At 32.6% G+C, this 121,896-nt stretch overlaps 4 protein-coding genes and 1 long non-coding RNA gene across 7 annotated transcripts in view; 3 read left to right on the forward strand and 2 right to left on the reverse strand.

The window, feature by feature from the left end:
• Positions 1–736, forward strand: part of LOC139500165 (uncharacterized) — a 1,913-nt gene extending 1,177 nt beyond the window's left edge. Inside the window, exons 1-2 of the mRNA XM_071288905.1 lie at positions 1–675; positions 729–736. The exon at positions 1–675 is cut by the window's left edge and continues 1,177 nt beyond it. Coding sequence (XP_071145006.1) covers positions 1–675; positions 729–736 — 683 coding nt within the window. The remainder of the gene's footprint in view (positions 676–728) is intronic.
• A 50-nt stretch (positions 737–786) lies between these two features.
• On the forward strand, positions 787–2,494 carry LOC139501338 (ankyrin-1-like). The gene has a single exon (XM_071290383.1). The coding sequence runs from the start codon at positions 807–809 to the stop codon at positions 2,277–2,279; it is 1,473 nt and encodes a 490-aa protein (XP_071146484.1). The 5' UTR covers positions 787–806; the 3' UTR covers positions 2,280–2,494.
• Positions 2,495–61,401: 58,907 nt separating this feature from the next.
• LOC139500669 (uncharacterized) lies at positions 61,402–63,862 on the reverse strand. The gene is made up of 3 exons (XR_011658329.1): positions 63,752–63,862; positions 62,227–62,360; positions 61,402–61,490 (listed from the first exon to the last, which is right to left on the reverse strand). It is a non-coding gene; the product is annotated as an uncharacterized lncRNA (long non-coding RNA).
• A 3,781-nt stretch (positions 63,863–67,643) lies between these two features.
• On the reverse strand, positions 67,644–73,235 carry LOC139501076 (transmembrane emp24 domain-containing protein 6-like). The gene is made up of 4 exons (XM_071290055.1): positions 72,971–73,235; positions 71,938–72,055; positions 68,977–69,134; positions 67,644–68,620 (listed from the first exon to the last, which is right to left on the reverse strand). The coding sequence occupies exons 1-4, from the start codon at positions 73,187–73,189 to the stop codon at positions 68,387–68,389; spliced, it is 729 nt and encodes a 242-aa protein (XP_071146156.1). The 5' UTR covers positions 73,190–73,235; the 3' UTR covers positions 67,644–68,386.
• Positions 73,236–79,673: 6,438 nt separating this feature from the next.
• On the forward strand, positions 79,674–115,126 carry LOC139499975 (uncharacterized). 3 transcript variants are annotated; one of them, XR_011658278.1, is made up of 6 exons: positions 79,808–80,034; positions 103,116–103,301; positions 109,680–110,688; positions 112,852–113,015; positions 114,155–114,264; positions 114,705–115,126. XR_011658278.1 is itself a non-coding variant. In XM_071288647.1 (5 exons), exons 3-5 carry the CDS (start codon positions 109,701–109,703, stop codon positions 114,909–114,911), a joined length of 1,359 nt encoding a protein of 452 aa, XP_071144748.1. In that variant the 5' UTR covers positions 79,674–79,766; positions 103,116–103,301; positions 109,680–109,700; the 3' UTR covers positions 114,912–115,126. The 3 variants fall into 3 exon arrangements, 2 of the variants coding, with proteins under 2 accessions (XP_071144748.1, XP_071144747.1); XM_071288647.1 differs by lacking the exons at positions 79,808–80,034; positions 114,155–114,264 and adding an exon at positions 79,674–79,766; XM_071288646.1 differs by lacking the exon at positions 114,155–114,264 and having other exon boundaries at positions 79,813–80,034.
• The last annotated feature ends 6,770 nt before the right edge of the window (positions 115,127–121,896 follow it).

Consider the following 121,896-nt stretch of genomic DNA (forward strand, 5'->3'; position numbering starts at 1 on the left):
TAGGAAAGTCTCATAAGAAATTGCCTTCATTAAGAATAAATTACACAACTCCATTGCATGTCACTGCGGCCAAAGGTTATTACCATATCTCTAAATATTTACTCGAAAAAGATAATAAACAGATACGTTCACTGGATGATAAAAATAGAACTCCTTTACACAGTGCCTCCATGAATGGTCATCATGAAATTGCACAACTATTGCTCAGTAACGGTGCTAAAATTAATCAGAGTGACAATGACAAATATACTCCTCTGCTCGACAGTTGTAATTATGAATATGTACAGGTAGTTGAAATATTGTTAAAATGGAAAGCAAATGTAAATAAATGTGATAAATATGGTTGGTCTCCACTACACATGGCAGCGTGTGATGGAAATACCGACCTTATCAAACTCCTAGTTCAGCATAAGGCAAAAGTGAACAAGAAAATGAATGATGGAATGACGCCAATTTTTCTAGCTTGTACGGAAAACCATTTAGAAGCCATTAAAATGTTGTTTAGTTATAAAGCTGACATAAAGATATGTGAGAAAAGTGGATGGAGTCCATTACATATTGCTTCTGATAACAACTATAAGGAAGTAGCTGCGTATCTATGTGATCAAAATGATGAGGGAATAAACCTTCCGAATAAACAAGGCTCAACGCCATTACACCTAGCTTGTCAAAGAGGTAATGAAGACATAATAACATTGTTATTAAAACATGGTGCTTCCATTAATCAGTGCAATGAAATTGGTTTAACCCCATTTCATTTAGCTTGTTTTAATGGAAATACAAATATTGTACAACTAGGAATTAAAATGGGCGCAATTGTTAATAAAGTTATCGAACATGGAAACTTACTTTTAGCTTGTAAAGGTCGGCATAATGAAACAGCTTTGGTATTACTTGAAAATGGCGCCGAAGTAAACAATCATGATGAAGATGCTCGAAATTCACTATTCATTGCTGCTGAAGACGGAAATATAGATCTTATTAAAATTTTGATGGAACATGATGCAGATGTTAACTTTCAAATGAATAATGGAATGACACCGATTTATATAGCTTGTGAAACTAATCATTTAGAAGCAGTTAAAATGTTGGTCAAAAATAAGGCTGACATAAACAAATGTGAGGAAACTGGATGGACTCCATTACATATTGCTTCGCATGCCAACCATACGGAAATAGTTGCGTATCTTTGTGAAAACAGTTCTGCAGTAATAAACCTTATTAACAAAAAAGGCGAATCACCATTACATTTGGCTTGTAGAGAAGGTAACAAAAATATTGTAGAACTACTAATTAATGCGGGTGCAGTAGTTAATAAAGTTAACGGAACTGGAAATTCTCCATTACTTTTAGCTTGTAACGATCGACATAATGAAATAACTTTAGTATTACTTGAAAATGATGCAGATGTAAATTACAGCGATGAAAATGGCCGAACTTCACTTCACTCTGCCGCTGAAGATGGAAATACAAATATCATTAAAATTCTGGTGGACCATGATGCAGATGTAAACTTCCAAATGAATAATGGAATGACACCGATTTATTTAGCTTGTGAAACTAATCATTTAGAAGCAGTCAAAATGTTGGTCAAATATAAGGCTGACATAAACAAATGTGAGGAAACTGGATGGACTCCATTACTTATTGCTTCGCATGCCAACCATCATGAAATAGTTGCATATCTTTGTGAAAACAGTTCTGCAGAAGTAAACCATTCCAATAAATATGGTAACACACCATTGCATCTTTCTTGTCAAGAAGGTAATGAAGACACAGTAAAATTACTATTAAAACACAGTGCTTCCATTAATTATTGTGACAAGGAGGGCTTCACTCCGTTTCACGTAGCGTGTTCCGAAGGTAATTGCAATATAGTAAAACTGTTATTCAAAGATGATGCAGCAGTAAATCTCCCTGACAGAAATGGAAGAACACCTTTATATATAGCCTGTCAAACAAAATGTAATGATGTAATCGAATTGTTGCTGACACGTGAAGTAGAAGTTAATAATGAAGCCCAAGTTGAATCTAAAGAAGGCTGGACACCTTTGCATGTTTCAGCATCCTCCGGAGATTTGCGTATTACTGAATTGTTATTGAAAAATAATGCAACTGTAAATCTTAATGATCGAAACGGACATACACCTTTATATTACGCTACCCAAAATAAATTTGATGACATCACTGAGCTTCTTGTTAGCCATGGAGCCATTTTTAGCGACAGTGATGTACAAAACACAGAATCAAAAAGACGAAAACGATGTTCAGTTCAATGAGCACTTGTGCATATAAGAATTGCAAGAAATTTGAATATTGATACCTTTAACTTGGTTATATTGTTAAGTCATTATTGTTAAAATCTAAGTTGTGTTCAACTGTCCTAAATATGAAGTCGAATAAACGAAATGAACTGAAGTTATAACTTAGCAATAATTTGAGACCCTTACATAATTAGTGTGACTCTTATTGTTTATTTATAAAATTTGTATATAACATAATTGCAGTTGATTCATTTTTATTTTTATCTTTGTATAGTGAACTTATAAAATTGAAAACAAAACTTTAAATTTATTTCTATAATTGTATATCAATAGTTTAATTTGCCTTTCAAGATGATAATCAACAATTGGGTAATAAATTCATTGAACAGGTATTATGCATCGACAAAAAATCATAGTTAGTACAATTCAGTTTTTAAAGAGCGTCAAAATTGGTTATAGCTTGCTACGAATATACTTTAAAACGGTGTTATAAAGTATTGTTTTTCAAATAAAAGTGATATGCAGTTGAAACTTTTTTTTACCTTAGCGGTTTCTCTGATAATAGTACAACAGTTCATTTTGTAGTCAAGTTGGTGTCCGTTGACATAGTCTACAATACATTTCTTATGGTGGTTATATGATACAATACCTTGGGGGTGTCGTGACATTCTTCATCTTTTTAAGATTTGAAATTGAGAATCATAATGATGTTCAACACGATTACGTATTCCTCTGACCATGAAGTTTGGAACATATTATTTTTGAGGATACGGTCGGACAAAGAAAAATGTGAACTTTCATTGTACACACAAACACAAATGTTCATCCCATAGTGAAGGAAACGTTTTGAAATGACTGATATACTATAATTCGTCCGTCCATAACCGCTTAACGAGTTATCATGTTATTAAAGCACAGCATTATAATTGACGAAAGAAAGCCCCTTTATAAAGATTGAAAATGTTTGGCTACTTTGTTTCGGACTTACGATACTGCTACGATTATATTTTTGTTAAGTATTTGTTACACATCGCCATTATCTTCATTAATTCCAAAAATAATAAATGTAGGCAACTTTAAAAAAAAAATCATTGTCGTTTTATAATTGCGATACTTTTAGAAATTTCAGTCCATTTTTCAAAAGTTATGCCATGTCTTGTGTTTGCCTAAATTCATTTTCTGTGGACTAAGCACTATTGATGGAATAGTTAAATTTAACACACTCTTCCTATTGTAATGGGAGTTTGACTGTCTTAAGATTAAAAGGCGTTTTCCAATTGTCAAGAAATAGCTTAATTTAAAAATGAAGATGTGGTATGATTGCCAATGAGACAACTGTCCACAAGACACCAAAATGACACAGACATTAACAATTATAGGTCCCCATACGGCTTTCAACAATGAACAAAGCCATACCGCATAGTCAGCTATAAAAGGCCCCGATATGACAATGTAAAACAATTCAAACGTGAAAACTAACGGCATTAATTTATATAAAAAAAAGGTAACGAATAACAAATATTTAACACATAAACAAACGACAACCACTAAATTGCAGGCTCCTGACTCGGGACAGGCACATACATAAATATTGTGGCGGGGTTAAACTTGGGTCAATTTTTCTACAAAAAAAATATATAAGATACCAGGCTGATAATTTTTAAAGCCCTTTGCGTGTTTCGTCTACAACATACGTATCAGTGACTCCTGAATACAAACAATTACATACCAAACAGCCTTTTCAGTTCTACCAGTGATGTTTCCTTTAAATTGTGGGTGAAGGTATTTAATGTTTTGAGGAACGAAATATGATGAAAAAAATTGGGGGTCACCGACTTAGTTTTGTCGATCTCAGTTTCGTGTTTTCTCGAATATTAACATGATATTTACTTGTCATCTATTAATCTTTAAAAAAATTCCTTTCTATGAAACCTAGAATAATTCCTATTATGTTGAGCAGTAGATTTGTGTCTATCAAATACAGGTTCAAGCGTTTAAGACTCTCATTGTTTTGATCTTTAAAAATATGATTTATTTCATTCCCTTCAACATTAAAACGTAAAATTGAAAAAACGTTTCTAGTATTAAAAAATATCTATAAATGATTTCTTTATAATAATTCCAAGAGGGAAAGTGCACTCTTCAAAATAAAGGAAAAACAGTGTAGGTCACCGACCTTTAAAAAAAATGTCAATAATTTTCATGTTTTTTTTTTCGTTCGTTTGAAGAAAAGAGTTGTCTTTTTTCGGAACATTGAATCCGACGTCATAGTACAAGCTTTCCATGCTGGCACACTATTTGAAAAAAATCGCAAATTGGATGTTTGAATCCCACTTTTAAATTTCCAAGAAGAACAACTATATTCACCTACTTTATTATCCGGTAATACAAGAAATTAAATGAATGTATCAGTATCAGATATCGTTGTTGCCGCACAATATTAACCATCAGAAACACAATCCGTGGGAATGAAAAAAAATTGTTTGAAATAACCTTTTACGCCTGGATGGACTTCTTCATACCATTGTTTTCCCCGGCTAAGACGAACCGCAATAGAAATTATTCCATTTAGTTTGTGAATTCATTATTTCTGAATATTTAAGATATAAAAAATTAAAATTATAGGTAAAATATTTGAATTGAAAGTGTTTGATTCTTAAATGCTATACCGCCATTTAGCCTATCATGAAATACAATCACTGTTATTACTACCTAACGTGTTTTCCGTTGAAATTGCAAAGTAGGATTTCACCAAGCAGGATCAAATACAATGAATCTAAATTGATCATTTTGGAAATTGAAACAAATAAAAGGTTGTTGTCGGTATTGAAATCGAGATTTATTTTCAATCTTTCCGGTCATTGTAGCTTAATCATTGTTAATACATGTAAAAGTTAAAATTGTATGTTGGATATTATTCTTTGAGCAATTGTTTTTGTAATAAGTTAAATTTACAACAATTTAGTTTTAAAATCCGATTTTTTAAATTTTAATTCACTTTGCTGAGTATTAATTTTATTAATATGTTTTGCCTTACAGATAATAACCGAATGCTTGTAGAGAAAGTTTTGGTTGGCTTCCTTGCTTTGTTTGTATAAATGTTTATTCAGACTTTGTTATTAAGATTGACATCTTCATATATAGGTACTAGAACACACCCGTGATATCGCGGGTCCGTGACTGAATTAAAGTATATAACTATGCGTGAGCCTTATTTTAGTATTGGTATTGTCATCTGATAAAGTCGTGCCGATTATAAGATACACAGTTTTCTCTGCTTTCAAATCTTTCTGTTTGAACCCGTCGACCTGGAACTTATCAGTTATTGGTAATAGTATTAGTATCGGTATTGTCAGATAAAGTCGTGCCGATTATATGATACACAGTTTTCTCTGCTTTCAAATCTTTCTGTTTGAACCCGTCGACCTGGAACTTATCAATTATTGGTAATAGTATTAGTATTGGTATTGTCGGATAAAGTCGTGCCGATTATAAGATACACAGTTTTCTCTGCTTTCAAATCTTTCTGTTTGAACCCGTCGACCTGGAACTTATCAATTATTGGTAATATTCAGGTCCTGGAATTGAGTATTTTTTAATCAACAGCATTGTCCAATAAAGTTGAATTCTTTGATTCGCTGTTTTACGTCATGCCCGCTAACAAATTGAAAACTGTACCTATACGCCTTATTTTAAGTCCAGATTTTTAGTAAAGTCTTACTGATTAAAATACTACAATAGGTAACAATTTGACTGAATTTAGGAGTGTCAACCCTGTGATTATGACCCGTGTATATAGCAAAAGCAAATACACCGTTTGGTGGTGCGCCTGTCAGATGCGGAACGTACAGATAAGGTAATAGGTAACAGGTGAATATACTATTGGTATCGGTATCGGATTCGCCCCGGAACTTGTTAATTATTGGCATTATTAATAATGTGGAAAACAGAAGGGTGTGGAGTGGTGTAATTTTTAATCTACACCATTGTCCTATATTAGCTATATATAAAGTTTAATTCTTTGATTATAAATTGGACCTCGTCATTTTAGTATTATAGATGTACACCTGTTTATATGATATTAGAATTCAATTGGACGTTATCCCAATTTAATTTTAAAAATTATACAAACAAAGCAAAGAAGTTAATCAAGGTGTTGCTCTATATGTATTAGGAAATTAGCTGTAAGCTTCAGTGAGATCATGCGAAATATCTATTATTTCTTCTTAAGACAATTTGAAATGAAACAATTGACAAACGACAATGAACCTTTGTCACATGTTTGTCATAATTTTATTTTTAGTATTATTTTTTTTATTTTTTTGAATAAGCAGTGCAAATAACTTATAATTTTATTGCACGATCGGACATTATTTTACGAAAACAATCAAGAAATAAGTTAATCTTTTAAACATGCATACGTTAACAATATATCGAAACCTCTAGAAATTATTGTTTGTCGGCCTAATCTTCTGAATACGCAATTTAGGAAATCACATAAGTTCAAATTATAAGCGAAGATATTAAAATATACCAGTGTAAAGTAACACAGGCGTACGAGATTTTGGATGATTTAAAAAAAAATACATGTACATGCAGTAAACCTAGAGTATATACTGGTCATATATGGATATAAACAGTGTTCCCTTATGTTTTCTTATGGTTTAAAATAGTTTTGGTCATATTGTTCGATAACTTCGTTATGACACGAGAAAGAAAAAGATAGACTTCGTTGTTGGCAAGTACAACAGATGTGTGGCATATAAATACTCGGCAAGAACAGATAATAATCCATTGTTTTACGTTTTTAGTGATCTTATTGGGGTGCTTTAAAATAATTCATAACATATGTACAACTGGCTAAAAAATATGATATGATATATAAAACAAGAAAGTGTCCATAGTACACGGATGCCCCAATCGCATTATTCCTTTCTATGTTCAGTGGACCGTAAACTTGTAGTCAAAACTCTAATTTGGCATTATAATTAGAAGGACCATATCATGTATTAAGTTTTAAGTAGGTAGGCCTTCAACTTTATCAAAATATTATGCACATAAATAGGACATAATAAATGGTGCATAAAAATATAATTTACCTGTACAAGATCGGCCCAAATGAAAGACAAAATCTAACAAACAAGAAAATAGATACTTTAGAGACAGTTCCGAAATAAAAGTTGAGGAAGTCACAGCAATTTTCCATTCCATGTTACAGAAAGAAGACATTCTATAAGATTTAAATGATAAAATTATGGAAGTCAGCTCGGATGAAGACGCGGTTGATGAAATGCAGCAAATAGATGAGTATATGTTCGATAAAGATTGAACACTCCGTCAAATAAGAAAACTCATGCAATCCTCACAGTCAAAAAGTCATAATTTACCCATTAATATTACCGTTTTCAAGCTAGTTATGTTCTCCCGTTGATATACCAATACATACCATGAATTCACATATATGCAATAGTGTACCTGCAAGCGACTGCCCTCAATTGCACCCAATTGTTTCACGACGACATCTGATGTACAATCAAATACATCATCGTTTTATACTAGTAACCCGCTATATCAGAGATTGTCCCTACAACGAACCCGGTTAAGTACATTCCAAGTTGACATTCATCTTCTACCGCAAAAAATCAGCACCATAAATTACCATAGTTGAAATTATCCTACTTTTGGCGAGAGTATTTTAAATTGGAAATCATTTTGCGATTGATATGGGACATTTATTCACACAAATCCAACAATCAGCGATGTACAAAAGTTTAACTACTTAAAGTCCCTCCTACAAAAAGAAGTATTGCACACCATATCATGTTTTTCTATTACAAACACTTGCTACGGCAAAGCTATTTCGTTGTAACAAGAGAGGTATGGACAGATACATACTATTATACAAACATTCCGGCAAGCTCTACTTGATATTTAGCCGCTGATATATTCTTTATTAAACCTCCGCAATTATTATGACAAAACTGAAACTTACGTAATATAGAGTCACTAACTGGTGACACTTATAGTGCGATAGTCGTACCAGTTATTCTGAACAAGTTGCCAGCAGAAATACGCCAAAACTTAGCTAGGGAACATAGGTAAACAAACTGGACCCTAAATAGATTACACAAAGCAATTTTATACGAGTTAGTTATCATGGAAGCCTGAAAAGTACCTCAAAAAGTAGATTCGCATCCGCTACATTCTTGACCATTGCAAAATTACGTACACAAACAGTATTCAACAAGAAAGAAAGGTCGTACTCGAATAAAAAGATAAACACAAAGCAATGCGCATTTTGTCTTTGCATTACATACCACATCATCCAGTGGAGAAGAATTCAGTCATGACGCCTCTCAGGATCGGAGAAGATTGTAGTTGCAAACAAACACCAGATAGTGCTATTTCGAATGACTGCTAAATGAAAGTATCGCCAACATTAAATAAGTCACCACCATAACTACTCAGATTCGTACATGTATAAGTTTTCTTATCAAAAATTGAAACGTAAAAGTAAAATAATAAATTAAAAACAACAATTTGTGTACGTTTTTTACTAATTCATGGAACCAACTAGTAATCATTATTTTTTAGAATGGCATCAGCAGTACCAGCATTATTAATAGAGGAAACAAATTTTCTTAGAGTCGCCAACTTAGTTATAAGACTTTCACCTAAGGCTGTTAGAAATCTTTTCAATAGAGAATGTAATCCTACTATACTGAAATCAGTTTTCTCAAAAAACTGGACGAAACTAGATAGGCTGAAAAATAAATATGTCATAACACAGAGGCAATGGACATTATTGTTTCCTCCAGGTGATTATGGTTACTTTTATTGTGTATCCGTTATATTAAAATTACACATTTGGTATAAACCAAATATTCCGGAAGAAACAATTGCTTTCCTATTTGTGTAATCACAAGGTTTTTTGATTATTGTTTTGATTTTTTCTACATGTTTAATGAGAGAAAAATTATTTGACAAATTGTGAAACACAATGGAAACAATCAAAAATGTACCTTCACAACATGTATGCACGTTTCGGCAATAAAGTTAATCGACAGGTTTTGTGAAATCTTATGGGCACTAATTTTTTTTAATTGATACCTTTGACAACACTTTACGTTATGTTTATACTATTCTTTTCGTTAAAAAATAAAAACACGACGTTATAAAGTTGATGCGTCCGAAGAGCTTTTCTGGATCAATCTTCATCATGAACGCTCAAAACCGAATATTTGACAGCCGAGGATAAATAATTGAGAACTCTGAATAAATTGCCGAAATATACCAATATGTACTTACTATAAAAAAAAATATGAATAACAATAACTGTTTTTTTCCTCAATTTCGATATTTCTGTTATGCAAGACAAAAGGGACGATTTTTCCTACCTTGTAGTTATGTTTTTCTCATTTAGTTTTTGTCGTTCCTTCTGTACCGTCATCCGTTGTTTATAAATCTGTACTCATTCGCTAAGCCATGTCTGTTGTGACGTGCTTTTTTTTTTTATTTCAAACAGCGAATTCTATGTCTTACTAAAATATTGTTAAGTCAGGGATTTTATTACCAGAAGTTACTTACATACATCTTCTCTAGATACAAAGATTTGGGTTGGAAATCGGACTTGCATTGTACCTGTTGCAGAATTATTTAAAACCAAGCACATCCGTATTGTTAGTAAGGTGTTTGTTTTACTTAGCCCGGAAATTTAGATACGATCCGGGTAAACTTATAAATCCCTTTTTCATTAGAAAAATTAAAACCATACCAAATATTATTGTTATACACACATACACCTTTACAGTTATACACAATATGTCGACACCTATATCTGGAATTATACATTGGCCTGTTTTTCTCTGACAGTTAATGACGTCTTTATACAGAATCTGGTGGATGTCGTATATGTACTGATTGATATAACAGTCTTAGATACATGGTACTATCATTAGTTGTTAATCTCTTTGTAGTTAATTGCTACCTCAGTTTTATATTAATAAGAATTAAAATGTGCTTTGTTATTAAATGCAATATCAGTATTTAGTTCAAATATATAATCTTAAATTAATCCTAATTCTATCTTATTCATTCTTATGTGACGTCATTTTTCATTTTTTGATGCTCTGTTTTACTAATTCAAATGACGTCATTTTTTCGTCATTTTTCAGTTTCAAATAGGACGTCACTTGGCGTAGAGGTTTAAACGTATTCGGATGTGTCTACTTTTGTGTTTCAAATGTCTGGTTATGTAAATGTATTTCAGTTGTTTCCTGTAATTAGTTAATACTTCAGCCTTATCATGTACATCTTTTGAATATTCATTTTATTAAATTTACTGTTTGCAAAAGTATAAATTACTCTAAATTATAGGGATTTTCTGGTAACTTAACAGAAAACCCTTGCCGTTTTTGGCACAACCTTTTTGATCTTTTGGTCCTCGATGCTGTTCAACTTTGTACTCGTTTCGGCTTTCAAACTTTTGTATCTGTGCGTCACACATATGTCTTGTGTGGACAAAATACACTTCTGGCGTATTAAAATTTTGAACTTGTTGCCTTTTGTTGGCTGTTGTTCGTGTGATTCTTTGTCAATTGTGTTCTCCAATTTATTTATATTGTAGTCCTGTGTTGTCATTTTGATGTTATATTTCACATGGCCATAAAAGTGCGAGGTTTGGCATGCCACAAAACCAGGTTCAACCCACCATTTTTTCCTTTAAAAATGCCCTGTACCAAGTCAGGAATATGGCCATTGTTATATTATAGTTCGTTTCTGTGTGTATTACATTATAACGTTGTGTCGTTTGTTTTCTCTTATTTTTGAGTGTAAATTCACATTGCGATAAGACGTGTCACGGTACTTGTCTATCCCAAATTCATGTATTTGGTTTTGATGTTATATATATATGTTATATTTGTTATTCTCGTGGGATTTTGTCTATATGTGTTACATTTTAGTGTTATGTCGTTGTTCTCCTCTTATATTTAATGCGTTTCCCTCGGTTTTAGTTTGTTATCCCGATTTTGTTTTTTGTTCATGGATTTATGAGTTTTGAACAGCGGTATACTACTGTTGCCTTTATTTGACATAGCTGTTACAGTCCTTGGATGGTGTAAACTTTCCACTAACACCATACACCATTACACCATACACCATACACCATTACACCATACACCTTGTACCATTACACCATACACGTTACACCTTTGCACCATACACCTTACACATTACACCATACACCATTCCCCATTCTATCTACACGTTCCGAAATTCCCCACAATGCAATTAAATTTCAAATATTAAAAATATTATTATTGTTTATGTTTACAATTCGAAATAATAAATTAAAAAAAAACTTCGTTTTCAACCAATGAAATGTCTTACACCATCATTCACACCATTCCCAATCGCACGTTACACAATCACACCATTCCTCATACACCATTACACCATTCCCTTTACACCATACACCATATCACAATACACCTTACACCATTGCACCATATGCCACACACCATTACACCATACACGTTTTTTTGGGAAGTTTACACCATCCAAGGGCTGTAGTATACTGCTCTTTTCTTCTTTGAATCTTTCTTGTTGTGTGGGATTTAAAATACCATATCACGTATTCTTGTTAGATGTTTATCTACTTTGTTTCGATCGAATGAGTTTAGCCCTTTTCAGCTGATTTTCATTTTAATTCATTGTTTTCATATTTTTCATGTTGGGGCCTCATGTATATACTTAAAGCCGACTATACGATATGTGTTGTTTAACATTGACAAAGGCTGCAAGGTTGCCTGTAATTGCTTTCACCCACTTCATTTTTACTTAATTTGTGGATAGTTGTCTCATTGACAATACTATCTCATCTCCTTATTTTTATACCGAATTAAAGATTGAATGAAAAGCAATAGGAAGAATAAAAACATAGTCCTCAATTCGATTTTGAAACCTTAAGAATTAAGAATAAATAAAACCTAAAACAGAACTTATTGATCGATCAATCATGTTGGTTAAGACAAGGCATACGTAGTAATCAATTAAGTAATAAGCAATTAGAATCTTCCCGTTTATAGAAGAAATATATTAAAGAAATTAATGCAGAATTGTGCTTATATAAAATTAACCTCTCGGTATAACGTCACAATCAAAGAGAGGATTACAAATAACATTCAAATGAGCAGTAAAATCCATTTAAGACACAGCTGTCCGTTTTAGGACACCATGAACAGAAAAGGAGAATGTCCTGTAAGGACCGATTCTGGCCTTAAAACTTCAGGTTCATCTGATGAACGATTTTGAACACTTTTTAAACAATAAAGTGTCTACTTTAGAAAATTCAATTAGTTTATGTGAAAGATTTGGACTGATTTAGTCATTAAAGACACTCTAATTCAAGCTTAAATATTAAAAATCTATCAAATATGCTATATCTTTGGGCCAAGAAGGGGTCTGACTGGACCTACTCCTTTACACAAGTTTGAATAATCGTATCACTAGGTACATTATGGTCCATAAACTCTTTTAGAATGAAATTCAGTTTGAAAAAGTTATTGTATGATATCTAATAGTTTAAACTCCTAACTTTAGTATGTTAAAGCCTGGGGAGAAGGTTGCCCTTCTTCAATTCATTGTGTCCTTAATTTCATTTACAAAAAAAAAGAATATCTGACCAGTAAAAGTATTGAATATGTCCTCTAAACATATAACATGTATAAGTGTAACATTTCTTAAGCTGATATAAATTGAAAATACGTTGCTTTTAAAACTCTGTTTTGACCATCGTTACGTTGGGAAGAAATCACCTGTATGAAAATTTTACATCAAATTCAGAAAATGAAGAATCTGACTCCTCTTCCATATTGTCCATATTTTAAATGACCAATGAACAAAAAACAATAAGATCAGATCAGATAACATCAACTAATAAGTGAACTGTGTTATATCTTTGTTATTCTCGATATATGTAAACGTTTCTTAAAAGAAGAAATTTTAATGTTTTTTTTTATAATAGGCAGTTGAAAATTATTCTGTTATAAGACATTTTTGTTATTCTAGCATTCGAAATTAAATTGATTGTATTGATGTATTATGTAAACACTTTTAAAAAAGAATACAGTCATAAATTTTGTTTAAAAAATTTTCAAACATTTGAACAAGAACAATAAATCAATAAGGGAGTAAATTTAAAAAAGGAAATAAAAGCAACAGTCGTATAACTACAACCTAATGACAACAAATTCAAACCTCAGCCTCAAAAATCAACAATAAAATATTGAAGTATTAAAACTCAGTTGAATCGGAATGGTAAGCAGTTCCTCCTCTATTAGCTCAATTATGTTCATCGAGTCCTCTATTAGCTCCATCGAGTCTATCATGGTTATTTAAACAATTGTAAGCCGAACATAAATAGGATGCATATGCCGTAATGAATAAGTTTTTATAAGAGAAATATCTGAGGTAAGTGAAAACGAAACTCACAATATATGTAAGCAAAACTTAAAATTTATTAAAGTTCATTTTCAGGTTCCGATCCTAATTCGGATAACTTCGACTTGACATAAATGGTTTGTCTTCTCCGAAACCTGACGAACATAATTATTCGAGACCAGCTACCACAACCATATTAAACTAGTGAAGGAGCGGCGGTATCTAGAATTAAGTTCCTCAGGAATCAAATTGCTCATTCTGACTCAGGTATCATGCTGGACACAGAATTCATTACAACATTTGCTGATGTTTCCGAGGGAGTTACCATACCACAAAAGAATAGAAAAATGAATGAAAGAAAAACAAAGGATTCTCGAGTATGGTTGATTAAAAATCTTCATATAATATATTATATTAATTTGAACAATGTATAGATCATCTTAAAATCAGTCAAGATATCCGTAACGTCCTTGCTACTTTCATCGAATACGATTTTAATGTTATTTAATCATGAATAATTAGAACGATCAACATAACTTACCATTTCATTTACAAAAAAAAAGAATATCTGACCAGTAAAAGTATTGAATATGTCCTCTAAACATATAACATGTATAAGTGTAACATTTCTTAAGCTGATATAAATTGAAAATACGTTGCTTTTAAAACTCTGTTTTGACCATCGTTACGTTGGGAAGAAATCACCTGTATGAAAATTTTACATCAAATTCAGAAAATGAAGAATCTGACTCCTCTTCCATATTGTCCATATTTTAAATGACCAATGAACAAAAAACAATAAGATCAGATCAGATAACATCAACTAATAAGTGAACTGTGTTATATCTTTGTTATTCTCGATATATGTAAACGTTTCTTAAAAGAAGAAATTTTAATGTTTTTTTTTTATAATAGGCAGTTGAAAATTATTCTGTTATAAGACATTTTTGTTATTCTAGCATTCGAAATTAAATTGATTGTATTGATGTATTATGTAAACACTTTTAAAAAAGAATACAGTCATAAATTTTGTTTAAAAAATTTTCAAACATTTGAACAAGAACAATAAATCAATAAGGGAGTAAATTTAAAAAAGGAAATAAAAGCAACAGTCGTATAACTACAACCTAATGACAACAAATTCAAACCTCAGCCTCAAAAATCAACAATAAAATATTGAAGTATTAAAACTCAGTTGAATCGGAATGGTAAGCAGTTCCTCCTCTATTAGCTCAATTATGTTCATCGAGTCCTCTATTAGCTCCATCGAGTCTATCATGGTTATTTAAACAATTGTAAGCCGAACATAAATAGGATGCATATGCCGTAATGAATAAGTTTTTATAAGAGAAATATCTGAGGTAAGTGAAAACGAAACTCACAATATATGTAAGCAAAACTTAAAATTTATTAAAGTTCATTTTCAGGTTCCGATCCTAATTCGGATAACTTCGACTTGACATAAATGGTTTGTCTTCTCCGAAACCTGACGAACATAATTATTCGAGACCAGCTACCACAACCATATTAAACTAGTGAAGGAGCGGCGGTATCTAGAATTAAGTTCCTCAGGAATCAAATTGCTCATTCTGACTCAGGTATCATGCTGGACACAGAATTCATTACAACATTTGCTGATGTTTCCGAGGGAGTTACCATACCACAAAAGAATAGAAAAATGAATGAAAGAAAAACAAAGGATTCTCGAGTATGGTTGATTAAAAATCTTCATATAATATATTATATTAATTTGAACAATGTATAGATCATCTTAAAATCAGTCAAGATATCCGTAACGTCCTTGCTACTTTCATCGAATACGATTTTAATGTTATTTAATCATGAATAATTAGAACGATCAACATAACTTACCATACAGAAAATAACCTCAACTTTATTATTAAACTGGAATTTTTTGCGAATGTCATACAAGAAACACGTTTAGCTAGCTATTAAACCAGGTTCAAGCCACCAAGTAAATGCCTGTACCAAGTCAGGGATATGGCAGTTGTTTTTCCATTTGGTTGATGTGTTTCAGATTTTGATTTTGCCATTTGATAAGGTACTTTCTGTTTTGAATTTTCCTTGGAGTTCGGTGTTTTTATTATTTTACTTTTTTAAAGTTTTTTTAAAGCATTTTCCTAGTAAGACGAACCTTCATGGTTATACTTGAGACTATGTTTAAAATATCACATGTTAACAATGATTAATGTATTTTGTGTATTTCGAATGCTTTTCAATGTACAAAATACTCGTGACAAAGCATACAAGAAAAAAGTACGACTGTAACATGTTGTCTTTACGCATACGTATAGTTTGGAGAGACACATAAATTAGTATCAAAACCGAAAGAGGAAAACTATAAACCAAAAAGTAATCGGTGTTAGTTCCCACTCAACTAAGTTTTGATAGAGACGTATTTTATAATCAAAACATTTACAGTAAAACGGCAACATCGACAGAGTACCGATGTTACCATTAGAAACTGACAGATCCACCAGGAGAGAAAATTATCCAGTAGAAAATATAAAACAAATATTTTATATCTGTATTCATTATTTACAACATGTGTATCCATACTTTGTTTACAGAAGTTTATTCAGATGAGGAAGACGTCATCTTGGAGAGTCCATTGAAAAATGAAAAGAACCTAGTATTATCCCTAATTCACGTTCGGTTTTTAGATTATGTCCTTTCAGTAAATAATTTGTTGTTTGTTTACTATGTTGAGATATGAGATAAAGGATATCACCAACATATATGTTGGCTTCAAAGTTTGATTTACAACATGAATTCGCAATTAGGGTCGGTACTTTACTTCGCTCTGCTCGTTCGAATGTAAAAAATTTCTACTCTAAATTCAATAGGCTTTAAACAAAACAAACACAGAAATAGGGTTAGTTGCTCGCAGTAACAATATTATCTTCTCTTGCGATACAAATTGTATTTAACTTTATAATACTGGTTTCTTCGATAAAAACCACATGATATAAGTACATGTAATAAACATAGCAGCCATGAATGTGACTAACTTCGTGCGCTTCGACGTAATTGCGAGCACCTTCGATACTAATACATTTAAATGCCAAACTTTATATAGTACCATAAAACCCCACCCGTAGAAACCGCCAAAACTTTTCTCGTGTATGTGCACGTAACATCAAACTTTATAAATAGTACATACTTTTGCAGAACTAGTTCCCATCTATATATAATTACTACAAATACCAAACAGGAAAAACCCATTTTCAAACAAAATAAAATATATTTCTCAACTTTGTAATTTCCAGCGCCTGCAGCTGGATTACATAAATCATCCAGTTGATACTGTATATCTGATCTTGCGTTTCATATAATGGTTTCCTTGATTGAGGGTTGCTGTTTACAGGAGAGCTGTAAAACTAATAGTTTCAAGTTTTTAAATTGATTTCATCTTTTTTTAAAACTCAATGGACGACATCACTATTTGATTGACCATTAAGAGCTATCTGCTTCACAAATGACGACAGATATGATCCAATTGTCGTTATCATAATGTCGTTTTCTTTTCCGCAAACTATTACATAACTAAAATGAGACTTATCACCGAATATGTACTTACAATGACAACACGACAGGCGCTACATATAGAGCCTGCTTAACCCTTTCGGAGCATTCATACACTTTAGCTATAATTCTCCTATAAAACCGTTTATTTCTTTCAGGCTATAGAAATTATCTGTCCGACCATGAAATCTGAATGCAAAAAATTGCAACACGCTGACCTAGATTATTCATTCCATGAAATGTATGTAGAATTTGCTAAAACAAAAAGCAAATTGAAGAACTTACTACTCAAGTTGAAACGCTTAATTTGGAAAGACAAAATATACAATGTAAGTTTTTAAAGATGATTTTTCAAATGAATTAAAGGCACTATGAGGTATATGTTACTATCAAAATGTTCGTTTTATCCAGAGTTATCGTTATATACACAGAATTATAAACATTATACGTAAATAAGCGATATTCATTTGAAATTTATTACAGTTTTTGATATTGCTGAGGTAGTAATACGACACATGCGCATCAATTACATGTCTTTTCTTATTTTAATCGAAACATAATTTTCTCGTTATGTATGGAATATATAGTTAATTTCATTAATTCTAACATATTCTTTTTTTGGAACTCTGGGTTAAGAAATCGTTACAAGACTAAGACCCCAAATCCAAGGAAAGTTAAATTTATATGGATTTAGTCATACTTTGAGTGTCCCTTTCTCCATAACGCTCACCACCATTCCAGTATTAATACATCGTTGACTTTAGGTCGCTTTGGGTTTGAGGGTTCCTTAGGAGAGTACTTACTCTTTCATGTTATTCGATAATTTACCTGTGTAACCTCAATAGCAAATTTGACTTATGTTTCACCTTTTGTTTCCTTGACATGCATATCTTATTGAACATATTTAAGGATTGTACAACAAACTGAATTGTTAAATTATTTATATAATTACATTTTGCATTTCTTACACTATTATTGCAGGTATTCAAACTGAAGAAATCGCTGAATGGAAAAAGAAATTAGAGAAGTTCTACGTGACTGAAGCTGCTACTAGATTAAATAAAGTGGTCAAAGACAATCAATGCACTTTTATTACTGGTATACCTGGATCTGGCAAATCTGCACTTGCTTATCATATGGCCATACACATGCAAGAAACCGAAGGCTACACAGTTTTACCTATTTGGTTACCATCAGAATTATTGAAATTGACGAATTATAATGCTAAACAACTCTTTGTTTTGGATGATGTATTCGGCAAATATTCTTTAAATAAATGCAACCTTAACTGCTGGGAGTCTGAAACAGGACGTATTAAGATGTTATTAAAAAATAAAATCATTAAAGTAATGGTAACATGCAGATCATATCTTTATGATAATGTTAAAGATAGCTTATCTTCTCAACCATTTGAGCAATTCAACTTGCAATCGGATGAAATACATTTATCTTTAGTGGAAAGAAGAGAAATCAGCAAGTTATATCTTACTAAGAATGTTGTGAGTCAACTGAATGATGAAATCATAATGATGTACAACTTTTTCCCTTTGCTATGTTTTATGTTTAATGAACAGAATAAGGGGAATGTTGATTTTTTTCAAAATCCTAATGAGTTTCTAAAGGACGAAATTGAAAACTTTAAAAGTAAAAAAGAAGTATCGTTCATAGTTTTTGCACTTTTAGTTTTATCAAATAACTCAATCGAGAAAGAAGGTCTTCAGATTGGCCATGTAAAATACGATAACATGTTACAAGATTTATTCGTTGAACTTGATGCAAGGAAATATCCATCTAAAACTTCAATTTTGTCCAATATTCAAAATCTAAAATATATGTATCTATCAGAAAAAAATTCTATATTTTGTACCAAACACGATAAAAATTTTGACATTATTACTGATACTGTAGCACAATTTATTATCCGATGCATTTTAAGACACGGAGACACGGCGTTTATTAGAAGTAGGTGCCAATTAATTTCCCTGAATGAACAGCATGGCGACTGTACCATTATGATATCGGACGAATTAGAAACAATGTATTTCGAACGTATATTCGGAGACATTGAAAATGGCCATAACTGGGAGGTGTTTGCTAGCAATCAAATGAAATTTAAAAGCTATAGAAGTTTGTTAATACGATACTTGGAGAAGATGATTTCAAAATTTTCTTCGTCAATAAATGATTTCGCAACTCCGTTACACGTCACTGCGGCTAAAGGTTATTATAATATTTCAAAATATCTACTTGACAAAAACAGAGAATATATACATTTCCTCGATGTTAACAATAGGTCTCCTTTACACAAGGCATATTTAAATGGACACCATGAAATTGCAGACTTGTTTCTTAACAGTGGTGCTGAAATTGATCAAATTGACATCTTTGGATACACCCCTTTACTTGCAAGTTGTTACAAGGGATATCTGAAAACCACTCAAGTTCTGTTAAAAAAACATGCAAATGTAAACATATGTGGCAAAGACGGTTGGTATCCACTACATATGGCAGCGTATGATGGTGATACCGACATAATCAAACTTTTAATTCATCACAAGGCAGATGTAAACAAGCAAATGCAAAACGGAATGACATCATTGTACTTAGCCTGTCACGTTGGTCATTTAATGGCAGTAAAATTATTACTCGAGAGGAACGCCGATGTTAACAAATGTGAAAATGAAGGATGGTCTCCCTTAAATAAAGCTTGCCTGGAAGGGTTTATTGATCTAGCTGAAGAATTAATTTCTCATGGTGCAAATGTGAATAAAAATAACAATGCTGGAAAAATACCACTGTATAACGCTTATAGGCGAAATCATATGAATATAGTAAAATTATTACTCAAGCATGGCTCAGCGATTTATAGAGGAGATGCGAATAAAATAATGTCATTACATTTGGCTTCTCAGGAGGGTAATGTAGACATAGTTGAAGTATTATTCGACATCGAGGATGATTCACCAAATCATTGCATTAAAAGTATATTCACTCCCCTACAATTATTTTGTGATCAGGAATATCAAAACAATGTTAATATGGTTGACGATACTGGATATTCACCACTACTTTTAGCTTGTACCGATATGGATAATGAAAGAGCTAAGTTATTACTCGAAAATGGTGCAGAAGTAAATCGTGCAAATGAACATGGTCGAACTTCATTACACACTGCCGCCGAAAACGGAAATACAGATCTCATTAAACTTTTGATGGAATATGATGCAGACGTAAACTGTCAAATGAAAAATGGAATGACACCAATGTACATAGCAAGTGAGAATAATCATTTAGAATCTGTTAAACTGCTGTTACATAATAAAGGGGACATAAACAAATGTGAGAAAAGTGGATGGAGCCCATTACATATTGCTTCTCATGACAACCATAAAGAATTAGTGGCATATTTATGTGATCACAGTGCTGTAGAAGTAAACCTGTCAAATAAAGTAGGCGAATCGTCATTGCACCTTGTTTGTCAAAAAGGCAATGAAGACATAGTAACATTGTTATTAAAACATGGTGTTTCTATTAATCATTGCAATGAAAATAGATTAACCCCGTTTCATTTAGCTTGTTTTAATGGTGTTAAAAATATTGTAGAATTGGTAATTAAAGCAGGCGCAATAGTTAAAAAAGTGAACGAAACTGGAAACACGCCATTACTTTTAGCTTGTAACAACATGCATAATGAAATAGCTTTAGCATTACTCGAAAATGGTGCCGAAGTAAACGCAAGTGATGAAAATGGTCGGACTTCACTCCACACTGCCACTGAAGATGGAAATAACGATCTGATTAATATTCTGATGAACCATATGCATGGTGCAAACTTAGATTTTCCAATGGATAATGGAATGACGCCAATTTATATAGCTTGTAGGAAAAATCATTTAGAAGCAGTAACACTTTTGTTTACTTATCAACCTGACATAACCAAATGTGATGAAACTGGATGGGTTCCATTACACGTGGCTACTTATGGCAACCACAAGGAAATAGTGCGATATCTTTGTCATCACGGTAATGTAGAGGTAAACCGTTGTAATAAAACAGGCGAATTGCTTGTAAAATATGAATGAGGATATAGTTAAACTACTAATAAAGAAGGGTGCTTCTATTGATTATTGCAATGCAAAGGAATATACCCCGTGCCATTTAGCTTGTTCATATGGAAATAAAAATATAACAGAAATATTAATCAAAGAGGGCGCAGCAGTTAATAAGGTTAACGAGAATAGAAAGTCGAAATTACTTTAAGCGTGTTACCATGGTCATAATGAAAAAGCTAAGTTATTACTCGAAAAAGGTGCAGACGTGCATAGTCTTGATAAACATGGTTGGACTGCACTATACTTTGCTGCTAAAGGGGTGGAAACACGGAGCTTATTTCAATATTGATGGAACATGATGCAGTTGTAAACGTCCAACTGAATAATGAAATGACACCTATCTATATAGCTTCTGAGCATGACCATTTAAAAGCAGTAATAATTCTGTTAAGATATAAAGCTGAAATAAACAAATGTGAGGAAAATGGATGGAGTCCATTACATATTGCTGTTTATGCCAACCATAAAGAAGTAGCTAAGTTATTGCTTGAAAACGACGCAGAAATAAACAGTGCTGATGAAGATGGTAGAACTGCACTAAACTGTGCGCTGCAAACGGAAATATTGATATCATTGAAATGTTGATGGAACATGCTACAGACATTAACTTTCAAATGAAAAATGGCATGACACCGATTTATATAGCTTGTAGGGAAAACCATTTCGAAGCAGTATATAAGTTGTTAAGTTATAAAGCTGACATAAACAAATCTGATGAAATTAGATTGTGTGCATTACATGTTGCTTCTTATTTCAATCATAAGGAAGTAGTAGCATATTTCTGTCGTCACAGTGATACATTTGTTAACATTTCCAATGTATATGGTTCAACGCCATTGTATCTTGCATGTGAATAAGGTAACGAAGATGTAGTACAATTATTATTAAAACACGGTGCTTCCATTAATCATTGTGATAAAGCTTGTCAAAACAGACACACTGATGTAGTCGAATTATTAGTGAAACGTGGAGTAGAGTTTAGTAAGGCAAGGCAGTATGAATCTGAAGATGGATGGACACCAATACATGTTTCGGTGGCATCTGGTGATAGGGGTATTACTGAATTGTTATTGAAAAATAATGCAACTATCAATGTCAAAGATCGGAATGGACAACCTCCTTTATACTACGCTATTCAAAACAATTGTAATGACATTATTGAGCTTTTTTTTTTACTTATGGAGCCGTGTTAAGCAACAGTAATGAACAAGTTTAGAAGCAGTAAAAATACGACAATGAGCTCCAAACTCATTCGGTTTTATTTAAACATTCAACTTTTTTGATAAATGTTTATGCATCGCTTTATATTTTGTCTACAATACGGATATCATAAAACTAGCTTAATTTTTTAATAATCAACAAGATAAGATTACAAAAATATTTTTTCACACACATAATCTATTCACAAAATATTGTTTAATTGGATACAATAATATTTTGTACTGTAAACTTATCAACTTGAATATGACGATGGATATAATTCTAATGTCGTACCAATTTTGTAATCTTTTATTCAAATGTGATCTATCGAAATATATTTTTAACTGGATTTGTTCTTTTATGAGAAAATCGAGGGGATCCACATTAAATTAAGAAGACTTTTGCAGCCTAATGCAGAACAAATTGACGAAAATGGTTCCTACATGCATTAACCAACGACAACCACTGAAATACTGACTTGGTAACAGGTATATTAATTATTCATGAGCCTGAATGGCAGGATGAGTGTTGTTTAGTATTAAGTTTTCTTCCTGTAGTGTGTACTGTTATTTTGATTATCGTCATCTTACGATATTGATTTCTGACCTATCCCTTTGGTACCCTTCTCAACGACTTTGAAGACCATTATTTTGTATAATTATCTTAAGTTATATTCCTCTTGTTAACACTGAGCAAAAATACTAAATTTTAATTTAGTATGCTGGTTGCGCATTTCGTCTAAACACGACTCATTAGTGACACTTTAATCAAGATGTAAGATAATTATTAATTATCGATATCACATCCAGATGCAGTTATATATTTTTTTTTAATTTTTTCCCTAGTATGTCTGTTTGTTTTGTTCACACAGCGCTGTCAATATAATGGCATTTAATGCGTACGTAATACAAGTGAGAGGATCAGATATCCTTTATTTTCTACATAATAAAATACCATTACCAAGCCAGGACAGTTGTCTATTCGTTAGATGTGTTTTAGCTTTTGCTTTTCCATTTGATGATAATTAGGACCTTTCCGTTTTAAATTTTCTTTGGAGTTTTGTAATTTTGTCATCCTACACTTTAGTTGCTGATAATTCGTTTTTCAATGTTTGACTTAATGGACAACAACCCAAGGTGTGTAATACGACATGAAAAGCCTTCAAATAAACATTACCTGACTTATATACTGTCAACGAATATGATTTATTGCAAATAAATTGCAAGATTTGTATACCATTTATCAGACCAAATTAAAGTGGAGTAAACTTTTCAATTGCGATACAGTATAACTGTGACCAAGGGCTCAATTATAAAGTAAAACCTGTACCAAGTCAGGAATATAACAGTTGTTGTCCATTTGTTTGATGTGTTTTGTCCTTTGATTTTGCCATTTGATTAGGGACTTTCCGTTTTGAATTTTCCTTGGAATTCAGTAATTTTGTGATTTTACTTACAGTACTTATTATTCAGGATAAGTCCCTGTCAAGATGATTTTTAAAATGTAACGATAAAGGCATGAAGCAAGAAATAAATGAACAGCTACATTGTATGAAAGATACACAACTTTAAAAAAGGGTGTATTATATTTGTTCTTGTCTTGTTACATTTTCAACATTTCTATACGGATTATTCAGAAAAACTGTTTATCCTAGTGGCTGACAATAGCATTTGTTTTTAATGTTGGTTGTTTTAATTTAATGAATATTTAAAGTGTATGAAAGATGGTTGTTTAAATGTTGTCAAAATAACAGTTTACCCTAACTAACTAACTTGATAATTTTTAAACCGTTTAAACATCTAATCGGTAGTACAGTTGATGCTTACAGCTTACCAGTACTTTTGCGTGTGCGTTTTTATACGATCTATATAATCTTATATAATGTTTTGAATAAAAGTAAAATCACAAAAATACAACTCAGAGGAAAATCCAATCCTGACTTGGTATGTCGTTGTTCTCCTCTTATATTTAATGCGTTTCCCTCGGTTTTAGTTTGTTACCCCGATTTTGTTTTTTGTCCATGGATTTATGAGTTTTGAACAGCGGTATACTACTGTTGCCTTTATTTGGTACAGGCATTTTAGATGTAGAAAATGGTGGATTAAACCTGGTTTTATAGCGCTAAACCTCTCACTTTGTTGACAGTCTTATCAAATTCCGTTATATTTAATCATGAAATTTTTATCATGAAATTATTCATCTTTCTAAGATTGGGTTTTGACAATTACAATGAAGGTTCGCTGTTCCTTAAGGTTTATGTTCATTATGTTGCCACTTTCAAGAGCCCAATTATAAAGTAAAATACTAATTAAACTATTCTGAGCAGAAGTCCCTGTCAAGATGATATTAAAATGTAATGGTAAATGCATGAAGCATGTGTTTATCGTTGTGCCTGTCAATAGTATTTGTTTTAAATGTTGGTTGTTTAAATGAATAGTTACAGAGTATGAAAGATACACAACATTATAAAAGGGCGTTTTATATGTTTCTCTTTTTTTGTTACATGTCTTTATCAAGATAATTAATTTGGTATTTTTTTTTACCTACATTGCATTTGTTTGAAAAACAAGATGGACAAGTTTTACACCTACAGCTTCGTTGATATAATTATAGTAATTATAAAACTACATAAACGTGTTTTTAATTCTTTATTAATGCATTATTTGTACTTTATTATACTATAGTATCAATCCTTACAGTACAGATAACAGTATTTACAAAAATGCTTACGTAATATAAAGATTGCGCTTGCTTGATGTAGTTCGTAAACAGCGGCGATAGCTGCAAAAGGGATTTCAAACTCATAAGTCGAAAATAAAATAACAACGCCATGACAAATTAAAATGGAAAAAAAAACAAACTGACAAACAACAGTAAACAAAAGACAACATAGAAAACTAAATATTCGTTTTTGTTTTAAAGCATTCAAAATTATGTCGCATGTTTCAAACGTAAAAAGAAAAATTAAAATTGTAATCTAGCGTTCCGAATAGTAAATAATACAAAGGGGATACCGTTAATTGTGGACCAAAGCCAAGGATCAAAACTCGGAACTCAATATCTTGACCTGAAACAGTCGATTACAAAATTCCTGGTGTGCCAATGTTAAATAAGGATCAGTTCTAGAATAGAAATCAGTTCTAGATAAGAACTGCAAGTTCTTTTCAGTTTTCCAGTGGAATGGTTTAAAATGACATACACAAAATGGTGCCCGATCGATTTTTAGAACTTGGACAAGTGAGTCATAATCTACATGTCACACTATTCAATAGTATAAACGTTTATTATTATTGTTTTCCGCTGATGCCAATCCTTCTCAAACGGCTCATCATAAAACTTATTATAAAACTAGTTTAAAAGGGCTCTTCTAGTAGGATCGATACAAAACTAATTAAACCCCATAAATATTCAATAAAGACCCATGGCATTAAGCAGTCACAGACAAAAAGAAGATTAACAACAACAATTTGAAATAAATAACGTGCATCTAAGCAAAATAATAAATCAGTAGACATCCAACAGACTCAGTTCAAAAACTTAGTAGTGCTGAGAAAACTAATATCGATAGGATGTAGAACGGCAAGTGTAAAACACAATACAGCAAAACACATTCAATAAGGCCTCAATTCACCACCAATCAAAACCAGCACCGACCACAACAACAGCAAACGATAGCATTATAGTACAAAATAGATCAGCTTAAGAACAAAAATCAAGGAATCTACAAGTTAACATGGATCATGTCTATATGTTTGGGACCAGAAACAACACCATTGCAAATACCAGGATCTGATATCCCGTCTGCAACACATAATCTCTAGTTCCGGTTCAACTTCTAAACCAAATGTAATGACGTTGCGTAATTTGAAGCAACTCAACGATTCACAAGTGAGGCTCAGAACATGCTCAACGTCTATTTTCGTCAATATCTCCCGGGAGATAGCAGTTCTGTCTGTTTTTGAAAAATCGGTAGAATTTATATTTTTTATTGATTTTAACAATAACTGTTGGAAATATGTTGATGAAGAAAATAAATACGTGAATGCCTATTATACTCTTGTGGTAAATTACCTGAAGCTTAAACTATTCTGTTATAGTTTTAATTCTTATCAACTGTAATTCATGAAATTCATGTATCTTAATTTTACAAAGGTCAGTTGAGATATTTCACCAGTTCTCTATTTCTACCTGATATTTTATTTTACATTCAGCATAATATATCGATATCTTTTGGGGAATTTAGACACTGGAGCCTTTGATATTGAATACAAGTCACTTCAAAATTTAAAATGCAATAATTTTTATGTAGCAATTTCAAATATCAGTAGATTATTATGTAACAAATTATCGGATCAAAATATTCTTTTAAGGTTGTTTAGATTTGAAGGAGAACACATTTCAAATCATAACTAGGTTATGTTAATGCGTAATGGGTGACTAATCCAGCAAATGTTTTGACAGAAGAATGAGGCACTGGGAGTGTAATTTACATGTTGTATCGAATGTTTCAAATAAAATAAAAAATTTACTGTGTTTTTAAGCGTATGTGATCTTTCAAATATTTTGGTCTCGAGCATAACTTAAGAGATTAACTGTCGAAATATGCATCTTGTGCAATTGGATGGTTACACAATAACAATATGTTACGGAAATAAATACCCAATTTAGGTTCTTCATTTTACCTTGTATAGATAAACTTCTGAATATAAATAAATTATTATCTAAACACCAGCAAAAATTGATTTAAATCTTTCAACGCAAGTTTTGAGAAATGTTTTACAACTAGTTTTAGTTTTAATTCAAGAAGTATTGGAAAATTCTATAAGGTAAGAATAAATTAGTTATCATTAAACGAATGGAAACAGCAGGAAAAATACTATTTTAAAACTAGCAATAAATTAATATAATTCATAAAACACAAGACTTGCGATTCGTCTACATAAGACTATTTGCTGGCGCTTGAATCAAAACACTTGAAAGGCTATATCACATACGAATTTGGAGAAAAAATAGAAAAAATCACGCCAAGTACGATTAGGACTATCATTACCGGGAATAGAACAAATCTTAGTTTTGCGATTATTTCTACCAAATGGTAGAAAAAAGATTTTAAAGAGGGAATTTTCAAGACATAGAGTAATATCACTGGAAAGTGAAACTAAGAAGACAATATTGATTACAGTTTGTAGGATTCACTTCTGGAGAAAGGCAAGTGAGATATAAAAGCGCTTGGGAACGTCTAACATATTGTCAAAAATATTCAAAATTTTCCAAATAATTTAACTGCACTACAAACTCCCGATTGTATCAGCATTTATATAAATATGTGTTGTTTTTTTTTTTGTTTTTTTTTTTTTATTAAATTGTATGAATTTGTTGATAAGCATGCACTATAAAAGTTTTAACAGTTTAAAAATATTTAAGATTTTAGGACCAAATGTATCCAGTTTTTATCTGTAATTTAAAGAATGTTTACATGAACCTGTGATATACCTAAGAAATCTGTTATCAATCGATACAGTTTGTCGTTTAAATCAATAACTAAAGATAATATTCATCAAGGGTTTTTGTAAAATGTTTAACTAAGGTTTTTCCTTTCACTAAACAGAAACACCTTAATGTATTTCTTCTGTTTATTATTATTCGTTTTCAGCCAAACTTTTGACGATCAAAGTCGGCAGCCTTAACCGTAAGACGTGTGGCTTTCAAGTTCCAACTTTGTATCGGTGACATAAATGCTTATCCGGAACTAACCCTGTGGCAAACTTCCCGGCAGTTCCAGCTCCGATCCGCATACGGGTCCGCATACTACTCTACACTAATGGAGTAAAGGAAAATAGTTCCGGAACGGAAACGATCATTGTACGGAGTTTGACCCTGTGGGTCGAAAAATTTTGTCGGTTCGGAGTAATCTCTCCGAAACCAAAAAATCATTCAAACACCGTAACCGTAATAGGTAGAAAAAAAACAAAGGATGAAATTTGTTCAGGACAAGACCCTGCTTTTTCGTTACATATGGATAGAAAAGATTCAAAGAAAAAACTAACCAATGTCGCTTGGTCACTAAAACTCAGAAACCGTAAGTTGTAGCCAGGATTAGTATTTTCACCAATGAACATCAATTCACTCGGCCATGCAAATTGACTGACTTGGTATAAGCATTTTCAAATGTAGAAAATGGTGGATTGAATCTGGGTTTGAAGCGCTAACCCTCTCACTTGTATGACAGTCGCGACAAATTCCAAATTAAACGAACGAAGTCATTTTCGTATGAATTGGTAAATGTTTACCTAACATAAATAATAATTTGTTTCTGATTTTCTTATGTGATGAAGGTTTTGATAATTTCTTTTTTTCAAATGCAAACACTGATATTTAAACAGCGAGCACATTGATATCGATTCATATCACTGTTTACTTTTTATTGTAGCCGACAAAGGTATGAAATCTGAATATACACTGGTTGTATTTAAACGTCATCTAGAGTTATTTTAAACTCAAAAGTAAATATTTCCTGGTCGCTATTTAAAGAAGGTTTGGAAGACTGGCTTTTTCTGAATTTGGGTATAACATTGGAATAGTTTAAAAGGTACGAACTAAAACTATTTTTGACATGAAAAATTCTGATCTGAAGAATATATATCATATTAATTAAATATAAAATAAAGACAAAAGAGCAACCAAATATATTAGAAAGTAATAAGATATACATCACTTCTAAATTTTTTATGTCAATATTACATCGCTACTTGTACCATATTCTTTAAGTTTATCGTTATAGAAGAGTGACCGAATTACATAGCTTTGAACTAGCACGTTGCAAAATGACGAACTTAGGCTATTATTTTTGATGAGGGAAGATATAGTAATTTTATTGCAACTCTTATTTTATTCCGATAATGAAACAACACCTGAAGACATCTTTTTTTAATCTAAGTCATGTTCTCGAGATGACCGTCATAAACACCCGTGTTTGTAATGTACAGTCATGTACAGTCGACGATTGAGCAGTTAAGTGTAACAGAAGAGATGCCAGCTACATTGTCATTGTTTAGTTAGCAAACATCCATGTGCAATCAATTGCATGTTTGAAATATCGGTGTGCACTTTTCTCCGTCTCGACACTACAGGTATAAGGTTGTTATCTCTGTGAAATTTGTGATCAACAATAGAGAAAATTACTACATTGAAACAAGAAGAAATACAATATGTGTACCAAGTACCTTCTAAAAATATTTCAGAATGGCATCAGCAGCAACAGTACTTTCAAGGGAGGAAACCAATTTTCTCAGAGTCGCTAACTTACTAATAAGACTTTCTCCCCAGGCTGTTAGAATCTTGTTCGACAGAGAGTTTAATCCGGGTGGATTAAAATCAATCTTTTCACAGAACTGGACGAAATTGGATAAGCTGAAAAAGAAACATGTAATTACACAGAAACAGTGGAATTTATTGTTTCCTTCAGGTGATTATATCGGCTTTTATGGTGCATTCTTTAACATTCACATTACACGTTCTATAAATTTGCCAACAGGCAAACATCGTATTATTTTTTTATATATCAATACTCGCTATGTTAATAAATAGACACCAAGGACAAATAACATTGAAAAAGAAATCATCTCAAGAATATTTTGATATGTGTTGCTATAAAAATACTACTGTTTCATTTAATCAAAGCAGATGACGAAAACCAAAGTAAATCAATTCATAATAATCCTGTAAAACGTGATTTGTCATGTTGGTTTTCTTCAAATATTATTGTATCCACTAAAGATCCCGACATAAAGTATGATCGAAAAAATTTTATATTGTAAAAAAACTGAACGAAACAAGGGAGACAAAAAAAAAGGCATCGAAAATCCGAGTCGAAAACCTAAAACCTCCAAACAAATAGGTAAACAACAGTCACTAAAATATAAACAAAATTATAGTCAAATGTAGGCAACTCAGAATGGTGAACGGGTCATAATAGTTATCAAAGGTATCAGGATTAGAATTTAGTACGCCAGACGCGCGTTTCGTCTACACAAGACTCATAAGTGACATTCATATCAAAATATTTATAAAGCCAAACAAGTACATAGTTGTGAAGCATTGATGATCCACAATTCCAAAAAAGTTGTGCCAAATACTGTTAAGGTAATCTATGCCTGGGATCATCAGCTTGAAAATGTACAATACAAATGCTTTATTTTTAACATTAACGTCATACAAATAATCCTTATAATCCAAGATCTTCAAGCAGAATGATTTAATAAGTATTTGATAAGTTTATAAAGTAATATGATCAGATATACTTGGCACATATTAAATTGTTTATTTAAATAAGGCGGTTAGTTTTCTCGTTTGAGTTGTTTTACATTCTCATTTCGGGGCCTTTTATAGCTGACTATGCGGTATGGGCTTTTGCTAATTGTTAAAGGCCGTACGGTGACCTATAGTTGTTAATTTCTGTATCATTTTGGTTTCTTGTGGAGAGTTGTCTCATTGGCAATCATACCACATCTTCCTTTTTTATAATTATATTTTTGTACACCTATAGCGCGTTTCAAATACGCAAGACTTATCAGTAAAAATAAAAGCAAGTAAAAAATAGTGCTCTATTAAGTTATAAAAGGTAAGCGATTGTGAAAACAAAAATCACAACATATGTGAGCAAAAATCCATACCTTATCAATTTGATGTTTAGGTTCAGATCCTAAATCAACTGATTTTGACCTATCATTGATGGTTTGTCTTCTCCGAAACTTAACAAACGTAACTGTTCAGGACCAGCTACCCCAACCATCTGACATGAGTGAAGGAGCGTCTGTATCTAGAATCAAGTTTTACAGGAATCAAATTGCGCACTCTGACTCGGGTGCCATGTCTGATGCAGACTTCATTACAACGTTTGATGCAGTATCAAAGGTAAGATACAACACCTCTTTATATACAAATACAAATACATACAAACACATGACTGTCTATTAAGGTTTATTACAAAACTTGATATAATTCATCATTATAACCTAATCAGTAGATATATCTTCCAAGATCGATCAGTTGATCCTCAATGCCTATATTTTATAGGGATACTATTTTAACGCCTGTCTTTAAATATTTGAAATACAGTGCATAGTAAACATGATAAAGATTTACGTTGTACAACGGATGCGTAATTCCTTAATGGTTATACTTTTGACATAAAAGTAAGAAATGAAACCGAGAATATGTCAAAGAGACAACAACCCGACCAAGGAGCAGACATCAGCCGAAGACCATCAATGGATTTTCAACGCATCGATAAAGACCCCTTGATAAAATTGTGTACTGGATCAGTGAAAATGGATGTCACACTGAACTCCAAAACATATAAATGAACTAAAATTATAAAAAACATACTAGACGAACAAAGGCCACAGGCTCCTGACTTCAGACAGGCGCAAACATTAGGTGGTGTTAAACATGTTTTGTAAGATGTCAATCCTTCCCCCTATACTTCTAGCCAATTTAGAATAAAGAAAAACATAACAATACGGACAGATAAACTCCAATGTAAGAAAATGTAACAAAAGAAACTTAGCAAAATGACTATGATACCTAAATTAACAAAGGACTACTAGACGTTACGGACATGCAAGCTCCAGACCTCAATTCAAATTATGGAAGGATTATGTCTTCATCATATGAAAATCAAGTACATTCCCTACCGTTAGCAGTTTAGTATCATACCATTATAAAATATACGAGACGAATAATACCCGGTTCATGCCAATAACAGATTTCAGAAAAAAATGTGTTTATTTCCGATGCAAAAAAGACCCTTGAGTGTTTCAATATTAATACCAGAATATGAAATCCTTAATGACCTGACAGTAGTATCGTAACTATATCCTTTTAAATAAGTCTCTTTAGATTTTGGTTGGCTTTTGAGGTGAATGCAGCATTTTTGTGCTTTGTAAAGAATATTACCCTAAAATATTGGATGTGAAATACCTGAACGTATAAGATGTCTGCATGCTGATTTATATTAACGAATGATGTCCTTGTATCGATGATACAATTTTGTAAATGTGTTGACTAGTTTGTGATATCGAAAGCCCTGGTGTAATAATTTTTCAGTAAAACAGAGATGTCTTTCAATGAAGTCAAATACGTTGTTACATGCACTAGAAAATCGAACAAATTGAGATATATACACACCATTGAATGGTGACAAGGAAATATTTAGTGTACATAGTGAAGTCGTCATTATACATTTTATGAAAATATATAATATGCAAACGCTGTATACTAGGAAAACAAATGAAATAGGGTATCCACTTATGACACAAAATCAGTACCTGCGCAGCAAAAACAAACAACACTAAAAGTAAAGGAACACCACAGTTATCGCTGTTTTTTCATCTGAAAGTCAAAGTGAGACCTTCAAAACCGAGCAGAAAATCTCTCAAATCATTTCAAGTTAAAAACGGCCACTTGCACCGGCCGCTTGAGCGGAATTCTTTGATTTGGATAGACTTTGTTAGATGTTACAGAGTCGAATCGGAACAGGTCGAAAAAAAACATATTGGAAAGTAGTTTATATTTAAAACAATATGGTATATACGTATACCAATACACTTAAAACTATGTTCAATGAATACATTTTGATAATAAAAATCATTATTGATAATTAAAAACCGTGTTTATCCATCTGTCAATAAGTGTCATGCCATAAATGACTTATGTTTAATGATCGCTCATTTTTATTAAATTTTGAAATTGATATTAAGTGACAACTAACAGTATTTTCTATTTACTTACATGAAACGAATCATTTCGTAGGTGAAACGCACGAAAGTGTGGTGTCGTTTTTTTAATACCCCCTCCCCTCCCCAAAACAAAAATAAACGTGACAAGCAAATCATGGTAACTAATGTTATCAAATCGTATGATTTATTTATGATTTGAAAGTGATAAAATGTCCCATGCAAATGAGCTAACAAATCACAGCAACAAATCACGAACAAATTGCTTAAAATTCATAAGCAAATCACAAACAAATTGTAAATAAATTGTTATCGAATCTTTAACAAATCAGAAGTAAATCATATTCCTACCTGAAGGAAATCACAAACAAATTGTTTTCAAATTATGAAGAAATTATAGTCAAATTGTTAAAAAACAATTACCAAATCAGGAGTAAATCATATATTCTTAACTCAAGCAAATCACAAGCAAATCGTAAATAAAGTGGCATCAATTCTCAATTTACAGATTAAATCATTTACATCTAGATCAAAAACATGTTCTGCCCTTGAAATCCCTAAACTTTGAAGTGCATTTATTTTCATTTTACCTAAGCTACTCCTGATGGGCGAATTGTTCCCTATGTATAGGTTTCTCTTACTTCTCTCCCGAATTTGACTATAACGAGATGCTGTTTTCATACATTGAAACCCCAGATATATATTTCACTTTCAATGGTAAGAGGATTGAAGTTACAGACCTCCACAAACACTTGGATGTTACATTTAGTAAAGATGCTAAATGGAACAGCCATGTGGAAAATATCACAAAAAATGTATCTAAACATTTAAATGTACTTAGAAAATTAAAGTACAGGATAATTAGGAGTAACTAAGAAAAGCTTTACTTGACTTTTATGAGACCGCTACTCGAATATGCATGTGAAGTTTGAGATAATATGGGGGGTGGGTTATTGTAAAATAATTTGAACAGTTGCAGCTTGAGGCAGCCAGAATTGTAACAGGTCTTCCTATTTTTACAAGTAATAAAATTATTTATGATGAGATTGGTTGGGAAACTCATTTTTACAGCTTTTTACTAACTTGATATTTTGGTTTAAAAATCAAAGACATTATTCAAGATATAAAATAAGAAAGTAAAGGGGTGGGGAATTTTAGAGCTTACCTAAGGGTTAAGGATTATAAGGCACATTTAAAGTACATACATTGTAGTGTTTGTGAGTGGAAACTGACAAATGTTTGTTTTATAAGTTTTGAAACTCCCTTACAATCATTTTCAGCATGCAAGACAATGATATCAATCCAAAATTGAGAAATACATTTTTGAGAAGTTTATAGGTAACATAGACATCTCTTTTTTTTAAGATAGACATATGATAGGATAGATTATGCCAAATTTGGTAAAATGATCTTGATAATTCTTAAAATCTCTAAATTTTGTTACATTAAAATCTCCATCAGGCATACTTTGCATATCAACTTGGCCAATACCATAAGTTAAATTCCTTTTACAAAATAGGTTTAACTACGACTTCTTTTGTCCGACATTTGCCATGAAGCTGACATTCTTCACAAATAAATTTACACAAATTGATGGCGTTAAGAGTTACATTTTCATATTTGCGTGTTTCTGTGTTACTCTTTTTTATGAAATTTTCAAGACCTTCAAACTGATGCTTACCTACCTGCAACAACATTTTATTATGGTTTCCTCCTGTATAAGAGTGATCTTTTTGTGGAATGAATAAGTTAACTAAATGATCCATTCCTTTTCTTTTACTTTCAATATTGACATTCTTTTCCTTTTCGTCGAGCCTGCAACTTTTGTCGCAAAAGTGAGACAAAGCGAACCGACTTTAATTCCGTCGCCAGCGGCGTCCACATATATTCTGTGGTTAAAGTTTTTTTTTTTATTTTGATAACTTTCTTAAATTATCCTGGATTTCTACCAAACTTGAACAGAAGACTGTTTATGATCAAAAGATAAATTTAACATGTTTAAAGAAGTAAATTTTGTAAAAATAAAATCAAGTTTTTCCGTATTTTACTTATAAATGGACTTAGTTTTTATGCCAGTTAACATTACATTCACACTGTGTAAAAATTCATTTTAAAATTAGTAATTACTGGTAATTACTGGGCCATTTAAGGAATTACTTGTAATTACCAAATGCATCGGGAATTACATGTAATTCCTAAATTTAGTAATTACATGTAATTTGTAATTGCACCTATTTACTGTAGCATATATAATTTTTTGTTTGTATGCATGCTTTGTAAATATTCTGTTGTTATAAATTGTTATGGGAGAAGACTATATAAGTTTGATTTGCTTGTGTCTCATCTCTTTTGCACATTTAAGCAAATAAAATATGTTAAAACTAAACGAGATTTGGAAAGAACACGTGTACTTAGTAGAATGTGTCGAATAGTTGATGGGTCTTAGTATTGGTCCAAATCTGCTAATATAGCTTTGCCCCTACTGCCTGGGATCTGGTTGATAAACATCATGAAAAATTAAAACATGAAACTTGCCAGTGAATTTTGACTGCTGACTTGGGAAGCTAGACTGTAATGCATGTGTCGATCTGTTTATACATCTTTCACCTATTTAATTTGAAATTAATCCTGACAGTACAAAATTATAACGAGATACTGAAATGCTCAGTTTCTGCATTTAAAAGATGAACACCTTTTACATGACTTCGTTTGAATAGTATTAATTAAATATGTGAAATTATAAATGGATAACTGAAATTCTTTACCACAGTCATCGTTCATAGACTGAACACAACTCCTCATCTCGCAACCTTTTTTGTACAGTTAATATAGAACAGTATTTGAAATTTGAATTTGATCTCAACCGGAAGTTAGAGAGATAGATAAACACAAAAATTTGAATGCATTAACGTTGTTTTTATTGTAGCAAATTATCAATGAATCACACTATATTATAGCTAACAAATTTAACAAATCATTTTCAAATCGATTCATATGATACTCTGTGTAGACAAATCATAACGAAATCACACAAAGTTAAGCGAACAAAGTAAACACATCTCTTTCTAATCGTTTCATACGATATTCTAAGTAAACTAATCATAAAGAAATCACGCAAAACCAGAAACAAATTACTTACAAATCATACAATTGAAAGAAATCGCAAAGAAATCAGTCTAAGGTGGTTCCTAACACTACAGGGAGATAACTCTGTAAAATCAACTAAACGTTTTAATCACGTTGCATTGTTAACAAAATATAAAGCTTCTCAATGATCACAATTAGTATTTATCAAAGTGCAATATATTCAACCATTTTTTTTTTCCATTGACGTGTATGGTTCAAGTTTTTAGAAATTTTTATATCTTTGTCACAGGGTCAAAGTAAATATTATTTTCAAAATTTTATGAAAATTAAACGAGCCGAATTAATTTTTGTCCAGGTGTTATGAAAATTTGGCATATTCGGATTTATTTAAATTTGTTTAATGAATGGCAAGCAAATGGTACTGACAAATTGCAGAATCACGACTTGAAAGAAATTTATCTGTTTGGGCCACTACTTTAAAAGTATCATTTATTAACATCCTAAGAAGCACATTTATCATATCAAATTTTTAACAGTTCAACTTTTAGAAGAAGAAAATAAGCAGGCTGTTAAATCTCATTAAAAATTTGTACGATCATGGAAAATATTTGAATTAAATTTGATTAAAAATTACAGACAGTCTATCCTCTCGGTCTTAATGATAATAGCATGGCAAATGGTAATGTATCAAGGACCGATTACTAGTATATTAACATTTTTGGATACAGTTTCTTATGGACGTAGAATAAATCGCAATCAGAGGAAAACTTCGCACCAACCATACAAATATTTCGTATTTCAAAAAACGACGGCAGACATTATCTGTTAACCAATCTCTGTTCTTCATCTGTAAATAACTCATATCAAATTTCAGACGATTGCAAGCAACACAATTCCATATTGCAGTTCTAAGTATGAAATCGTCCAATTATAATTACATTTGGTTATTCTTAACTTTTTCCCAAAATGGATTGCCCAAAAGATCATTAAAAACATTTCATCGAATTCAATAATTCAAATAACCATGATTAAGGTTTGGATTTTGTAAATTTTGCCGGTACTTTATTAGAAAACAATTATGGCTATTTAAATAATACTGACCTCCTTCTTATTGTTATGTTCACATAAAATCTACCCGAGAATATGTGTTTGATTACAGCAAAGTGTGTAAAGATTTTATTATCAGTGACAATACACCTACGTCATTAAATTGAAGTAATTTCAAATGCATTTATGACTCTATGACCAATATTATATTAAGAGACCTTATTATCGCACCATGTCCAAGAGTTGAAATTATTACTCGGTCAAGGACCTTAATATTCCTTCATGTCAATTATTAATTGAAATAGTGTCATAACATCATCCACGACTCACTCCGTACTTGCTGTAGGAAATGAAAAAACGAAAAAAAAAAGGTTAACAAAAACATCATTCGATCCTTTTTTTTCTAATTAGTAAAGAACATCAGGGATCTCAATGGCCTGTTTAATGATGACGCCTCACCATCGTTCAAATATCTTTCGCCATCGTCAAATAACCCCGCGCTATCGTTAAATTGTCCTCCGCCATCGTTCAAACTGTTATCGTTTTTTTTATAGCCCGACACCATTTTGTTAGCAATTATGACAATGTATGATCAAATGCATGTAATTGCATAACCCTTAGGCATTTTTATATTATAATCCATTACAGTTCTAACGCCTGGGGGATATCCGGATTAAGATCGCCAATCACTTGTACCTGACCTTGTACAGGTGGAACAACAAACCAGACAGGAGAATACATAGTTGATATTCGTGAAGAACATTTCTATCATAACAACAACCATAATAGCCATATTTCTCGTATCAAACATTATTTAAAAGAACTCATTAAGGAATTTGTTATTGTCCCTGCTAATAAAACTGCAATAATGCCATTGTTGTTTGACAATAACTTCATATTGAGGTTCTGAAGAAGGATATCACGGATTCATCAACGTTCCAACTGACCTCATTTTTTTATATCATATCTTAAACAATTATAAACTTTTACCAGCTACCTCTTTACTCGCTTATATTCGATTAATATAAAACTATTTACTGGCTTCCGAAGCTGCCCAAAGCATCGTATTGTTATGCGTTTACTTTTCTACATTGGCTAGAGGTATAGGAGGAGGGTTGAGATCTCACAAACATGTTTAACCCCGCCGCATTTTTGCGCCTGTCCCAAGTCAGGAGCCTCTGGCCTTTGTTAGTCTTGTATTATTTTAATTTTAGTTTCTTGTGTACAATTTGGAAATTAGTATGGCGTTCATTATCACTGAACTAGTATATATTTGTTTAGGGGCCAGTTGAAGGACGCCTCCGGGTGCGGGAATTTCTCGCTATATTGAAGACCTGTTGGTGACCTTCTGCTGTTGTTTTTTTCTATGGTCGGGTTGTTGTCTCTTTGGCACATTCCCCATTTCCATTCTCAATTTTATCTTAAAAATTATAGATTTATTTCGTCTGCAAGCCATAGTCTCACTACTGAACTGTTTATTCTGCTTACTAGTACACTTGGTACAATACAAAAAAAAAACTGGTAATAAATTGTTCAAATAAGGCCTTTGAAAATAGTTGAATTATTACTTTTGGAGTGTAAACAATTTGTTGAAAGTACTTAATTAATTGAATGCTTATATTGGTGATTTCCAATCTGTTCAAAGTTTTAATTTGTCTACCCTATATACAACTTTGCCTCATTATCTCATCAAAAAAACTTCACAAATCTAATCAAATTGACATTTAAAAGTAAAATTACAAATATATACATTCAAATTCATTCAAGTTATTTTTTAGTAACACAAACAAAACAACTGTGTCTATTGGATATGCTTTGAAACGATAACTGCACTCAAATATTTACTAGTTAACATTATTGTACGCTATGGCGATTCTGTATATCGTCAAGTTTTTGGAATTCAATTGGGACCTTACTATGTAACACTAATTGCGGATATGTTTATATTTCGAAACGAGTTACAATTTATGACTAAAATCAGCAAAGACCCATCGAAACAAAATCTGATACAAAAATGTAATAACACTTAAAGCTATTTGGATGATATATTGCTTCTCATAAATGACGACTGCAGTATGTACACTTACGAGAATTATCCTGCTGAACTGTATTCAAATAAAGCCAAATCTAACAATGAACACTCCCCTTTCCTTGATCTTGATATCTATATATTTAACGGAAACCTCAATACTACAATTTACGATGAAAGGGTTGATTTGTCATTTCCTATTGTTAATTGTTCGTTTTTAGATGGTGCCATCTTTCATTGTTTGTATTTCTCAATTTGTTCAATTTGATCGTGTATGTAAAAACGCATTTGATTTTAAATAAATAAATCTTACTGAAATATTATTATACCAGGGTTTTCGACATCACAAACTTCTCAAAACATTTACTAAATGTTATCATCAGTACAAGGACATCATCCGTAATATAAATCAACGTGCAGACATCTTATGAGTTCAGGTATTTCATATTCAATCTTTTATGGTAATATTCCATATAAAGCACAAAAAGCCGTTATTTGCAATAAAACCTAACCAAACATTTAAACGTACTTATTAAGAAGGAATATAGTTACGATACTGTTGTCAGGTCGTTAAAGATGACATTGTGTAGAATTTATATTGATTCAGACATGATACAGGTTATTTTCTTCTCGTATTTATTTCGATGGTATTATACTAAATCCGTAACGGGAGGTGATGTGGTTGATTTGCATATGATGACGACATAATATATGTACTATTTTAACTAGTTTGATTGAGGTATGGAGCTTGCATTTCAGTAAATGCTAGTCGTCCTTTGATAACTTATGTACCATTGTCATTTTGCTTATTTTTCTGTTAACTATTCTAACATCTCTAAGACGTCTTTCAAACTGAGTTTAACTGTGTATATTGCTGTGTGTTTCTTTATTCTACATTGGCTTAATGTATAGGGAGATGTGACAACATATGTTATACCCCGCCGCAATTTCGCGCCTGGCCTGGTTGTTGTTTCTTTGACACATTTCACGTTTAAATTCGCAATTTACTTCACTACTTGAAATATAAAATAAAAGGTCATTGACTATTTATGCTTGTAGAGTACGTATCGACTGATGGTTTTGAAGAAATGCAAAATGTATAAACTTATTCGAAAATGGACGGCAAATATTGCCTGATTCTCAGTTTCTGGTTTGATATATTCAAAAGTCTGGTGACCAGTATTGTTTGATGTAAAAATCACAGTATAATTAATCCAGCCACCATAAAATAAGTTAAAGCATTACTGATATGCCATATAAATCGAAGGGCTTATAAATATTCAGACTGCTAATAACAAAGCATGATAAATTCAGTACACATTTTACAATGTTTTGAAAAGCAGACCAGTATTTGTCAAAACCATGTAGGTTTTTACATAAAACGCTAAAGTCATCACAAATGATGAGAAAACCTATTTCAGCTATATATTTGTCTTTGATCACGTTCACAAAACTTTTGATAGAGTTATATAATTTATCTTGAAAAACTTAAGTATAAAAAGAAAGCATCGAAACCAATACCGTTCATGGAAAAAAAATAAGCATTAGTGTTAACCTCGGTAAGTGACAAATCGACCAGAAGAAAAAAACGTACCCATGTTAAACACGAGCTGTATTACCAATCTGTATTGTATTCTTACTTGTTAAAGAATAAAACTTTATTTGAACTTCCCAATTGTGAACGTTCTTTATCTATTTAGCTACATTATATATTTCATCTGCACCTGCATATATAGTATATTTCTCCAAGTTAATGCATTAATCTATGGTCTGCTTCTCTTATCATGATATCCTGGATAGATATTTGATGTTAAGAATGAATCTTCGACACTACGGATCAAAAGCTCTCTTTGAAAATTAAGAAGACCCTCACAATTTTGCGGACCGGTATTTATTGGTTGTTTTATAGATTACGACACATATGTTCTAAATTTTGTAACCAAAATCCGGTCCTTTTTCTCAAATGTTACATTACCAAATGATACTTAGCACCGAATATGAAATTACAAGTGCCTTGCTTCGGGTGCTTTAATTGGAGCAGGATCTTTCGTCGGTCTTAGTTGTTTACCATGGCGTTTTCAATTCGCCATTGACTTATAAGTTTGATTATTTCCTCAGTAGCAACCACCAATTATAATAAAATGTTTCGACTCATGCAATTATTTGATCGGTAGAGTATTTCTTTATCATAATTTCCTCAATACAAGGAGAAAACACTTACTAATGAGTGTGTTTTCAAAGGTTGATATAGATATCTTTTGTAAGTACATTTTCATTTAACATAGGTTAAAATGTGGGCAATTATGTAGATTTCAAGATGCAAGTATAAACACGTAAATTTCTTAAGATTGAGAATGTGTCAAAGAAATAACAACAGCAGAAGGTCACCAACAGGTCTTCAATGTAGCGGGAATTCCCGCACCCGGAGGCGTCCTTTAGCTGGCTCCTAAACAAATATATACTAGTTCAGTGATAATGAACGCCATACTAAACTCCAAATTGTACACAAGAAACTAAAATTAAAATAATACAAGACTAACAAAGGCCAGAGGCTTCTGACTTGGGACAGGCGCAGAAATGCCGTGGGGTTTAACATGTTAATGAGATCGCAACCCTCCCCCTATAGCTCTAGCCAATGTAGAAAAGTAAAGGCATAACAATACGCACATTAAAATTCAGTTCAAGAGAAGTCCGAGTCTGATGTCAGAAGATGTAACCAAAGAAAATAAACAAAATGACAATAATACATAAATAACAACAGACTACTAGCAGTTAACTGACATGCCACCTCCAGACTTCAATTAAACTGATTAAAAAATTATGATTTCGTCATATGAATATCAGGCACAATCCTTCCCGTTAGGGGTTTAGTATCATACCATCATAACATATATGAGATGAACATAACCCGTGTCATGCCAACAACTGTGTTTAGTTCCGTTGCAAAGACCCTATAAGTGAAACAATATTAACGCCAAAAACAGTAATCTTTAATGACCTGACAACAGTATCGTTACTATATCCCTTCTAAATAAGTCATTTAAAGGTTTTGTAAGTTTCTGAGGTGAATACTGATATTTTTGAGCTTTATAAGGAATATTTCCATAAAAAATTGGATGCAAAATACCTGAACGTCTGTATGTTGGGCTATATTTCTGAATGATGTCCTTATACCGATGATAACATTTAATTTTTTGTTTTAACTAGTTTGTGATATCAAAAACCCTGTGGTAATAATTTTTCAGTAATATATAAATTTCTCTCGTTAAAATATAAAACATTGTTACATACACGAGCAAATCGTACAAGTTGAGATATATAAACACCGTAAGATGGTGACAAGGGAACATCACCATCTAAAAATGGATAATTAACGATAGGAAATGAAAAAATCATCTCTTTTATCATAAATTTTAGTATTAAGCTTTCCGTTAGTGATATAAATATCAAGATCGAGGAAAGGGCAGTGGTCATTGTTAGTATTAGCATTATTTAAAGTAAGTTCAACAGGATAAATTTCTTTAGTATACATACTGAAGTCGTCATTAATGAGAGCCAAAATATCATCCAAATATCTAAAAGTATTATTAAATTTGTTTATCAGATGTTGTTTCGAGGGGTCTTTGCTGATTTTTGTAATAAATTGTAACTCATAGCAATACAAAAACAGGTAGGCAGTAAGTGGTGCACAGTTAGTTCCAATTGGAATTCCGATAACCTGACGATATACGGAATCTCCAAAGCGAACAAAATGTTATATTGTAAAAATTCAAGGGCAGATATAGTATCAAAGCATGTCCAATTGACAAAGTTTTTTTGTTTATTGCTACATTACTAAAAAATGACCTAAAAGAGTTTGAACATATATATTCACATTCTGACTATTTAAATGCCCATTTAATTAGGTGTGTGAAGTTTTTCTTAATGAGAATGTGAGGCAATGTGGTATACAGGGTAGAAAAATCAAAACTTTGAACAGATTCAAAATCACCAATATAAGCATGCAATCTATCAAGTACTTCCAACGAGTTCTTGACACTCCAAAAGTAATTCATTCCACTATTATCGAAGGCCTTATTTAAACAATTTATTATCAGGTTTTTGATTGTACCAAGTGTACTGGTAAGAAGAATAGACAATTTAGTAGTGGAACCATGGCTTGAAAACGAAATAAATCTATATTTGTAATGTGTTTTGTGTAGCTTCGGAAGCCAACACATAGTTGGGACTTTCATTGTATTTGGTTCTGCTTGTAAAGCGGTAGCTAAAAGTTTATATAAAAAAAGAAGATGTGGTATGATTGCCAATGAGACAACTGTTCACAAGAGACCAAAATGACACAGACATTAACAACTATAGGTCACTGTACGGCCTTCAACAATGAGTTATGTTTGTTACAGATGTCTTTTTGTGAAAATGGAGTTAGTAGGAATGTTGGTGAATTGGTGATTTCCTTTTTCAGAACCTCAATGTAAAATTTACGTCAAACAATAATAATATTATTAGCAGCTTTATCGGCTGGGACGAAAACAAATTCCTTGGTCAGTTCTTTTAGTTTATGTTTGATATGAGAAATAGGTTGATTGTGGTTATTGTAAATAGTAAAATGTTCTTTAAAATGTTGAATACGTATATCAGCTATGTTCATTACTGAATAAAAAAATAGAGTCCAAAGATTTTTTATCAGCTTTTTTCCGTTTTATCCATTTCACACAGTAAGTACGGAGTGAGTCGAAGATGATATTATGACACTCATTCCAATTAAGAATTGACGGGGGACGATATTTAGGTCCTCTACTGAGGAATGATTTTAACTCTCGGTCTTGAACGATGTTAAGATCTCCTGTTATAACATGGGAAATGGGTTCATAAATGTATTCAGAATTACTACAATTACATGAAGTAGGTGTATTATCACTGATATTAACATCTTTACACAATTGGCTGTAATTAAACACAAATTTCCGGGTAGATTTCATGTAAATATAATAAATAAGAGGGAGCTCAGTATTATCAAAATATCCAGGAATTTGTTTTTAACAGAATTGTCGTTAAATATACCGGCAATATTTACACATCAAAACCTTTATTGACATACTTTATTTCAAATAAAATGTTTTTTTTATGATTAAACTGCATTTTCTTTCGTTCTTTCTGGACCATAACATGCTTAATGGATTTCGTTTATTTAGTTTGTTATGCATGTGTCATATTGAATGTTTCTTCCAGATACTACTTGACGTGTGAACTATAATGACTTATTCTTTTAAACGAAGGGTCGGAAAAGCTTGGTTAACGTTTAAATCTGTATCAATTCTATACAAAAATGTAACATGATTTGTATAATATACGCGTTAGGTCACTATGGAATACTTATTAAATACGATATGATCATTAACTAAAAGTTAGGTTTTTTTCAGGCTATAGAAATTCTTTGTCCAAGAATGAAAGCAGATTGCATCGCATTGCAATATGCTGACCTAGATTATTCATTTCATGAAATATATGTAGAGTTTGTCAAAAAAGAAAAGCAAATGGAAGAACTCACTGTTCAAGTTGAAACGCTGAATTTGGAAAAACAGAATATAGAATGTAAGTTTTCAAAGTAGGCTAGTTTAAATGAATGTAAACACCAAATGTAATCTAAATATATAACTTTGGTCGAAAAGATGCTTATTCATTTGATTTAGATCTCTCGTGACATGTAAATTACTATAATATCCACGTTAAAAGTCTTTATGTTTCTTATCTGGAACTAATATCATATTCTGTCGAGTAGTGACACGACACGTATATACAGAGGAATAAACTCATCATAGATACCAGGATTGAAATTTTATATTAATGGTAGACGCGCGTGTCGTCTGCAATAGACTCATCAGTGACGCTCGAATCAAAAAATGTTTAAAAGAAATGGTTGCAAATTATATTAAGAGCATCTATTGATAAGCTTAGTGGTTGTCTGAATTCTACAAACATAAGTACAAGGAATAAAGTTGACATTCTTGATTACTTAAATATTTAAAGTATTTAAAAGATCAACTTCCTGTATACATCGTCGCAGATTTCCATACTTTCAAATATTTTCAGCTTTTTGTATCGTTCCTGATAAAGGCAAATCAAGTAAACCACTTTTGATCAAGTGAATAAAAGGCTATTCTGATTTTAATAAATTTCATTTTCTGAATTTATATTGTTCTCTATTATTTTTCCGCTCATCATATTTTGATTGGAAACTCAATAGAAAAATTATAATCAAAGTAGGTTTGACTACTTCTTTTAACATTTCATTTCCGTAACATGTAGTCAAGGATTGTAAGCTAAACATTGGTCAAGGTATTTTGATGACAATGAATATCCTTGTAGATAAAAAAACATATTTCAATTCAACGCTTGCTATTTGAAAAGTAGTCAAAATAGTTTGTATTTATATAGAAAAAATGATAACTCAGGTGTAATAATAATATACTTTATTCAATAAGCAATTGGTGATCTTAATAAAAAAAAAAACTGTCCATATGCAACATAATAGTTGAACACATGACAAACTATAATTATTGACGTGTTTTTCTATGATTCCTGATGTTGGTGAAATTTGGGATTTGCAAGCGTTGCACTGTTTGACTGGTCAATAGTTTCAAACTATTTGACCTCGTTGAAACTATTTGATCGCAATCGTCAATATATTTCGTGGAATTTTAAATGAAGCTACGAGATCGGGAGATGTTGAAAATACCACAGGAGGTACATTGTACGACGTCGCGTTTTACATATTCAATTGTATCTAGGGCAGGATGTTTATCAGAATTTTTAGGGAGTAAAATATTAACAATATGGTTGGATTTTTGCTTTGTATATTAAGATAGTTGACTAATCCCGCCTTTATGTGTCTGTTGGCCTTTTTGATGTAAAAAGAGGACGAAGTCCCCTATAACAGTAAAAAAAAAGAAATAAAAAAGAAATAAAAATATATATATATATATATATATATATAATTTCCCTTGTACAAAATGTACTTATGAACACAAAATAGTTAACTTTTTTTATAACTTTTTTTTAATTTTCCCGCATTTGCGCAGAAATCTCTCTCTTTCTTACTTTCGGTCTCGTTTGTCATGATACTATGAGTAACAATAGAACCAACATCAGAAACGTAACAGTATTTTCGTTACTTTTTGAACATTAAGATATGTTTGAATTTAAACAAGTGTAATTGGTACGGACTTCGTCCCCTTTCACAGGTTACGCCTGCCTCATATTAAAACACTCACTGACTGGATGTTCGTGGAATAGTAAGTTTATTGTCCCCTCGGATACGCCTCCTGGCAATAGTTGCACCTTGTAAAATTAACTTACTATTCTAATCATATCCAGTCAATAAATATACATTATTTCATAATTTGATTCTTACATGCATATTGCAATGTATTGCAGCTATTCAAAATGAAGAAATATCTGAATGGAAGAAGGAATTAAAGAAATTCTATGTGACTGAAGCTGCAACCAGATTAATTGAAGTAGTTAAAGAAAATCAATGTACTATTATTACAGGTATACCTGGATCTGGCAAATCTGCTCTTGCTTATTATGTAGCCATACACATGCAAGAAACTGAAGGCTACACTGTTATACCTATTTGTTTACCATCAGAATTGATAAAAATGACAAATTCTAACATTAAACAACTATTTGTTTTTAATGATGTTTTCGGTAAATATTCTTTGAATGAGTTCAACCTTAACTGCTGGGAATCTGAGACAAGACGTATTAAAATGTTATTGAAAAATAAAATTCTTAAAGTAATGGTGACATGCAGGTCCTATTTATATGACAAGGTTAGAGAAATCATATCTGATCATTCATTTGAGCTATTTGACTTGCAGTCAGATAATATAAAGTTATCCTTAGCTGAAAGGAAAGAGATCAGCAAGTGTTATCTTACTGATGATGTAGTGGACCAACTAAATGACGACACCATAATGATGTATTGCTTTTTTCCTTTGCTATGTGTTATGTTTAAAGATAATTTGATGGAGAATGTTGATTTTTTTCAAAACCCAAATCTGTTTATAAAAAATGAAATTGAAAACTTTAAAAGTAGAAAAGCTGTATCGTTTATAGCTCTAGCACTCTTGGTTTTATCAAACAACTCGATTGAAAAAGAAGGTCTTCAAATTGGAAACGATAAATACGATGGCATGTTACAAGATTTATGTGATGAAATGGATACCAGGACATATCCAACTAAAGCTTCAATTGTGTCAACTCTTCAAAGTTTAAAAAACATGTATCTAGCCGAAACAAATTCTATTTTCTGTACAAAACACGATAAAATTTTTGACGTTATTTCTCATACTGTTGGAAATTTTGTAATTAAGTGTATACTTATTCACGGAGAAGCTACTTTCATAAGTAGTAGGTGTCAATTAATCTCCCTAAATGAACAATTTGATGACTGTGCCATTATGATTACCGGTAAATTGGAAACCATGTATTTCGAACGTATATTTAGAGACATTGAAAATGGCCTGAATTGGGAGGTTTTTGCAAGCATTCAAATGAATTTTAAAAACTATAGGAATTTGCTAATGCAGTACTTCAAGAAGATGAGTCCAAAATTTGCATCGTCGACAACTGATTTCATAACTCCATTACATGTCACTGTAGCCAAGGGTTATCATGATATTTCAAAGTATTTCCTCGAAAACAACAGAGAACATATAAGTTCCTTTGATGATTACAATAGGTCTCCTTTACATTTAGCCGTAGTGAACGGACATCATGAAATTACAGACTTACTTCTAAACAGTGGTTCTGAAATTGATAAAATCGACAATGATGGATATACCCCCCTGCTTTCAAGTTGTTACTACAGCTATCTGAAAATAACTCAAGTTCTTTTAAGTAATCACGCAAGTGTAAACATATGTGGCAACGATGGTTGGTATCCACTGCATTTGGCAGCATATAATGGAAATACCGACCTTATCACACTTCTAGTTGGAAATAAGGCAAAAGTGGATAAACAAATGAAAAACGGCATGACAGCGCTGTACACAGCGTGTCATTCCTGTCATTTTAACGCAGTTGAAATATTGCTTGAGTACAAAGCTGATGTGAATAAATGCGAGATTAAAGGATGGTCTCCATTACTAGTTTCTTCGAGGAAAGGATTTATAAACATCGTTGAATTATTAATTCAGTGTGGTGCAGAGGTTAATATATCTTCACATGATTTACGAACGCCACTTTATTCTGCTTGTGAACATAATTTTATAGATATAGTTATCCTACTGATTCAGCATAGTGCAACCGTTAATGAAGTTGATAACGATGGAAAGACGCCATTAAATATAGCGTGTGATAGTTCGTTTAATGACATTGCTGAATTATTACTTGAAAGTGGTGCAGCAGTAAACAACTACGATGCAAATGGCCGCACTTCACTTCACAGTGCGGCAGAAAATGGAAATACAGATCTTATTCAAATTTTGATGAAACATAATGCAGATGTAAACTTTAAAATGAATAATGGAATTACTCCTATTTATGAAGCGTGTAGGAACGACCATTTAGAAGCATGTACACTGCTTCTTGTTTATAAAGTAGAGGTACATATATGTGACGAAAATGGATGGAGTCCATTGCATGTTGCGACTCATCAAAACAATCTGGATATAGTTACATATATATGTCACCAATGTTCTTCATTGGTGAATCTTTCATCAAAGGAGGGTAACACACCTTTGCATATTGCCTGTCAAGAAAGGAATGAAGAAATAATAAAAGTTTTATTGGCTCACGGTGCAGCAGTTAATGAAGTCAACAAGGATGGCGAAACGCCATTACTTGAAACATGTAACAACGGGCAAAACGAAATAGCCACAATATTACTTGAGAACGGTGCAACTGTAAACCATTGTGATAATTTTAATCGGACTTCATTGCATAATGCTGCTGAAGATGGAAATATAGATATTATTAAACTTTTGATCGATCATGATGCAGTTGTAAATCTATGCATGGATAATGGAAATACACCTATTTATGTAGCATGTTATTATGATCAGTTAGAAGCAGTAACAATGTTGTTAAGTTATAAAGCTGATATAAACAAATGTGACAAAAAAGGATGGAGTCCATTACACGTTGCTTCTTATTTGAACCATAATGAAATAGTTGCGTATCTATGTAATCAAAGTTCTGCAGTGATAAACCTTTCAAATGTACATGGTTCTACGCCATTGCATATTGCTTGTGTATTAGGTAATCAGAACATAGTATCAAAACACGGTGCTTCCATTAATCATTGTGACAAGGAGGACTTCACTTCGATTCACGGAGCGTGTTCCAAAGGTAATAGCAATATAGTAGAGCTGTTACTCAAAGAGGATGCAGCAGTAAATCTCTCTGACAGAAATGGGAGAACGTCATTATTTATAGCCTGTCAACACAAATATACAGATGTAGTCAAAATATTACTGAAACATGGCGCAGAAGTAGATAAAGCCGCACAAGTTGCTACTGAGGAAGGCTGGACACCTCTGCATGTTGCAGCGTCATCCGGAGATATGCGTATTACTGAATTATTATTGAAAAATAATGCAACCGTAAATGTAGAAGATCAAAACGGACATACACCTTTATATTACGTTACCCAATATAAATTTGATGACATCATTGAGCTTCTTGTTAGTCATGGAGCTATTTTAAGTGACAGTGATGTTCAAAACACAGAACCAAAAAGACGAAAGCGATGTTCCGTTCAATGACCACTTGTGTATAATCGAATTGCAAGAAATTTAAATATTAATACCTTTAACTTAGTGGTATTGTTAATTCATTATCGTTCAAATCTGAGTTGTGTTCACCTAAATGAGAAGTCGAATTAATTAAATGATTTGCAATTATAACTAAGCCACAACTTGAGACTGTAACACAGTTGGTGTGGTTTTTCTGATTTATTCATTTTAAAATGATTCATAATTGCACCTTTTCAATATTTTTAATGTTGTATAGGGACACGTAAAAACTCGAGAAAAAAATCATTGTTTTTATAATTGTGTATAGATAGTGTAATTCGAGATGATTATGCATTGGAGAAAATCTCAACTTAGTATAACTAACAGTTAACTAATTCAGGTCTTCAAAAGCGTCAAAATGGGTTATAAGTTGCATCGACTATTCTTTAAATCGGTATTTTAAAGTATTCCTTTCATTTAAAGTGCTGTGGAGTTGAAACTTTTTTACCTTTGCGGTTTTTCAGATAATAGTCCAACAATTCATCTAGTAGTCAACATGATGTCCGTTGACATAGACTCCAATACTTTTCTTATGGTGGTTACATTACATGATACAATACCTTGAGGGTGTCGTGACATTCCTCATCTTTCTAGGATTAGGCATTGGGAATAATGATCATGTTTTATTTTAAAAGAGCACGTATTGTTTAGACAATGAAGTTTAGAACATATTGTTTAATGAAAGTAGTCTGACACAACAAAATAATTACTAATCTTAGGCCGTGTTCATATAGACCTAAACTCGGTGTTGTGTTAGTGTAACTCACACGTAAACTAAACACAATTACGTTCCCATTGATAAAACTCAATGTTTACATGTAGTTTAAATCATGTTTTGTCTACATGCAGTCGATAGTCAATGTAGGCCTTGTGTAGGTGAAGTGTACACAAAACTAAGCATGTAGAACATTAATTTTACCATGTATATTTGAGGAAGAAACGATTTTGAATTAAATTTATACTTATAACAATTATTAATAAAGTTCTTTACAGAAATATTTGTCTAAACTTGATATAATTATTTGTTATAAAAAAAAATTACGTAGTTTTATTAACCCCTTATCAAGACTCAAAACATCATCATTGCAGAAAACATAATTCATTTGAAAAGGTCTTCCCGAATCGACTGGACGTACACAGAGATATTTGCAACTGGTCCTTACTCAAACAAAAATTCATTCATAGATGCATTACTAATAAAAGTGTGAGGTAAATTGTATTTTTTGTCTAGTATATCAGATTCGTTAAAATACACTTAGAAATAAAATAAAAAAAAACATTACCCTCTCCCCTTGCAAAAACTATTTTGAGAAGAAATACCATTCGAAACAAACAAAAATTATAGAAATGTTGTGATCCTTAACATCTCAACCCTTTTTCTTCGTCTGTAAGCACACTGCTGCAGCCTACGTTTACTAATGCGTAATCGAGACATCTTTAATATCTTTAAACTACTGTTAATCATCAAAAAAACTTTAAGAAAGGATTAGCCACTTAACTTCAAAGAGGGGGGTATGGTTTTTTTTCCTCAGTCAGATTTGTTTCCCGCGAACGTTTTTATTCAGTTTTTTTTCCGATGCTAGCAAATCAATTTTTTTTAACATATAACACTATAATGTATAACGAAACTCTAGATTCAGAATATTTTTATCTATCATCTGTATGCCCAGAATGTGTTTTTTTTTTAAATGACATATAGTTTACAAGTGTGAACAAACCGTATGTACAGGTAATTAAACAAGGTGTATAGATGTGAACAAATTTAATGTGAAACCAGTGTACATTACATTAAACTAATTGTAAACATGTTTACTGTACATGGCATTTGGTGTGAACACGGCCTTATACACACACACAAATGCTCATTATTTAGTGAGGGAAACGATTTGAACGGATTGGTATACTATTGTTCGTCCGCCCAAAATCATAAGATAAATCAAATATGCTTAACAAGTTATTATGTTATTTAAGCATAACACTAAGATTGACGGAATAAAGCCCAATTTTGAGTTTGAAAATATTTGGACTTACGAGACTGTTACCTTTAGATTTAAGGTAGCCTTTCATGTTACGCTCACTATCTTCATTGTTTCAAAATTAATTGCCGCAGAACTTAATACTTTTGTACGGATTGATTAAAATGAGCTGCTTTTTAATTTGCTTTTAACTGTCGTTTTAGAATTACAATAATTTTATAAATTTGAGTATATTTTTTAAATGTGATGCCAGGTCTTATGTTTTGCTCAAATTAATTTCTTTGGGACTTTGCATAAATGATGGAATATGTAGATTTAGCACACTGTTTTATTTTTCAAATATATGCCATTCCAGTGTTATGGGATTTTGACTGTCATAATAATAAAAGGTCTTTTTCGCTAATTAAGAAATGGTGTAAGTATGCTTAGGTCTAATTCTATAAAAACAAAAATAATTAAAGATGCCAGGCTGATAATTTTAAAAGCTAGACGCGTGTTTCGTCAACAAAAGACTTATCAGTGACGCCTGAATTCAAACACTTAAAAGGTAAAAAGAAGTACAAAATAAAAGAGAAATTATGACCCAAGGAGTCCGAAAACGGTTTAAAAACACAGCTTTGGTAATCTAAATCCGGGTAGAAAATCCATAATAATTTGACCGATTCTAAGAAACAAAAGCAAACATTGGTGTTGTTGTGAATGTTGACTAGCTTTTGATTTTGTAAATAATCTGGTTTGTCATTCCCTATTTTTTAGACTTTAAAGAGAGATAGAATATACCAAAGGTATATTCCTGGTCATAAGTCGATGCTAAAATAAAGTGACAACTTCCTTGTAAAATAAAAATGGATTAAAAGACTAACAACAGTATAAAACACAATAAAGAAAACTGAAGACTTAGCAACACAAATTCCTTCAAAATCCAGGGATAATCCCATGACCTCTATTACAAATATTAGCTCAATACAGTACATTTTATGTGATAGTGCCTAGGCTCATAGACAAGATGTTTTTACCATAATCATGTTAAAATTTGTAAAATTCGAATATTTCATTCATACTCAAGTTATGCTAATACTGAACACATGTTGAGTACTTCAATCAGCAATTTCAAATGTCATATTGTTATTCATCATTTTAAAACACATTAATATTAAATAAATAAAAGTTTGAAAATGTCCAGCTCACTGGTTAACATTCGGCCTATCAACGGTTCATCTATCAACCGTTTAACCGTCTCATACAATATCACAATATGTGTTTTAAATATTCGAATAGCAGAAGTAGAAACAAATGATGATTTTGGGACCGTTCGTCAAAGACTCGAAACAACCTGCCATCTACGTGTATAATTAAACTTGTAGACTATATAACGCGTTCATACTGTTAAAACATTTGGGATGATTCAGGAAAACGAAATTAACCAATGATCTACGATTACTGTATAAGATACTGACTGCTTGAATTTAAGGGAGTTCGCTTCTCAGTTTTAAAATAATTAACTTTTCAAAACACTAGTTTATAGCAACAGGAGATTCATAAAGGAATCAAAAGAGCAAAAGAAATATATAGGTCAATGTGCTTGTTTTCAAGATAAAAGCCATTGAAATTTTGGCGGCAAAATATTCACCTTGACTTTTCACAGCTTATCATTTAAAAGTTTAAGTTCTCAAAAAGTATTAAAAAAAAATAAAATTTTATAGAATTTTTACATATGGCTTATCATTATACATGTACAAGATTTATATAAAGAAAAATGGGGGTCAATTGGCAAATTTTATGGCATTCAAATGGATAAAACCAGAGAATTCCAAAAATCTGACAAAAATCCCAAAACATGACAATCGAACTTCCTTAATCATGTTAATGGAAACGAATATTTTTAAACAATTTATTTTAACTTACAACTTACAAGAAACATAATGGTAAAGACACAACTGAACCTAATCTGTCAACCGTCAAAGTTCAAAACTGTACGTCGAACTGAAATCAATCATTAAAATGGCAAACGTCAGGCTCATAGCGACCTGAGACCAAGTTGTGGTATTCAAATAGAAACATTTATGATTAAAGAAAAAATCAATTGGAAAAAAGTATTAGACACCAACCCATAACGCCCGTTTGATTTGATTGTAAAGTATCTATCTAAATTACTAGGTATATCGTGACAGTAATTTCGAAACAGTGAGTTCTGATTGTCGATATCGAACTTTCATCATCGCGTATATCCATGTACAAAATGGTTGTTATAAAAAAATGAAATATTTAGTATCAGCTTGCCTTTCAGCATTAAAGCGTCCTATAAGATGAGAGAAAAAAATATATGGTCGATAACACGAGTATCACCAAAGCACCAAAAGACAAACATGTGAAAATCACAGCTCACTGTACTATTTTAACATTGAAAAAGTCCATATCGTATTTCATTGATGAAATATCCGGGATGAGATCTTATTCATATTGACAATAATATGAGCAATTACTCATTCTTGTAACAAGGTAATGTTCGAAGTCACTTTATAAATAATTAGCGCATTAAGAGTGTTTCTTGATTTAACTTCATAAAGAACACTCAAAGCCACCAACTTGATATTCAAGGATATTCAAGGATAAATACGTACCAGAACACGTGACTAGATGTATGCGCAGAAATGTAATTAGACATAGCAGTCAAATCAATCTTGAGGAAAATGTTTGGTTAATCAAACCTATCTAATATAGTCCTGTGGTGATACACGGAGGACGGTGCTCTTTATTGAATAGACAAATAACACTAACCAGGAGTTGCAAAAAACAATTAGCACCCATATCACATATTCTTATATCTACTATCTAATCGATAGATCGCCCTTAGAAGAATGATGATTGATTAAGGAAAAAGGTACCAAATATTTTGGGAACAGTTTTAACCAAATATTTTTTTTGTATTGAACGAATAGATTGTTGATGATTGCTGATAAGGTAAAGGATATTTCACAATATACTTCGCGGATTATTCAATGTGAAGAGTCAAAAATTAGTTTTATGGTTCAATAAATTCAAAATAGATAATAGCCATTCATTAATTATGCAACACCAATCAAACTAGATATCATGCATTTCACATGTGTGATAGGTATTAGAAAACACTATTGTATATATAAGTAATGTCAACATGTTATCAACAAGGCATGAATTGAAAATTTAAAAAATGGCAAATTATTTAACAGATATAGTTTATTTTTGGGTGTTGCATATAGGTTCATAATATACTGTGGATTCATTTATATTCATGGGTACCAATTTTATGGATTGAAGAAAACTTACATGCTTGTGGATATTTAATTTCTCGGTTTTGCCTAAGTCTGAATACAAGCCTATATGAATTTGTCATTCGTTGAATATCTAGCTTCGTGGTTCACCTGGTTCAACGAAAACCACGAAAAAAAGAGGCGCATTTCGTCTACATATGACTCATCAGTGTTGCTATCAATTGAGATATAAAAACGATGGATCTGAGTAAATACTAAGAAATGAAACCCGAATGGGGACACTTGAATTATCACGATTGTCGTTAAACTGAGTTTAAAGTCGAAAATCTGAATCAAACAAAAATAACGTTTAAATTTCGTCAATTCGAAATGTCTAACGCGCTTTAACGGATCTACGCTAAGATCTAAAATATATATACTAGTATCAAAACCAAAGCATGTAATTGTTTAAAAAGATATATAGATATTAAACAAACCATCTAGAAGTTCAATAATATCCATTTATAAGTCAAGTTCTCTAGAAAATATTTTTCGAAAGGTTTTGTATGAATTTTGCTTCATAATAATTCATAAACCAGTTGTCTTGTAAGGGAGCTTAATATAAGCAACTGTTAGATGAAAAGAAAAATCCATCTAACTTGACAAATATGTTGTCGATCCAAATTCCAACATTTGATGATATCGTCTCCGACTTTAGTATTTGTTGTTTTAATCTGTCAATAAATAATTTATTCTGTTTGTGTCTTCGTGTTTATCTTATCTTAACTGATTAACCGTCATAAAATCAGATAAATATGTATACAAGAAGAATTTGTGTTAAACAAGAGTTGTACAAGTGTTTATAAAGACAATAAAGCAGTCATTTCCAAAGTGTCATGTTGGTTTCTTATTGAGAGTTGCCCAGATCTTGTCTCATTGGCAATCATAACACATTGTATTAATATATTTGTTAAGTTTTGGGATTCCATATGAAAATGAGAGATGTTCACGGTCCTTCATGCTGTTAAATCGAACTGCGAAAAGGATTGATTTGTTGTTTTCTCCTCTTTTTTGAAGTATGCGAGTGTAATGTAGGATTTCTAAAATAGCTGTCTGAGAATTCATTTTGTGTTGCTAAATGTAGTCAACAAAGGTTTAATTGCATTATACAAATAAAATTGCTAAAACAACATCATGTTCGTCGTGATGAGAGGATAAAACACCCAATCTCAGGCTTCTTCAAAAGGTAACAAACCAGTGTTCTCGTACAACATCGTAGTTTTTAATTGCTTTTCTGAATAAATGACCAAACAGTTCTCAGAATAATTGACCAGTACATGTTCATCTGCCTCGCCCTTAAACAGTTTCAGACATAGCTATAAGGTCTTTATCTATAGAGTTTAGCCAAAACTAAAAACACTCACAAGTTAGCAAACAAATGCAAAAAAGAGTATCATGCATATCGTCAGAAAATTATGATTCAATTTTTAGTTTAGGAGTTACGCCCCTTTGAACTTATTGGCCTCGATATACTACTGCAATAGTTTGTCATCGCAACTCCTCTGAAACCACAAAATAGAATTCTATGAAACTTTGTAGATAATAAAAACATACTATTACTAGTATGTTATATACATAAACTCATTCATGGATCTACAATCTGTCGATACCTGTAACTTGGCATTGCACAAGGTCATGTTTTTGTCTGACTGTTTATGACGTCTTTACACTAAATCCATTGGATGTTGGATGTGTACGGATTGATTGTTTAGTCTAAGACGCATGATTTTTTTTTTTGTTAGAAGCTTTGAACTAGCTGTCAGATAACTACAAGTACTCTCAGATCTGTTCCTAGTGTCTTTTTGTTCTTGGGATGTACAAGTACCCGGCCACGTCTAATTGTATTTTTGTCCATCTAATGAGATAAGCCTTTTTCAACTGATTTTTATAGTTCGTTCTTATGTTGTACTGTTATACCACTGTCCAAGGTTAGGGGAGGGTTGGGATCCCGCTAACATGTTTAACCCCGCCACATTATTTATGTATGTGTCTGTCCCAAGTCAGGAGCCTGTAATTCAGTGGATGTCGTTTGTTTATGTGTTGCATATTTGTTTTTCGTTCATTTTTTTATACGAATAATGCCGTTAGTTTTCTCGTTTGAATCGTTTTACATTGTCATAACGGGGCCTTTTATAACATACTACGCGGTATGGGCTTTGCTCATTGTTGAAGGCCGTACGGTGACCTATAGTTGTTAATTTCCGTGTCATTTTGGTCTCTTGTGGGCAGTTGTCTCATTGGTAATCATACCATATCTTCTTTTTTATATGTAGATATGAATACCGACAGGAAATTATGATTCAATTTTTTTTCTAGTAGTTACGCTCATATGAACTTATTGGCCTCGATATATATACTACAGCAACAGTTTGTCATCGCAACGCCTCTGAAACCACATAACAGAGTTTCGTGAAACTTTGTAGGTGATAAGGACGTACTATGTAGATGTGCATATCGACATGAAATTATAATTCGGGTTATTTTTTCTAGGAGTTGCGCTCCTTCGAACTTATAGGCCTCAATATACAACTGCAACAGTTTGTCAGCGCAACTCCCCTGAAACCACACAACAAAAAATTCATGAATTTTATAGATAATAAGGACATACCATGTAGTTGTGCATATCGACTGGAAATTATGAATCATTTTTTCCTTGGAGTTATGCCCCTTTGAACTTAGAATATTGGCCTTAGTATACTACTGCAACAATATGTAATCGAAACTAGTAGTACTCTAAAACCACAAAACCAAATCTCATGAAAATTTGTAGTTAATGAGGACGTAAAATGCTAATGTGCATATTCACAAGAAAATTTTAATCAGCTGACTTTTGTAGATTAATGAGTCTTTGAACTTAGGAATCTGGTAAGATTCTGTTTGTTAAGTGACAATGGTTGGCGTGAGGTATGTGAGCGTTCTCAGGGGCGGATGCAGGAATTTTCGAAAGGGGGGTGCTAACCCAGGGCACCCAGGGCAAAGGGGGGGTGCAAAACATATGTCCCGATACAAATGCATTGATCGGCAAAAATAAAGGGGGGGGTGCGCACCCCCGGAACCCCCCCCCCCCCCCCCTGGATCCGCCACTGGTTCTTACAAACGATCTTTAATTAAAGAGTACAATTGTCCAAATGTTTTCGTAGAGGACTGTAAGAATTAGTCATAGGGTCCAACTGTCCAAACGTTCTCGGGAGAACTGAATCAGCTAATAGTATATGACACAACAAGTTCTCGGTTACGACTATCCGACCGTTACTGGGGAAAACTGTTAGTATTAGTTTTAGGATACAACTGTCCAAAAGTTACTGGGAGAACTGATATAATTAGTTTTAAGGAACAACTGCCCAAACGTTCTCGGCGAGAACTGTTAGCATTGGTTATATGATACAACAAGTTCTCGGTTACGACTATCCGACCGTTACTGGGGAAAACTGTTAGTATTAGTTTTAGGATACAACGGTCCAAAAGTTCCTGTGAAAACTGCTATAATTAGTTTTAAGAAACAACTGCCCAAACGTTCTCGAGGAGAACTGTTAGCATTTTTATTTGGTACAAATGTCGCACCGTTTTACGGAGAACGGTTTGAACTAGTCATATGGTACAAATTTCAAAACATTCTGGAGAGAAGTGTTAGAATTAGTTATTTAGTAAAACTGCGTAGCATCTGTAACAAGGCAGTATTATTTAGTATTGTTTTCTCAATTACTGTGTGTTTCGTCTTCTGTAATACGGATACTGTAGAATAAATAATTTTTTTTTATTCTTATTTGATATATATTTCTCTTTTTTATATATATTTTACTTTTTCCCATTGACAATCATACTACAAATTCACCTTATTTTATATCAACAATTTATCAATAGTATTTTAAACAATGTCCAATTTATAGAATCTCAATATGTGGAATAACAGAAGTAAATATCGAAAAAAAAAATCAAAACGGAAATTCCCTTATCAAATAGCAAAATAAAACACATCAAACGAATGGACCACAGCTGTCATATTCCTGACTTGGTACAAGGATTTCCTTATGTAGAAAAAGGTTGATAAGACCTGGTTGTAAAGCTAGATACACCTCTCACTTGCATGAGAGTCACATACAATTCCATTATATTGACAACTATGTATGAACAAAGTTGAAATCACCCAATGTATTCCTTAAGACTTAAATTCAATCAATTATACTTGGTCACTGCACGGCCTTCTACAATACTTAAAACTCATACCGTATGTTCACCTTTAAATGGCCCTGGCACGAAATGGGAAACAATTCAAAAGAAAAAAACTAGCAGGCCTATTTATGACAACGCATAAACGAGAAATAAATATGACCGACAGGAGCAAACAACAACCAGGTTTGAGCGCTCCACTCGTGTTCAAAACCATGATTCTTCGTAGCGGTATCATATAAACTTTATCGTGTTTGTGTCCCTTAACAAATTTGGTAGTCCAATTGAAATGCATATCTTTTGTAGTTTCCGTTTTAAAAATCTATTCCGGACTCTGAGAGCTTCACATATGGAAAAATCACTATTTATAGTGTATTCCAGGAGACGTTGTATGGACGACTTTTCTGTTCTATATATATATTATTGCTATGCTACATGTATCATAAGATCAGTGATTCGTATTATCATTCGTGAGTGTACTTCTACTTCTCCTACTGGATAATGGCCATAATCAACTAACTGAATATTTTGCCATGACTTCGGTACGCATATTTCTTGTCAATCGTTTAGGTGGCATCAGACGACCTTCCTTTGTCACTGCAACTTTCTCTTTTACAATTTTGAGAAGCATGGTGAGTCTTGCATATGTTCGCCTTTTTCTTTTGTAACACATCTCCATCGGTAAAAAGTGTCCAGATCGGTTAAAGGTGGTACCCAACACTTTCACTAAAATTAATTTGGCTCGTTTAATTTTCATAAAATTTTGACAAAGTATATACTTTGACGCTTTGACAAAAATATAAAAATTTCAAAAACTTTGAACCAACCGTTTTATCAGAAAATTTACACTGGTTATGTAGCAGGTTGACAAACACCAATTTTGATCATTGAGAAGCTTAAAAGAGGGACGAAAGATACCAAAGGGACAGTCAAACTCATAAATCTAAAACAAACTGAAGGGATGATTTCAACTTCACCATTTGGAACTCTTGGTTTAATAGCTTCCTTGTGAGCAGTAACCCTCTATCAAGAAAATCATGATAAGAAATGCAGGCACGGGAATATCGTATCAATTGGGAGATATATACCCCGTATGCAGGTGCTGCTGGAATGTTGCTACTTAGAAATGGAAAGTTCACAATTGGAAAGCTGAAATCATCTCTTTTGTCGTAAAGTTTTGTTTTCAACCGACCCTCATTGTCAATTTCTAGATGTAAGTCAAGATATGAAGCCGACTTAACTGTATCTGTAGTATCCTTTATCTCCAATTCGATGGGATAGATGCGTTCCACATAGTCACCAAATTTTGAATTGTTTAGTGAAAGAATGTCATCTATATAGCGGAAAGTAGAGTTAAAGGATACTGCTAACTTCTTATCTTTCTTCCTAAGAAGTTCCTGCATGAAGTCAGCCTCATAATAATAAAGAAACAAGTCGGCAAGTAGAGGGGCACAGTTTGTTCCCATTGGGATGCCGACAGTCTGTTGAAAAACACGTCCTCCGAACGTTACAAATATGTTGTCAATCAAGACATCAAGCATCTTGATAATATCGGTTTCAGAGAATTTTTTTTTTGAATCAGTATATTCCCTTAATAACAACACAACGTAATTAAAACGTTTAGCGGATTTTACAGAGTTATCTCCCTGTAGTGTTATGAACCACCTTAAATAAAACAAAAACAAGGAAACAATGTATAATTTTTAATTTACAAGTAATAAATGTCGTTATGTTTTTATCAGCATTTAGTAAAAGTCAGTTATTGCCATGTCTTGTGTGTCGTTCAGTTAATCTGAAAATGAAAAAAATATATAAATGGTATGAAAAATGAATTGTGTGCATTGAAAAAAGAAAATGACCGGGAAAAACTAAAGCGGAAATGAAATGAAACAGATGAAATATATTTTAAACGAACAATAAATTTAAATTTAATCAATGGAAGAGTAAACTGTGTATGTCAAATTCTCAAATTGGATAAATTGTAAACAAAAATGTAAACAAATCATAAGCTTGGACCTTCCTCTTGCAAATGCATGTTCATTCGTTTTTACCTTAGTTATATAAATTCCGATATATTTATAAAATTCTTTGGCTTTCTAAATTTTAAACGTTCCTGTTGCAGGTAAATTCATAAAACAAAATAATGGAACGCAGCAAACATGTAACAGCCATTTCCGCTGTATCAATGTACACCCATTATGAATAAAAATGTATAATGCTTAAGAAGACACTGAATGATCTTCAACAATAAACGAAACTCCTAAATCCATTTTGAATTTATGCTTATGAGTGACTTAATTAAAACAAGTAAAAATAAATGTTTCTTACTGTGACTTAACTTAAAATCAACTTAAAAATGACAGCTTGTTGATATTTTTGACAAATATGTAAAAAAAAAAAAGAAGATGTGGTATGTTTGCCAATAAGACAACCTTCCACTATAGAGACCAAATGACACAGAAATTAACAAATATATGTGACCGTACGGCCTTCAACAACGCATGAGCATATATGCATACATATCTTACCATCTGCTACCAGCCACCATAACGCCGACCCCAACGTCCGCCACGATTCCAGCGTCCTCCACGATTCCAGCGTCTATGCCCGCCGCCCCACCTTCTCCATGGCCAACCACCACCACCATGGTATTGCGCTGATACTATTATAAAAAGTAAAAATGGATATACATGTATAACGCAAAATAATAATACTAAAAATCACAAATTACTACAATTTTGAGAAATAATCATATTTTTTTTGTTTTTTTGTGTAGTTTTAAGAGAATGGATAAAATACATATATTGTGGTATATAAATACGGGACAATAAACCGATCTTAAACATAATCTTTCTTATATATTACAAAGGATTATGATTTGAAATAAAAAATATATTTTAATTTCTAAAATTGCTTATTTTTTTTTTTTATTTTTTTTTTTTTGCAGTTAATTTTTTTCATAGACTCAGCTACCCGGACTATTTGCCTAACCAATATGAACAACATGACGGCTTAAACTCACACGACAAATATAAAACATATTTATAAATATAAACCTTTTATAGCTGACTATGCGGTATGGGCTTTGCTCATTGTTGAAGGCAGTACGATGACCTATAGTTGTTGATTTCTGTACATTTTGTATCATTGGCAATCGAACCACATCTTCTTTTTTATATTTATATTATTTTCAATAGATTGATATTAAAAAACCGAATAATTATACATGTAAGGAATTTTTTTTAATGTAGAGATCTTATCCAGAGAGTATCGAAGTTTACACTTAACAAGTTCAGTAACCAATAATATTATAAGATGGGGTAGGATAATTGCCAATGAGACAACTCTCCAAAAGAGACCAAAATGACACAGAAATTAACAACTATAGGTCACCGTACGGCTTTCAACAGTGATTTGGGACAGACACGTACAAAATGTGGTGGATTTGAACAAGTTTGAAGGTGCGCCTGCGCCAACATTCTCCTCACTGTGACAAAGGTGAGAACAAACTATAAAAATCAGTTGAAAAGGCCTTCTGTCATCAGACATGCATGTCATGAGGTAAAAGACTTATAAAAACGTAGATAAAACCAGAAATTACCAAAATATATGTATGAAGATGTGGTATAAGTGCCAATGAGACAACTCTCCATACTTGTGTAAGTCACAATTTATAACAGTAAACCATTATTACAAATTTAGGTCAAAGTACGGTCTTTAACACAGAGGCCCAAACAACAAGCTATGAAGGACCTCCAAAATGACTAGTGTAAACCTATTTAGACAGGAAAACCAACTGAAGTACAGATAAATTCGGACCAGGAAAAATAGATTTATTTGAGTGAAATATTCCTTAATTCAATGTTATAATTCAGCTTATTTCAATAAAACCATATCCGTATCTACAAAATGAAAATTTGAGGTATTTATCATCAATTAAATGATTTCGCAACCATTTTCTGCTTATCAACTTAAATTTTAAAAAATAAGATAGTAACCCTTAACGTCATAATGACTTTTTAAAGTAATTTAAATAAAGAACAAACAACTTACCCTCGGTCGGCATGAAGGCCGCCATCATCACCAAGAAGACAACAAGACAAGCTACGGTTTTGAACAGTTTAGCCATGATACAAGCGTGTTCTAATGTTTGACTTCAAATCCTTTCTTATATATGGTGACAAAAACACTAATACGCTTTTTATCCAATGTCTTAACATATGTTCTGTCTTGTAAATGATTCGATATGTTTATTTGGAAATAGTATTTACTACCTAGAAATTGTTGACATTGTTTTTATACTGAATGATTTTGCAAGTTTAATAACATAATCTTGTAAATTAAGTATTATGATCATGGTTTCCATTTCAAAAGACATTTGAAACAGCTGTGGTTTACGTGTGCAAATAGTACTACTATTTTAAGTTTAAAAATACCATTGAATCGTCATTGTCGGATTTCAGATTTTTGGACTGTTCACATTGTCATCTGTTGTCAACCCATCAAAAGGATGTAAAGAGTGAGGATCACTCTCGCGGCACGTTAAAGAACCAACGCAAAAAACTCCCAAACGGGCAGTATGAGACATGTTGAAAATATCTTCCCTGTCATATATGGGTCATTATAAAAAAAAGTGCAAATTTCGACAAGGTAACATTTTGAAAAATGATGTCATTGTTTAAAACATTTAAATGTGTTCCGCTATTCTATAGTATGGTAGCAACGATATTCAGAAATATGCAATGGGAAAAATGAAGAGTTCCTTCAATTTTAACAATTTTAGGTCATGCTTTGATAGAATCGCGTCAATGGTGTTAACAATTTAAAGCATACATTTAGCTACTAAATATTATTGTTTAACATCAAATAACTGTTCCAATGTGTTGTTTAGGTTAAAAGTACGACTTATTGACATTATTCATATAGCTGTGCATTCTATATAAAAATAATTTCAGAATACGTTGTCGTAAAAAAGTTGGCTGTCCTTATCATGGCCGTTGAAAATACTAAAATATGCACTTAAAATGAATATATGTGAATTGTGTAAGATTAAATGATAATAATATACCTAATCCTTCGTACACGACCTAAAAACACTTATATTTATAAATGAAAATTAAAAAAATGTCGCATTTTTATATAGCAACACCACTGACCCTTCAGTAACTCCAATGACACAAAAGTATCACCATTGACATCACATTTCAAATTTTACCTTTATTAAGTTCTGAACACAGAGCCAAGAACACCGAGCAAAAGAAAAAGATAAAAAAAAATAAATTCTTAGGCTAAAATATCTCAAATTATATAACATAACATCAATAACTAAAAATGTCAATAGTGTTACTAAATAGTGTCATTGGTGTTACCAGCATACATCAGTTTGTGAAAACTTTGTATGTAATACATAATATTGTTAAAACATTGTTAAATAAGTATTGTTTTTCGTAAATAATATGATGTTTCGCTTGTTAAGCACAAAACAATGCTGATTGTCATGATATATTCAGTGGTGTTACTTAACTGGTCAATGGTGTTATTTTATCAAAATGGTCTCACCCTTGACAGTAACACCAATGATTTAAGGTGTATTTTAAGATTTAGTTCCATTCCACTATTCTATAGGTTGTTCCTGGTGCATGTTTCTATAATCAATATATTTCATAATTCAAAGTTCAGGAAATGTTTTCAAAAAAAGATTTGTATAAGGGTACACCATGGACACTATTTTCAATTATGATATAGCTTTTACTTACTTTAAGATTTTTTCACTAAATTTTCAACATAATTGTTTGGTTTTTTTTTTTTGCAAAACATGCTTACAGATAATATTGCTAAGGGAGAAACTGTTGTAAATGCCCAAATCTTGCGAAAGATAACTCTTATCCTACTAATTTGTCCTTTGGTTACACCATTGACTTAAACAAATATAACATTTCCTTTTGGTGAAATTTTTTATTATAAAACCAACATTCACCTCCTAAATCATTAAAAAAATGTTTGTATGTATCAAAATGCAATAAAAAGTGATAAATCAAAAAACAAATCATATGAATAATAGTCCTATGTCAAGTCTGAAAGGATTTATAGTAAAAAATAACCGTTAATTCTGGCTATCTCCAAGGGTTTAAGAAAACATTAAGGATGTTTTTATAACATTTCATACTGTAAACTGTATACTGTGTATCACAAAACATTCATATCTAACATATGCAAGTGTTATTTTGATATATTTTCATGTCTGTGACTTAAAAAGACCCAATAACATAGTTTTGCATGGTTTTTTTTATAATGACCCATATGACTACATCTTATAGCAGCAGTCCCAATGTCATACCCTTCATCCCGATCCAACTATCCATGATTGCATTGTTTCGTAATATCTTCTTTTCCTAGATATGCATCCCTTAAACAAATATGTATTCTAGTTTAGTGATAATGAACGTCATGCTTTACTCCGAATTATACACAAGAAACTAAAATTAAAAATCATACAAGACTAAGAAACGCCAAAGGCTCCTGACTTGGGACAGGCGCAAAATTGCGGCATGTTTTAAACATGTTGCATTAACTTCTCAAGATGAGAGGATTATGGAATGCAGCACCTCCTCTTTTTCGTATTTTTATTTTTTTTTAATTGCGTACAAATTGGTGGAAAATAAAGCTAAAATCTCCATTTTCACACGAAGTAGACCGTGAAAACTACGTTCTGTCAACTTTTCTTTAAGACGATGATTTTTTTCTACAATATCAGATTTGGTAAATTCGATATATATACTTTTCAAATAAAGTTTTGCAACATTACCATAGAGATTAATGGGGGTCAAACTTTGAGGGCTCGCATACCTTTGATATGAAATTAACAGCATTCTTGTAATCAAGGATTTTGAACTGATTTAAGAAGATATCTAAAATAATTATGACAAACAATTGGAGGATAAAACTCATGTTTTTTTTATATTTTTGTGGCAATGTCAGTTATAGTTTTATTCATATGGAATCATCCAAATCATCAGAGTAACCGTTTCATCAGTTATGTGCGTCAAATGCATTTTCTAACTCTACCATTTGTAGGAAATGGTTTAAATTGCGATTTTAAATTTTGACCCTTTTCCTAATACTTAATGCGGATAGAATAGCTGTATGAAATTAGACCAGCATAAATAACAGGAGTACTTTTGAACACAAAAATTTTGAAGGATAAATGATATTTTGTTTCGCTTTATTTTCAGACAGAAATTGTGTTGCTGCATTTTTGTCGAGTAGTATAGATCCGAGACAAACATACACGTATTTAGAGGTTATATCATATTTTTACACTGTGAATAGGTGGACTTCTTCATAACAATTGTTTCATGTTAGTGACTTATCGTAATATTTGTTTGTAAATATGTAAACATATTGATACAAATGACAACAAAGAAAAAAATAACTTGTTATAAAGTTCATATTAATGTACTTTTTATGTTTTTGTCTAAAATAAAATTCCCTTTATTTTTTACAATGCCTTTGTCATGAATAATAAAAAAATATATATATAATTTAAAGTACTATTGTCTTTTCTAGCTAACACCAATCAAGTTTTTTTGCATTTGCGCATATTGGTCTTTCATATTTGCAAAAAAACAATCATCTTTCAGTTGCATGACAAGCACCGATTTATAGTACGAATAAATTAAACATCTTTATTTAACAGTGTATATTATTTAAAAATGATACGATGTGGCATCAACTTTTAATTGCAAGGAGGTACCAAATGACGAAATGTACGCACCATACGGTCTTCAGACAAGAGACAGATACGTGAAACTCATACCGTATTATAAAAGTTTCCGATATGACCGAATACAAAAAAATACAAACGAGATACACAATTCTAATTTATACAATAGAAAATAGACACAAACTACTATAATAACAATATGTATGGATTAATATTCTATAATATTGCGGTGGTGGAACTACTTTTATTGTTTTACTCCATATACGGAGGTGTGCCTATATTGGCAGAAATTCATTGGATACAGATACAGATATGACAAAGAGAAACCAATGGAAATCGCAGATTTACAGGCTTTAGACTTGTAAAAAAACACACATTAAGAATGTGCACAAATCGGGATTGAACACAGAAACAAGCAAAAGAAACAAATGAATGTATATCTTCTTTAACCCTAATGAGATTGTTATTCTTTTTGATAAATTTCTATCATATTGCACATTTATCCTTAAATTTAACACAAATGTGCTAATTTTAGCAATTTAACATAATTTTTTTTTATGATAGTTCGGTTTGATTTTGTTTGTTCCATTTTATTTATGCATGCGTTCTTTTGACTTTTAAATTACATTCATCAATGAATGAATTAATAATATTGTTTTACGTAATGAAAATGAGAGAAATATTAGCCACTGGATGTTAAAAACGACAATCAATCAAAACGTCACGCATAACAGCTATTTTTTTTTCTCCATTGGATTAGACTAGACAATAAAATATTCATTTAAAGATATTGTTTTCACAGAAAATTCTATATATTCACTGTAATGTTAAAAATCTCTCACTGAATTGTTTAAAAAATATAGCAGGCACGCACTTCAATTAGATCTTCTCCATTAAATGGACTTGGTGCTCCTGAAAACAATTATCACGTCTGATGGAAGGTCTAATGTTCGAAAACATGTTATTCAAGCCCGAGGTTTAAGGCTTGGTGTCACATTCGGAACTCTAAACAATCTTCTTACGAAGTACACTTGGAAACCGGAAGTAAATACAGTGATGAATATATGTAATCCAGACCACCAACTTATGTAGTTATTGATGCCGGTGATTAAGTACCAGTCTTTTACAACTGTCATTCGGGATTGCAACTGATGTTCTCCGGCCTGCTCGATTGATTTCTGAACAGCAGAAATAGAGGTCTGCAAATAAAATGTGAACGCTATTAGAATATACAAATACATGTATACGTTTTTTTTGTAAGTCAAATTATATCAATGTCCAACAATAGTTACACATAACCCAGCTTATTACAAGAATTATCCATGTAAGACTAGAACTTAACTTATGGAACAGATTTATCAAGTTATGTTTTACCATTGTCATAACATTTTATTTTTCTGTGGATTGCTTTGTCGACTAGTTTAAATGGCTGGTCGTAATTTGTCGTTCATGTTCTGTCTTTTTGCAACTTCAAATTGTAATGGCCACCGCATTGTTATATTTTCTTTAACTTAAAAAGGCTAATATCGATGTTAGATCTAAATGTATTACTCACAGTGAAATTTGTAACTGTTAAATGGAGGCCTTCTATTTCCTCTATATAGTTGTCCCATTCCGCCGTTACATATGTTCCCATGTAAAAATAAATCCTCTTTGACCCGTAAAAGTATCTAGACATGCTTGCTGTATTATCTATACATATTGTATATATTCCTGTATAAGATACATATTATTTTTTGTTACTGAAAAAAATATTGTTGGAATAATTCGTTTAAAATTCTTTTCCATTATACAATGCCATATACTGTTGTCAGTCCGAGGTTATTAGCATGGTCCTTCTGACCAACGACTATAAATTTGTACCTGATAGTTTTTACGATTGAGGCAAAATACGATTTGTTTTATACGAAAGTAATATGCGATTGGTTGATTGTTTGCTTAATGTCCAGTGGCAAATATCTCATGCATATTCATGATGAAAAATTACATTTTAACAATTATGCGGATAAGAAGGTTACGCTAAATAAGTCAATCATGATTAAGAGTGGTTTTACAAGTCAACGAATCCCATACACAAACACTAGACTAGACCAGAATTCATACTTTCCTCGAAGGTAACTATCAGTATTCATTACAGCCATGCTGTTTACTATTACTGTTCTGGACCAATTCGTCTCTTAAATGTTTTGGCTTCATTTTGGGTTTAAACTTTAGGACTTGGGTATAAAATGGTTTAAATGATACAGTTTAAAATCCCTACTTAGAGTAAGACATTTCCCCCACTTTATTTAACTTCTGTATTGTTGTACAACTAACTGCCATAATATTAGAATATCTATTGTGTATTTTGGTATGAAATAAATATGATTATTGAGGTATTATTTCTTTAAGACTTCTTTTCCTAGAATGCTGGCTTATACTTGCCCAAATCATTATCCGGTCAAGTATTAGCTTTGTCCTCCCAGAGAATTGTCCGTTATGTCGGTTGTTGTAGACACTTGTCCCCTAGTGTGACAAGGTGTCCAGGGCAGAACTGGTCTTCATTGTTTATGTAAAGAACCTGGGTTTATTTGGTATTTCGTGGCTGCGCTAGCATTAAGTAAAAAGGTATCCGGAAAACGTTACTTTTACTTGAATGTTAGATCAGTCCGTTCACATTTTGGTTTGATAAAAATAAATGCAAAACAAAAAGCCAACAACATATTAGACAAAACAGTAAAAAGAAGTAACGTTTACTGTTATGGTAAATTGAACTAAATAATTTATAAAATTCTAGTTCTGTGCTGATGTTTTCATTTTCATTAGTATTTTCAAGGTGTGTAAATAAATGTATACTTATACTAATGATTATCGGTGAACCGATTGAAATAAACACCAGTTACAGATGCACAGACCATGCAAAACTCGAAACGATAAAATGTGCGTACAATTAATAAATTTAAAGACCTGATTATCAGATTGAGTTATCTCCCATTTCATAGAAATCACCAAGATGTAAAAATTGATTTTCCTATGCCTAGTTTTGCTCATTGTTATAGGCCGTACGATGTTTTTTAGTTGTTTACATCTGTGTAATTCGGTTTTCTGGTGGAGATATAGCAGTCATACTACATCTTTTAATTTTTAAGACTAATTCAATATGAGTGAAAAAAAGCATTTAACTTAGTATATACTATATCACTGTTAGATATGATTGTCGCACTATTTTTAACGGAACTCTAGTGTAAACGGGGAACAAACATATGATGACACTTGATTGTCTTCCGATGGGTAGTAGAACCCTTGCCCGTTTGTTCGGGTTGTGGGGGTGTATAAATACACGTCCACGTCCGCCCAGAATGAGGCAGTTTAATGCGATTCGATTAGATAGAGTTCCGCCCTCTACATATGCTCTAGGCACTTCAAGAACATGTGCAACAATTCTTTGACGGGTACGAATGTGTCGCGTTACAAGGCGTATTATCTTACCTCCTATACATTTCTACGAATATGATTGGTTAAGAGCACCCGCGTGGAGACCGTGTATATTCCATATTAGGTTTGTAAGGTTCCATATTAGGTTAGTAGTGGAGTTGTGTCCCTTTATACAAATAACACGGTGGTGAGAAAAAAATCTTTAAGGGTTCAACAGACGATTCAATGGATAACGAACGATTGAAATTCCATACAACACGCTCTCGAATCCCCATATGGAATTTACTGACCCCATATATATCGTACTAGGTCACTAGCACACTATGTAACTAATAATGTCAGGCCATATACAATTTACTCCCATTTTTCAGACACAGCCCAAACTTCTTGTCCTTCGTCCTAGTCGACTTCTATTACATTACCTTTTGTATGTGAACATACATGGAATACTTGTCACTGGACGTTAAGAAAAACACACTCAATTCTTTAAATTTTAATAGAGGAATGGGAAAATTCTCTAGTATTTTATTAGATTGATTGTGATGAGACTAAACAATTATTTAACTAAAGGGATGTCGATCGCGTTATTGGAGATGTATTACTTTTAAAAATAGTCAGCTTAGATTCTAATTTTTGTCGACTTTCACTCTTGGGTGTGCTTATTTCCTAAATGTACGTAGAAATTGCATTATTTCCAGAAATATCAAACTTTCATCATGAAAATATAAAATAAGGATTTGTTGTATGATTGGCAGTGAGACAACTATCAAACATGAGGAGGATATCAGATCTATAGGTCACCGTTCGGCCTTCAACAATAAGCAAAACACATACGGTATACAAGTAGTTTCCTATGTCATGAAGGGTTCGACATAAAAAAAAATTAGAGAAAAAAAGGGGTGAAAATTAAATTTTTACAGAATAACAGACCCCCCATCCAGACCCTCATACAGAAGGGCGATAAACAAGGAAATCAAGTGGTTTGCAAAGAATCCAAATTTGAATGTAGTTGGTGGACAGTTCGCACAACATAATTAAGAATATTCATTATTTTAACTATGTATGCCAATAATATTTACACATGTTTAATTTAACCTTTAACCTTCTACTGTAGTCTCGTGTTCCAAAGAACCTTCCGTTTGGTCTATTTGTGAATCTAATATTTCCATATTTGGATCTCTCAAAATAACGTCAATCAGTCTGTCTCCGCCTCTTAGTGCCTGAAAAACAAATACATTTTGAAAGTACACATTAATAGAGTTTAAAGCTTGGAAGGTCGAAAAGCTCATTGTGTTTATAAAACACGGAAATATGGTATGAGTGCCAATGAGACAACGATCCACTAAAGTTCAAATGTAGTTCATGTATGCAATTATAGGCAACCGCAATGCCTTCAACAATGAGAAAAGCATATTTTATAAATCGACATCAAGATATGAAACAATTCAATTTAGAAAAATAATTGCCTAAATCATATACAAATTTACGAAAAACAAAACAACAGACAGAAGCAATGACAATATGTGCATGCTCAGGGGCGGATGCAGGAATTTTCGAAGGGGGGGGTGCTAACCCAGGGCACCCAGGGCAAAGGGGGGGGGGTGCAAAACATATGTCCCGATACAAATGCATTGATCGGCAAAAATAAAGGGGGGTGCGCACCCCCGGAACCCCCCCCCCCCCCCCCCCTGGATCCGCCACTGATGCTCCAAGTCAAGTTCCTTTTGTGATGTGCATTATCTTTATAACTTTGCCGTCATTATAATTCGTTCTTCGATACTCTCTGTTAAATTATTGTTATCGACCTTGGATATCTTGAAGCGTGACAAGTTGTATTAAAACTTGTCTTAAAATGCTGAAGACTTTAAGCTTTTAATTGGTTAGTTTTGTTGTTTGGTGGCTGTCTCTTTGACGTATATCACATGACTTTCACAGAAAATATGATTGAGTGTTGTTTGTTACACGTCCAGTTGAAAGTATTTGATGTAAATTCTTAAAGAAAAAAGTTATTTGAATTTATCGTATGATTTCTACAAATAATATTTTTAAAATTTCATTTAAACCCCACACATCAATACATTGGATATCCCTTTAATCTGTACTTCCGGTAAATCATCATTACTTTTTTTACTCACCTCAAATGACACATATAACCTTGCGCCTTGGGCAATTTTCTGGTAAAAACATTGCTCGTCTCCGGCATTTACTTCAACTTTGAACTCATAAGAAACCCCTGGTAAACCATCAAAATCAAAATCGTCATTTTGTTTGTCCAAAATTTGTTCAGATTTTAGCACATTGATAAAGGTCAGTAAAGTTATAAATCCTGGCAAGACAAAATCGACAGAAACCATATTGTACACGTATGTGTATACATTTAAGATAATAAGTAGGCCAAGGAATTTGTAGATTTTCTCAACATTACTTAACTAGGTGAGAATTTCAATGTAAACAATTGATATCGTTGTAAATTTCTTATCGTAATCTTCCGTCCATCTGAAATGTATTTCTTGTCAACACCGATTTGCTCTCTTCGATGAGATAAAAAAAAAAAGAAATTCATGTGAACGAAATAGTCTCATCCTGCTTTTTTTAGCTCAAAACTGCTGTCCTGCCTATTTTTGCAAATCTTATCTTAGCCCCCCCCCCTTCTTCATTTAAATAAAATCAACTGGTAGCTCCCTTATTCCGGCCATACATGACCAAGAATAATGAATATGCGTTGGGGGAAGTGGTTATTTTATCATCCAATGGAGAATGTACTGGCAAATAATTGCCTTCAATGTAAACATTGGAACCACAGTTCATTTGTTGCACATTCTCTATGCGCACGTGTGTGCTAATACATTCAAAATAAAACATTATTGAAAAAAGTACTGTTTTTACTAACTGTTCTATGGACATAAGGGGGTGGGCAGCAATTCCTTTCCTCATTTTATATTATAGATATGAATTTCCTGCAAGGTTCTCTGATTTATGGCTTCAATGGGCATACATGATTCCTTGCATGATTCGTATGCATGATTTTGTATTTTTCATTCATACAGAAAGCTCATACATCATATTAACCAGAGTTATTTAAATGAGTAAAGTCACATGGTACTATGAAACAGGTTTAAAGCACATGTCTAATGTTTTTGTTATGAATGGAAGGCGGTTATACTAATCATACTTTCTCCATTGAGTATTTAATATTAAAAAAGATAGAAGTAACATAGATCCCTAATGAGTAACTTTTTTTATTATTGGTTCAAAATTTTGATTTTCATAGTCAGAGTTCCTATTGTTGGCATTTTTTGTTTCTTTAAGTTTTTAGTCAGTTGTGTTTGTTTGTCTTTGATGTTTGTTTACACAGTTGTGGTTGTTGCCATGTTAACGAAATGAGCTTGTTTTTGAGTTGCTCGTCGAATTTTGTAAATACAAAATGTATAACGGAACTATAAACAACTGTCATATAAATGGAAGGTTTAGCTAGAAATAAAACTATGTTTTAACCATCATTTAAGAATTGAATGCTGCTTTTTTGTCGAGCCTGCAACTTTTGTTGCAGAAAGCTCGACATAGGGATAGTGATCCGGTGGCGGCGGCTACGGCGGCGGCGGCGGCGGCGTTAGCTCACTTCTTAAAAGCTTTATATTTTAGTAGGTGGAAGACCTGGATGCATCATACTTTGTATATAGATGCTTCATGTTACGAAGTTTCCGTCAGTCACATGTCCAATGTCCTTGACCTCATTTTCATGGTTCAGTGACCACTTGAAAAAAAGTTCAAATTTTTTGTAATGTTGAATTCTCTCTTATTATAAGTAATATGATAACTATATTTGATATGTGCGTACCTTGCAAGGTCCTCATGTCTGTCAGACAGTTTTCACTTGACCTCGACCTCATTTCATGGATCAGTGAACAAGGTTAAGTTTTGGTGGTCAAGTCCATATCTCAGATACTATAAGCAATAGGGCTAGTATATTCGGTGTATGGAAGGACTGTAAGATGTACATGTCCAACTGGTAGGTGTCATCTGACCTTGACCTCATTTTCATGGTTCAGTGGTTATAGTTAAATTTTTGTGTTTTGGTCTGTTTTTCTCATACTATATGCAATAGGTCTACTATATTTGCTGTATGGAATGATTGTTAGGTGTACATGTCTAGCGGGCAGATGTCATGTGACCTTGACCTCATTTTCATGGTTTAGTGGTCAAAGTTAAGTTTTTGAGTTTTGGTCTTTTTATCTAATACTATATGCCATAGGTCAACTATATTTGGTGTATGGAAATATTTTATGATCTTCATGTCAGTCGCACAGGTTTTATTTGACCGTGACCTCATTTTCACGGTTCATTGCACAGCGCTAACTTTTTGGGTTTTGGTCTATTTTTCTTAAACTATAAGTAATGGGTCAACTATATAATATGTTGTATAGAAGCATTGTTAGCTGTACATGTCTGCCTGGCATGGTTCATCTGACCTTGACCTCATTTTCAAGGTTCATTGGTCTTTGTTTAGTTATCTTGGTTAATGTTAAGTTTATGTGACAGTTATAATAAAGCTTAGCTTTATACTTAGGACTATCAGCATAATATCAATGATTAGTTTAGAAGGCGAGACATTTCAGCGTGTGCACTCTTGTGTAAATTTATTGGGGTGTAAAAGCGTTGACCGAAGTACATTTTGTATGAAGCGCGGAAGCGCTTCATACTAAAAATGTGCGCACGGTCAACGCTTTTACAACCCTATAAAGTTACAAAAAGAAGCATTCAATACTTATAATTACATTTTTTTAGCTAGAATCATGAAAACACGATTTTTATCAAGTTTTCATTTAATTTACCTGTGCACTTTATTGTGGGACCTCGTGTCATCATGAATGATAAATGTTATTGTCTAATACAATTGTTTCAGGAATAGCACGAGATGTGCAGTTGGCCAATCAGAATAACGTATTATAATGAAACATACATCTAATGTAATTATTTTCTTGTAAATGGAGGCGTATAAACCTAGGCCTCGTGTAGGGCGAATGACAAGCTCTTTGCTATATAGGGAACCCGTGCAACAACTTTTTGGTGGGACCATAGATGTTATGTTGCCAGTCAAAATCTTCGCGCTTATCAAAGATGCCCTCATTTGAACATGTTAGTCAAAATATCTAGCCTTTAATCATCGTCTGGCTTTCCAAGGTTGCAGAACAGAACTTATATACTGATTGTATAAATGTCTGAATGTTTATATGAATAAGAAGATGTCATTTATGGTATGATTGCTGAATGAGACAACATCTGATTATTCATAGGCGGATCCAGGGGGGGGGGGGGGGGGGCTGTGGACCCGGGCCCCCCTTTCGTGGGAAAAATTTGGTTGATTATATAGGGAATCACTGATGCATGACTGGAGTGGGCCCCCCCCCCCCTTTTAGGAAAGGTTCTGAATCCGCCACTGTTATTTTTAAAGAAGTTGAATGATCTCTTTAAAGTGTTAATTGACTGTATGGGCAGGATCACATTGTGATGGTAGGTATTACTAGCCCTGTGGTTAACCGATGGAATGCAAGATCATTACACGGGGGAAAAAACTTTAAAAATGCTAGCATTTTATTGAAATAATTTAAACTATAAACATTGTACAATATATAAGAAGGTAAATTAGCAAAAAGATGTGACATATTCGGTTCATATCTATATAATTGTCTTATTTTATCGGATTTTATGTTTGAACATGATATCTTCAAATAAGAAGATGTGGTATAATTGCTGATGAGACAACTTCCGATTATTTTCTAAAAGTTGAATGATCTCTTTAAAGTGTAGATTGACTGTGGGGGAAGGTATCAATTGTGGTTAACCGATGTAAATCCAAGATCACTACGCGGAAAAAAATTCTTCCTTATCAATTAAATTTATCAAAGCATAAAATTAAGTTTTAAAGAACTGGTGTTCCAAACAATATTTGTTTAGAGATGTTGATGTCATATTAATCTATTATTAACAATTGCAGACGGCAATTGTCACGAAGATCTAAATAATATCATTTGCTAATTAAAAGAAGTACTTTTACACGTCTGGAAATTTTTGTCCACGTGTCAACATATATATGCAACATCATTTATTCAATAATTTGATTCAGGTCTTTCATTCATGATCCTTTGTTCATATGTTCTGGTCTGATTAGTTCGCTTAGTGCACAAAGTTGACCTAGCTGAATATCGGTTAGGGACGACATAAAAATATCAATAAAGGATAAAAAAAAAACTTAATTCAAATAGTTTGGGGGTGGGGGTCAAAATTGCTGCCAGTTTTGTTAAATTGACATCGATTTTATATATATTTTTATTTGTTAATCAATTTTTCCCAAATTAAGTTTAGAGGGGGTAGGGGGTCAGTGAAAAAAACTATATGAATTAAGTATTTTATTCTACATTGAACTTTTGATGTCGTCCCTTTTGATAATATATCAATCTTATAAACAAACAAGAATGTGTCCATAGTACACGGATGCCCCACTCGCACTATCATTTTACACGTTCACTGGACCGTGAAATTGGGGTCAATACTTTAATTTGGCATTAAAATTAGAAAGATCATATCATAGTTAACATGTGTACTAAGTTTCAAGTTGATTGAACTTCAACTTCATCAAAAACTACCTTGACCAAAAACTTTAACCTGAGCTTCACACTATCTTCTTCTTTGTTCAGTGGACCATGAAATTGGGGTCAATACTTTAATTTGACATTAAAATTAGAAAGATCATATCATAGTTAACATGTGTACTAAGTTTCAAGTTGATTGGACTTCAACTTCATCAAAAACTACCTTGACCAAAAACTTTAACCTGAGCTTCACACTATCTTCTTCTTTGTTCAGTGGACCATGAAATTGGGGTCAATACTTTAATTTGACATTAAAATTAGAAAGATCATATCATAGGGAACATAAAATTGAGAATGGAAATGGGGAATGTGTCAAAGAGACAACAACCCGACCAAATAAAAAACAACAACATGTCTACTAAGTTTCAAATTGATTGGACTTCAACTTCATCAAAAACTACCTCGACCAAAAACTTTAACCTGAAACGGGACGAACGAACGGACGGACGAACGGAGCACAGACCAGAAAACATAATGCCCCTCTACTATCGTAGGTGGGGCATACAAAGGAGTATGGTATGATTGCCAATGAGACAACTCTCTACAAGAGACCAAATGACTCAGATTAACAACTATAGGTCACGTGCGACCTTCAATGTTGTTTCAGAATCTATGTTTTTCTTTACAATATGAATATAACTCAAGTATGGATTTTTGTATGTACAATGTATGCACGTTTAGTAAATAGAATTAAACGACTACAAATTATGATAAAACAATCGAAAAAATCATCAAAGATACCAGGCTTGAAATTTTGTACGCCAACGCGTTTCGTCTACAAAAGGCTCGGCCATCAGTGATGCTATAATAAAAACTTGGAAAGTTAAAAGGCCAATTAAAGTACGAGTTATAATAGCAATTAGGTCCAAAAATTCCGAAAGGTTTTTCCGAATACAACTATGGTAATCTATTTGTGGATTAGGAAAACTTCTTTAGTTCCTTTATTGCGTTATCAGTTTTAATTTCTTAGAAATTAGTATAAAAGGAAGTGACGTACTAGTCAACAAGAATGTACATGTAGGCCACAGACCACAATTAATTCCTCTATCAGTTCTTTATAACCTTTTGCATCATTAAAAAAATTGCAACATGCACTTTTGTCAAATTTTTTTGTGTGTGTAATGTATAGTCCTAGTCCAAATATATATCCAAAATTCAGAAAGATTGACACAATCACTTTTACAGCCAATACACATCCATACCCCTATTGACAAGTCAAGAGATGTTCCGAAAACTGTAAATATTACCTTTTTGCACTTGGCCTAATCACTCATTCCAAATCAAAATCAGTTAAAATACAACATCCAAAAATTCATTTCACCTCTCTTTATTCATTTCCACCAAAAAAAATCTAAGAAATGAGTGAGGAAGGGAAAGAAAAAAATTAAGGAAAAATACACTCTAATTAAAAGGAACTATAGGAAAACGAAAAGCGAAGCGAACAGCAGGGTCATTAATTGTGATCTTGGGCCTGTACAACCTAACGACATAAAACTTAAAGACAACGGGAATATTGTGTTTATGGAGATTAGAGGTTAATATATTCAGTGCGATATTCAACCTTATTGTTTTATAAAAAGTTATGATTGTATTATGAGGGTCTGCAGAAGAGAATTATGGGCAAAACATAACAAAAAGGGCATATAAAGAAAAGAATAGAGCAAATAAGGCAAAAAGGATCAATAGTACAGATTTAAGGTGTGCTTAAATACAAAGAATAGAGACAAATTTAACCACGTCGCATTTTTGCGCAAGTCAGGAGCCTCTGCCCTTTTTTAGTTTTGTGTGATTTTTAATTTTAGTTTCTTGTGTATAAATGTAATTCGGATTTTAGTATGATGTCCATTATCACTGAATAAGTAACATATTTGTTTAGGGGTCAACTGAAGGAATCCTCCAGGTGCGGGAGTTTCTCGCTGCATTGAAGACCCATTGGTGCACTTCGGCTGTTGTCTGCTCTATGGTCGGGTTGTTGTCTCTTTAACACATTCCCCGTTTCCATTCTCAATTTTAATAATGGACAAACAATTAAATAACAAATAGAGAATAGACAAAATAAAATAAAAAAGAATCATAAAAGGGGACTCCATCGAGATCCTCCTTCATGTCATGAAAATATAATAATCTAAATGCAGCTGATTGAACTTATGTATGCATGTATCGTGGTCGGGAATGTTTGTTTTGTTCTAATAATGGAAACGCTTCAGTCACAATATGTCTTCTAATAGATGTATATGATCACGATGGTACACTATAATGATGTCAAATTAATTAACCTTGGGTAATTATAATCACCTGACAGTTTTTCCTGGAATTGTTTATGATTAGTTGAATGCATTTTGTTTGTCCATGCAATGTACAGTGACATATATTTCATATTCATGTCTCGAACAAATCAGAAGTTGAAATTCAGTACGATTTTTTGCTGGCAGTTACAAGATCGTGCCTGCACGTACTGTCCATTGCGATGCTGCATGGAATTTCATGCAAATGTCACCGATATATATTAAGTGTAGGACCGTAATTTAAGTTCTATTGGATACTTCTCAGTAAGTATTACTATGACTTAACAGTGTTTAAAAATAATATGGTTTTTAGCTAAATATTGTTGTGTTATTTACATTGTATTAGTCTACTGGTTGAGATTAAAAGGGTCTGAGGGTTGAGATATTCGTGTGCGTGACACAACGAATGATCATTGTAAAGCTTGTGTCATATCTATTTTTTGTAATTTAGAGAAAATAGTACGTTCAAGCTATATGTGTTTTTCTCATTCTTGAAGACTGTACGGTGACCTAGTATAGCTGTTAACTTATAATAATATATCATTTCAAGCGATATGTGTTTTGCTCATTCTTGAAGGTTCGTACGGTGACCTACAGGTGTTAACTTCTATTCCTTGTTTCTATATGAACTGTTGACATGTGTATTGAGTGTTGATTTCAGATCTCTTCAATTCATTGTTTTTCGTGTTTCTATCAGATCGATGATGCCTTGTGGCACCGTTAAAGTCCACAATTTCTATAAAATCCGCAACACCGCTAAAGTCCACAACAAATTGCCGCTAAAGTTCACAAACTAACCGATAAAGTCCGCAAAATTACCTCCGCTAAAGTCCAAAAGAAAACGCCGCTAAAGTCCACAAAATAACACCGTTAAAGTCCACATATTTTTCTTATAAATAAAAAAATCGGTTCGATTGTTTTTTTTGTTTTTTTTTTATCCCGGTAGTACAATACAAAGCATGGGCTTTTGTGTCTGGTAGCTTTTTTTTTTATCAGTTTGATAAATGGAAAAAAAGTATCTATAGAAGATTTTGTTCCATTAATTTTAATTGTTGTATTATGATGATCCGATCAATGAAACAAACAGGCTAATTTGGACATCATTTCTAAAATTTTATCTAGTCATAGTAAATTCGTTAGTTATAAAAATAATAACTGCATTCTTCATGAACTGATTTTTTCTTATTCTTAATATATAATCACTTTTTGACGTCACCAATGTACTGTACATATCAAAAGTATCGGGATATGTTATTAATAATGGTTTTTTTTATGTTGATGTTTAAAAACACGAGCATGTACAAGAAATTTGACAAATGAATCGATTTAGCTAGTTTTAATTAAATTGTTACCAAACATAAGCACATGGACATGGGGTCAAAATAATGTACCATGAACTCCCCTCCAGCAATTTTTTTCAAACTATTATATATAAAAAAGAAGCTGATTGCTAATGAGACAACTCTTTACAAGAGACCAAATGACACAGAAATTAACAACTATAGGTCACTGTACAGCCTTCAACAATGAACAAAGTCCATACCGCATAGTCAGCTACAAATGTCCCCGAAATAACAATATAAACAATTAAATCGATAAAACTAACGGCTTATTTATGAACGAAAAACAAATATGTAACACATAACCAAACGACAACCACTAAATTAAAAACCCCTGAATTGAATCTGGCAGGATTAAGCATGTTAGCAGGATCCAAACCCTCCCCTAACCTGGGACAGTGGTGTAACAGTACAACATAAGAACGAACTTTAAAAATCAGTTGAAAAATGGATACAAATACTACACAGAGTGGACGTATATATTTAAAAATGCAAGTAGGAATAGAAATATGGTCACTTTGGTCTTCTTCCCACTGGCAATAATGACTTACCAAAATCGGACGTCCGCTTAATTGTGAGGGGAGTACGATTTTCAACAAATGTAAAAGAGTTGTGACGCTATATCCAATCCGTAGAGAGAGTATCATTTCAACAACTTTTTGATAGGCCGTCGGTGGCCTTTTGTCTGAGCCTGTTTCAAGGCAAATTTCTATCCCTATTCAAATACTATCATTGTCCAGTGACAGTCCAAGTTTTATTAACCTTTTTTATATTTTTTTATATCCCGGATGGCATCTTTTACAGGACCTACCTATTGTATGTATTGTTCAATTGTTCTCGTGATGAACATGCATGCAATATTCGTCACTGGACTTAAGCAACATTATAATATTGTTAAGTACTTTATCAGTTTATGATTATGTTATTATCATTTTGAGGACTCTTGTGAGGATTAGATTTAACTAATGGGATTATCCTCTTGCAATAAAGATTATTTGTTTAAAATATTGTTCAATAAGTTCGTATCGAACTACTGGGGTGTCGGACTATTTGAGTGTCGGACCAATGGGATGTCAGGTTAATGGGGCGTCGGACTAATGGGGTGTTGGATCAATGGAGTGTCGGACTAATGAGGAGTCGGAATAACGGGGCTGCCGAAAGTTATTGTGATTTTAACATTAAGTTATATTTTCATTTATTTAATGAAGAATGCATGTCTTTCAGTAAATGCTAATTATCATAAAAGGCAGTGTTAGATTTTTTACACGAATGAAATTGTTAGATAAAAATTCTTAGTATTAGTACATTTAATCTAACTTTGAATTTATCTTGTTCCAAAATCTCCTATAACGAAATACATCTGTTTCACTGAGAGTCTTAGACTGTGCCACGGTAGGGTACTGGGTCCTAAAGATGACCGTGCGAGGGCTGTATAGCCAGTCAAGGTCGTTAAACACTTCAAGTTGTTGTCTTTCATATAAAAAATATACCTAAGAATACTGTTTAAAGTACTAAAGTGACCCACAACATATACATGTATGTTCCAGACGAGTATACTCATACGGTCCGACCGTACGCGTATGGTTCGACCGTGTGAGTATACGTATTCAGTCCTGATACTCATATGGTCTGTAACATATACGTGTCATTATCAAAAAACATGCAAAACTATGTTATTTGGTCTTTTTAAGTCACAGACATGAAAATATATCAAAATAACACTTGCATAATTATGTTAGATATGAATGTTTTGTGATACACAATATACTGTTTACAGTATGAAATGTAATAAAAACATCCTTAATGTTTTCTTAAACCCTTGAAGATCGCCAGAATTAACTGTTATTTTTATGCCCCACCTACGATAGTAGAGGGGCATTATGTTTTCTGGTCTGTGCGTCCGTTCGTTCGTCCGTCCGTCTGTCCGTTCGTTCGTTCGTCCGTTCGTTCGTTGTACCGTTCGTTCGTCCGTCTGTCCCGCTTCAGGTTAAAGTTTTTGGTCAAGGTAGTTTTTGATGAAGTTGAAGTCCAATCAACTTGAAACTTAGTACACATGTTCCTTATGATATGATCTTTCTAATTTTAAGGCCAAATAAAACTTTTGACCCCAATTTCACGGTCCACTGAACATAGAAAATGAAAGTGCATGTTTCAGGCTAAAGTTTTTGGTCAAGGTAGTTTTTGATGAAGTTGAAGTCCAATCAACTTGAAACTTAGTACACATGTTCCCTATGATATTATCTTTCTAATTTTAATGCCTAATTATATTTTTTATCCAATTTCACGGTCCATTGAACTTGGAAAATGATAGTGGGAGTGGGGCATCCGTGTACTTTGGACACATTCTTGTTTACTATAAATCCTTTCAGACTTGAAATAGGACTCTTATTCATATCATTTGTTATTATGATTTATCACTTTTTATTGCATTTTGATACATACAAACATTTTTTAATGATTTTGGGAGGTGTGTGTTGGTTTTATAATAAAAAAATTCCCCAAAAGGAAATGTAACATTTTTAAGTCAATGGTGTTACCAAAGGACAAATTAGTAGGATAAGAGTTATCTTTCGCAAGATTTGGGCATTTACAACAGTTTCCTTCTTAGCAATGTTACCTGTAAGCATGTTATGCAAAAGAAAACAAACAATTATGTTGAAGATGTAGTGAAAAAATCGTAAAAGTAAGTAAAGGTTATATCGTAATTGGAAATAGTGTCCATGGTGTACGCTTTATAAAAATCATTTTTTGAAAACATTTCCTTAACTTTGAATAATGAAACATATTGATTATAGAAACATGCACTAGTAAAACATATAGAATAGGGTAATTGAGCACTTATTTCGTAACAGAATCTTAAAATACACCTTAAATCATTGGTGTTACTGTCAATGGTGAGACCATTTTGATAAAATAACACCATTGACCAGTTTAGTAACACCACTGAATATATCATGACAATCAGCATTGTTTTGTGTTTCTTTCATGTTTAACAAATTAAGCTTAACATCATATTATTTATAAAAAACAATACTTATTTAACAATGTTTTAACAATATCATGTATTACATATACACAGTTTTCACAAACTGATGTATGCTGGTAACACCAATGACACTATTTAGTAACACTATTGACATTTTTAGTAATGGATGTTATGTTATATGATTTGAGATTTTTTAGCCTAAGAATTATTTTTTCATCTTTTTCTTTTGCTCGGTGATCTTGGCTTTGTGTTCAGTACTTGATAAAGGTAAAATTTGAAATGTGATGTCATTGGTGATACTTTTGTGTCATTGGAGTTACTGAAGGGTCAGTGGTGTTACTATATAAATATGCGACATTTTTTTTTTATCTTTATTCATAAATGAAAGTGTTTTTAGGTCGTGTACGAAGGATTAGGTATATTATTGTCATTTAGTCTTATACAATTCACATATATTCAGTTTAAGTGTATTTTTTAGTATTTACAACGGCCATAATTATAATTAGGACAACAAACTTTTTTACGACAATGTATTCTAAAATTTTTGTTTAAATAGAATGCACAGCTACATGTATATGAATAATGTCAATAAATCGTAATTTAAACCTAAACAACAAATGGGAATAGTTGTTTGATGTTAAACAATAATATTTAGTACCTAAATGTATGCTTTAGATTGGTAACACCATTGACACGATTCTTTCAAAGGATGACCTAGTAAAATTGTTAAAATTGAAGAAACTCTTCATTTTTCCCATTGCATATTTCTGAATATCGTTGCTACCATACTATAGAATAGCGGGACACATTTAAAAGTTTTAAACAATGACATCATTTTTCAAAATATTACCTCGTCGAAATTTGCACTTTTTTTATAATGACCCATACATGTAGCACTGTTGAAATGAAATATTTTATACTTGTACTCATCATTGGTAAGACACAATACAGAACCGCATCCGAGTATAATTTATTCAATTCATCTTTTAATTTAACGTATTCTGAAACAAATACATTTTCCTTTTTGAAAAATACATACAAACCAATGAGTTTTCGAAATCAGCTCAGCACCACAAAATGCATGTGGGGAATTCTTTTATTTATCATTATTCGATTTCAAAGAAAGAACATTATGGTTTTTAGATTTATGGACCGTTTCGGCTGCTTTACAGCCTTACCTAAACTGAAAGGATTTCGTTCTTATTATCATAATGGTTCATAGATATTTTCAAAGGAAATTCTAATGCTAAATATAGGCGCCAAGATTTTTCAGTGTGTACAAATTGTTACCAAAGAATACAAAAAAAAAGCACCATAGCTAGATAACTTTTCAGAAATGTTACCTGTTTGATTGATAGAAAATCATAATACAAAGATCAGATACTACAGTGTATAATCTTTTCATTTATCAAAAATATAATTCAAGCTGATAAGAAAACTTTCCAAGAACAAACGTCTATGCTTTTTATTAGTTCTATACTTTCAGAATTTTAAAAAAAGAAGCGAATTAATTTTTTAATAATAAAAAAAAAGTTGTGTGGACTTTAACGGTGTTATTTTGTGGACTTTAACGGTGTTATTTTGTTGACTTTAGCGGAACGTTTTCTTGTGGACTTTAGCGGAGGTAATTTTGTGGACTTTAGCGGCAATTTTTTGTGGACTTTAGCGGCAATTTTTTGTTGACCTTAGCGGTGTTGTGGACTTTAACAGTGCCACAATGCCTGATAAGAAGTATGTCAAGGATGAAATTCAGACAACTATTCGGGAAAAAACAAGATACATGCATCTGAGATAGACTTATTTAAAAACAGTCTTTGTTGGTCTACCTCATCATGACTTTTGGATATTTTGTGTTCTGGTGTAACCTGTTTTTTAATCATATTTTTTTCAATCAATTTTCACTGCATTTAAAACATTGGTTATTGAGTGACAGGACATACACACAAATCTCATGTTGTACTGTTATACCACTGTACCAGGTAAGGGGGGGGGGGGGGGTAAAATTTTTAACCGCGCCACATTCTGTATGTATATGTGCCTGTCCCAAGTAAGGAGCCTGTAATTCAGTGGTTGTCGTTTGTTTGTGTGTTGCATATTTGGTTGTTGTTCATTTTTTACATAAATTAGGCCGTTAGTGTTCTCGCTTGAATTGTTTTACATTGTCATTTCGGGGCCTTTTATAGCGGACTATGCGGTATGAGCTTTGCTCATTGTGAAGGCCGTACGGTGACCTATAGTTGTTAATTTCTGTGTTATAATGGTCTCTTGTGCATGGAGAGTTGTCTCATTGGCAATGATACCACATCTTATTTTTTTATATAAACAATATATCTGATATAAAAGAAGTTTGGAAGATTTTGTTTTTTCACTTGTTCTTGCATAAGGTTTGGATTATGCATCATGAGTACAAAAACATGTCTGTTAGTAGGGATGCACAATTAGTATAGGAAACCTACAACTCCCAACGCAAGGTTGTCGGCTCTCCTGACCTTCCAGAAGTCCTGTGTTTAACTGATTGGCGATTTTATGAGCTTCGGTCCTTGCTTAGAAGTTAGGAAACCGACTATCTATTAAAATGTCAATCCACCAAAATCAATAAATATGTTGTTATTTTATAAATTTCAATATTTCGACAATAGCACCCTCGGTGTACATGTTTTTTTAATCATTAAGATTGTTTAGATTAAATAAATACTTTTCATTACATAAAACAATAAATTTGTATCTACAAAAGGGTCTGATTAATATATATATATTCGATTTTCAATTGATCTTTGGGAGAATAGTGTAAAGCCTAGACAAATTAAAAAAAAATCTTTATGTAACTGCAAGATTGAAAAGACAATTGTTGAAGATTTTGCAGATAATCTTCAAAATTTTAAACATTCCACTTCTGAATGACACCGTTTGTGGAATATGCTATATACAATTTTGTACATCGATGGATGTAAGACCGCTAGCTAGAAAGACTAAGTCTCGCTATCGGGACGATATGTGGTTCGTTGTTGTTTGTCTTCATTCGTCTTTTTCGCACTTGTTGGTCTGTTGTACTATCCAGATTGAATATCTAGTATATCATTTTCTATTATATCTTTTTATTGTTATTATGCAAATATTTGAATGATATACGATAATATTTTCAATGGTAGAGTGTAACAAATCATTTCACTGGAGAAATCTAATAAAAACATTTTGATTTTGATCAATTTAAAGTCATAATATTACTAAAATACTTGTCAATGATAATTGTGAAAAAAACATTAAAAACCAACATAGGAAATTGGAAAAAAATTAACAGCGAAATGTTTATACGTGTAATTAATTATACAATTGTCCTAACCATCCTTTATAATCGGCGGTAATTCAATTTATAGTTTATTTAATGTTCTCAATGACTCTCAATCTCATTAAATTAAAATTATTATAATAATAATCCAATTACAATTAATACAATGGCGATCAGTAATACTAGTACTTACATGTAACAGGTTAACCAACGACGTTATATTTACAAGCTAAATCTGGAATATGCTTGTTATTTACGAAATTAGTGTATTGGAAATGTTTATTATTATTAAAAATTGAGACGCCACGTTATAAATTAACCAGATCTCTATTCTTGACCATTCGACTTGGAACTGGATTGATTGGTAAGTACAATGTAAACATCTAGTAAGATCTCAATTTATTTAATTTTCATTTTTTTATTTTTATTTTTCATTTTTTTTTTTGGGGGGGTGCATCAGTTATTCCACAGTCCTTATCACTCAGTAGTTATACTCCGGTACCAGTGGCGGATCCAGAACTTTTCATAAAAGGGGGGGGGGCGCTCCAGTCATGCTTCAGTGATTCCCTATATAATCAACCATTTGTTTTTCTGCCTATGGGTATTGTCCTAATTTTATCATTAGTACTTAGGTTCTAACATGATTTATAACCAACCATTCTTTAATTGTCCGTTTAAAAAATATAGAAACTATTTTAAGAAACCAACGTTTCAATTTTCTAAGGCAAAGTTTTAAATTTTACCTTAGATAGTAATGAGATCCTTTTTGGTCATAGAGCTTAACTTTCACTATTTCATCAGTCAGAGACATATGATACACTGTATGTACTGTATTGTTTCATCAGTCAGAGACATATAATACACTGTATGTACTGTATTGTTTCATCAGTCAGAGACATATAATACACTGTATGTACTGTATTGTTTCATCAGTCAGAGACATATAATACACTGTATGTACTGTATTGTTTCATCAGTCAGAGACATATAATACACTGTATGTACTGTATTGTTTCATCAGTCTCTGATAAAGCTCACGGCATCTAGTCCTTTAAGGCTAAGTGGACTATTACCATCACTTGGCGTCTGTCAGCGTCCAAGGTCAAAAACTGGAAAAAAATATCAGTGGACTGAACTAAAATATATATATATTCCATTCATACACTTTAGGGATATTTTCATAAGTAACGAAAAATATTTGTTTTATTTCTCTCGCCATGCTCGTCCGAATTAAGTAATACTATGTCTTTACTTAATGCCTTAGTATAAATTAGACTAAATTTGGAGATAGTTTTGGACCGCTCTCTATACCTTGTTCTTTTCCCCTGCAAACAAAGGTTTTGACTATATATAATTATATTTAAACAGGAGAAATCCCTCTAGTTTATTCAAACGAAAAGAAATATAATATATTACAGCAGATTCCAACGAGTATGAAGCTCCAGATAGATTCTTTGGTTAGCTTCCTTGCTAGCTCAACCATGAAATCATTATTACCTTAAAATTGGGAGGAGTATAGCACCAATTCATCATCCAATGAAAACACTCATATCAATGGCCTGTTTATAAATATGTATGTTTCATACAAACAGGTATACCTAAACAACTTTGCAAATTAAATTTCATTTCCTATAGTCTGATTGACTTAAAAAATTCTTTGTTAGCTGTCAGCAACTACGAGTACTCTCAGATCTGTACTGTGTCTTTTTGTTGTTGGGATGAACGGTTCATTCTGGCTATTCCTACATTATGAATTTTATATGTAAATAGTAAAATTTTATGTACGAATAGCCAGGATTTTTATGTAAACAATGGGATTATGTAGGATAATGTTGTAACAACACTAGACTAATGAATCAAGGTAAATCCAGGTATAAAATCTTGTGGAAAATAAAGAAAAAGAAAAGTTTATATTACAATATTGACATAATGTTATTCGCAAGAAATTACAATTATTTAGTTGCAAACATTAATTTATGCAAGTAAATAATATCAATTGAAACATAAATTAAATTTTAATGATTATTCTTTGAATCACAACACTAAATTTGATTTATACCTAACAAAGCACCAAACATACACAACATTGACATTAATCATACACTCACACAGTAATGCATTGTACTTATAAATTGAATATACAAGAGACTACAAAGTCTTAATCGATGTACAGGACATGAATCGCAACATGCATCTCCATACTCGACTGGAGTAAGCTCACAATTTTGTAACCTTGTTTCAGTGTTTGCAGTCTGTAATCTGTGCTTCTTCTTGTCTCAACAACTTGGTCATGCATGCTGAAGATAATTTTGTGAGGTGCCTCTACTAACTTCTTTAGTTTACTATGTCAGCCTTCTAGATGGTTTGTTGTTCTATGACCTACTGTTGTGTAGTTGGTTGTTTTCTACCCAGGAGTAGGTTTCAAAATCTGTAAAAATAAGGGTTAGGATTGGTGTGCTAATATCTGCATCATCGATATCCCCCAGTGCGTTAAATCAAACATCTTCAACTGTATTGGGTAGTAAAATGGTAGAACTGCAGCTCTTCGAACAAGTTGGTGAATGTCGCCCTTTTCACTGTATTCAGTCTTCAAACCATGCTTATGTGCAATTCGCCGGATACACTGAGTGTAGTGGAAAAAGGACCCTTTAATATTGATTCTTGGAAAGATTGAGGCGGCTGTGAAAAAGCTATTTTGTAGTCGAGGAACATCGCGGCTATTTGTAGTAGAATGTCGAAGGAAATTTTAAACCAGTTCAAAGTTAATAGCTTGGCTTAATCTATTAGGCCAATTTGTATTAATAATAATTATGTACTGTTAGCGTTACTTTTGATAATATCTTCATTTTAAAAAATCGTATTTTATTAAAAAATAAAATGAATTTAATAAATTATATAGGCTGGAATTCAAGGTGTGGGTTACTTTTAAGTATTCTTTTAAATACGTTTTTCCAGACTTAAAATGCTTTTACTATTTTTTTATTTCTAGAAATTCCACAGTAATTGAAAAAAAAACTAAATTTTAATATTTGATGCATGTTTGCAAATAAACAAATTCCATTTTTTACATATAAAAATACTTTTTTATTCAATTTTTCACATTTAAATTGACCTTTGATCCAATTAGACACTAATGAATAAAACAACAAAGCTTGCAATAACAACATGTATTGTTCTTCCACTAATCCCCCCTGTAGGAATAGACAGAATAGTAAAATACAAAATGTAGGAATAGCCAGAAGATACCGGGATGAACAAGTACCCAGTCACGTCCACTCTGTGTTTTTGTTAGATTTAAGATAAGCCATTTCGACTGATTTTTTTATAGTTTGTTCTTAAGTTGTAAAGTTATACTGTCCCAGGTTTGGTGAGTGTTGGTGCCTTCAAACTAGTTCAACGCCGCCACATTCTGTATGTGCCTGTCCAAAGTCAGGAACCTGTAACTCAGCGGTAGTCGTTTGTTGTTGCGTAACATATTTGTTTGTCATTCGTTATTTTCTACATACATTAGGCTGTTGGTTTTCTCGTTTGAACTGTTTTACATTTATAGCTGACTATGCGGTATGGGCTTTGCTCATTGTACACGGCCGTGCGGTGGCATGAAGGTGTTATTTTTGTATTGTTTGGTCTATTGTGAAGAGTTGTCTTTATGGTGGTCTAGTGTTTATAGACTCAGACATTATTTTTTAAGTTGAGAAAGCGACTTTCCTTGTTCATTGGAAACTCACCCTGTCCAATTGTTGTAATAACAAAATGTGTGCTTAATAATGAATGTACACTAAATTTCACATGCACCTGTCCAGATTTGAAGTGAGCACACATTAGGGTAAACTTCTGGATATAGTGTCCACTTCATGGAGAGGACCTGTAAAATTGTAAGAAGATTTTTTCATTTACACCTGTTCACTATTGGAGTGAGAACACAGACTGGTAAACTTCTGTATAATGCCCACTTTATGGAAAGGGCATGTTAAATTGTTAGTAGATTTTGTCATTTACATTTGTTCAATATCAGAGTGAGATCACAGATGTATAAACTTCTGTATAGTGCCCACTTTATGGAGAGAGCATGTTAAATTGTAAGTAGATTTGGTCATTTACACCTGTTCACCATCGGTTTGAGAACACAGAAGTGTAAACCTCTAGATAGTGCCCACTTTATGGAGAGGGCATGTTAATTTGTAAGTTGATTTTGTCATTTACACCTGTTGATCATCGGTTTGAGAACACAGAAGGGTAAACCACTGGATAGTGCCCACTTTTTGGAGAGATGGCATGTTAATTTGTAAGTTGATTTTTTCATTTACACCTGTTCACCATCGGTTTGAGAACACAGAAGGGTAAGCCTCTAGATAGTGCCCACTTTATGGAGAGATGGCATGTTAATTTGAAAGTTGATTTTTTCATTTACACCTGTTCACCATCGGTTTGTGAACACAGAAGGGTAAGCCTCTAGATAGTGCCCACTTTATGGAGAGGGCATGTTCAATTGTAAATAGAATTTGTCATTTACACCTGTCCTTCATCTGCGTGAGCACGCATTTGGGATAAATATCTGTAATGTGCCCACTTAAAGTTTGTTGAGAGGGCATGTCATTTTTTATTATTCTTTCATTACACAAATTGAAAAGGAAAAATACGCAATAAATGTAACTATCGGTAGTAATACTTCACATAATTTACAGTCGCGTTTATAGTAAATAGGCAGGAACTTACTGCGCATTGCAGACTGCGCATTGTGAGCAGGTGGAGTACGTACTAATTGTGTTTTTTGTTTTGTGGTTTGTTCTCCTACTTGAAAAAAAACCACATAATAAATATTCCAAATCTATTGGAATAGTTATTTTGAATTTACAAAATGACAATAATGACGATAAAGTTTAGTTGTTTATTATACACGGAAGAAAAGAAAGAGAGAAAAAAAGGATCGGTAATATAAGACTTTTGAAGCTCTTTGTTTCATAAGCTTGACACTATATGCGTCAGGTAAAATTCATATCTTTTATACTTTAGATATTCAATTACAATAATTCAGAAACAGACTAATAAATAAAACCATGGATGTCATTCTAATCAACAACTAAAACAAATTCTATGAAAGATCACGATAAACGCATTGATAACAATAGACAAAATAACACGATATCTTAATCAGCATTCACAGATGTGATTGTTTTTTCTCAAGAATCTTCAACGCTGTATTAAGCTTCTAGCTACCTATTCTATTGTCTGTTCTTATAGTAATCAGTTGAACACGAAGAACATTGAGTGTTTCGTTGAGATTATCAACGATAATCTATAAATATTGCATTTTTCAATACCACATCAGTATCAATCTGAGACACTAATATAATCCCAAGACCTCTGTTGGTTTGTGATATTGAAAAGACCATATCATATACATAGAGAATGTCATATATGGCTTTTTCAATACCACATCAGTATCAATCTGAGACACTAATATAATCCCAAGACCTCTGTTGGTTTATGATATTGACAAGACCATATCATATACATAGAGAATGCCATATATGGCTTTTTAAATACCACATCAGTATCATCCCGAGACACCAATATAATCCCAAGACCTCTATTGGTTTTAAAATTGAAAAGACACTTTCATATACATAGAGAATGTCACATATGGCTTTTTCAATACCACATCAGTAGCAATCCGAGACACCAATGTAAGCCCAAGAACTCTGTTGGTTTGTGAAATTGACAACAAATGGAAGTTTTTAACGACCTTGACTGGCTAAACAGCACTCGCACGGTTGGCTTGTGATATTGAAACGATCCTAGTTTATTATATACTAGTAAACTGTGTTATGCACGTTAAGTAGACATCTTCTCGTGACATGACATGATTAAGACTTGATGTTTGATAACGCTTTGCAACCCTAACCGATATCGATGACATGACGTCATAAAGATTAGGGATTTGCGATATCGATTGAATTCGATATCATCACGATATTTACTTCTAAGAATAGTATATATATACATCATTGTTCTGTTATATACCATAGGAGGGGTGAACCGCCACCAGGGGTTAAAAAATGTGTTACAGCTAACTAGCCCAGGACTTAGTGGCAGCAGGATTTTACTAGCCCTGTTGGAAGAACTGCTAGTCCATCAAAACTGACCTGCTATCCCTAGTATGCCTTAAAAATCAAGAGTTTTCTTCAAAATACAAAGCGGGTGTCCTTCGTTTTGAAGGAGACATTATACACTGTATTTAATAATTTTTGTTGATCTGTTATTTATTCTTTTGTTGCTTAACCTAACTTAGTTGTTCCCACATTCAAAGCAGAATTTTTTTTGCGTGTTTGGGGCAACTAACGGCAATATTCACAGAGCATTGTCTGTTTTTTCATCAGCAACAGCCAACCTTGCCAGGGGAATCATTGTGTCCCAGTTCTGCCAACTTTTTAGAAAGTGAATGCGTGATTTTTTGGCCAAATTGTAAAGATCAAAGAGAAAAAACAGTCCACAAACTATAGTTTAATCCCGCCACATACTAAATGTGCCTGTCACTAGACCCCGCCTCCCTTCTCCCTAGTTAGGAGCCTTAGGAGTGTTGTCGTTTGTTCATGTGTCATAAATACTGTACCTGGCCAAAAGTATTCGTCACCTGCATTTTTTGGCTATGTATTTCATATAAAACCCATTTTTTCAAAAAAAATATTTTGAAGGCATTTATGGTTGGATTTTTATCAACAAGGCCTTAAAAGACGTAGAATTTTCTAAAGTATGCTTTTTTTTGGGGGTAATAGTTATGTCTTCAGGTGTTTTTGTTTTCTCTTGATGTGAAACGTACAATAATTTTTTATAATTTGATTTTTTTGAATATATATATAGCGAATTTCTGAACAGAAAATAATATTTGTGTTTATCTTGTGAAAAACGAAAATGATCCACAAAAAAAATATAACCAAATAAACAAAAAAAACTTTGACAATTCTGCTTCTATTGGTACAAAGTTGCTTAAAATCAAACAATAAATGACCCCTAAATATTTTTTTAGAAACAATGTAGTTTTATATACAAAATATACCGAAAATCTCAAGTGACGAATACTTATGTCAACGCACTAATTCTTTTACATTTTTCGTGTTTGGACTTTGAATAGCAGACTATACCGTGTTAGGTTTTTTCATTTGTACTTTGGTAAAGAGTTGTCTCATTGACAATCAATATCACATATCCTTATTTTTAAAACTCAATTTCAAGCGAGTTTTTTTTCCCTTTTTCGTTTATTGAAATTTAAATTTTGAATTGTAAAAAAATATGTTCTTTTGTAATTTTTAAAAATGCGAAAAGCAATTTACGAAATAGGTTGGATGGTATAATATGGTGCATGTTAAATGTGAAATGCTGCATGGCGTTTTAATTTTCTATGATGATGTTATTGAGTTATAGTGTATGGTGTATGATATGATTGGGAGGTTTACGCCATTTATGTACTGTAAATGTTGTTTGCAATTCAATTTTATAGTTTGTTCTGTTGTATTATTCAAATTGAATCATCGTCCCAGAATATTGGCCGAGGATGGCGCCAGCTAAAACGTTTATTGCCACCACATTATGTATGTGCCTGTCCCCAAAATAGAGGGACGAAAGATACCAGAGGGAAAGTCAACCTCATAGATCGAAAATAAATTGACAACGCCATGGATAAAAATAAAAAAGACAAACAGACACATAATAATACAAAAGACACAACATAGAAAACTAAAGACTAAGCAACACGAACCCTACCAAAAACTGGGGGTGATCTCAATTGCCCTGGAAGGGTAAGCAGATTTTGCTGGTGCCATCCGGAGTCAATTCCCTGGGACATTGATTGAATAGAACAACAGAACAAACTATAAAATTTTAAGTCAGGTGCCTCTATTTCAATGGTTGTTGTTTGTCTCTGTATATCAGACCTTATTATTATTGTTTTGTACATACATCAGGCCTCTTATAGCTTGCAATTCGGGTTTTCATCATTGTTGAAGGCCGTATGGTGACCTATAATATTTTTTAATCCTTTACGCCATTGGATCTCTGATGGAGAGTTGTTTCATCAGCAACCATACCATATCCTTATTTTTATATTTAAATAAGGAGATGTGTAATGATCGTCAATGAGACAACTACATTAAATTTTGTATCAATCAAAGTTCAAATGGAGTGGATGTAAGCAATTGTAGGCAACCGTACGGCCTTCAACAATGACAAAATATACTGTATGGTCGGCTTTAAAAGGGTCCGACATGAAAAATATGAAAGATTTAATTAAGAAAACTAACAGCCAAATTTATAACAAAACAAAACAATTTACGAAAAACAAATATGACAGACATGAACAATCGACAGCTTTGAACTTCATGCTCCTGTTCAGTCGTTGATGCAAATCAGAACCCCCCCCAAAAGTAAAAGTTGTGGCAGTAAACGAGGCACCAGAAACGTTTGAAAAGAGTCAATACGCGATCCGGATCTTCGTTTTCTGAAGTCGTGTTTATCGTTGACCAGTATATTTTACTTGCCAGTACAGAAGAACTCGCCACTTTTTAGATCAGTCTGACGTTTATTTGCCTTAGTTACTAAATGTATGATCGTTTTGGTTACATTTTATATACTAGATAAATATATTTTTTTATATGTCACCTTTCCGATAGAAATACCGGTAATGACAGCTAGATGATCTAGAGGTAGCCGGCTTCTTTTCTGTGTTATTTAATTATTGTGGTCATTTTTCTCTACTCTTTATATCTGAATGTCCATAATTCTTTAATATTTTAGCTCTCCATTATTCTCTGTTCTTTATTTTTATTACCGTATTTTCCCTACTCTCATATTATTGAGGGTAATATTTCTGTACATTTGGTCATTTTTTTCTCTTTGTTATAATTCCTTATAACACCCGAATCATATATCATTAATAACACCAGAATTAACAACGCTCCGTTTTATGTCATTAGGAAATAATAGACTCAACCTATAATAGTTCATGGACGTTCAGTTCTATTTTATATCTATAAACGGAAGTGTTTTTTACTATAGTACTTTAGCACTGGTACAAACTGAGTTGTAAAATCAATGACCTTTGAAAATCGGACAGCATATTTTATAGAAATTAATAATTGAAGAGAAATAATTTTTGTTTTAGCGTGAAATATAATCAAGCTATTATATATAGAGAAAAAAAATGATTTACTGTGAAATATTTGAACGATTTTTTAATTGAAAAGAGAAACAAATGATCCCAATCGAGAATTTTTTTTGTCGGTGCTAAAAGAGTGGGTATGCAGCGAAGTTATTTCTTCAAAATATCCTCAACAGTAACAGGAATGTAAACCTTCGATCTCGATGTATAGGCGGGGACAAACGTGTTTTTGTTTGGACAGTTTACTAGACAAAAAAAATCTCATAAACAGAAAAAACTGACGATAGTAAGAGAAAGGTGTATACTGTAAAAATAGCAAAAACGACAAAATACACGAAGTGTCAAAGTATTTATTTCGTCCATTATTAATTTATAATATGTTTTAATCTCGTCTCGTTTTCTCTCGTGAAATAAAATCTACTTTTTAACTTTCTAAATATGGTTCCGTCATTTCAGTGAAAGAGATGAATACTCGTCAACAAGACGTAAAATAACGACCAGATGTGTAGTATAACATACTACTAGTAATATGATTGATAATATTCTATAACGACCAAAGGGTTTCAAAACGACCAGTATAAAACAATTCAAACGAGACAAATAATGGATTGATCTACATGTATAATAATTTACAAATCAATAAACAAACAAACAACACGTTACAGACAAGAAGATGTGGTGTAATAGTCAACGAAACAAATATCCACCAAAGACCAAATATGTATGCACCTAATAATATTGTTACCTTCAACTCGGAGCCTTGGCTAACAACGCATAGCAAGCTATATAGGACCACCAAATTACTATTGTAAAACAATGTATAAGAGAATTTGTAAACACAAAAGACGAAAAACTAACATGAACACAGCAAAAAACAAAAATCATTGCCTCAACCCAATTCCCGTTACATCATCGTACTTTAGCGTGTCATATACCATCGCACTTAAGGTGGTACCTAACACTACAGGGAGACAACTCTGTAAAATCAGTAGAACGTTTAAATGACGTTGTGTTCTTAAGGGAATATTAAGCTTCTCAATGATCAAAATAAGTGTTTGTCAAACTGCTATTTAACCAGTGTATTTTTTCTGATTAAACGGTTGGTTCAATTTTTTTGATTTTTTTAATATTTTTGTCAAAGGGTCAAAGAAAATACTTTGTCAAATTTTTAAGAAAATTAAACGAGCCAAATTAATTTTAGTTCAGGTGTTAGGTACCACCTTAAATAGCGTCTGACATCATCGCACTTTAGCGTATACCATCGCACTTTAGCGTGACCATCGCACTTTACAGTACCATCGCACTTTAGAGTCATACTAGACTAAGCTTCAAAACTAATATTCATTAGGAAATACGGATTTAGATGTATGGTAAGAAAAATTCACTACGTAACATGCAGTTTAAACTTAATTGTACGTCTTAACAAAATAAATGACATCATATACTTAAAATGACAAGATGAGAGCAAATAAGCAATGTACATGCACAATTTTTCACTTGTAAAAATATAGTTGATTTGTGTCACGTGAAACTGCTGTGAAATGAAACAGTCTGAAAAAAGAGCAACTTTTGGTCTAAACATAATTTGTGGGGACTTTTCCTAGGAATTATGTGGGAAAAGATTTGAATATTGAAATATAAGGACAGTTTAGACTGAAAAGAGTTCGGCACCACTGAGCGTTATAGTACACAACGTTCCCAATCGGCAATCCTCGGTAGAATCCGCTACTCTCGTTAGATGAGGGTACGGAATTGGCCGAGTTGAGACGAATGACAACGTTCCAACTAAAAAAAGATTTTTTTACGTTCAGAATATATAGATAAGGCAATGTGGTATTATTGCCAATGAAACAACAATCCAACACAGTCAGGATTCTACTTCGTCAAAATTATCTCCCCATTACGCCAGTTCATTTTCACAATCGTAGAAATGGAAGCCATTGTAGGGATGACGCGCTGCTAATTTTGCTCTTGAAAACCGATAAATTTATCCACAGAGCACCATTACGATCCTTATATGTCGGTTGTATTCTAATAGACAAATATATCTACTAGCTAATGAGCATCAGTTAATGATCTTGTTTGCACTGATTCAACTTAAAACTAGTGTGTGATCGGTTGTCAGGTGGAATTTTTAAAAATTCTTAAACATCCAAAAACATTCTAATTAAAAATTTTGTTGAAGGGCAGACTAAAAAATTTCAGTGTTTGGAGATTATAAACTCTAGTTATCACACACACAAAAATATATGTTTTCGAAGATATGAATTTTCATCATCCAACTTAAAAGACTGTCGTCAAGTACTTTTAAAAAAAATAGCTATTCGAACACACCTACTCTGTTTTTGTGATTCATTAGATAGGTTTTTCACTTGACCCATATATTTCATCTTTTCGTTCTGTTTTTTTAATGTTATAAAGTCAACTTGTAGCTTTGATATATAAAAATGATAGAATCTGAAGCAAGATGATATATCAAATATTCTTGCTTTGTACGTTTACGACAACATATACATCTCAAACACACCCTAACATAAAAAGATTTTCTCTTTTCGATACAAATGTTACCCATTTTTTGAATTTTTTTCTTGAGTCACATAATGGAAGGGCAGACACGAAAATTACTGAACTGATAGATTGATATGTTCTCCGTCCGCGGTATTTTTTTTAATCGGAGATTAAGCATTTTCTACATCCAACTTGATAGATACCTATGTCGTCGACTTGGTATCTAATTGTTCTGCATTACTACTGTATGTAATAAATAAATTGAAAACTTATGCAAATGGTGTTGTTAAAATAAAACACTTCGTAATTAAGAAGAAAATTGTCGTTTTATTTGTTTCTATTAACCACTAAAAATTTTGTTTCTATAGTAAACATCACAGTAAGCATTCATCGCCTTCTCTAACAAAGAGCTTCGATTGTTTTGTTCTATTTCAACTGGGTTTCCGCCTGACCAAGGTTCAAATGGAGTGAATGTATGCAGTTATAGGCAACTATACGGCCTTTAACAAAGAGAAAACCACATACCATATAGTTGCCTTAAAACATGAAAAAGTTCAATTGAGAAAACCAATTTTCTGATTAATAACAAAACAATTTATGAAAAACAAACATGACGAACATAAACCGACGACCACATCTGAACAACAGGTCTCTGACTTAGGACAGACACACACAGAATGTGGCGTTGTTAAACGTCTTTCTGAGCACTCAATCCTCCCCTTACATTGGACAGTCAGGGTGTTACATATAAGAAACTTACCTTAAATTCAGTTAAGTTGGGGTAGAAAACATGAGATCGAAAACATCAAAACAAAATCACAGACTGCACGTGGAAATATATTTATTACACATCCCTAACAACAACAAAAAAGACGAAGTACCGATCTGAGAGTAACCGCAGACATCTAGTTAAAAGCAAATTACAAATGATAAAAAAATTAATACATCTAAGACTATAATATCAATCAGTAATCATCCAACATCCTAAGGCAGCAACCATTTGATTTTCTGGGGGGGGCTATGGTTTTTTTTTCTGGACAAATTATTTTTTTCGCCTGCGGCGAAAAACAATCTATTTTTTTCGCGACAAGTCGAAAACAATTTATTTCTTTCAATATTAGCATTACATATAGTGGCAGCTGAGGGTGAAACAAACAAATTTTTTTTCTCAGAATCAAAAACAAATTATTTTTTTCTCCAAAAACTGGAAACAAACTTTTTTTTCCAAAAAAAACCATAGCCCCCCCCAGAAAATCAAATGGTTGCTGCCTAAGAACTTAGTGTATATACGTCATTAACCATCGGAGAAAACATGATCTAGTACAATGTCAAAATTGGGGTACCGACAGATTGTAGTACCGCATTTTGTAACAATATTTTTAAGTATTGTTTTAACTTACTGATAACAAATCAATATTTACTCCAATAAAAACAATATTCAAAGATCTAAGTACAGTGTTGAATTCTTAACCTTTTAGAAGAAGTTACTAGTAAGTGAAAGAATAAATAAGTTTACCTAGATTTATTTTCCATTTCAACAAATTAGAAAGACAATAAATGACTACCACTTGATCTTGTAATGGGTTATTGTTAGTATTTTGGTTCGAAAAAAAGTTAAATGACAATAATTACCGACGCCAGTTCAGTTATGAATTATTTCAGTTGGTATACTGATGTTTTTTCGAAAATTTCCAGCAAAGGTTGACAAGGATTGTGATGACTTAAAAACGTTTCTTTGAAAATGATATACCTTTCAATAACTTTTACCAATAAACACACCTGCTCACGCTGTTGACTTTTAAAATGTTTTTAATTTGTACTTAAATAAGTTTTCATAAGTCAACATTGAGATCAGATGACACACTAAAGAAAAAGTCAGTAAAAGCGGATGTTTGCTTGCTGAAAAGAATATCAAAAAGATTTCTTATTTTCAAAGAGTAAAAACCGTCTCGATGCTCGTGGTAGCGTGATCGCCTCCAGAATTGATTAAAATAAGGAGATGTGGTATGACTGCCAATGAGAGAAAACCTACTAAAGATTAAAAGTAAATGAATCTCATCAATTATAGGCAATTGTACGGCCATCAACAATGAGAAAAACCCATACCGTATGGTCGGCAATAAAAGGCCCCGAAATGAAAATTTAAACGATTCAATTGAGAAAACTAACTGCCTCATTTATAACAAAACAATTTACGAAAACAAATATGACAGACAAGAACCAACGACAACTACTGAACTACAGGTTCTTGACTTTGGACAGGCACATAAAGGAGGTGACAGGGTGTGTGTGAGTGCTCAAGCCTCATCATAACCTGGGGCAGTGGTGTAACATTATAACATACGAACAATTCATTCTGTTAAGTTTTTTCACAAGTCAAGTTTATAGAATCGAGACATTTGATTGTTTTTTTCTTTCTGATCGATGTAGCAGACTACTAGTATGTGTAATCTATAAGTATATCTTTTGGTTATGTTTGTCGTTGCGTTGCTCTCTCGTTGGCATATACCCCGCATCTTATTTATCATAAATATGTTATAGTTATTGACCAAGCAAGTCGGTATATAGGATTTAATCTGCACGCTCGTGTGACCCTAATTAACCCGAACGACGTAGGAGTTCGGATTAAAGGGTCACACGAGCGTGCAGATTAAATCCTATATACCGATTTGATTGGCCAATAACTGTTTTAACACATGACGCCATCAATTTACGTGAACGTTTAAGAAATGTGGACGATATTCCGCAATCCAGGGAACCGAGGAAAGATTCTTGTAGGGTTAAGAAAGGGGGAATTACGACTTTAATAAGTTTTAAATCAATAGCTTTTTTTATGTTTAGACTTAATATTCTAAAACTGCGATTTAATGGTAGATTTCTTTTATCATTTCTGTTAAATTCATTCCCATTTTGTATTTAATTAGTGACGATTAAGACTTTGACAAATTGTGTTCTTTCAAATCGGTGTATGAAAAAAAAATCATAACTGAAAGGGTTATTGAGTTTGGATTGATTGCTTTTTAATTTACTTTCCCTCAATGATATGCTTAGAGAAAGATGAACCGAAGAAGATGTTATATTACCTAAACTTAAAATGTTTAATAAACAGAAAATACGTTTCTCTTTCCAATCTTTTACTCCCCCAACCCCACAAATTTCATTTTATCTACTGTATTAATTTTTCAGACACGTCCATCTAAATGAAGTCTGATTGATCTCCAGCTACCACCCCCTCCCCCTGTTTTGAAACAAACTTAAACGTGATCCTCATTAAATTCTCTATAACAGATATAGGAATAGATATTCAAATACATTTCTTTTTTGGCAGAAATTGCCAAAAATTGTTTTAACTTTCTTTCTTACTTTAAAACACTGATTTAAGATTTACGTTGTACACAAAATATGATGCAATATTTTATGTCCCAGCTTAGATAAAAGATCATAAAAGAAAAAAATAATGATATTTATACGTGTTATGACAATAATACATTTTAACTTTATTTTTTTAAGTGTAGGAATTAAAATGTATACATATATTGTATTTAATCCAAGCTTTTATTTCTTGAAAGTGAATTATAGGGAATAGAAGGGATGAAAGTTGTGTCCAAACCCGCTTGAATCTGTTATTTTCTTCTTTCGTTTTTGGCATACAAATCTGTATAAAAAATGTATTTGCCTCGCTTCTTCCTGGAGCAATATGAGGGTCGAATTCACATTCTAACCTCAAATCATGTATTGCACTTGTAAAATCATTGTTGTATCTTTTAAATCATTGTTGCACTTGTTTAATTATTGTTGTACTTACACTTCCATTGTTATTGGTATACATCATTTTGTCGGATATAGATTCCGAAGTACTATCGGAGATAAAATGACGTATAACAAAAAAATGATTGAAGTACTATCGGAGAAAAAATGACGAATAGCAAAAAATGATTGAAGTACTTCCGTATTTGTCTATCAACTTTTATGGACACGAGCTGAAGGTAATAACATATTGAAGGATCTGAAAAAGATTAAACCATATATGGCAATGTCATGCAACTTCATACATTATCTTTTTTTTTCCAGAATTGAGTTTACACAATAAGAACAGCTTGTTTGACAAAAAATAGAGATGAGATAATATTGTGCCATAATTGTCACCATGGATGGTTGTAGATAACAATACCGTTGACGTCATTTTGTTACAGATATCTAGAGAATCCCTGCACTAGTGTATAATGGGAGCAAAACTACGTCACCCGAGTAACTAAGGTTAGTAATCTCCTTTTTAATAATTAATAGAACGGTATTATAAAAGAAAAGTATATACCGAATTGTTAATCCGGCAATGATTATCGTTGCGAACAAGTTATCCATCATATTTTTTAAAAGCTTAATGTGTTTTTTATTAATTTACTCTGCTAACATGAAATAAATGTATGTGGTATGATTGCCAATGAGACAACTACCCACCAAAGTTCAAATGAAGTGGTCGGTGGCCTCCTCCATCTATTTAAACTGACCGCAACAAAATAGCTCAAAAGTGACATATCCAGAAATCAACACCACTTTTCTTATTTGAATATTATACTAAAGAAATCGGATACGGGTCACGGAAATTAATATATTGAAATGATAGGAAATTTTGAAATATATTGTCTGTTTAACTTTAATTTAATGTGTATATTTATTTTCTGTCCCCACAACCTGTCTATCAGTACAGAAAATAAATATACACATTAATATGACGAAACATAATGACTGTCGTTGCAAAAATCAAGGTTCTTGAGCTATTTAAAAAATCGAAGCGAGAGGCTTTTAACATTGCAGTATAAAATACAGGTAAAAATGGCTGAAACGTCAAATTTCCAAACTTTGTGTTGACAATTGGCCAACAAGGTCATTACAAAAACAGGTTGCGGGGATGAAACTTGAAACTTGAATTTCCAAAGAATAAGCAAGTCCAAACCTTTTATGTGTAGTCGTTGATTGACTCTAGGTTCCCACGTAAAGTTAAAATGCCTCTATTTCAAGAAGAATAAACTCACGAAAACACGAATAAATCACTAAATTCGCGTTCATTGTTTTGATTTTGACCGCCTGACAACTTTACGGTAATATCAGAGTGATTATAAACAAGTACTCTGTGTGACTTATAATATCCGTGTTTTAAAGATTTTAATGATATCAAGCCAGTCCAGTTTAAACTGTTATCACGTGGTACAATTCTCATTTACATATTATGAATATTAATTAGCTAAAGTACTACTAATTTCTGGCTATGGGCGCACTAGTACGTTTGCGCGCATTTGTGGATTAAAATGCTTTACGTTTGCGCGCAGCTTTTGATTTACATTTGCGCGCATTCATTTTACAGGTAAACTCAGGTAAAAATATAAATAAAAATTAAACCAAATTACAATTGACTATATATTTTTTTATTTTCATAATAAATATGACTATCAATTATTAATTTTGAAAATATTTCTTAATTCAAACTATATATTGTTCATATTGAATTATAAAACCAATTATTAAGTGATCATTATTAACTCCGAAGTATAGCTTAATTAATACATGTAACTTCATTGCGAATATTTCAGAGTGAAAAGGATTTAAACGAATAGTGATCGTTTTTAAAATAAGTAAATAATTTAAGTTAGTTTGTAAAGTTACACCAAGGCACAAACATGGAGTTTCGACACGTACCTACATGTAAAGTAATGAAATTATCAATACTTTTTCCTTTATGATTAGCTATGTTTTAGCTTTTTAAATTTTTTATCTGTACATATTTCTAGGATTTAGTGCTTGTGCATAATAAAACGGACTTATCTTGCTCGAAATCCCACTTCCACCTCATCGTTGGTGAGTAGGGTACCAAGACTAACGGAATGAGTACTTATACTAGTAAATAATTGAACTAATTATAAATAAATAAGTATTATTACCTGTATTTTACCTGAGTTTACCTGTCAAAAAAATGCGCGCAATTGTAATCAAAAGCTGCGCGCAAACGCAATGATTTTGCGCGCAAATGTAATGGTAATGTGCGCAAACGTAATGCACCGCTGGCTATATGGTCCAAGGACACAGTTATCGTCCTTTGGTTTTCGTTGTGTAAACAGTGTATAACTTGCATGTTTTATGTGATACACTTTCCCAATTTATTTCTTGATATTAAATGCATGAAATATTAAGTAGGGGGATGTAATTACAATGTCAAAAAAATTTGGGTGCTGAATCTTTATGTTAAGTATTGATTTGGTCCAGTTCAAAAAGGTCAAATTTTATCACGTCTGAAGCTGTCAAACTGAATTTTACACCCCTTAACACAGAACTGTCAATATGTTGAGTTAGAGCTGGTAGAAGTTTCTATAATTTTGATATTATTTGTTTCACTGGTAGTACACTACACTGTAAAAATCTTTTTGAGAAAGAGCAGGTGCGATTTTTTTAATTTGAATTTATTGTCTAAAAGAAATGCACTACGAAATAACTGTGTTCTCTGGCCATATATGACGCTTTAAGTTGCGTTAAAACACAAACAATCAAAAGAAGTGGTGGTAAGTAATTATAGACAACCTTACGTTGCGTATAGGTCATAATTTTCTGATCATGTGTAACCAATTGCTGTTGTTGTCATTTAGTGTTTTACTGTACAATGACCCATCTCTAACTTATTGTCTATAAAGTTTTTCAACAGAAATGAATCTATACTACGTTTATAATTGATTATTTGCTATACACCAACAAAAAAACTAAAGTGTGTTATTAAACGTGTTAAAGGAGTAGGGGCATTAAGGCCTGGTTTTTGGCCCAAGAAAATAAAATGTTTGATAACTTTTTCAAATTGGAACACAATCTTTAGTAATGCATAGGGTCAAGAAATATAAATGAAAAACATTAAGATTCTTATGTGATGACGTCACAATTACGTCATAATATATACTGTTTTCACAAAAACGATGAAAATTCAGAATTTATGCAGTTTTCTATCTTTATTTCTGTTGTGGAAACATCGTGCGCAGCCAAGAAACAACAAAACAATTTAACTGAAGCTTTATCATTACTATTGACAAAATCTCACCAAATATAAAGTTGTTTCTTGGGTGCGCACATACTTTTCCAATCGAAAATATACTTAACAATTTGATGAAAAACAAGGAAAATCACAAAATTTTACAAAATATGGAAATTAAGGCATGATTTGTTGCCATGGTAACTTGTTTAATATCCAAAATTATTTTGTTTTTCTGAATACCTTCTACCTGAGATACTTTCCAGTAATTTTAAAATATGTATGATAACTTTTAAATTTGCAGTAATTTTTGGGCCAAACTTATCTGAAGGTTTGTTAATTCAACGCTACAATAAATGGACGTTATGTAAAATATATTTAATAATAGATGTAACACGTCTTCTGATTTGCTGGGGTTTTATATCAATCAGCTCATAGACAACATTTTGTCATGACACCCAGACGAAATCACAATTTTTTCTTAAAACTTATTCATTGAAAATGGTATGAAGAATTAAATTATAAGGAATTTTTGTAATATTTTTTTCTGTCTATTCAAATAACTTTAAATTTTAAACATCGTTAAAGTACATGCTTTTCAGTGTGCACCACATGTTTGATATTATTTCTCCACATACAGAAAAATAGATCTAATAAATAAATGCTATTTCATATTACTTTTAAAACAAGGCAAATTGTATAAAATGTATTTATTGAAAAAAATGATACAATTTATTACCATGTACTGGACACCGAACCGTGTGACACGTAATCCGTATATCACGATTTTGCGATGTAAGTGATTAATTATACATTTATTTCTTTTTTATTATATCTTTTTTGTTTTAAATACGTTTATCAAATTACACAATAATCGCATTTTCTACAGATAAAAATGTTATGAATATCGAGAGAAAAAAACACCCCTATATATACGGTTATTAAGATAAGATAAGATAAGAATTTTATTAATCTAAGCAAGAACCCATAAAGGGCATCATTTTACAACACATCAATATAATTGGAAAAAGCAAAACAGAATAATAACTAATTACTTAGCGACTTCATTAAAAGGTTATATTAAGAATATTTATTAGTATTTCACCTTAAAAATTGATATGTTTAGCGGGATTAATATACATAATCGCAATTGGATAGAAAGTCACACTTTAAAGTCATATGAAACGAGTGACTGGTGAATAAACTTAAGACTTCTGTGCACGATTTTGAATCCATATCGTATCATCGTAAACAAAAACATTTCACTTGGTCAGTGTTGTTGTGAAAATATGGCAGCTAATTAATGGTCGTATTTTGAAACCGAAGTTTACCGATTGCCACCTTTGTAAACAATCAATAAAGAAGCATGCATATCCAGATACGCACGTGTATAACATGTACAATAAGATATATCACCGAATTGATTGTGTTATCCATTATACTTATAGGTCAGCCAATACTTCTTCATGTTTTGTGAAGTTTTGAAACCTGGTGCATTAAAGGCAATAATGGTCGGTTGAAAACAAAACGTTCCGACAAAAGGGTTGATTTCCCAACTTTCCATTTCTATTTAGGAACCTTCTCCTGCATACGGAGCACATCCCTCTCAGTTGAAATAATTTTCGAGATGAATTTCTATCATGATTTATTTGATAGAGGAGTTCTGCTCACAAGGAAGCTACGTGTATTAAACCAACAATTCCAAGTGATGAGGTTGAAATCATTCCTTCGTAAATTTTAAGGACCCCATCATGAGTTGGTTGACCAGTTTTTGATGGGGGTCCGTGTTGCCCGATCTAAATAAGTTTTCTATGTTGAGTTTAGTGTACTGTTGATTGTCTGTAACACGTGGTATTTTTCTTTTTCCATGGCGTTGTTAGTTTATTTCGACTTATAAGATGGAAGTCACTTTGGTATATTTTGCCTCTCTATTAATATGAGTTCATTTAAAGTGTTTAGGTGTTTAATAAAATTGATGTAATTTAAAAGCCTCATACGGGTTATGTTCAATGGCGGGTCCAGGGGGAGGGTTCCGGGGGTTGGCGATCAATACATTTGAATAAGGACATATGGTTGGACCCCCCTTGATCCTGGGTTTGGACCCCCTTTTTTAAATGGCTGGATCCGCCCCTGATGTTAACAGGCGAAATAAGCTTTAAGAGAGTTGTATTAGTTCAAAAAGGATAAAATGTTCAAAAATAGAAATGCGTTTGCTTTTTGCAAAATCTAAATCCTGTAAATCTTGACTTCTTTCGTGCAGTAATTAACAATTTACGTTAATCTAAATGGACAGTCATTCATGTTTAGCATGTTTTAGTGCATGGAAAGCTATGTACATGAACATATTACGGAAAATACCGATTTTCCATTGGACGAGTGAGTGTTCTTTTAAATATAACTAATCGTGTATATTCAACACTTCAGTATCAATCAGTACACATCCAATAGATTTTGTGTAAAGACTTCTTAATCATGACAGGAAAACAAAATATTATACAATGCCAAAATACCAGTATAAGAATGTAGTAAATGTGTATAGCGGTGCCAAGGCTCTGTGTTGAAGACCGTATTTTGACCTATAATCATAATAATGGTTAACATTAATTTGATAAACTTAGACTTGGATGGAGAGTTGTCTTATTGGCACTCATACTACATATTCTTCTACTTGTCTCTAGCTGTATAAAATACCTATATTTGTTTGAAATTAATTGTCATTTTAATCAAAATGCTAAAACAAAAGTACTTTTAAGGGAAAAAATCATAAAAATAACTACTTCTGTTTAAATATCAATGGATCCAACACACGAACAATTACTACAGATGAAATAGATACAGACGTTTGTGAGGGTCTGATGGGTTACTGAATACAAAACAGTGTACAGAAAGTGCTGTTTAAAAGGAAAACAAGAGAAAATAGGCAAAAATTATAACGAAAAGAGAATTGTGGGGATTTAAAATATAAAGAATAGATAATTATGGGCAAAGTAACTAAAACAAAAATAGAGAAACTGGTCTATATAATTTAAAAAAAACAACCTTATACAACCCACTTTTATTTTTTCATGTGTATTGGTTTTGTAATACATTTCAGTTCAATGTCATTTACCTTTCAAAACATCACGATTTTAATGTTCAAACCATAAAGGCATGTATGCATGCAAATTACTTAATTAGACTGTTTTTTGGCTAATATAAAGCTATTCCTAATCTTTAATTGAGCATAGCACTCTTGTTAATTTAAACGAAAGGTTGTCTTTGTTTAAATCTATCGCATAAATGTTTGTGGGTGTCAAATTAGGAGGAGGGTTTCCCATGTGATTAATAATTAGTTTGATATATAAGCAATAAATAACCATAGTTTAAATCTTTTTTAATAGCTAAACAAGATGATGCCACTTTAATCATAATCCGAAACAGCGGATGTCTTTACAATAGAAATTAAAACTGTCTGTAGTCTGCTGAAGATGAAGTTAAACTCCGCCTTTATTCTGAGGATCGCCTTTCCATGAAACTTAATTAAAGTAGGCGATTTATTATTTCAGACAGATAATCTGTAGGGGTTTATATCGTGGTATAAAAACCTGATATCTTTACATACTTTCAAATGATTTTCTATGCTGTTTTAGGCTAGCGCTACATGTTCATAGATGGCGTCCAAGACTTACGAGGACGAATTGACGGGTAATGAATTGGCTAATTTGTATACCTTTATACAGATTATACAAGTGGGAAAGGAAAATCTACAAACTGATGATCAAATCGAGAAGACCGAATCATATCTACATGCTTACATTCAGAATGCATTAAATGACCATCCATTGAATAGCTTGCGTCATCCAAATGTACAATTACCGTTCTACGATGCTCGATTGGACATTGAAAGAGACGACATTTTTTCTACGCGCATGTACATGATAAATTTCCAAATTTTATCACTTCGATATTGGAACAAAAATGCAAGAAAAAAACTGATGGAAAAATATTTTCAAAAACTACAAACTAACGTCACGACGGCGAGACTTGTGTCAGAAAAGATAGTGGAATCCCTATCATCCTTTACACGTGACCCAACTAGCAATGACGCACTAGCTCACAGAGATAAACCAGAATACTCAAACATTCCCGGAGATAACTTCTTGAAAAAAATCCTAAATTATTGGCTGATAGTTCCAAGGACACAATGGGATATTTCGGACGTCCTCCACCAGATGTATACGTTTGACATATTCCATCAAGGCTTTTTCTCAAAATATGTACATTTCTTTACCATACCAACGAATGTGCTGTTGTTGATGGTGTTTCTTGCTCAGTTCAACATCCCGACCCTTGGAGAATTACGATACGGAAATGTGTTTGCAGTTAACTTAGCTCTTGTCTTATTTGGCATTTTTGGTGTTGCCTACGTCATCATAGGTGTCCGTCAAAACAGTTGGGAATGGGGTGTTGCAACATTTGGTGTTCTTGCTATTCTTAATATGGCAGGAAATGTGTGGTACTACAGTTATCGGGCCATTGACAATCGGTGGTACAACCCGACAAACATCTACAGCAATCCGTTGGTATGGAGTTACATTGTGTCTTTCATGCAAACTGCATCCCATTTGGTAGTCCCTCAGTTACCCCCAAATGTAACAGGTAAGACATGTTTTTTTTAAATTGTACAATATTTTAGCTATTTTCGAAATTTTTGAAGATTTAAAAAAAGCAGCCACTTTTTTACCCCTCGAACAAAATTGAATTCGACCATCAGAAAGCCTCTAAAGGTTTACTTTTACATGTTGAGACTTGAATGTAGGGTTGTCTCATTGGCACTCATACCATATCTTATATCTATTTAAGTCATAAAACGATAATTATACTTGTTCAAGGATTTGATATGAAACGAAAAAGTTCTCGGCCACGCCTCGCATTTTCCAGGTTGAGTCTAAGCCACATCTTTAAATCGTTAGTATGTCTAGTCAATAGATTATTCTTGTCTACCTGTAGTCTCACTTTTATTTATATTATGAAAACAGTTGTAACACTTCTATTGATATTTTCAGCTGTTCTTAATGTGTTTTTTTTTACGATGCATTTGAGAAAGAAACTGATTTAATCTACCATTTTCTATACTAGAAAATGCATGTACCAAGTCAGGATTATAACAGTTGTTATCCATTCGTTTGACGTGTTTGGTCTTTTGATTTTTCCATATGATTAGAGATTTTCCGTTTTTATTCACTGCATGCATGGAATGATGCAACATTTAATGGTACCCGAATAATCCAGTCGTTTGTTCTACTTTCTACTGATTGCTTCTTTATAGATATAGGAAGATGTGGTGTGAGTGCCAATGACACAAATCTCCGTACAAATAACAATTTATCGACATAGTTAATTCCTGACGAAATTAGTCTTTTTATAACTACTAAAGTAGCTGTTTTTCATACACGCTGTTCCATAAGGGGTCTAGATAGGATTGGAGCTTACTGAATTGAATTCTAACAATTTGAAAAAAATTGAAGAATCAAGAAATAGGCACAGACATAGTTTATTGTGAATGTAGATGTACTGTTAAAATACCCAAAAATTGATAGAAATTGGTATGGGCCAGAAAAGAGATGCAATGTTACTAGCTTTAAAAATAAATAATGTAGAAAAATCTAAATAATATTTTAAGATCTAAATCTCCCAGAATGAAGAAAGGTTGACGTGTGATCAATTCAACTGACACGTTTCTACATGAAAATGCCTAAAGACCAACATACAACAAGATATAACGTAAGACAACCACTGACGATTTCTTGCTAGTGGCTGGTATATTAAATATCCAGTTTATAAGACGCTTTTCCTTTTTATTTCAATCAAGCACGATCTGCAGTTTAAAACCCAGATGTTCATTTCTGTGATTTTATTGTCTAGATTAAATTTCCAGATGATATTAATTTTCAGTGTTATTTATAGATATATATATAGAGAGAGATTTCGGTTAACATTTATATTTCTTGTTTTGGCAATGCTTCTTTAAATAATTTTTATCGGTTCTTAATTTTCCGCAAGGATCAGTTATGAGAGTGTTAGTTTACCACAAAGATCTTAATATCTTTAATAATAAAAGTTTATTAATAACATGCATAGTCAATATTCAGTTTAGTATGATAAACAAATAAGATGAGGGTATGATTGTCAACGAGATAACTCTTCAGCTGAGACCAAATAACGTAGAAGTTAACAACTGTAGCTTATCGTACTTCCTTTAACAATGAGCAAACCCCATACTGCATATTAAGCTATAAAAGGCCACGAAATGACAAATAAGAAAATTTCGGAACAAGAACGTGTCTAAAAGATAAACAGATAAACAGACCGCAACAACCGAAAGCTGAAGATCGAGTACAACAACCACTCCAAAAACAGAGCCGCACTTTATATAATATGTACATGTTTATAAAAAAAAGAAGATGTGGTATGATTGCCAATGAGACAACTGTCTACAAGAGACCAAAATGACACAGACATTTACAACTATAGGCCACCGTTCGGCCTTCAACAATGAACAAAGCCCATACCTCATAGTCAGCTATAAAAGGACCCGATAAGACAATGTAAAACAATTCAAACGAGAAAACTAACGGCCTTATTAATATGAAGAAAAAAAAAGAACGAAAAACAAATATGTAACACATAAACAAAGTTAACGACAACCACTGAATTACAGGCTCCTGACTTGGGACAGGAACATACATAAATAATGTATTTTTGTATTTTTCCGTTTGCTTTTTTTTTTTTTTTATAAAACAGTTTATATTTTTCTTCCAGGCACCAATTACTGGGAATCATATACTTCGTTCTTCACAATAAAGAGAAAGACCAAAGAATCAACAATCAAACACATGGTATTTCTGTCACTTTCAGTGGTACTATTTCCGGTCTTGTTTGTTTTCGACGAATGGGTTTCATCCCCTCGTTTATTAGGCACTGAGGTTAGTAAGATCTTTACTCATTCAATTACTTAAAAATACTATTATATAAGGGAACGACCATTTAATTTCAAGGGGTGTTATGTTTTTTTTTTCCAAAAACAAATCTTATCCCCAATTTCATGAAGAAAAAAAACAGTTTAGGTCAAGCAGATGACCAAAAAAACATATACTCTGAATCCAGATTATCTCCATGCCTTTGACTCAGACAAAAAAAAACCAACACTATTGACGTTAAATGGTTGCACCTAAATGCACTTAATGTTGGCTAAAAATAAATTTCACAAATTTACTTTTTATTCACAAAGAAATGAAATAAACCAATAATATCCAATATAGAAAAAAAAACTTCGAACATATATCATACATTGTACTAGCATACTGTCTAATCGCCAGTCAATGCCAGTAATTTAAGCTACCTATAATGTATACCATAAACAAGAATAAAAGAAGCAATGGCGGCTCTGAATCGTACCGGGTTTTGACAAGACTAGTGTTCAACGACATATTCGAGTAACCCTAAAACAATGTACGTTGACAATAACCATTATACACTATCTACAAGCATTTGTCCTGCAACCAGCCAACTATTGTACAAATAAAAGATCTTTGCTCTATTCATATAGTATTATCGTCTTATATGCAGGACGAGAACAAATTACCGTCGATAAGTTATACAAATTAGTCGCTCGATATAAAGAATGGAAACATGACAGCCACTGAAAAAGAGCGGAGATGTAAGATAGGTAAACATTTTGCTTTGCAACATGCCTAATGTCATCAACAAACCGCTAAAAGAGCTGTTGCAAGTATTCTACAGCGTGCAGAGAGCTTGGCACTCTCCTTACCCGCTGACAAGATGTGGCTGAATATTTAAACATCCCGCAAGCTAAACAAACACCCTTTTTAACAACGGTTTACTGCTCGATGGGAGAATTTTAGAGATGATCGTATTTCAATACTAAAAAACAACTATTGGAATTCGAACTCAGAATTAAAACAATTTGAACTTTTGTCTGAAAATAACAAGTACTTGCTTCCAATCTGGCTTTTCTTCCTGCTTCTAAGGCTCGTTCAACTAAATCCTATATCTATATTTACCTTACAATTTTCTGAAAATTTGAAAAATTGAAATTAATTAGGAAAATGATGGTTGATGAATAGCCATAGACGACGAACCTTGCCACCTGTAATAAAAGACCGGAAGTCAGACCTGTCTACAATATATGAAACCATTCATATATGCAATAAGGTAAAAAAAGAAACAAAAAAGATCCCAGCGAAGAAAACAACTACGTAACAAGGACAACAAAGACGTTCCACTGTAGACAACCCGAGAACCAGGAAGAACATAACATAAAAGAATAAAACATATCCAGAATGGACTAAACCAGGAACATACATGATGATATACTGTTCCACGGACTAATCTTGAAAACTGTTTGACGCAAATTTTTAACAATAAAACTAATATTGAACACAAAGATAATTGGCGATATTCAAATGACTCTAAAGTTTAAATGTCTCCTTAAAAATGCAATTGTATTTAATTAAAAAACAACAATCCTGGAAAAAAATGATTAACCTTTATCTCCAGCTCAAACTGGGTAACCAGACACAATTAATACAAACAAAAACAAAAACAAATGCTTTTGGTATACAGATGATATTAGAAGTTTTTGTATATTTTAGGTTCTATACATTATGACAGGAATTGGATACAGACCAAAGATTTTTCAGAGGTATTTCAGAGTAGTTGAAAAGGCTGTTCTCCATGGTAACCCGATTATCGACCGATTTCCTACAAACTACAATGATCTCCGATTCGATACAGCTGAACAGATACAATCTAAGGAAGAGAACGGATTCGTTTCAGAAAATAAATCCGCAAAATCATGAGCAGACGACTAATGGTTATGTACCAGACACATGTGCTATATACTAGAAAAAAATCAAACACGAGATTTAAACTGTGACAACTAGAAAACTACATTTACTCCTTTCTTTGTTTTTTGTTATTAATATTTACTGTTAAAAATGTTATTGTTGTAATAAATATGTTCAGTGAATTATAGATGTTTATTTATATTAAAATTAATTTTGTTGCTGTTTTAGTACAGGCAATTGAGTAATTTACTATTTAACCGTTGATATGTTAAAAATTGCTTTTGAATTACTATTGATTTATATATATTCGACTGAAAACTTCATACAAATAGAAATAAATTACTTATCGTGTAGGAGGGTTTTGGGAAATCAAAGAGGGATGGGGGAGAGAAAAAAAAGGAAAAAACCAGTATGCACAACAAGAAAAAATGTCAAGGTCCACGATTAACATCTAAACATCATTACACTAGTATTTGAAAGGTTTGTTCATATGAAATGGCAAATCTTTTATATTTTTTTGAAAATGGTACGGATATAATAAACACGTTTGCTGCAGATTTATGCAGTGTCAGCGCGTATGACACTGGCATGACATTGTTCAAGGTGAAGAGTTTCGGGCGCTAATAATCTAAAATCCGTCACATTCTGTATGTTTGTCTCAAGACAGTAACCGGTAGTTGTTCTGTTGTTGTTGTTTTTGTTGCTGCGTATCATATTTATATTTCGTTTTTCATTTTGTTCATTCATCAGATCGTTATATTATTAGTTTTGTTTAATTTGAATTGTTTTCTATTTTTTCACGTCGAGGTCTTGTACAGCGGTATGGATTTCACCCGATTTCAGATATGAAGGTAGCATGATGACCTTTTTTCGTCATTTGTTTACACCTAGTATACTAAGTCAAGATCATGATGTTCAGAGGTTGTCGTTTGTTGATATGGTTCATACATTTGTAAGTGTTTCTCGTTCCTCGTTTTTTTTATATACAATAGTTTTCCTGTTTGAATTGTTTTACACTAGTAATTTGTGGTCCCGTTATATCTTGTTCTTCGGTGTGAGCCAATCATACATGTTGAAGGCCGTACTTTAACCTATTTTTGTTTTTACACATGTGACTTGAATGGAAAGTTGTCTCATTGACACTTAAACCACATCTTCTGATTTTTATTTGGTCTCTGGGCAAAAGTTGTCTCGTTGGAAATCACATTTTTTATTCACATGAACTAAAGAGAACTTAAATGAGGATAAAAGGAGATGTGCTTATGGGTCAATGAAAGAGGAAAGCAAACACATGCATGTACATAACCATTTAATTTTAACTAGAGGCAGCTTGTAGTCTATAACAATAGACATTTATATAATATGATATGAGATGCATCGGAAAGATATCGGCATTATTCAAACTAATATCAGTTCATACCTTAGCCTCTTTTGGTTTGATAGAATATAATTAGGGAAAGTCTTCAACTATAACATGAAAATTGAATTGCTTCTAAGAACTCTATAGAGCAGATCAAAATTCATCATTTTATAATTCGTGTTTTTTTTAATGTACCACAACCGTGCAAAGTCTTATATATGTACATGTTAACGACATATCCTTGCGTAAGTTTGATATCTATCTAACGCAGCTCTTACTTTTTGTATATCAAACTCTTAGACTAAATCGTACCGAGTCGATTAAAATTGTGTGCCAAAGTTTAACATCTGCCATGTACATCCAGTTGCCCAAAAAAAAAAAACATTAATAAATCAACTACTCACAAGGTTCTCGACTTAGAACAGACATATATGAAATTGAATTATATTCCCCTTTCCTTTAAAAAAAGTTTTAAAAATCTAAGGTTTATATCTCGAAAAAAAACCCAGTTTGTATCAGTCTTATACCGCAGTCTCACTAGGCAACGATCGCACTACGATCTGTGAGAAAAATGCAAATTTTGATGATCGTAGTACGATCGTGTAGATCGCAGTAAGATCGTATCATGGTCGTGGTGAGGTCTTCATGATCGTGATGAGCGTACGTAGCCAACTTTGAACATGTTCAAATCAATCGTGGTGCGGTCGTGGCGAAATTAGGTCGTAGTAGAAGCGTAGAAAGAGCGCACTAAGATAGAAGTAAGATCGCAAAGGTCGCTGCACAATCGCAGCTAGAGCGTTGTGAAAACGTGATTCTTTTCGGAGAGACTGTGCTTCGATCTCACAGCGACATTATTACGACCTCACTACGACCATCACGTTCTCACCGCGACCAAACTACGCTTCCACTACGACTATACCACAATGTTCACGACCATAGTACGATTCTAGCACGCCCTTGCTGTCCTCGTCACGCTCTTCTTACGACCTGACTACGTTCACACTACATGTACGACCATGATTCTAATTGTCGTTTTCACATAAATATATAAAAACAGCTCCAAATATTTTGTTTAAGAAATAATTGGTGCAAGCTATATTTTATTGTAGTTTTAACATGGGTAGGCATTCTATTTGTGATTATTTTTGCCCGAGCAATAGAATAGAATGTCTAATCATGTTAAAACTACAATAAAGCATAGCTTTAGCTTGCTTCAATTATTTCGATTCTAATTAGGACAATTAAGGTAATTTTTATGTCCGATGTGTATAAGTGAAGAGGGTTTATGTAGGCTCTTCCATGAACCTCCCTTTATTGTTTGTAAACAAGCAAACGACTGGCAATGTCATTTTGCAGAGGGATTAAATTTAACCGCCAGGATGAACAGTTGTCGTATCTAGGTCAAATATGTCGATTTAGAATTGCAACACATGCCGACAGTCATAATAAATGAATTATTTACAACATGTGCATCATTTTAGAGTTTGGAAGTGTTTAAAATTAATGAAAATTATTAAATGCATGCCATATTGATAAAATTCAATATTCTTCAGTAGTCAATTATATAACAAATTTTGTTGGATTTAGAGCATGGGTTTGTTCACATAGCGATTGTCAATTTGTTCTAACGGCTCAACCATGCTTCTCGTTTTTATATAGATTAGACCGTTGGTTTTCACGTTTAAAAGGTTTTACACTAGTAGTTTTGGGGCCTTTATAGCTTGCTGTTTGGTGTGATCGAAGGCTTCGTATTGAAGGCCGTACCTGGGCCTATAATAGTTTACTTTTTATAAATTGTTAGTATGATGGAGAGTTGTCTCATTGACACTCATACCACATCTGCATTCTCTATTGACACATCAGTGTTATCTTTGCTATCGTTCACTAAAATATCGTCATTTGAACTTTATGGAACAGCAATAGTAATTTAAGTTGGATTGGTCAGTCTGACATCTCTGCTTGATCCGGATTCGTTACTTTGCTCCCTATGCCTCTACATCGACCCCTACCACCTCGCCGTCCACGTGTTCTAGTAGATTGTGGTGGCATGACTGTATTGTCTCCGAGAAATCTACGTGTTATTAGAAGGAAAGGAACCGTATTGATATGGAACACGATGTTGACGTTAATGCTGAGAATGTAGTAAGATCGCGGTATGAACGTATTATAATCGTGGCCACAACGTGCTATAATCGCAGTAAGATCTCGTTGCAATCGGATAACTCGTGGTATGGTTGCAGTGAGAACGTGAAGAGCGTGGAAAGATCTTGATAAGGTAGTGAGGTTGCCGAATAAGCGCGGTGAGAAGCTGGTAAATTCGTATTGGGATCGTTGAAGAAGCGTAATGAGGACGTAGTAGCATCGTGAAAGCAACGCAAATTTACATTTTCATGCCGCGCATACCACGACCTCTCCACGATCTTAATTTTGTTTTAGATCGGGGTGAGCGTGGTGCGATCGTGGAGTGGTCTAGTGGGACTCGGGCTTTAACAATAATTGTATGTCTTATTTCGAAAATGTTTTACTTTTATTCAAATGAGGCGTTATCAATTAAAATATATCTAATTTGTAATAAGTTGTGTTACATTTTCCAATATCTGTCGATACAAAACAGCAGCAATGCAAACACCATAGCTTTTAGCATATTGCGAATTTTGTGTCATGTACTTCAATCCCATGTCTTTTCCCTAAATGTTTGATGCTACACATTTTACACAAAGAAAAGACGAGAAAATAAATAGTGGGTAAGATGATAGTAGATACCAAATATTTTCTTAAACGCAGTCTTAGTATAAAATTTTAACAACCATACGGAAAATCTTTCTTTTAATTTTTTCTATACAGTAAGTAAACACTATTATAGACAATTGAACATATATCGTCTGCTTATGGTACAGCAAGTTTATGACATTGGCGCGAAGATCTTTTCCTGCAAGCTTAACAGGTCTATTTATTGGCTTGTTGTCTGCTCTATGGTCGGGTTGTCTCTTTGACACATTCCTCATTTCAATTCTCAATTTTATTTAAAGGCGAAGGAAGAAATTGTCAATTTATGCATGTCCCCGATTAAAAATTAGGCAGACGACATCAAAGAAACAGTAAAAAAACAACCAATAAGAATAAAAACCGACAAAGCATAGCAAAAAGAAAAGATAAATGACGATCGAAAAAAGAGTATTTCATCTATTGGATCCCGATCTGAGCACTGAGGTTGTAAATCAAAAGAGTTGAAAGTGTCGTTTAACACCAACAATCAATCAATGATATGTTTAATTAAAACTGCTTGAAAAAACTGTCAAAAAATCCGTATAGCCTACATATCATAGTCTTTCAGTTTAAAAGGGTTAGCTGCTGGAAAAAAAAGTTGCTGCCATCTTGAGTCTAGAGTTGTAATTGGCTTTTTTGACGTCCACTCTGTGTTTTTGTAAGATGTATTTTCTATTTGTATTCATCTGATTAGTTGAGTCTCTTGTGGAGAGTTGTCTCATTGGCAATCATACCCCATCTTCTTTTTTATACTTGCAACCTGCTACGAAAAACAATGAGTAAAGCCCGTACCATCTCCACAAGAGACCAAATGACACAGAAATTGACAATTATAGGTACATCCTTCAACAATGAGTAAAGGCCATACCGCATAGATAGCTATAAAAGGCCCTGAAATGACAAATGTATAACAATTCAAACAAGATAACTAACGGCCTAGTTTATGTACAAAAAAATAACGCAAAACAAATATTTAACACATCAACAAACGACAACCACTGAATTACAGGCTCCTGGCTTGGGACAAGCACATACATACAGAATGTGGCGGGGTTAAACATGTTAGCGGGATCTCAACCCTCTCCCTAATCTGTGATAGTGGTGTAACAGTACAACATAAGAAAGAACTTATCTATACAAATTATGTTTAAGGCGTGTTTTTCACTCTTTGTTGAATGTCGCACAGTAACCTATCATAGCTTCATTTGTCGCTTCTAGAACACATTGTTCTGATTACGAGCGGACCAGTCTGTGCTTTTAATCAGACATGTACATGCCGTGTTTTAAGCGTAGGAAATACCAATTATAAAATATTTGGATTGCCACGACTAGATTTACGAGACCGACACAAAAGTACTTTTGAAAAACAAACACCAGAGGCTGATTTAGGGGGGGGGGGGGGGGGGGGGGCAGGGGGCCGGGCCCCCCTTTTTGGGAAAAAATTTGGTTGCTCAAATAGGGAATCACTGAAGTGTGACTGGAGCGGGCCCCCTCTTAGGTCAGTCAGTGGGCCCCCACTTATGAAAATTTCTGGATCCGCCACTGAACGCAGTGATTTGCTTTCAAAATGGCCTTGCCTTTATAACCAATATGCTTCTACAATATGAAGAGTAATATTGAAAGTATGTGTAATGCCAAATATCGTCAAAATAATATAAATTCAAAGATACAAATTTAAGAAACAAAATTGTATATTGTACATTTATGAAACAATCCCAGTCTTTGACAAAGCAATATCAAATATCAGCAATTATTAAATGTTATTTAATGATATATCCCGAGAATGAAATATAAATGTTACTATATTGCTGAATATTTCATAGGATCCAGAACTTTTAATTGATACAGTATCTCTTTTTACCAAACTAAGCAAAACGTCAAACGATCCAGTATCATGTTGTGTACGTATCAGACTCGAAACCTTTATAGTGTCGTTGTGAAATAAGCGAAGATATGTTTCGCTCCCTGACACCACTACAGATGTGAAATGATAAAGACCGGATCATGTCACTGTAAATATTCCAGTATTTGGATTGTATCCATTACCTATATTTGTCCATAATTTGTCGAAATGCACAATCGTACTAACAGATAAAGATTGCGATGCGGATCTGTATGCTGAGAATGCAATGACGTTATTCTCCGTCACCATCTTGCTTAAATCTATTTTGAAAAGAAGAAAGAAAAACAAACAATTACTAATTGCTAGTTTAAAACATTATGTTTTACAATTTGGAATGATATAAATCAAATGATTGAGGATAAGGATGTTTATACAATTTTGGGCTAAATGTCACAGAATAACAAAACGCGATGAGGTCGCTTTAACATATTTTTTAGATTAACTTAATTGGGTAAAAATGTGTAATTATGTCAAAATATTAATAAATAATATAATAACTGTAAACATTCAATAAGGGAATACTAGTACTCTACTTGTTTGTATGTTGATTCTTTAACTTTTATATTAAAAAAACATTTAATTTTCCACAGTGCTATCCACATCAAAGTTTTGTTATATATACCTAGCCTATATCTTACATATTTTGACTAATTTGTTAGCTGTGTACTAAATACATGTAGCATATCGTCTGCTTTAAAACATGTACATTTAAAACATTGGAGTTATCCCAGGTATCTGTAAAATGTTTAAACAAGCGTATTCTACATGCAATGAATAACTCACCGGGTTTAACAGTGAAAAAAATCGTTGTATGATTTCAGATCAAAGGCAGATTTGTTTTGTATTATTTTTGCGACATATGATATAATGTGTTTACTATCATCGAAGATTATTTCTCCTCGGATGCTTATAATTTTGAGTTATTCGTCAACTTTGACAATTTTGAGCTCTAAGATAACATCAGTTCA

This window comes from Mytilus edulis, chromosome 13 (assembly GCF_963676685.1).
Source record: "Mytilus edulis chromosome 13, xbMytEdul2.2, whole genome shotgun sequence".
In the NCBI taxonomy this organism is placed as follows: Eukaryota; Metazoa; Mollusca; class Bivalvia; order Mytilida; family Mytilidae; genus Mytilus; species Mytilus edulis.

What these genes read in the sequence shown, in the direction of transcription:
- LOC139501338 (XM_071290383.1), top strand. Translation starts at nt 807, where the DNA reads ATGGGCGCAATTGTTAATAAAGTTATCGAACATGGAAACTTACTTTTA.
- LOC139501076 (XM_071290055.1), bottom strand. Translation starts at nt 73,189, where the DNA reads ATGGTTTCTGTCGATTTTGTCTTGCCAGGATTTATAACTTTACTGACC. An exon ending in ACACGAGACTACAGTAGAAG is followed by an intron (nt 69,135 to 71,937) that starts GTTAAAGGTTAA and finishes TATCTTATACAG; the next exon opens with GAATATATACAATATGTATA. An exon ending in TAACAGTTACAAATTTCACT is followed by an intron (nt 68,621 to 68,976) that starts GTGAGTAATACA and finishes TTTTATTTGCAG; the next exon opens with ACCTCTATTTCTGCTGTTCA.
- LOC139499975 (XM_071288647.1), top strand. Translation starts at nt 109,701, where the DNA reads ATGGCGTCCAAGACTTACGAGGACGAATTGACGGGTAATGAATTGGCT. An exon ending in GTTACCCCCAAATGTAACAG is followed by an intron (nt 110,689 to 112,851) that starts GTAAGACATGTT and finishes TTTTTCTTCCAG; the next exon opens with GCACCAATTACTGGGAATCA. An exon ending in CTCGTTTATTAGGCACTGAG is followed by an intron (nt 113,016 to 114,704) that starts GTTAGTAAGATC and finishes TGTATATTTTAG; the next exon opens with GTTCTATACATTATGACAGG.